The sequence below is a fragment of the Castor canadensis genome, chromosome 7 (assembly GCF_047511655.1).
Source record: "Castor canadensis chromosome 7, mCasCan1.hap1v2, whole genome shotgun sequence".
NCBI classification, from domain to species: Eukaryota; Metazoa; Chordata; class Mammalia; order Rodentia; family Castoridae; genus Castor; species Castor canadensis.
Window position 1 is genome coordinate 73,327,768 of NC_133392.1, and position 144,179 is coordinate 73,471,946.

Below are 144,179 nucleotides of genomic sequence, written 5' to 3' on the forward strand. Positions count from 1 at the left end.
TTCTGTCTAAAGAACTTTCATTAAAGTTTTTCTAAAGCAAGTGTGCTAGCCAAGAATTCTCTTAGATTTCTTTCATTTTTATTTCATCTTTGTTTATGAAGAATATTTTCACTGGATATCTTAGAATTCTGGGTTGACACTTAGAGCCTTCAAAATGTGTGGGACTTTTGATTCCATTATTTTTTATGAGAAACTTGGTCATTTGAATAACGGTTCCCCTTTAGGTAATACACTGTTTGTCTCTGTTTTGAGGTTTTCACTGTCATTAGTTCTTAGCAGATTATGTGTCACATTGATATCTTTGGATTCATCCTCTTTGGGACTCACTGAGCATTTTGAGTCTGTAAGTTTATGTCTTTTACTAAATAGAAAGTTTTCAGTCATTAATTCTTCAACCTTCCCCCCTGCATATCTACAGTCTTCTATCTTCCTGGGGATTCATTAATATCATGTTAGTTATACCCACATATTCCGAAAGCTCTGTTAATTATTTTCAACATATTTTCTCCTTTTTGTTAAGACTAGATAATTTTTTGTTGTGTTATCTTTGAGCTCATGGGTTCATTCTCTGTCATCTTTATTTTGGTATTGATACCAACTAATGAGTTTTTCATAATAGTGGTTATTTTATTTTTTAGTTCTAATATTTCCATTCAATTCTTCTATCTTCTGTTTCTTGTTGTGATTTCAGTTTCTTCATTTGTTTCATAAATGTTAACAATTCTTTGGTGAAACATTTTTATTTTATTTGTTTTAAAGTCTTTTGGCATCTTTTGATCTACCTCCCTCTGCCTTGAATTGATATTTTTCTCATTCTTTGTATACTTAGTAATTTTGAATTTTATCCTGGACATTTTAAATATCATGTTATGAAGTTCTGAGTCTTTTAAAAATTCTATGATGAATGCTATGTTAATAGGTAAGTGATGTGTTTAGGTTCAGGCAGAATTTATCACACTACCTTCTGTGGTCTGTGGTTCCAAATTTACTCAGTTTTCAGAGTCATCTCAATGTTGCTTGGAGCTTTTCTGTATGTGTGCCACTTATGGCTAGACTGAATCCTAACCCGTGATCTTTATATTAGTCACATTCTCAAAGTCTTTACTACGTGGACTAAATCAGGTTGGCTCATGCCCAATTTTGGAGTGAGCTGAGAAATTCAATTTTAAAAAACTTCATGGTATCTTTTCCCTGAGTTCTTCTCTCTCTGTGATTTCTTACCTGTTACTTTCTAGTTCCTTAGTACTCCCACTTTTAATTTGTAGGCCAGAAAGCTGGGGCTTTCTGTATCCACAGATAAATAGCAAGAGGTGAGAGGGAGAGGAAAGTCAATATGGGTTTGAATCATACTCTTTGGACCAGAGGTCTCTAGATTATAAGAATTGGTTCCCTTCCATCAGAGTCTTGTCTCACTGTTTTGGTTTGAATGTGAAGTGTCCTCCACAGGATCATCTGTTGAATGCTTTGTCTCTATTGGGAATTAGACTAAAGGCTATGCATCTTATCTATTGGCAAAGAATTTGGCTACATTTGTCTATGCCCTAAAAATTTGAGTGAGGATGATTTTAAAAGTTATTGATTAACTAATTTACTGTAGGAAATTTCAAGACAGTCCAGCATTCAGGCAGTGGCATGGTTGTTTCTGGCTGTTTTTAAACAGGTTTACAAAGATAGTTGGGATTGAAGAACAGAGTAAAAAGCCTGAAAAAATGTGCAACTTGGCCAGAAAAGGGGCATGCTGAAAACTGGAAAAGTGTGAAGTGGTTGTTAAAGAGATTGCCAAAGTTAAAAGAAGCCAAATACATTGTATTAGGAAAGATGTCTTGAGGATAACTGAGAATCAGGGAGACCCCACCCATCACAGTGCTCAGGGTGAAAAATGTTAACTTATTTGAAAGATTTCCCCTTGGGAAGAAAGCACATCTGGTGTGCCCTACTTGAATAGGGTCACCTAGGAAAATAGTTTCCCCAGAATTTGACTCAACATGTTGGGCCACTCAGGTGCTCACAGCCAATACAGCCATGATCCAAGATGGCCTGGCTACTGTTCAAGCTGGCAGCAGATCTTGGTGTCATCCATGTGATGCTGGTTTTGCAGACATACAAAATTCAAGAGTTATGGTGCCATGGAGGCTTCCACACAGATTTCAAAGGAAATCCTGGAGGCCAACCAATTTGTAACAGGGTCTGAATCCCTGCAGGCCACTCCAGAGAGGGTGTGAAGATCTGAGGGTGAAGACTAAGCTACAATGGAGTCACTAGGATGTTGGAGATACTAGGGCTGCCCAAGTCCATTTTAACTCACATCATGATATCATGTGTCCAGGATACCAAACATGAAACTACAAGATTTAGCATTTTTCCTTCTGGGCTTTGGTCTTGCTTTGGTCCTATCCTTCCTTGCTATTCTTGCTTCCTCCATTTTGGAATGGAAATGTTTACTCTGTGTTATTGTATTTTGGGATATGTAACTTGTTTTTTATTTTATAAGGGCTCACAGCTAAGACTTTGCCTTAAGTATTAGAGGACTCATTGAACTTCAACTTTTTTTTTAGAATTTTAATTTTTAAAATTTTCTTTTAATTATTCATTTATTCATATGTGCATACATTGTTTGGGCCATTTTTGCCCCCTGCTTCCCTTTCCTTCCCCCTCACTTCCAGGCAGAACCTGTTCTGCCCTTGTCTCTAATTTTGTTGAAGAAAAGACATAAGCATAATAAGGAAGACAAAGTACTTTTGCTAGTTGAGTTAAGGATAGCTATACAGAAATATTCCTAGCTTTGCTTTCATGTACACATGTGTTACAACCCATGTTGATTCATCTCTAACTGATCTTTACACTGGTTACTGATCCTCTTCTCATGTTAACCTCTGTTGCTTTATGGTTTCTGTATTAGTTCCTCTGGAGTGGGGACATCAAACACTTTCATGTTTTGGGTTTTCTACCTATTTCTATATCTCCCATATGTGCTTTCCCAAATCCAAACCAGTGCTGCATTTGCCCTAGATCTAAAATCCCCATATGAGGGAGAACATATGATTTTTGGTCTTCTGAGCTTGGCTAACCTTTCTCAGAATGAGATTCTCCAGTTCCATCCATTTACTTGCAAATGATAAGATTTTCATTCTTCTTCATGACTGAGTAAAATTCCATTGTATACAAGTACCACATTTTCTTGATCCATTCATCAGTAGTGGGGCTTCTTGGCTGTTCCATAACTTGGCTATTGTGAATAGCACTGTAATAAACATGGGTGTGCAGGTGCCTCTGGAGTAACCTGTGTTGCATTCCTTTGGGTATACCCCCAGGAGTGGGATTGATGGATCATATGGCAGGTCTATGTTTAGATTTTTAAGAAGCCTCCAAATTTTTTTCCAGAGTGGTTGCACCAGCTTACATTCCCACCAGCAGTGTACCAGGGTTCTCTTTTCCCCACATCCTCGCCAACATATGTTGTTGTTGGTGTTTTTGATTATGGCTAGTCTAACAGTGGTGAGGAATAACAAACAAACTGAGAAGGAATATATGGAAACAATTCCATTCACAATAGCCTCAAAAAAAAATCAAATACCTAGGAGTAATTTAACAAAAGATGTGAATGACCTCTACAAAGAGAATTACAAACTCCTGAAAAAAGAGATTGAGGAAGACTACAAAAGATGGAAAGATCTCCTGTGCTCATGAATTGGTAGAACCAACATAGTAAAAATGGCTATACTACCAAAAGCAATCTACATGTTTAATGCAATTCCCATCAAAATCCCAATGACTTTCATCACAGAAATTGAAAAATCTACCCTAAAGTTCATGTGGAAACACAAGAGACCATGAATAGCCAAGGCAATACTCAGCAAAAAGAGCAATGCTGGAGGTATCACAATGCCTGACTTTAAACTATATCACAAAGCAATAGCAATAAAAACAGCATGGTACTGGCACAAAAACAGACATGAAGACCAGTGGAACAGAATAGAGGACCCAGATATGAATCCATACAACTATACCCACCTCATTTTTGACAAAGGTGCCAAAAATATATGATGGAGAAAAGACAGCCTCTTCAACAAATGTTGCTGGAAAAAGTAGTTACCTGTCTGCAAGAAACTGAAACTAGATCCACGTTTATCACCTTGTACTAGTATCAACTCAAAATGGATCAAGAAGCTAAATATCAGACCTGAAACGCTGAAGTTACTACAAGAAGGAGCAGGAAACACTCTGGAACTAATGGGTATAGGCAAAGACTTCCTCAAAAGAACCCCAGCATCCCAGCAACTAAGAGAAAGGATGGACAAATAGGACTTCGTAAAATTAAAAGGCTTCTGCACAACAAAAGAAATGGTCTCTAAACTAAAGAGACCACCCACAGAGTGGGAGAAAATATTCACCAGCTATACATCAGACAAGGGACTGATAACCAGAATATACAGGGAACTTAAGAAACTAAACTCTCCTAAAATCAATAAACCAATAAAGAAATGGGGAACTGAACTAAACAGAACTTTCTCAAAAGAAGAAATTCAAATGGCCAAAAAACACATGAAAAAATGCTCACCATCTCTAGCCATAAAGGAAATGCAAATCAAAACCACACTAAGAACTTGAACTTTTGAACAATGTTGAAACTGCCAAGACTTTAAGGACTCTTGAAGATGGAATAAATGCATTTTGCACTATGAGATGGCCAAGAGCCTTTGGAGGTCTGGGGTGAAATGTGAATTTTCCCCACAGGCTCATGTTTTGAATTCTTGGTCTCCAACTTGTGGCACTATTTTGAAGGTGATATAACTTTAGGAGGTGAGATCTAGCTGGAGGTAGTAGGTTGCTATGTGCATGCCATTGATGGTTATATCCTGTCCCCAGTACCTTCATTCTTTCTGTTTCCTGTCTGCCATGAGGTGAGTAGACTCTGCCATAGGCGCTTGTCATCATGATGTTCTGCCTTACTGCAGGTCCTGAATCAAGGGAACCAAGGACTGTGAACTGAAACCTCTGAAATTATAAGCCAAAGTAAATTGTTTCTCCCTTATATTGTTTATGTCAGATATTTTGTCACAGCAATGGAAAATACGACTAACATACTCCCATTTTTACCTCTGTTGCTACTACCAGGAGTTTGCTTAGGGTTCAGGACCGAAGAAAACGAGAGGAGGAGAATTAACCCAAGATTTCCACATTGTCTCTGAGTATGAGGGATTTCCTTTTCTATTTATTGTGCCAGAATGAGAGAGCTTACTGTGGAGTTCTTTCTACATCCTAGTGCCCAGTTCCAGGTTTTAGATAGTTTTTTTCAGGCTAATGGAATGACAGAGGAGAAAAATGGTAAATTTCCCACCAGTTTTGTGGTACTTTGAATTCTGGTTTTCCACCTAAGTCACCTGGTATCATTTACTTTTCAGATTCCTGAAATAAGTACCCCACACTTTTTGTCCATATTTTATAGTAGCATTTGGTGAGAGAAACAGGGAAGACTATTTAGTTTAGCATATCTAAAACTGTAGCTCCTCTTTTGAATATTTTATTATAATTCATTATTTTGTTTATTTTTAAGGTGCTCTTTTGTTCTCTTTGTTAACTTTCTTCTTTAATGGATCATAGTTTTAACAAAATACCTTTATTACCAGGAATGTACCAAATCAAGATTTGGAAAGAGAGATATTTTATGCTTTTAAAAATAAATGTTTATTTATCTCCTGGTTACATTTTCTTTCATCTTTTTTTAATCTGTATTGTAGTATTTTCTGTGTTTTTCTGTTTATCAATAATTCATTTACCACTTCCTTTCTTCATGGAACCATAGTGCCATTTAATATGATAAAAACACTAATAGCAACCATGTTTCTCTCTCTATAGTTGTGCTTTACTTATGTATTCTGATATGTCGTTATATAAGTTTCACCATTTTCCCCTAAAATAGACTGTCTCTTATTTTTCATCTTGTTATTAAGTCTAATGATTACCTTTCCAAATTTTGTATGCATTCATATATATCTTGGGAATAAAGCCTATACAATTTCTCTGTTCAAAATGTTGTAATATTCTTAGTGAATTTTATTTATCTTCCTTTTTGCATGCCATCTGTGGATACAGTGAGAAAAATTATATTTTTGATACTATGGAGTAGTGAGTTGGTATCAGTTAATGACATCTAGATTATTATCCTTTTATTTCTCTACCTTTCTTACTGAGCTGTGACCACCTTGAGGGCAGGTATAAATGGTTTCTTCATGTTTCTATTCCAGCAGCCAGAGTAGTCAGGCAGAACGTGGACGAAAGAAATAATGTATTTGTATTAATTCCCATGGTGCTTATTTATTTGAAATTCTGTATGTTTCTTAAGCCTATTTTCTATTTTGCTAATTGATTTTTCTGCAACATCAATTTTATTATTAACTGCTTATAATACTGATTTCAATTATTCTATAGTGAGATTAATATGTATTCTGTTTCTCTTTCAAAAATGCTAAGGAAATAGCTCCTTGCGTTTTTCTCCCATGCTTGCTCAATGTTTTCTCAGTGATCAGGTTTCCTGAGAGGCTGTTTCGAAGTTCTGTTTTTGTTACTCATCTATTGAACAAGCCTGAATTGTCCATGTTCTAGATTTGGGGTTGTGTCATCCTTGAAATGGTGTATTTACTCCTCATGTCCAACCAGAGCTGAGTACTTTTGGCTTCTTGGGACTGCTAAAGTGTACAGTCTCAGACTGCCCCATAAGCAGAAAGAAATGATCATCAATATTGCTTCTAAATTTAGGATTCACTTCTTATGCCAAACTTGAGAAGTTTATCTTTTCTGTCTTTGTACTTTTCAGAATATCAAGTATCTCTAAATATGAAATATAGCTCATGAGTAAGCATTCCTTTCCATTGGCAGTGAGGGTAAAAAAATCTGCTTTTAATGTAATCAGAGTTCTACCCCAGTGTTAGGTTTGGCATTGGGGCTCAGGCCGGTTAGCACATTTGCCCCTTAGTCTCTCAGATAAAAGGAAATAGGCTACTAATGGATTATGTCCTGAAGTCTGAGCTTACCATTGTGAGAATTCTCTTGCCTAGCCAAATTGTGGATCTATATGTAGAGTGTAAGCACTTAACTGATCCCAAAAGATCTTAGGTCAAACCAGTCTTATCACTTGACCCTATATCCCTCATCCCTTCTGATGTAGAGTTCTGGGCTTGGATTGACATCTGGGCCAACTTAATTCTTTCCAATTTTTTAAGATAGAGTATACATTTGCTACAGAATATGAAATATGCTTAAAATTCTTGTCAAACATTTTGGGTGTTAATGTAGATTTTTTTACCCTTTGACAGAAAATGTCATGGATATTTTAAGAGGTAAAAGAGAAAAGGGGACTTATCTGAATTCTATCATAGTGCCATCTTCCCAGAATGACAATATATTTTCATCTTAACTTCCTTACCTCTTATTTTTATCTGAAAATTTTTTCTGTGTCATGTCTGGTAAACTCTTATTCTTCCTAGTTGCATACTTTTTGATGAAGTTTTCATCTCTTTGATAAAAATATCATTGTCTTCAACCCTGTTTTAAGTCTATTGTCTCACATTCTTTCCTTATAAAATTACATATAAAATCCTTCCAAAATTCCCTCCGTCCTTTCCTATGATTCAGCCATTCCCTTGCATAATGTCATGAGTCAGGAGAAAGGGTCATATGTTAGCATCATTTTTCTTGATACTTCATGTCCTTTTCTTACATGAATGTCAGATTCTTAGGTAGAAGAAAAAAATATATCACTATCATCTTCAGGTGATATTGGAGAAAGTCACAGTCCATGTAATAGGTACCCATCATAAGACTCTCCATCATGTATCAGACTCATGTTTCAGGAGAGCATTTCCATCATAGTGATGCATTATCATCTAAACCAGGCCTTTTGATTACTATTTCCCCAAGTTCAGGCAGACTAGTTTAATCACTGAAGATAAGATTTTATAAGGATCAGTAAGAATATTGCAGGAACATCCTGCAGCAGGAAATATATCTCTGCATATGTCTCTGTCTGTATGACTCTCTCTCTCTCTTCCTCTCTCTCTCTCTCTCTCTCTCTCTGTCTCCACAAGAGACTAGACTCAAGTTCTGAAGGAATATCTAGAGCCAGAGTTATTTCTCATTTCTTACCTTTGTGCTTCTCCATCATCCAAGTATTTGCTTCTCTTTTGTGTATATGAATAACACAAAAAATAACTTAGTTCCTCCTCACTTTTCACTTTAAATACAAAGCAGAGATTGACTAATGTCACCAAATTCCAAACTCTTGGATGAGAAAAGTCATTGACTCAGATTGTGTCATCTCTCCTATATCAAATAGGAGAGCCCCAGTGCATGTTTGTGAGTGGGATGGTAATTTGCAGAAAAAAGAATATATAGACTGGAAAGAAGTTACAAAGGGGGCCTGCAACAATGTCTTCTTCATAGTACTTCACTGGCTACCAAGATGTCTTGGATGTGTAAGTGTGATTTCCTTTCTGTTCTCTTAATATGACTCTCTCTTAGAATATGGGATTTTTCCATTTCTCTGGAATGCCTAGTGTTTATCTTCCAAGGGCAGAATCCTGAGTATGTGATTTTTAGTTTTAAAATAACTCAGAAGTTCTTCATTGCTTAATCCTTCCTCTGCATGCCAGTTTCCCCATCTATAAAAAGTGGACAGAATGATATGCCTGGCTATTGAGAAGTTAAATAAAATCATGTATATTAAAGTACCTAGAATAGTACCTGGCATATGGCATGCACAGAAACAATTTCAAGCCACAGTCTTCCATATTCTTACACTGGACACTGATTTATCCTTTTTCCTTAAGAATATTTTTCATCTTTCTGGCTTCCTTCCTATATTTATTTTTATGACAGCACCCTGTCTTTGCCAAGCCTCTGCTTATGGTTTGCAGAATTCTGTGCCTTGGAAATTGGAAAAGCTCTTGTCCATCTCTAGTGTACTAGAAACTTCCCATTTTACACTAGTTTCTCAAGGAGCACTGACAGATGCTTGTTGATTCCATTTGAGACTTCTCCTTGTATCTCAGGATCTAGTGTTCCAGCCAAGACACTTGAAAACACTAAGGGAACATGTTTACTTTTAGATTCTCCTAATGATTTGAAGGTTTTCATTACTTCATGGTGATTGTTTTTTTTTTTCAGTCCAAATACTAGGCTCTTGAAGAAGCAAATAGAATGTGAAAGAACTAATTTAATTTTATTTATCCACCCATATTCTTCAGGTGATCCCAAGTTTATCATTTCCTGGAATTTCTCCAGGCTTCTACAGTAACTGAGAAAGACATTATTGAGTTTTCCCAGTTTTGCAAACTGCAGCTTATCCTGGTCCCTGCACATCATGTTTGTCTTTATCATGTACTTCCTTTCCATCTTTTGTGTTTTTAATTTTATAATCTGAAATAATTACTTCTCAATGGGAGATACAAGTTTCCTTAGATAATGGTTGACTATTGGACAAAATGATTAACTTTTTTCGACATCTGATTTTTGTGAAGGTTTTAGGCAGCTATAGCCATCTTGTACTAATCAATACCCATTTCATTAGAATGGCAGGCAATTTCCTGAGAGCAGGGACCAAACCTCATTCTTTTATCTTCTGTACCTACAATGGAGCCTGGTACTAAAGAGAACAATAGCTATAATCTATTGAGCTTTTATTAGAAACTAGGCACTTTAAGTATATTATTTTGCTCAATCATCATTGTAATCACATGGAATAGATGTTATTACATCTTAGTCTTTGTAGATTAGACAACTGTAATGTAGAGATCTTAGTAACAAGCTCAAGATCTCTCTCTAAAGTAGTAGTGCAGGGGTTCAAATGGCATTGGTCAAACTGCAGGGCCAGGCTCTTGGGCATTACATTGTTCTGTTTTACTGGTTGTTAGCCTCAGCATGATTGTTGAATTGAGTGTTGGACCTTTTCTTTCTCACTAGGGTTACTTACAAATGCAGAATGGAGTCACACTTTTGAGAATTATCTTCCTTCCCAAAGTATTCTAATTTATTAGTCCTGTCTATTTTCTCTTATATTTCTGAAGTCTGCCTCCCAAAATCTAACATACATTCAACTTAGCCCAAATGTATCCTTTTTGTTGCCATGGAAGGAATAAGACAATTTTCTTTTAAGATCTTGTTCATTTTACTAATCATTTTTTTGTTTGTGGTCAGAAGAAAATATAAGATGACACTTCTGAGGCTTCCTTCACTGTGTGCGCCCCTCTCTCTAATATGGTATCTTCTGAGCAATACAAGCTCTTCTAGCTTATGTTTCCAACTGGAACTTCTCCTTGTTAAGCTTGTGAATATCATGTAAGTAATGTAAGCATATTTTTGATACTATTTTATGTGGTATCTTTTGTTTGACAGATATTGAAAACATTTTCACCTAAATTGATTATTTCTTTGTGTAAATCACAATCACTGTTATCATTTAAAATTTCTAGCTGTTCTTTTTAATAGGAATTGTTTCATGAGTGTTTTTAGGCATTTCTTTGTTAGTCCTAGACCAATGGACATTTAAAAGACAATGCCCTTGAATTTTTAGCCTGAATTTTTTTCTAAGTGGAATTATTAAAAATAATTATTTTAACTACCCATAACTAAAGTAATTCAAAGACTGACAGAGGAATACTTGATCCTGGCTCATAATTGCAGATAATCTCTTGCTTCATTCTCCAATGTGGAGATAGACATCTTCAAGATGTCCTACCACTATACACCAGTTTAAGTGAGTATCACAAAGTTTGTCTTTTATTCCCTGTGTTTCTAGACACTAACATAGAGAAATGTGGAAAAGCATAGGTAAACATTAAGAGTTTCTGAAGTTTTATGTTAGAATTTAAGGTTTATGTTCACTGGAAAAATATTCTTAGACATGACCTGAAGCCATTATTTCTATGATCTGAATTCAGCAATAGGGATGGTAAGGTTAGCACAGTCATGTTTATGACAGTGAAGATCTGACCTATTGTCATGATGTGTGTGTGTGCATATATGTGTGTTTGCACATATATGATGTATATCTGCAACAGTCAGACAAGACCTTTGCTCATTATAGCCATTTCCCCTATTTTTCAGCATAAAGTCCTCTGCTAGGACCAGCTAGTCTTTGGACACAGGCTTAGGAGTTAAGTATCATCCTGGCTAAGAGCTTGCAATTTTGTTATCTTCAGTTTTGCTCCAGAAATCTAATCCAATTTAATACAGTTCCTGGGTCTTTTTCTTCTTCCCAAATTTAAGTGTTCACTGGAAAGAGAGGTGAAATTGCTGTTTGGTCTTCCAGAACACCTGAATTTCCTACTGCAGATCTTACTGATCTATGTGTCATTGTTTATCCTGTTTGTTTTCCTGAAGCTCTGACTGTTTCTGTTGGGAGATTCATTACTATGATGCCTCTGTAGTGGTTTGGAGTCTCATCTCCTCTCAGAGTCTTGCTCATAGCTTCTCACTTCTATTGACATCAGTGTTGAGTTTTCTAAGTTCATCTAGCTGGTCACTGGAGGAGTTAGAATTCAATCCAGGAGGACCTTATACCCAAGGGCAGCTGTTCTCTCAACCCTGTGCTATTTTCCTATTGGAGGATCTCATCACTCTTCATGGAGCACAAGCTGTCACTGTTTGTCCCTTTGTGGAGGGTTCCCCTGAGGACAGAGATCCATCGGGCTGACCTTAGATCCCACTCCTCTGTGAGGAAGAGGTTATTGAAGAGATTTTTCTTAAGGTGCAGGCTTGGGTCTTACATGATACCACAGGTGTTTTCTTTAAGACATAGTTACACTGTCTCTAAAAAAGATAACCTACTATGAGACGGCCCACCACACTTACAGAATCAGTTATAAAACTTGGAGGACAAAGGAGACTTCTTCCCGAATGTTGCCTGGCTAACCTAGAATGCATGTCCTTAAAGATGCAACATGTATGGAAAGGAGCTGGTTTAAAAGGGGATGCCTCTGTGAAAATATGAGAAAATGGGCTATTTTCAGTTTTGCTATGCTTTAAAGCTTAGAAAATCAGGATCCACATAGAAGATTAACTCATTCTGCTTCCTGCTGTGCTGCCATTGGGACAGGCTCTCTGAAGGACTTGTCTGACTTTCATTAAGAGAGCCACTGTTACCACATTGAATTGACTCTGGGGTAGATTGCTTTGCAGGGTATATTCTGAGCAGCTCAGTGTCAAACCAAGAAGGAGACACAGCCAAGAAGGAGAATATAGTTTTGTTTGGTGATAAAATGATGTTGTAGCTCCTGGGGAAAATAGGAAAGGAGGGAATCTCTGATGAGCTCTTTTAGCATGGTGTCAGGACCCCTAAAGCTACACCTTAGAGCTGACTAATTGGATCAAGCCTGGAAGTTGGACATACCTGGCTTAAACTTTAAACAAAATGTGGGGACAAGTGGCTTAGTATAACAACCTAGGGAAGGTTGACCATGTTTTGCCCAGGGGAAGAAGGAGAAAATCAAACTTTATGAATCACTTGCTAGGAGTGTTTTATACTTGTTATTTTATTTACTCTTAAAAATGCCAAATTCTTTGAGAGTCACTTTCATTTTATAATCTAAGATACAGAGGCTCAGAAGAATTAAGTTACTACCTGGAGGTCACATAACTGGTGAATGGTAGAACTTAGATCTGATATTATGCCCATGATTTGGGATGGCAGATCAGTAGGAATCACCTTTCTTACCCATGGCTTAATCAGGTGATGACCTTCAATACAGAACCTGCTTTGACACATGCATGTGCACACACACACACACATAGACGGCTTTGAGCATCTGTTGAGAAAGGGTGATTATTAGGACATAGATGGGTTACTGGCAACAAGCTTTTTCTGATTAACTTCATTCTGTTTGTCAAAAGGGTTAGTGGATGTAACAAACTGTGAGGCGTGACCTTAATAATTGCTGCTAGGGATTGCAATTGAGACTGCAGGTCACTTCTCATGGACTGATTACCATTAGAACATTGTTCTGATGTCCCTGCATCCACAAGCATTTCTTTACTTGTTCACTTATAACCCTGCTCAGATTCACATTGGATTCTATGGTACACCCCCAGTCCCTGAGACTTTCCTAATGATGAGTTTGTGTCACAATTTGCCTCTGCATTTACAACTCTCACTGACACCTTCAAAATTTGGAGATGCCCTCTCCCTCCCAGCTTTTGTTGAGCTCTGTTTTAAGTTTTTCTGACAATCACCTGATTATCTATAGGTGTATATAAATAGATGTTAAGAATGCCTTCCTGAGAAGGGCTAGCTATGGGGCTGAAGCAATGCAGGGCAGGAATGGACATAAGTAGACAGCAGAGCTCAGTTCGCGTGCTGTAAGACAACATATTGACTCAATGTAAGGCAAGGAGACCCAAACAGCTTCATGAGGATTGAAAGAGGAGACAAAAAAGGTGTCACCTCATTTGTGTGATAAGGAGGCTATGCCTGAAGTGGGAGAAACAGCATCTGTTTTGTTTTTCTGTCACAGTGTAACAAATCAGCCCCACAAGCAGTCATTCAGAATAATACAGTTTGAGCATCCTTAATCGAAAAGTCTGAAATTTGAAATGCTTCAAAATCTGAAACTTTTTTTTAGTTTTAACATGATATGACAAATGGAAAATTTCACACCTGACATCCTGTGATTGGTCATAGTCAAAATACAGATATACTAAGAATATTGTATAAAATTACTCTCAGACTGCATGTATCAGATGTACATGAGACGTAGTGAATTTTGTGATTAGTCTTGAGTATGTATGTATGTGCAAATATTCTGAAATCTGAAAAAATATGAAATCTGAAACATTTGTAATTATTTGGGTCATGAATCTGCAGCTCAAGTAGTAGGGAGGCTTTCTGTTCTGGTTCACCTTCAACTGGAAAAGCTGGACCAGAACTGGATTTTTTACCTGTAAAACAGCTCTCTTGTATGACCACTTACTGCTGGCTTTTGCCTGGGAGCTGAGCTCAGACTAAGAGCCAGGGGCCTTGGTTCTTTTCTGTGTAGGTATCTTTTGTGAGACATTAAGTGAGTTGCTTGGGTCCCCTCACAGCATGGTATCTGGGCTACAAGAGGGAGCATCCAACATAAGCAGGCTGAGCTGCATTTCCTTTGAGGACCTGCCTCATGCAGCATCTTTTTGCCACATATTATTTGTAGAGTCCATCACAGAGGCCTGTCCCCATACAAGAACAGAGAACATAGACCTTAGTTCTTAATGGGAAACTTGTCAAAATCACACCTTAAGAAGAGCAGGAAGATAGAACATATTGTTGTGACTATTTCTAGAAAAAAAAATCTGAAAAATCTGGGTGTGGTGACACATTCCTCTAATACCAACACTCAGGGGGCTAAGGCAGAACAGTTGAGAATTCAAGGCCAGCTTGTGCTATATAGCAAGTTGGAGGCCAGCGTGACTATGTAGAAAAGCCCTTTCTCAATAACCTCCAAAAAGCAAACCAAACCAAAACAAAAACCAACCAAAACCCAAAACCACAATCTGTTTCCAATGCTAAAAATGGAGAGTGCAAAGGAGAGGTTCTAAAATGTTTCCTCAGGCTTTTATATCAGGATCTACTGATCTCACTGTGTTGAATGCACTGTTACTCCCATGAAGTGGTTAACCGATGTTGGGAAAACTCACAGGAAAAGTAAAATATTTTATTCTCAGTATATTGAAATGACTGGTGATGGAGGTAGCTCAGCATTTGGCTTATTTCATGCCATTTATAGCTTAGGTGCAATGATGGGAGTTTGTCTTCATTTTGGTCTAATTTGGGGAAATGGAGATCTCTTCTAATTGGGGAGGCAATAGAGAAGGCCACAATACAGGGGGTGAATATGATCAAAGTACATTTTATGACATGGAAATGTCATGATAAAACCCCTTATTACATATAATTCCATATACACCAATGAGAAAAACAAAAGGAAAAACTCTAGATCACTTACAATACCTAATAAAATGCAAATGCTATATAAAAAAGGAATCTGTGTAGAACATTATGTCTGTGTGTTTGTGTGTGTGTCCATATCTATGCCTGCCAGAAAGTAAGTGGCACCACAGACCAACCAGGGCATATAAAGGCTAAGAGAATCTGCATACTAAGTCTTTGGGACCAATTCAGCAATGTGGGAGGATTCAGACACTCCTAGCCTCTGGGGCAGAGAAACTCAGGCTGTAGAGCCTCAAAGGCAGAAATGATGTTAGGAAGGGCTGAACAAGGTTTATCCAGGCCGGTGAGGCTGAGGAGGTTTATTCTGGGCAGGAAAAGGTCTTGGGGAATGGCTACTTCTTGTCTCATGGGAAATCATGACCTCTATAATATGGAGATGGGGTGGGATAAAACCTTTCAAAATTATTAACTGTTATTCCTATAAGTGCAACTTTTGCTTTTGCATGTAGGAGAAAAAATAATATGGAGAAGAATATTGTGTTAGGGAAGCACCCTACCTGAGAATGATAAATGTTCAGTGAATCAGTAATTATATGATCTATTTGTTTAAGCAATGGTACCTCTTAAATAGTTACTGTAGCTCAGTGGGGGAACATAGCTTTCAGGGATGTTCAATGCATCTGAACATGTGAGCTCTTGCACCTGGTTGAGATGAATATGTATGTATGCAGGGTAAATTTCACTTTAAATATATGATTTTTCTTCCTTGGTCTTAACTACCTTAGAGAGTATGATTCTTTGCTTTTACAAGGTTCTAATATATTTGTCAATGGGCCAAGAAAATTAGAAAACTCAAGCATCATTGGAATATAAAATAGTCTTATAAATTGTAACATCCTTAGGATTGGGTGCTAAATTACAAACTTTACATTTTATTTAATTATATTTAAATTGTCAGTCAGACAACAAGTATTTATCGAGTGATTACTCAGTTTCAGGTGCTGGTTTAGATGTGGGGCAGATGGTGGAAGAATAACTAGTTCTCTGCCCTCAAGAAGATGTAGATTAAATTTGTGGGAAACTAAACATGTAAATAACTACAAACACACACAAACATACACAGACACAAACATATATATATATATATATATATGTATATATACATACATATATTCATTAAATAAGGTAAGTTTAATAACTGAGATGTTATGGAGAAAATTGAAAATTAGTGACATGATAGAAATTGGCTCCAATCATCTATCTGGAGGGTCTCTCTGATGGGTGGCATTTTTTGAAAAAATTAGCCATGTAATGACTTAGCTGAGGAGAATCCCATGGAGAAGGTCTTGATTGGATGAACATGGCATTTTGGAAGAATAGAAACAAGGATCAAGGATTGTGGCTGATGGACAATGAACAAAAGAGCAAGAGGAGGGAAAGGACTTTGGAGATTTCAATAGGGTTGGAATAGCACAGTAACTAATGTCTGGCTACAGTGAGGATTTTGATTTCACTTTAATAGCAGTGAGAAGCTACTGGAGGGTTTCTGCATGAAGGTGCTGCCATCTTGTTCAGAATTTAGGAATACCTCTGACTGTGTGTGAAGAATGGACTATAGAGGAATGAGTTTGGGAGCCAGAGGCTACTGCTTCAGCCTAGAAAATAAGGTGCTGATAAGAGGCTACTGCTTTAGTCTAGGGTGTAGCAATAGAGATGACAACTTCAATAAAAGCCATCTCAGCACAGTGGTGAGGAGAGAACAGAAGACAGAAAATGGATACAATGGGTATGGAAATTTTCTGTGAGAGTAAACATAGAAATGAGAAAGAGCTGGAAAAGGATACATGGTCAAATGAAGTTTATTAATTTATTTATTGTTTATTTTAAAACAATATCAATGCGTGGGATGAGAAAGTGAGCAAGCATGATGTAGGCATGCAGGTAAGGCAGGTGGACTAGATGAAGCAAAAAGAAGATTGTTTTTACTTGATTGTATGTATTTTATCTTGAGGTGACATCATTAGATGACAATGGAAACATTTAGAAAAGTTGAGTGATGACTTGAGTTTTGTGAACATAAACCAAAAGTAAGGCCAGTTGACATGGTTGTGGATTACTTTAAGAAATGACTTAGCTCAGAGTTTCATAAATTTATTCTGTAAATAGACAAAATATTTGCAGCTTTGTGGGCCATAGTTTCTGTCCCACTATTTAACATAGCCATTGTTGCATGAAAATAGCCATAGATAATACAGAAATGAATGAATGTTGCTATATTCCAATAAAACTTCATTTATAAAAACTTGAAGTGGACTACATTTTGTCCTAGATTATATTTTGCTGACTCCTGGTTTAGCTGCTTGGGTGGGCATATGACAGCAGAAGATATATGGATATCTGTAGTGTTTTCTTCCAAAGTGTGTAATGGAGTGAGACTGGTGCCAGGTGATAGAGGGTGTTTACAAAGTATTTTGGTAAATGTGTTGTACCATAGACTCTAAGTTAGGCAAAGAGAGAAATGAGGACATGGGGGGCAGAGATGGACATGGGAAAGGGAACAGGGTTAAGGATTCCCAATATCAAAATGGCAATATCAAAATCATAATACTGACAAGATAGGATGTAGAGGCTAGATAAAGATGGGATATGCCATGGGAGACTGCTCAGAGGTAGAGTGGTTACTGGTGGTAATAAGTTTTAGAGGGTAGGGCATAGAAATGGTATGAAAGGAAAGCTTTATTATAGCGAGGGATATGAGACACTAGAAGGACAGATTATTGCTTGGATCATCTATATATATTCAAAAAATGATGATGTAAGTGATGTTGAAAAGAAAAACAGTGATTCAGCCTCTAAAGAGCAACAAGGGACAAGTCTGGTAAGTTGAATTTCAAAAGAGCTGGTATTTGAGGGAGGCATGAAGGTGGTGCATTGGGTAGGATAAGTGATATCGACCTCACCTCCAGGTGCAGTGGTACAAGGCCTGAGGGGAGTACCCAGCACCAAGAGGACTGCAGGATATTCAGTGTGCACACTAGATAAACAAGATGTTCCAGTACATGAAGGAAAGGAAAGTTAAGCCAATGGTAGCACTAGGACAATTCCATGAGGGTGGAGTATGAGTTCTGGTTGTGACAGACAATGTTCTCTCTAAGGTAAAGAGTCTGTGGCCTTTGACAGTAAGTGATGGCTGATTGCCTTGGGGTGATGGCCACTTTCCTTGATTTGCAGGGGCAGAGGTGGGCAGTGTGGCAGTCAGAAGAACCTGGTAATGAAAGCCTCTGTCCCACTGTCCCCTCTGTTGCATATAGATACATATTATAAAGTTCCTTCCTTAAAATGAATTTTTTGTGTTTTGAAATTACATGTTTATTGAATCATTTTAAAATAAAAATAAAATAAAATTTTAATAACTTCTTTCCTCCTTGCCTTCCTCCCCTTCTCCTCTCCTTCTTCCTTCCCTTCCTCCCTCCCTTCTTTCCTCCTTTCTTTCTAATTGGTGATAATTGGGTGTATTTATGGAGTACAATGTAATGTTTTGATCTATGTATATGTAGTAAAAATAGTCAACCAAACTAATTAACATATCAATCACCTCTCCAAATAATCATTTTAAAAAATTCATTTATTCACATGTGCATACATTGTTAGGGTCATTTCTCTCCCTGTCCCCCACCTTCTCCCCCACCTCCCGTCGCTTCCAGGCAGAACATGTTCTGCCCTTGTCTCTAATTTTGTTGAAGAGAAGAAAAACAGTGGTTAGATGCCATGAAGTAGGTGGCAATACCTTAACCATACGTGTGTTGTCAGGCCTGAGGGCCTCTTCCATCCTTGTCAAGAGGGGAGTGCTAACCTTCTCTCCTTTCATACAAGACCCAAATAATCATTTTTGTGATGAGAATGATAAAAATCAATTGTGTAGTTCAATAGCTCACACCAAATCATCTTCCATAATTCTGACTGAAACTTTGTGCCCTTTCATCAATATCTCTCTTTCCCCATATCTCCCTGCACCAGCATCTCCTAACCACCTTTCCATACAGTTTCTATGAGATTACCTTTGTTAGAGTCCACATACATGTGAGAATGCACAGTGTTTGTCTTTCTCTGTCTGGCTTATTTCACTGAGTATAATGTCCAATTTCTTATAGGAAATACAGTGACCAAATTATATACCTCCTTGGAAATTTAAATGGGATTGACTGGAACCTTGTTTAATTATGAAGAAACTTCTTATGAGTGGAAACATTTAATGAAAATGTGTTAAAGTCTCACTTAAATTCAGAATGATTATCTTCTCATAACATTCTTGGGAAAGGGGTTAAAAGTTTTCCAACATGTAGCTTTATGGCATATGTCACACAGACAGTGACAATGACACTTAGCCAAAGGAAGAAAAGTCATCAGGGTTGCCAATACCCATGACTCTTCAGACTTGTCTGAGGGAATTCTGTACCTGCATATTAAAACTCATGTTAGAAATGTCTTTGCATTAAGGGGAGGGACATAGGTTGGCTTTCCATTGCCTGGACAAATCTCTGTTGAATCCAGCAGAATAAGAAACCACAGTTAAGGGATGCTGAATTGACAGGTGAAAGAAGAGGCATCATGAGAGGTAGAAGTAGCTTTTGTGTCCTGGTGAATGGATATATCTTAACTTGGTATCTCCTTTGCTAGCAAAAAAAAAGAAAAGAAAGGAGAATAATATCATATGATAAAATGATATGGGACAACTGGGGAATGGAAATTAGGACATATTAATAAAATTTAATTGTGTAATTACATTCTTAAGTTTGGTGATTGCCTTACTTGCTCCTCATTTAGGTGGGGAAAATTTTTATGAGCAATTATTGTGAAATTTTATGTACTCTTTTGTGGGCTGTGAGTGAAGGTACAGTGGAACTTAAAACTAGATGCTGGAGCTGCAGGTGCTGCTCAAACACCTGCTACTAGACCTTGATAGAATTTCCTGGAAATTGCTAAGTCATTTTGATTCTGTAATTTTCTCTCTGTTCATATATGTGTGTGTGTGCTTGCTACATTTGGAAAAGATTCCAGAGTTGTGCCAAAGAAGACTGGGAACCAATTTAAATAATCTGGGGGTAATGTCTAAAGGCAACAGAAAGTGGAGAAGCTTCTAAAACCGCAGAGCTAAGCAGATTGTTTCGACACCCTATGGAATAACACATCAACAGCACCAGCTTCCTGGAAGGAAAACAATTTTCATTTAAATTGTATCTGACATATGTGATCAGTTTCCTGCAAAGAGCAAGGGTCAGTAAATGAATTGTTAGAAATCATAAGCTTTTAACGGTTTGATGTTCAAAAGATGCCTTAAGTCTCCAGAAAAAATGTTAAGAGATTTTTATAGAAGGATAAAGGCTAGATGTGTAGAGAGAAGTAACTAAATTTCTTCATGTTTTTTCCCATGTGCTTGACGTTATTCTAGGAGTTGGGGGAAAAGCAGAATTGAAGCAGAAATTTCTTCCCTTGTGGAGCTTGCAGTGTAGTGGAAAGAGAAAGATACATTAAAAAAATTACAAATGGAAACATAAATTTAGACTGGAATAGTGGGTAAGGAATGCTGAGGTGGAGCATCAATTTTTAGTGGGGTGGACAAGGAAGACTTTCTTAAGAGCATTTCAGCAACCATTTCAGGATGTGAGAAAGGAGTAAATGGTGTATAAGAATGTTATGTTTGCTTGCAGAGGGAATAACAACTGCAGCCCTGCGTGTCTGCAGAGCAGAGGAAGACACTGTGGCTGGGGAGAGTTATGTTAGAGTGGTAAGAAGTGGAAGCAGCAAGTGCATGCCGCCATTGTACAGAGAGTCACTGTGTCTCTAACTCAGATGGAGCAGCTTTTTTTTTTTAATTTTATTATTCATATGTGCATACAAGGCTTGGGTCATTTCTCCCCCCTGCCCCTACCCACTCCCTTACAACCCACTCCGCCCCCTTCCTCTCCCCGCCACCCCCTCAAATACCCAGCAGAAACTATTTTGCCCTTATTTCTAATTTTGTTGTAGAGAGAGTATAAGCAATAATAGAAAGGAACAAGGGTTTTTGCTGGTTAAGATAAGGATAGCTATACAGGGCATTGACTCACATTCAGATGGAACAGCTTAACCTGACTTTGTTGTACTAGGCTCATTGTGGTAATCATTTTGACACTAGATGGTAGTATATCAGTGCAAGCAGGAAGACCGGTTAAGAGGCAGGATAGGGTGACCCATATCCATGGCTCTTTAGACTTTGTTGAGGGAATTTTGTATCTACGAAGTACAGCTCAGTTTAGAAATATGTCACAGGTGAGAAATGCTTAGTCACCTTGACCTGACGAAAGTGGGAGAATGAGTCAGATTCTGTGTTATTTTTAAGGTGTGTTATCAGACCTGTTGACAGACTGAGTAGGGGAAGTGAGAAAGACAGCAGCATTAATTATGAGCTAAGCTTTGGGGCCTGAACGATAGGAAGGATAGAGTTGCTACTAATTTCATTGGTGAAAAACAAGTTTGGGGCGATAAGGAGGGTCAGGATTTCAGTTTTGTACTTGCTATGTTTTTGTGGCCTCTTAGACATCCAGGTGGAGAGGCACTGTGGCAATTGGATGTTCAGGTCTGAAAGTCGAAAGCTGGAGCTGTGAATAAGAGTCATCAGCATAATGACAGTATCTAAATCACCTGTACCAGATGGGGCCTCTCAAGGAAAATTAGAACTGACCATTGGTCTGAGAAGCCTGGCATCAACCAAGTTTTCTCTTCAACAAAATTGGAGAAGAGGGCAGAACAGGTTCTTCCTAGAAGTGGGGGTTGAGGGGTGGGGGGGTGGGGGTGAGGTGGCACAAACAATGTATACAAATGTAAGTAAATGTAAAAATGATAAAATAAAAAGGGAGAAAAATTTAAAAGCCCCTTCCCCCCCAAAAAAATGAGTGATAGGGTTATAAAACCTGATTACAGAGTATCCAAAAGAAAACGGAAGGAGAGAAATTTGAAACGGTAAGTAAATGTAATTCTTTTAATTAATTTGTTTTTAAAGGGTAGTAGATGGAGTTGGAAGTGGAGTCATAAGAATGAAGTATTTTATTTAATATGGGAGAAATGATGTCATGTTTGTGAATGTTCCACTGGAAAAGGAGAAAATCATAATACAGGGGAGAAGGAGTAGAATTGCCTAGTTCTATTTGTGAATAGGTGAGAAGAACAAGAGGTAAAGTGTTGCCTCTAGCTAGGAGTTACAGCAATTAGTTCATGGTTTCAGAAGAAAGGACCTAAGTTAATAAGCTTTCTGAGTGGAGCATAGAGGTATTGGGGCTTATTTAAGGTACCTCCTGATGGTTTTTGTTGAACTTAAGAATTATGGGAGAAAAGCATGAAGTGAACTAAATTCTGTACTTGGGCTTGGGGTCAAAATAGTGCTGATTTGGGGTGGGCTGTGGATGTGCGGAGTCAGTCCCCTTCTACAGTCTCTCCTGCACCTAACACCATGTTGCCCACTGCCCTCCAGGAGCCAATCACTAAGGTGGTCCTATGTCGTAGGTACCCATCTCTAGCATTCCCAATTTTTACATTCCTGTGCTGACACTGAGATGGAGAGGAGGGCTATTAATTTGGAAAGTTCTTGAATAAATACTTGGCTTGTAAAGATTTAAAGGTTTTTTTAAGGTTGTGTTAGAGTTTGTAATATATTAGTTTTCCTCTATCTATGGGAGCTTGTGTTCCAAGATCTTCAGTGGATGCCTGAAACCATGAATAATACTAAACGCCATATACATACACTGTGATGGCCTGATAATTGATGTGATAACCACTACAGCTATTAAGTGACCGATGGGTGGGGCAGTACATGGGTATTCTGACAGAAGAATAATTTATGTTCCAGGTGTGACAGAGTGAGATGGTGTGAGATTTCATCACACTACTCAGAATGGCAAGCAATTTAAAACTTATGAATTGTTTATTTCTGGGATTTAATATTTTTGGACCCAAGTTAACCATGGAAAATTGAAATAATGGAAAGAAAAACTGTAGATAAGAGGGAACCACTGTACACATTTACAACTGACCCAAGTCCACTTTTGAATAATACTGTACTGCTTCATAGGTAGTGAGGGTCTTCATATCAGAGATTTCTAAATTCCTCCTTCCTTTCTGTTATAATATTGCTGTCATTTGTATCACATACAAAATTAAAATCACCCAATACACCATTGCTATTATTTTGAGTAAACTTCTATCTCTTAGATCAAATAAGAAGCAGAAAAGTAAAAGGTCTTGCTTTATCTTTATTTATTTTCTAATGCTCTTCCATTTTTACTGTGTGGTTCTGAGTTTCTGACCTATATCCTGTTTTTTTCTGAGGAATTTCTTTTAACATTTCTTGCAAGCCAAGTCTACTAGTGATATTCTATCAGCCTTTGTTTGTCTGAAAAAGTCTGTATTCCCATCACCTTTGAAGAATAATTTCACACCAGGATACAGAATTCTACAGTTCACTCAACTCTGCCCTTGCTCTTATGGTTTGTAAAGGGGAGTCCAATGTAATTCTTATCCTTTTTCTTATCCTTGTTCTGTATAAGTAAGATGTTTTACCTCTGTTTCTTTAAAAAAAAGTTCTCTGACTTTGATTTTCCTTCCCTTTTCCTCCTCTTCCCTCTCTCCCCCTCCCTTCCCTTCCCTCCCTCCCTTCTTTTCTTTCCTGGAATCAAATCTTCACTTTGATTTTCTATAGCTTCAATTTAATGTACCTCATATAGAGTTTTGAGTATTATTGTTCTTTGTCAGGTAGGCCATTTGCTCTTTGTTCTCACCAGTGATATAGTAGATGGACTTCTGAGTGCCCTTAATGTGAAAGACATACTCTGACAGAGAAATCATCTCATCTCCAGATGCAGAGGTGTGATAGCTCAGCAGTTTAGAAATATGAGGCCAATAGTGGAGTCCTTATGGGTTCTAAACTTTAGATTCTTAGAGAATGTTATAGAATTCTCACAAAAATGTGTCAAAGAATTTCTCTTTGTCTTATGCCAGCTCAGAAAAGAACTCAAGGCACTTCTTCCCAATGTTTTTGAAGACAACTTTCAAGATTTTGTTCTGCTGGAGTATTTCTCAGGAGTCACTGAAGAGCAAGTCCTCAGAATTGACCACACCATGGATAAAGCTTAGATTCTCTGGTACCAACTCATCACAGCTATCCATGATAAACACACTATAAAAATAGAGTTTGATGTTCTTCTTGTTCTCAAAGAGGTCAAAAGGACTAAGGGGTAAGGATCAATGCCTTTAATTCCAACTGACCTTCTATAGATAAGTCTGTGACCTCTAAATCATTAGTGAGGCTCTTGCAGGATTCTCCGTATTCCTCATTAATGATGTCATCTGGGTTTCTGGTCCAAATGGGTGTGGTCCTGTTCAGTTCTACCCGATCAATATATTTCTCCTCACTCTTCTTGGTTTTCTTCTTCTTTTTGTAACACTTTCATATTCCTCAATCTGAGCCCACATTTTCAATTTTAGGTTTCTCTTAATCATTCTTATTTTCCTTTTCTTTCTCACTTTTCTCTTCCCCTGCAACATCATCATTGATCTCCTCCCATTCCCTTTCCAAATAGAGGGTGATGGGATAGCCTATGAACTGTGAGTGCTTCTTCACTCCTCCTCTGACCACCTCTTCTCCACGTATTCTATCTGATATTCTTTGAGGTGCTGGATTGCTTCGTCACCTTGCCAAAGGGCTCACTATGGTATGCACATGCAGTGAAAGATCCTTAAGCAGAAGACTCCCAGGCATATAGTTCATCGTCCTTGTGCTTTGTGGTCACACCACTTTCTCTGCCTCTAGATAAGCAGAATAAATTCTAATGTGGATATCCAGTTTTTCCCCAGCACCATTTGTTGAAGAGGCTGTCTTTCCTCCAATGTATGTTTTGGATTTCTTTGTCAAAAATCAAATTGCTGTAGCTGTGTGGGTTTGTATCTGGGTCTACTATTTTCTTTCACTGGTCTTCATGTCTGTTTTTGTGCCAGTACCACGCTGTTTTATTGTTGTGGCTCTGTCACATAGTTTGAAGTCAGTAATTGTGATACCTCCAGTGCTACTCACTTTTCTCAGTATTGCTTTGGCTATTCAGGCTTTTGTGCTTCTATGTGAATTTTAGGGTTGATTTTTCAATCTTTGTGATGAATGTCATTGGAATTTTGATGGGGATACCATCAAACATATATTAATTTTGATCATGCAGCCATTTCATGATACTGATTCTGCTGATCCATTAATATGGGAGATCTTTCCATCTTCTGTTCTTTTTCCTAAGTGTCTTATAGTTGTCATTGTAGAAATCTTTCACTTCCTTCATTAAATTAATTCCTAGGTGTTTTATTTTTTTGAGGTGGTTATAAATGCTATTGTATTCCTGATTTCTTTCTCAGTCTGTTCACTGTTGGTATATAGAAAAGCTATCGATTCTTGTATATTGATTTTTATATCCTGCTAATTTGCTGAAGGTGTTTATGATGTCTAGAAGTTTTTGATGAAGTTTTTAGGTCCTTTAGATGTAATATAATATCATCTGCAAATAGGGATAATTTGACTTCTTCCTTCCCTATTCAAACCTTATTTCTTTCTTTCTCCTGCCTTATTATTCTGGCTAGGAATTCCAGTAATATATTGAATAAGAGTGGGGAGAGTGGACACTCTTGTCTAGTTCCTGACTGTAGAGAAACTATTTTCTATTTTTCCCCATTTAGTATGATGTTGGCCATAGGTTTATTGTATATACCCTTTATTAGAAGGAGGAAATTCTTATCTTTTGGCAACAGTTTATAATTGTATTTTGACCCAAGTAAAAATGATCCCTTTCCTCCTCTTGCTCTTTTTTCTCTTGCCTGTTCTTTCTCTTTACTCATATCTTCCTTTATTCTCCTTTCCCTTTCCCTCCTTTATTTGTGCTGAGAATATGAGAGGTTTCTTCTATGAGTCAGGCATCTCAATCTCAGCTCTTGTTGTTTCTCCTAGGGGAGAGGCAGCTCGTCTCCTTTTCAAGCTGGCTTTTTGGGTATATGTTACAGATGCAGTGTGTTGGTATCTCCTTGAAGGTTCACATTAAGAACCTGTCCCAGACCTTGTATATAATGAATAAGGTAGACTCTATTTTTTCAGTATTTCAAAACTTTATGGAGGTAGAATTTATATACAGAACTCTACATACTTAATGTAAAACAACTGATGAATTGGAGATTAATAGACATGTGTGAAATATACATGTCCACAATCTATGTTCTAAATATGTCCCTCGCCTCCAAAAAGAACTCTCTTGCATGATCCTTATTGTGCATTTTATTTTTGTGGACAACAGGGCAGACAGGTGGCTTGGTTCTCATGATTGTCTCAGGAAGTCCCTTTTTGAGTTCTTAAGGGAGACTGATTTGCTCATCTACCAAATACTGAAGATGGCTGTTCTAAGAGACAGCTTTGAAGCTACCAAGTATCCTCACCCTCACCACATTAGAGTTTATGGTGATTCTTTTTATTATTTTTAATATGCTTTGCTTATACTCTTGCGAACCATTTCAGTTTTCCTTAATTTTTACAAGACTCTAGCTCTAGAGTGAGCATGTAAGCTCTTCTATTTGGCTTCAGTGGGAAGTTATTCAGAAGCAACTACATCAGCTTGCAGAATCAACAGTTCAGGTATGTGAAATGGCAATCTTAGAACCTGGCCTAGGTGGAGGCCAGCAACTGCCATATGATGGATATGTGCCTTACCAAATGGGTGATGTTGATAAGTTTTAAAATAGGTACATGCAAATGACTTTGTAATTCCAGTTACCAGGGGGCTTGTCTTATTTGTGCCCCAAACCTAAAAAATCCTGTGGAATTGTTATACAATTGTTGGCCCTCAAGGGAGTCCAGGAATCTAGTTATAAGGCTGAGACCGAAGTATCACTCAGTTCTACTCTTGACTTTTGTATGTACAGAGTTTCAAGAAGTCTTTAAATATAGTACAAAGCACCCAAAACCTTGAATAGGGAAATAGTAACGAGAGAGCACTTTGCGTTGACCTTGGGTGGAAAGTAGTAGAGATGAATCTTGTAAAGGGTGATAAAGAAAAGTGTCAAAGTCTTACATGCTTTGTGAAGACTATAAAGACCTGGATTGTGGAGGGGTCAAAAGTAAAAAGGCCCATATAGGTGAGAATATGGAAGTGTGTTGGAGTGGAGTCAACTCACTTTTCTCAGGGGAAGTTTACTTATATGGGAAATGTAATTAGGCTTTTGCCTCTATTTCTCAGGAGAGAGGACATAGATTCAGGACCCAGACTTCTGGAGACAAAAACCCAGTTTTTGCATTTATTAGCTGTGTAACTTTGGGAAAGTCACTGAACCACTTTGTTCTTAGAGATATCTTGAGAATTAAATGATGTAATAATTATTATAAAGTTCTTAGAATACTGCCTGGAATGTTGTAAACACTAGTAAATGGATCAGTCTTATACTATATAAGTGTAAATTGCTCCCTGTGAATAGTATTGCAAGTATGGTGGTGTCTTTACATGTGTGTCGATGTAGAGTTTAGTTCTGTCTCTGAGGAACTTTTCAAAAATGATATCCAGAAATGTTTATTTTCTGGTGTACAATATGTAGCATACTTGTGGAAGCCAGAGCTCTAAGGTGACCAGGATGGCTTTCCATAACACATGCTATGTTGTAACTGATTGAAGAAAAGTTAGAAAAGGGTTTTTGGGGCTTTATGTGACCTCTGCTTACAGTTATGCTTTAGAACCTGCTCTTCAGTGACTTGGGTGAGAATACACAGGGCATGCTCACAGGAGTTTGGGGATGTGTACTGTACATCTCCAAAGAATTCTGTCACTGAAAGGTACCCTTCAGCTCAAGTTTTCCAGTTCTGTACCCCCTTCCCACCACAGTTGTGCTGCAATGCTGAGTGTTCCTGTGCATACAGCATGGGTCCTCCCTCTCCTCCCTTCCTCTTCCCATAGGATTAGGTCATGATTTTCTAGGATGGTGAGAAGGATAAAGCTCTTGGGCATTTCCAAGACCATGATGCTTTAATCAAAGGCAAGGGAACTGCCTGCTTTTTGTGCAGGTGTGAGACAGATCCAGGGCTTTGTTGGCAGACCCTGGCTTTGCTGTAGATAGCACCTGTGTCACTTAGCTTAGCTGACACTCACATCTTTATTTCACACTGAGTTGTTGACTTTGTTAAGGCAAAGGGATCTTTTCACTCCAGCAGGAGCTTGCTCCTTTCTGTGCTGGCCTCACTACGATCCTTGGAGCAGTCTCCTGGGTCAGCAGTGAAGAAAGAGCACCCTGTTTAAAGGTCTATTAAGTGGATTGAAGTAGGCTGGGGGCAACCATAAAATGGTTTTATTCTCCCACACAGCCTTTAATTCTGTTCTGCCTGCTTCCCAGTTACACAGGAGTGTAACTAAGGCAGGTGCTGCGGCGTTTTGAGATTTCTTTCCCAGTTCCATTTTAAGCCTCGCTTTCCCCTGCTCAGGCCTGATTCTGCTCACCAATCAGCCCTGGGGTAGGACTTGCCTGTTTCTTAACTCTTCATCAGCATTGCTCCACCTTCTCCTACACATTCCAACTATCTTGGGGTCATCCTGTATTTGGGCTTTAGAGGAAGGAGTTATTCACACTCTCGACAAACATTCAGTGTGCTTTTGATTCATACCAGGCACTGTTATAGGTTCTGGTTAAAACCAGCATGATAATATCTCTGAGGCAAATTATATTGATACCTATATATGCAAAAATAATAAGGGATATGGAGAGAAATAAAGCAGAAAATGGAAACAGGGATTGTTGGTTGTAGGGAAAGTGGTATTCTATTTTACATAGAATGGTCAATGATGATTTTCTGGTGAAGTGAAATTTGAGAAGTGACCAGAGGGAAGTGAGCCATGGAGAAATAGGGGTAAGAAAATCTAAGTAGTCACAGGACCCAAGGAGCTTAGGCTCTCTGGTGGCTGAATGAGATGGAAAGTGGTGGAAATTGAGGCAGAGAAGTAGTGTGAGGGTGAGGGGGGACTATTGTGTTCTATGAGTATATTGTAGATGGCAAGCTCAGATTGGGGAAATGAATGCAGGGGTTAGTGTAATATCTAGGCTGCAGATGGTGGTGGCCTGCAGCAGGGAAATAGGTATGGAGTAGTCATATTATGGATTTTTTTATGGTAAAGCCAACATAATTTATTGACGGATAGTCTTGAAGATGAAAAATGAAGACAGGACTCCAACTGACTACATCAGCATTTGGACTGATGGATCTACCACTTACTGAAATGGGGAAGGCTGGAGAAATAGTTCGCTTTGGATTGGTGGGAAACAGAGGCTTGATTTTAGAGTCCTTAGATCTGAGAAATGGAGTTCAAGGATGTAGTTTGGATATTTGAATTTGGACCTCGTCACTGTAGAGGTGACACCTAACAATACCCAATACACAGAAGTAGGAGAGGATTTATATATAACCTGGGAATGCTGATGACAAAACCTGATCCTAACTTCCTGGAATGAACAAGGTGCTAGAGGTTTTATCCATTTTGATACTCCATGTACAAATGGAATTGTTTTCTTAATTTCATTTCTGAACCATTCATTTCTAGTGTGTAGAAATTCAATTGCTTTTTATGTATTTATTTTTATCCTACAACCTTGATGGACAATTTTGTTTACTCTAATAGGCTTTTTTTTTCGATTGCTTACGATTTTCTATATGTATGACCATGCCAAGTAAGAATAGCAAACATTTTACTTCTTTTTCAAAATGGTTTATTTTCTCTTTTTTTCTCAGTTGGGCTATCTAAAACCTCCAAGACAATGTTGAATAGAAGTGAGAAGAAAGAAAGTGTCATTGTAGGTGCATAGCTTTCAGTCTTTCACATTTATGTATGATGTTAACTGTTGATTTTTCATAATATTCTCTGTTGGATTGATGTTTCCTTCTATTTCTAGCTTGTTGAATATTTTTAGGTTTTTTTTGTATGGAGGGCATTTGGTTTTCTCAAATGCCTTTTCTATCTCCATAGAAATCCTATCTAGGGAAATCAATAGGAATCATAGAAATCAATTATCAAATTGGTTAATTTTTTGTATGTTAACTAAACTTGCATAACCTTGGTATGCATACCTTGCATACCAGGGAAAAATCCCAGTTGGTCAGAGTGTCCAATTCTTTTAATATGCTTTTGTATTCAACTTATTACTGTTTCCTTGAATATTTTTGCATCTACATTCACAAAGGATACTCATCTGTATATTCTTTAATTGTCATGGTAATTGTAATCTGTGATAAGATGGAAAATTTTTCTTCATCATATATTTTCTAGAAAAGTTTGTGAAAGATTGTTTTTAATTATTCTTGAAATGTTTGGATTTATCAATGAAGCTCTGACTCAGAGCTTTTCTTCATGGGACATTTTTTTTTTTAGGTATAGGAGTTTGAACTCAGGGCTTCATGTTTACTAGGCAGGCTCACTACCTCCTGAACCATGCATCCAGCCCTTTTTGCTCTGGTTATTTTAGAGATTCAGTCTTTTTTTGTCCATCTAGCCTGGAACAGTGATCCTCCAAATCTCAGCCTCCTGTGCAGCTTAGGATGACAGGCGCATGACATACTTACTCATCTATTGGTTGAAATGGGGTATTGATAACTTTTTGCTCAGGCTGGCTTTGGACTGCAATTCTCCTGATCTCAACCTCCCAAGTAGCTAGGATTACAGGCATGAGCCACCTGTACCCAGTTTCATGGGGCATTTTTGATTACCAAGTTATTCATTATCTGTATATTTGAATTTTCTATTTCTTCTTGAATCAGTTTCAGTATTTGGTGTTTCTAGGAATTTATCCATTTCTTCAATGTTATCTAATTTATTGGCAAATAATTTCAAGATATTCCCTTAAAATCCTTTATATTTCTGTAAGGTTGATAGTAAAGTCCTCTTTCATTTCTGATATTTAACACTTTGAGTCTTTTCTTTCTTTTCTTGTTCATTGTAGCTAAAATTGTCAATTTGACCATCTTTTCAACAAATTTGACTTTGGCTTCATTGACTTTCTCTAATGTTTTTCAATTTCATTTCATTTATTCTCTAATTTTTATTTTTATTCCTTCTACTTGCCTTAGCTTTAGTTTGTTCTTTTAGTTTCTTAAGATGGAAGTTTAGTTTCTTGATTTGAGATCCTTTGTTTTCTGTTTTTGGTGGTACTGGGTCTTCAATTTAAACAAATACATTTACAGCTATAAAATTTCCTCTGAGCACTGCTTTCACTGAATCCCACAAGTTTTGGTTGGTATATTGAGCTTTCATTTTTATTCATCTTTAAGTATTTTCTTGTTTAAATTGTTATTTCTCCCGTGACTCTTTGGTTATATTTTGTTTATTTCTATATATTTCAGAAGTCCCAAATTTCCTTATAGACTGATTTCCAACTTTATTTCATTATGTTTAGATACTAATTTTTATGATTACAATTATTTTAAATTTATTAAGACTTGTTTTTATCACCCAACATCTAATGTATCCTAGTCATTCAATGTGCCCTTGAAAAGCATATATATTTTATTTTTGTGGATCTACAGTGCTTAGGTAGCTGAATAGATGCCTGTTGGGTCCAGTTGTAAATAGTAATATTTAAATCTTCTGTTTTCTGTCTAGTTATTCTATTCATGGTGAAAGATGGGGATACTGGTATATCCAACTACTTTGTTACTGTGTATTATTAATTATAACTGTATACGAATTTACAGTTATCTCAAAATAAAATGTTTAGTTTTTAAAAACTGTTTAGACATCAAAATTGCGCAGTTTTTACATTCTATAGGAACTTCTTTGCTGGCCTCTTGTTTGTCTTTAGTAATTAGGGATCTCTCTCTTTACTTCATTACTATCAACTTGAGAGACTTAACTGAACTGCTGGATCAAAAAAGTCCCATTTAACATCTTGTTATTGAAGTGTCAAGATGAATCAGAATACAGTAGCATATTCCACAGGTGCCAGGGGCTGAGCCCTGGACATGACTTTGTTGATCTGGAAGGAATTGTCCAAATGCAGGAGTGATTAGGTCTCAATTTCTGCTGAGCAGAGTTTCAATTATAGGGGTCAGTAATAGAGTTAGAAACTGAACTGGCTGAGGTCAAAGTGGTCAGTGAAGCTCAGGTGAAGTTGAAAGTCAAAATCTAAGAGGGGATGAAGAATGAATGGATATCATTGTGTCAGAGATAAAGAAGGCAGGTGCTAAAGTGAGGATCAGGAGATCCCACACAGCAAAGCAAAGGATTCATTCTGGGTGTGTATGCTGAGTCTTGAGAATCCTTCCTAATACTTTATTTCTGGCTGCTTTTGTTTGCACTCTACCCTCAAGAGAATGTTCCCACCTCCTTAGACACACCTGAGACTTCCAATACTCAGTGAGTTCCCTGTGTGCCTGAAGCAAATGGACACCTATATTTGGTCACAGAGACTTCACAGGATAAACTGTGAACTGATCCATGCAAGTGTCTGGTGCGTCCTTCAGCTCAGAGTAGAGACTCAACATAAACTTCCTGTTTGTTTTTCCTAAACTGTGGTGTGTCTTCAATGCTAGTCAAATTGCATAAAATTTATTACTTATTTATTGCCTCTACGCAGTCCTTGAGATTGTTTTGCTCATGGGATAACATGTTATAATGAAAAGAAATCTTTGGAACCATAAACCTTGAGCAAGCCTAGCTCTGACAGTTACTATAATTTAGGCAAGTTTCTAAACCTCTGTGAATGCATATGTGCCTGTACAAATAGCCATGCAAGAGTGTGCACCTATGTATAGTTGAATATACTGCCCCATACACACCAGAGTATAACTGATGGATGAAGTTATAATATGTCATTTTTAAGGCACTAACACTGTGTCTGGTTATCAAAAATGGGAGTTTCTTAGTATCTTCCCCCTCTTCTCTTTCCCTTCTGCTATTGTATGTGTGTGTGTGTGTGTGTGCGTGTGTATGTGTGTGTGAGAGAGAGAGAGACAGAGAGACAGAGACAGAGACAGAGACAGAAACAGAGACAGAGACACAGAGAGAGATACAGGGAGGGAGAGAGAACAATATCTCACTCATTAGAAAAGCAAGCTCAATCACATGTGGTCTGTTTCCCAGAGAGGCACCCTGGTTTTAGGTGTCAAGCAATGGTTTTAGAAGGTTTGTTCTTGAAGTGACCATTTCTTTTAGCTAAACTGACTATGTGGAACAGAGTCTTTGACATCAGGTAGAAGAGTGTTCCTGATAGTGGAGGGTCATTTTGCCTTGTAAAATAGATTTGACTGTTCCTAACCTCTCTTGTGCAGTACTAAGTAAGGATGGACATGGATCCTGGATAGTCTGCCCCTGGCTCATGTGGCATCCACTGCCTCTGCTTCCTTTTGCCCTCTCTATGCTCTTCATCTTCATAGAAATGGTGGTTATGCTGCTGCACCTGGACTGTTACCGTGGTTACAGATGTAGTCCTGGTGGAGAGGGGAAGGAGCTGTGTTTTTATAAGGGCAGATTGTACTGACATTTAAATTGGAGGCAGCACAACTCAGTACAGCTGCCAAGGAGTTAGAGACTGTGCATCCCCTTTGTAAGCAGGGTGATGGGAAGATTCCTGCCCCCTTTTTTGTTCTTCATGCTTGTGTGTATATGTGTGTGGGGTATAGATTCCTCCCTTGCCTGTGACATGTTCAGACGAGTGACATTCTGTTAGGGAACAGGAAAAGAGGTGTTTTCAGTGAGATTCTGAGGGGTTAGGTCTGAATTAAGAGTTTCTTAGTAGATGCTATAAATAATGTCAAACCAAAGGGTTACACGTGAGCAGGAAGCCAAATGCATGAAGATTAAAGAAGATAGAAAGGTGGTCAAACGGAAGGAGATGATGTGACAGACAGGGAGTCAGCAACCTGAGGGTGAGGGAGAGAGGTATGGCTCAGGTGAGTCAAGCAGCATCTTGCCTTAGGTAGATGCTCATGTTTTCAGTCTGCTTCTGTAGCATAAGGCTTGTGTAGATTGATCAAATTTTCTAGGCATGTCTAGCTCAAGGATGCCTGTGCCATCTGGAAAGTGGAAGAGATGACCAAATTGTTGAGCTAAGGCTTCTTCCTCATCCTTAGAGAAAAGGATGTGTTTAAAGACAAGTTGATTACATTGTTTTCTTCTAAGCAGTAGGGAACTTGAGGTATATAAAGCATCTTCACACATAGAAGTGAATTTAATATTGGAGTTCCTCATCTTCCTTTTTTGTTAGTCAGTCAACAAATACCTCCTGAATCCCCACACTGTGTAGGGATAGAGGGCTAAGCAGCCTAAGGGCAAAGTGCCATTTATGTGTTCAGCCTCAGCATTCTCAGCATTCATACTCAGAAGGTCAAACATGGCCTCACTAAAACAGGCAAGAGTTGGATTACAGGATTTGGGAGAAGGAAAAACTCAGTCTTGGAAAGTCTCTGAGTGGCTATTGATCTAGACAGCAGATGTTCAAGGGCTCCTTGGAGTCCCTGGACCAATTTCTGGCTCAGTCAGTGAAGAGTCAAGGACTGTGCAGATGGAGGGGCTGCTTTGCCCATTTTTAACTTGTTTTCTCTGGTATTGGGTAAACTAAGTGGAACCACTCACTGATATGAATAACTGGAGAGAAAAAGATGGGCCTGAACCAGTCTGGACAGAATGTATACACAAATCTATCTAGACTTCTGTGTGTGTTTTTGCCTTTGTGTATGCATCTGGCCCGGTCAAGAGTGCTTGAGAGCCATGAATCTTCCAAGGAAAACCAAGAGCTCCAGTAGATAGCTGTGTGTGTCCAGGTGTGCAAATATGTGTGTATGCACATACATGAATGAGTAGAAGATCTCTTGAAGTAGGCATTTGGAAATCAGGGAGCTCTGGTTTTGAAGGTTATTAGCTCTGTGATCTTAAGCAAGCAACACTAGGTCTATCAGTCATAGTTTTCTTGTCTGAAAATGAAAATAATTAATCATCTTTCATAGGAATCTTTGTGAGGATTATACATAGTCATTAATATATAGCATCTGGCAGATGTCTTTGAAAAAGGTAATTAGCAAATTTATCAGCTCTACTTATTTTGCGCACCTTTCTTTCTCCCTATCATGGAAAGGGATGCCTTAATTTTGTCATTCCTCTCAAATGATGTAGGAACAAATGGTCATCAAAGCAACCATATCAATAACTTGAATGGTAGGCAATTCATGGAGTTTTCTAAAAGTATACTAACCTACTTGTAGTTCTCATAATATCCATTAGTTAAAGTAAAGTGATCAACATGGTTGGTGACATGCAGAAGAAAGCATGAGAAGGCTCACTGAGAGGCATTGTGACCAGAGATTACAGTCTGGTTCATGGCTTGCAAGCAGAGGATGGGCAACCCATGTAGCATAACTCTCAACTGCAAATTTGTCTGTAATTGGTCCATTGACCCCAAGCCTCAGAATGACACCTAAGTTGGAGCTGTGCATATCAAGTTTCCATTCCCTCCAGTATGGAGCAGTTATCAACAGGGAAGGGATCCTGCGGCACATGGGTCTTTTGGGTGCCTCCAAGTTTGGTTTAGAAATTAGTGAAAGCCTCATCCCTGGCAGGTGACAGCTTGGCCTAGGGAGGAACCTACAGTTGGTTTGCCTTGTGAAGTGATTCACACTGTTCTCACAAGGTCGTGACCCATGTTACAGAGCTTCCTGTGCAATGGTGTCAGGATCTTAAACAATGATGTGAGGAGCCACTCTGGGTCTGGCCATTCTGGTCAAGTGCACTTAACATTTTGTTGACTCCAGGAGCCCAGGGTTAAGAAGTGCTATAGCTTAATCTGCGAAGAGCAGTATTTAGGTGAGATGCAGGCAAAAATAACTCGTTTCTCTGGCTGGGTCAACATTAAAGTAGACATGTGAGTGTCAGCTCAACTCTCTTTATGGAATTTCCTCCTGTGCTGTGACTTGGCTGTTTCATGTGGGTAAGGAGAGGGGCCGAAGAGAGGAAATGATCTGTCCACAGGCACAATCAAAGAACTGACTTATTTGCTGCATTAATTCCTTATTTGTCACCACCAGCTACCTAAGTAATAAAAGCAAGAACCAAGGACCCTTATTTGTTTTCACTTTGCCCTCCAGGCCACCTTCTGAAATAGGCAATATCCTCTGTCTTTGATCCTGTCTCATCATCCTTTCTGACTTTCAGGCATGAGGGTCAAAGAGAAGTTTTCACATCCATCCACAAAGTAAAAGTCTGAACTTTACTTAAGTTTTTAAGCCTCTATCCTTTAAAAGCATTTGATTTTAAATCGGATCTGCCAGAGCAAGCAATACTCCAATTTACTAGATTTTCAGAAAGTTTTAAAAAATGTTTAACCGATACATAAAAACACAAAAATTGTGCATAATAATGGCATAGCATGCAATGCTTTGATACATGCAGACAGCGTGTAATGTTTAAATAAGGTAAAGCATATCTATCTCCTCAAACATTTATCATTACTTTGTGGTGATAATGTTCAAAATCCTTTCCTCTAGCTCTTTGGAATGTGCAGTACATTATTATTATCTACAGACCTTCAGTAAGTTTTGTTGAATGAACAAATATATCAATTTTATACCTGTTCAAAATGTAGCAATTTCTTCTTATTCTCTATAATACACCTGACTCTGATAAGTTGCACTATTGTTAAAGACTCTTTTATAACACCCTAGAAAGATAGGCCCAGGGAGTTCTTAAAATTCTTCCAAATGTGTATAGAAGAAAAGTATGAACTGAAACCTGCTTTCTCTAACTCTCTCACTTGCCCAGCTGAGCTTCTCTCTAAAGAAATGCAAGTCTACTCTTCTGTTCCCAACCTGATAATATGTCACTCACATTGTCACCTTGGCAGTACTGGCCCACCCAAATGGTGAGAGCCATTTATGGCACATATACCTGTTCATTGAATGAATTCATGATCACTCCAGCCCCATTGATAAGCCCCTCTAATTTTCTCAGAGTCTAGTAGTCTGAGCTGGTATCAAAAGATGGATGTTGAAGCCCAATCAATTGGGCTAGAATTCTTAATCCATAATCAGTATCTAAGCACTTCTTTGAATTTAATTTGTTAATCTAAAAGTGTGGATAATAATTGCTATCTCCAGTTTATTGAAGCTGAACTGAGAATTTATACACACACACACACACACACACACACACGTGAATATATATCTTGGGCTCCTGGAATATATATTACATATATATTATATAATATATATTCTGCATATGTGTAGACTTTTAATATAATATTCTGTAATGTGCATTCAGGGAAGGGAATATACATTCCCTTTAAAATTATCTTTATTGTTCTTTATCATTTCCATCTTAACCAAGAACACTTTGATTGTAAGTGAAATAGACCCTAAACCAGTTTAGGTTAAACACATATGAGTATAAAACTTAGTAGTTTCTGGAACTGTTTGTCAAAGGATGGAATTGAATCAGAAATAGATTCAAAATATCTTCAGGAAAAAAATAAGAAGCACAAGAATATCATGAGAACTCTAAATTTTCTTTCTCTTTACTATGTGACCTCCAGGTCTTTATATATCTCCCCGCTGAGCTACCTCTGGGTTTTTCTTAGGAAGATATTTTCCACATCAAGGCAAAGATGGCCCCTGCATCTTTAGGCTTATAGCTAACCCAGTCCACAGAAACTCTTGCTCCTGAAAAGTCCAGGAAATATTCTAAAGCTTAATCTAGAAAACTTGAGGTTGGTGTACTTAATCGGCTCTGACCTCTGATTCAGGGTAGGCCTGACTGGAGGACTCATGCTTTGATCTGAAAGTATGCTCAATCCCACCAAAACGTGTGGTAGAGAGTAGGAAAGAGAATTTTCAAAGTAAAATCAGTGCTCTCATCTAAAAGTAAAGAGGAATAAGGTTTGATAGACAAAACGATAGATAATCAGTCTAATGATTCTATACAGATTTGACTTATTCATCTTCTGCAACATTTGGAGTCATCTGGGCTCTTTTGTTTTCTTTGTTGTAGATTTTCTTTCTTCCCAGACTGGAAACTTCAGAAGTACTGTACCTCCTTTGGGAAAAATGCAATGCATTTAGAATGAACAATCCCAGTTCAAAGCCAAATTTAATTTTAAGTGCTTCTCCTAAACATTACCACCACCATCATCATCACCATCATAATCATCCTAGTCATCACCATCAACATGATAACCATCATTGAGCACCCATTTCTTAAGAACTTAACATGTGTCAAGTCCTGAGTAAATGCCTTTAAACATTATTTTATGTTATCTTCACAATAAGACATCTCATTTTATCTGGGGCAGGCTTTTTACTTTCTGTTTTGTAGACAAAACGTGTTTATAGATAAAAAAACATGAGGCTAAGGTCATAGCAAGTGAAGCCAAGATATGAATTATATTTTCTTGACTCCAAATCCCATACTTTTAACTTCTGTATATTACTGCATTCCCAAAGCATTTAATATTAATAATTTGCCATATATGAATGTTAACATTATTTTTCTTGTTTCCCAAGGACAGTCTGTATTAAAATCATTTAGAATTGCATGTTAAAAATTGAGATTCCTGAACTTTACCCAAATTATTGAATATTGATTGAATATTGAATCAGAATTTGTGGGGGAAGTGCAATGTTGATATGTCTCTCACATGATTCTTGGTAAAATATGAGGGCCATTTTTCAGGGAATAAGAGAATGTCTCATCTTCATGGTTGTCTTCAATTCTTTGGTCACTTCTTCATAATAGTTCTCACAAAAGCCATAGCTTTTATAGGCTGACACAGAAGGCACATGGTGAAATCAGAGGAGAGCCACAGGAGAAGAGTAAGCCAATGAACAGTCATGGCAAAAATCAGCAGAAGCAATAGGACTGTAAAGTTCAAACTTGTACTTGCAGGAAACTCAGCTCATCTAGGAAAACTCTAAATTAGGCAACCAATTGGCATAGATGGCTCATTCCCATCTCTCATTTCAGTTCTTCTGCTATATTTCAGTATCATTATTTCCTCCCTAGTATTTATTCAAATCTATGTATTTACCTATTTTCTAATGTATCAATTGCCATCTTATCCAATGTAATTTCCATGGAGGCAGGAGTTTTGACTTTGCTGAGGAAAGTCACCATGGAATCTGCAGTCCCTAGCACATGTCTGACCTCCTGTGGATAACAGTATTTTTCAAAGGAGTGCATCAGTAATCTAGAGGGAGAGGCATGGAAGTAGCAGACTCTTAGTAGCTACCTAAATTGTGCCACTAGCTAGTGGTTTGAATTGAAATGCTTTGTATCATTTGGAGTCAAGCATTAGAAACCATGTAGGGACATTAGAACAAAGTCCAGCATCACTTAGAACAACTGAGTGTGTAGGATCTGGAGCAGAACTGTGGTTCAAAGAGAGGTCTGAACTAAGTTAATAGCTAGATTGAAGAAATGTAACAGAGATTATAAGAAAAGTAAACTTGACTGGTCCCCACAGCAAGCTGCACTGTGGATTTAGGTAAGATTTCTTGTGCTCATGACTAGTAACAGGCTATGCCTGCATATCCTGTTTGGCTGAGTAAGGACCAATGAAGGAACAAATAAAGTGAATCCTGAAGCTTGAGGTTGTAAGTGTTGATCCAAACGAGAACTCTCCCAACCTTTAATCCTTCCCAAAGTCACCTTTCTCTCTGGGAGTAGTATGCTAGGAAAACAAAATAGATCATTCTATCCCCAAATAACTAATATCTTACTGGTGTTGTGAATAGTGGATATAGAGATAGAGGACATACAAAGAGCAATGATTTCAAAGAAACTTGTGATAAATTCAACATTGCTGTCTCTGACAGAAGTAAAGTGAGCATATTTGAGAATATTTCTAATATAACCATCCTGTACTTTTTCTGCCTTCGCAGGTATCCTTCTTTCAGGTGTTTGGGGGTCTGAGGACAAATAATGAAACTTTTTTGAAGGCAATAATAATATAGCGTGTTCTTCTGGGTTTTGGTCACACGTATTCTCTTCTCTTCTTCAGAGCTTTCCAGGCTCTCAGCTCTGTTCATGAGAATTCCTGTAGCAAGTGGTGCAAAAGAAATTCATTGGCAAAGATACTAAAACATCTTCCTTATATTTTGAAATACTGAGCTGGGTGCTTCAATGTCTTCATGCTTCAGCAATGGAGTTTTGAAAGCTTTTTATTTCTTCCTCTAATGTCTATTCTCTGCTTCTAAAAATTTATGGGTAGACACTTCAATATGAAATGAATACATACTCATTAAAATATTTGGAAAATATACCAAGTGAGAGAGGCAAAAATAGCATTGGTAATCCTACACCCCCAAACAACTGCTGTTAATACATATTTCAGCCTATTACCATCCTACAATTTCATTATGAATAGCTTTTAAATTTTTTTGTTTGATTTACATAGTAGTAATCATGCTGTATACACAGTTTTGTATCTCTAAGTATAAAATTATAATGATAACATAGCAGAAGCCTTTCCCCATGTTATTATAAGCAGTTCATAAATATCAATTGTGAGTACCACTGTTGATTTAATCATTTCCGTACCATTGGACATTCAGGTTGCTTGCCATATTTGAATAATGCTGTGATGAACATCTTTGTAAATAAAACATTTCCCACATGGAGGAATTTTTTTTACTTAGATTTCATGGATATGGAGCTATTGTGTTCATATATGTAAATTGCCTTTGCCAGTAGCAAATAAGTCAACTGTGCAAACCAGAGACACCCTTTCCACTAGACAACTCCAACACCACCTACAGGAGAATCATCTCAATCACTGTATCTACAATTCTCACAAGACGGGTGGTGCACTGGAGTTGCACAAAACACAATTTGCACAACCATAAGCGGCAGACATAAATGTTTCTTAAGTTCCAAATTCCTTTCCAAAATTTTATAGAAATTTATTCTCTTAACAGTAATGTATGAGTTATATTACTCACCTTAGCATGGAGAATAATTTTAATCATTCTGAGTTAATGAAGGAAATGATGTTTATCTATTTATATTTATTTGGATTACTAATGAGGTTTTAAGCCATTACTTTATTTGTTTCAGTTTCCTCTAAGGAATAACAACAACAAAAATGCTCTATTCATAAAAGAGAATTTTTTTCTTTTCCAACAAAGAAATATTAAGCAGAACTTGATAACTGAGGCCAGATTTGGCTTCCAGAGAGACAGAAGGTGTTTTGTGGCACATACCCAAGATTTGTGCTTTCAGTCTCTGACTAGGCAGACATGTAATTGACTCATTCTGCTTCCAACCTTTCCTTTCAAGCAAGATTCTTTCTGCTTTTCTCTGTCACATCTGGGATTATGCAGGGAAGCCCTGGGGATGCCTCTGAGGGGTGAAGCAGGACCCAATGTGATTTGACCTGATGAAGCTCCTTCCCTGCTCAGCTGCCCACCAGAGGCCTGGGAGAGAGTGGTGGAACAAAAAAGCCAGTTCTGTGCTAAAAAGCTCCTGGTCCCAGCTCTGAGCCACCCGCTGAGCCTGAAGGCCATGGTGTGCCTTGTATCATTTCTGAAGCCCTGTCCTACCACAAGCCAGGTCAGTGCCTCCGTGTCCACCCTGTGGAGTCTTCTCAGCTAGAACCCATGCTTGGAATTTGTTCATCCAACATTTGTTTATAAGTTCCTGTGGTGTTTCTAGAGCTGTTTCGGGTATTGCAGACAGTGGTCAACAAGGACAAGCTTCCTGCCCTCATGGGGCTCGTAAGGACAGACCAGGCAGAAAATGGAAAAATGATCAGAGATGAGTGAGTAAATAGAATAAACTCCAAAAGGCAGCATGCTCATCAGTAAGGAGGGTAGCAGATGCTTTTGAGTGAATGGTCAGAAAAAGCTAGTTTAAGGAGATGACCCTTGAGCTGAGATCCAAATGACTTTGTAAATGACCAGGTACATGGTAAAGGAAGGAACTGGCACCCATTGAAACATGGCCAGGTGCTTTACAGATATAATTTTATTTAGCTTAAATTTCAAAGTGTAAGGTGGTTCCTGATACACAGATTGTGATCTTATATCTTAAAGGGGTTAGAGCCAAATTTGTGACCACTAACCCTTTCTGTGAACCACATTATAAATAAAAAGGGGGGCCATACAACAGTCAGTCTTTGGGTAGGTTGGGCACTGGTGAGAGGATATGAAAAGGACAAGAATTTCCACTCCCCTTAAAAAAATGTAATGTTCTCTGTAATAATAACTAGAATGGCTCTTGCTGGGAAAGGCTGGGATAGTGCACAGAAAAACAATTTATTGTTTCAGGAAATCTCACATGTGACCTCTATCTCCAGAGACAGTCATCTTCTACTGAGGAGATATATTCCCATTTGTAATCTCGACCTTCAACAATGGTAAACAGCCAAGCTGTAGGAGATCTGGAACCTTATGAAGCCCATTCTGGCAATGTTGAGACTTCTAGAAGCTGTTCTGGTTATAGATTAACTCCAGGGTTCTACTGGGTTAGACTGATTCTGGAAGAGATGGTGGGTGGAATGACGAGTCAGAGACGATCAATAGTCCTGGTCTTCTTCCTAAGTAACCTGAGTCTGTATTGACATTTTCTGACACAAAATGTAGGAAGGAAGGAAACAGGGCTCTCTGCCTGGACAGGCACTGTGACCAACATGAAAGGTAGGCAGCATTGAGATTTACTGTGCCCAGACCCAGCAGGGTCCATAAGAAACTTTGACAGCTTAATTGTGTTCTTACTCAGTTACCCACAGCTAATACATCTTCCTGGCAAAGCAGGTATCTTCCATAAGGAGCACCACAGGGCAGATTGTTATCATAAGAGCCTGCCAAAGTCTACTCTAAATTGTTCCTGAACCAGTGGTGATAAACCAAATAGCTACAAATAGACACCAATTTGCACAAATGTAAGCTTTCCAAGGGATGTCTTTGACTTTGGGAGCAAAGGATTATGCGTGATGAATATCAGCTTTGAAGGAAAGGAACTTAAGGTTATTTGTGGGATAGCAATTGAGGCAACTCTGAAAAATACTGAATTGCTCCATTCTTTGGGTTTTTCTGAGTTTGTCTTCAGCCTTCTCAAATCAGTTTGTATTTTTACAATATGTTCCAATGGATTAGACAGCTTTCAGTCTTAGGATCCTGGACTCTTGAGAGACTAAACATTAGAGTTCTGTGATGAGTAAGACAAAAGTGTAGGAGGCAGTGAGAGATGGTTTTTCTGTCTCATATCAGGGAGGTACAGTGGGAGCTGAAACTAAAGATCTCCTTGGAAAGAACAGAGTGGGATGTGGCCAGTGTTTGGTCTCACTCTGTTTAGTTCAATATTTATTGAATGGTAAGCCCCTGTTCTGAATGTTGGAACTGGAAAATGGTAAAGCCTATCAACTGAATAGATGCTGGGAGTTTAGCTAGATGTGGAGGACATGCTACCTTCACAGCTGATAGCCATCCAACAATTTGTGATCACCTTCCTGAAGATTAGTTTCCTTAGTAGATACCTTTGAAAGATGAAAAGGAGGAGAAAGGGGAAAGTAAATGTCCTTTCATCTTTTTATACACTTTTCTTTTTTCTTTTAAAACAAAGGCAATTGTCTCATTAAAAATGTATTTTATAAAATTTAGAAAAAGGAAGAGAAATATTACTCAGAGCCTTACTGTCTAAAGACCAGAAATAACATTTGAGGTAATTTTCTTTCAGAGTTTTACTCTGCCTAGATATTTTTTCCTAATTATGATTTTTAACCCACATGTGATTTTACATTATGTGTTTTTACCATCTCCCTTATTAACAACTTTAGTGGCTAGACAGTATTGCTTCAGATGGGAATAATATAAATTGATTAGCAATTGTTGAACATTTAGGTCTTTTCAGTATTCATTTTTATAAATAAGTGAAAATATAAGTATCTCTGTAAATAAATATGTGAAAAGTATAATTACATCAAAGTATTTACACACTTGAATACATGTCTGATGCTCTTTCGCCCCCCTCCTTTCTGTCTTTCAACAAGTTCTGTGCATACTTAAGGTGTACAACAGGATGGTTGAATACATATCCACAGTGAGATGATTACTGTAGAAAGCTACATCCACCTCCTTCCAAACTTACCTTTGTGTGTGTGCCATGAGAGTCCCCGAAATGTACTCCCTCAGCAATTTTTAAGTATATAATTCAGTGTTGTTAGCTATAGTTATCATACTGTAACTAGCCCTCTAGACTTATTTGTCCTATATAACTGTAATTTGTACACTTTTGCTTAGTGTTCTTGATATAACAAAGGGGGTGTATGCACATATGTGTGTACATGTATATAGCCCAGATGTTTTATGAAAGGTCATATCAATTTACACATGCAATTCCATTTTCCTAAATTTTGTATATTACATTAAATGATCATCACTACAACCAAAAGCTTTGCTAATTATATGAAATATGATTTTCTTGTTGGCAAATAAGTGAAATAATTTTCAAGTATATTCTGAGTACTATACAAATGCACCTGAGAGCTGAGTGTGTCTGTGAGTCAGCAGCTTGCAGGAGCAATCTTTTCTGGGGGAAACTGTGCTGTAGCAAGGACTCTGGCCAATAACCCACAAAGGCACATCTGATATGACCATTAGTTAGAGACTGATGCCCTTAAAATTGAACACAGAGGGAGCACATCTCATCTGTAGTCATCCTCAGCCTGACAGAACCTTACATGCAATGCCAGTGTAAAGAACACTCCTACTTTCACACTCAGGTAATCACGTAAAAGCTTATTAATAAGTCAGAGTAACACCTTTGATGGCCTTAAGTTCTGGGACCCCAAAGAAACTCTGATAAAATAGGTATAAATAATTTATTTGCTTACATAGCATTTATATCTATATCTAATTAGTGACATATTAATACATATTTAGTTGATTATAATTGCTGATATATATACATGCACATATGTTAGAGAACTTTTCTGTTTCTAGACCATAAGTTATATATTAATAAATTTTAATTGTGTTATTAAGGCATATTTTATATATAATATGTGACATACTGTATTATATATGCATACCTATAAATATATAAGAAGTATATAGATAGAGAGAGAGGGGAGAGAGAGAGAGAGAGAGAGAGAGAGAGAGAGAGAGAGAGAGAGAGAGAGGGAGCTTTTCTTTGTTTTTTTCCTCCAGGCACACATAAGGGTTTCTATTTCCTATTAAATTAGGTAATTGCAAATTCTTAGAAGCTGGGAATGCATTAAAAGTGTTTAGGAACCTCATCTGAGCTTAACCATCACCACCATAACCAGAATATAAAAGCTTTTTGGTGGTAGTAGGGTTTGAAGTCATGGTCTTACCTTTGCTAGGCAGGCACTCTAACACTGGAGCCATTACCCCAGCCGTCTTCCTTCCCAGCACTGAACTCAGACCATGATCCTCCTACCTACAGTCTCCTTCATAGTTGGTACCACAGGCATGAACCACTATGTCCAGCTTTTTGATCTTGCTAACTTTCTACCAATGCTGGTTCTCAAACTGTTATCCTCCCAATATCCCCCTCCTGATAGTGAATCACATACCTGGCCCAAGATATTTGTTAAACTTCAAAAGTGGAAACTTATAGTGGCAGCAAAATACGATAAGCATGCTTATTAGGTGAGGGTGCCTCTCTGGTGTCTCTCAGGCTCTCCCAGCCAGTGGCAAATTGTGTTTTCTGAAAATACTAATGGATGCATCATAGTGAGCCAAGCAGTGTAGGACTCACATCAAAAGTGGGAAACTAGAAATAAGCACTGAGTCTGTCATGTTTGCTGGTAAAGGAAGGGCCTCAGAGGAGGGACCTTCCACAAACGATGTCTCTGGAGGTGACATGGGCATTTCATGGTACAGATCCAGGAGCTGTGCTTCTGAATGTTCCATGACCCACTGTTTTTAAACTTAACTGAGTTTTTAGAGTTCATAAGGCTTGCATTTTCTACCAGGAATCCAGTCTATCCAATATTTTCAAGTGTATTTGGAAATTTGCACTAAGGAATATGAATTTTTAGTTAAAAATTAGTCATCACTCATAGGATAAAATGGGATAAAATATGCAGTTACAAGTTAGAAGACAACAATAACATATCATGGTAAAACCTATGGTACAGTGCTCTTGAGGAAATTTTATAAAACTCCAACACCTATATTTGTTAAAAAGTGAAACTAAAAATAAAATTATCACTCATCTTAAAATTCTAAAGGAAAACAGGATAAAACTTAAGTTGCTAACAGAAATGACTGGAACAGAAAATAAATAGAAATTATTGGAAGCGTAGTCGGCGGCCTATGTTGGGGATTTTGTCCTCTATATTCCTGGGATTCTCTGCCTGGGTCTTGCCAGAATTTTCAAGTGTGGCACTGAGGGGTAGAAAGAAGGACTCAGGACTCACTCTAATCAGATGCACGTTCTATTTCTGAACAGGTTACTTCTGAAACTCAAGTTGAAATTTAACTGCCATTGTGACGGTAATAAGAGGTAGGACGTTTAAGAAGTGTTTAGGCTTTGAGGGCTCCATCCTCATGAATGAATTTGTGCTGTTGTTCTAGGAGAGGGTTAGTTGTCTTGAGAGCAGGTTCCTTATAAAAGGATGAGTTTGGCTTCTTCTGTCTCACAAGTGCTTGCTTGCACTTCTGCCATGTTGGGGCACAACAAGAAAACCCTTGCCATTTGAGGCCCATCCCCTCGATCTTGGATGCCCTAGCCTCCAGGACCATGAACCAAATAAGTGTCTAGTTTCTATAAATTACTCAGCCTTTTGTATGCTGTTTTAACAGCAGAAAACAGATTGAAACATGGGCCTTCCATCAGTCTGCTGCCCTGCTGGCTTAATAATGAGAAAGGTATGGACTGTAATTGCTGTATTTACTGGGCACTTACTAGGTACCAGCAAACTTGATGCATTAATTTATTAATCCTTACAACATCTTTATGAGGTAGGTAATAGATAGATAGATATAGATATCTCCTGTTATCTTTGACAATGCATAAGAGGCCTAGTTTAGGTAAATTTCATCTAGTTGACAATTATTTGTTGAGTGTTTACTTTGTCCTAGGCAGTCTTCTTCCATTGAAGACAGATTACACTGAGTAAAGCAGATTACACTTCAGCCTTCATAGATTTCTGTTCTAGTAATGGATGCCCAAAGTTACCTGGAGTATAATTTTGAGACTGGCCCATTGTTTCAGTTGCTTTCAATCTGCCTCCATTAAAATTGTGGGAGAGAAGAGCTAATTTTTAGAATAACTGTACACTAACCACAGGTCCTCCTGGCCCCCACCTGCATATGATACCATAAAAGGGTACAGTACAGTCCCTGATACATAGAAGAGCTTAGTAACAGCTGGTGCTGTTAATATTTATTTTATTGTCTTTTGTTCTTGACCTCTTTCAAGGCCAACTGTGCCTCTGGAATAAGAATAACAGGAGCACAGACAACTTCTGAAACCCCCACTTAGAGGCTTTGGGTTCTGGCTCTGGCAAGGGCAAAGGCACCCTTGTAGTCTGCATCAGTTCCCCCACTCATCTTCGGTGAGAATAATTTCCTCTATAGCCTCAGAACATTTTATTTGATTATTTATTTATATTTGCCATCATTCTAAAAGGATTTGTATTAACTTGAATATTTACATACATGCTCTAGTTTTCTTGCTTTTTTTTTTTTTAAAGCTTGCTTTCTTTAGAAAAAATAGATAAGGATACTGGAAGTGGAAGACAAAAGAGGGAGATGAGTAAACAAGATAGCAAAAAATAGGAGTTGGTTAGAGGTTAATATCCATAGTGTATGCCATAAAAATTCTCTGCATATGTTTATTATATTGTGTAAAATCTCTACATCATTATTTATTTGTTTGTTTACTTACTGCCTTATGTGTTTGTGTTTGTCCTACTTAATCCATCTTTGACATTTCCTAGCTCTGAGAGCCTTCTACTGCAAAAGTTACTGTCAGTTTTCTTTCACATTTTTGATGGTTGTTGCTCTACACTTTGGTGCTATGTAATTCATTTCTAAATTCATGATTGTTAGGTCTTCATTATGGGCTGTACTCTCCATCTATGGAAAGTAACCTCTTCTCTACTTAATGCATTTTGCCTTGGATTCTACTTTGATACTTAAATGGCTACCCCTGGGTTATATTAATTTGTGCACAGCCACTATAACCTTTTAATTTTAATGTTTCAGTTTCACTTGGTGTCTTATAAAAGGAGCATATGTTTATATTTTGTTTTTAACCTAATCTGAGAAATTTTGATTTTGAGTGAAGAGTTTAAAACACTTGCATCTTTAAACAAAATTGATGTTTGGTATTTTCTCAGACATATAATAACATATCTAAAATAGAGTTCCGGATTTCCTCCACCCATTTCTCCAAGTCTCCACCACTTTCCTCAAACAAATATTCCCTGCCGGGATCTCAGAGGTCCTTGGTCCAAAAGGGCTCAGGGAAGTAATGAACAGACAAGACACATATTTGAGAGGGCCAGAAGGCTGATGAACAACTGGCAAATTTTAATTTTTCTGAGCAAGCTTTATACAAAGGAGGAAGAGATTTAAACATAAAAAACACTCTGACCTAGTAACAACCTTTCTGTTTTTGCCACCCTACATTCTTACTGCTAGTGTCCTTGACTAAGTATAAGCTTCTTTTTTGTTAAGGAAAACCATTTAGCATTCCTTCCCACCGTGATAGAGACATGGTGCACCTGCAGATTCCAATCTTGTCAGAATGCTATAAGCCACAGTGACCTTGTCAGACTGTGGCTTTTGGTTCCCAAAAATTCCCTTCATCTTCTTTACCTCCATATGTTGTATTACCAGACACCCAAATTGTTGCATATTAACGAGTAAAGGTTTGGTTTTCCCACAGGCATCTTTTTTCATAGAAGCCTTGATGGTGGATTCTGTGTGAGTAGGAGAAGCATTTGTAGATTGGTTTTTTGCTGGTTTTGTGGGAGTGCAGAAGGCTGGCAGGCCAGGGGCATCCTGCAACTGCCAAAAAAACCACCAAGACCTTTGCTTGGGATCTGAACTTTCTTTGAGTAGCTGTTCTGTTGAATTTCTTTTTAAAATCCCTTTTCTTAGTGTTTACTGGAGAATTCTAGAGTTGTTCGTTCTGCAGTTTCTGTTTTTAAATTTATTTATTTGCATATAATAGTTGAAGAGGGGAGATACACTGTGACATTTATATATGTGCTTACAATATATCTTAATTAGATTCACCTCCTCCATCATTCTCCCTTCCCACTCTTCTTAGAACAATTTCAACAATTTTCGTTGTTCCGTTTTCATACAGGTATACAAAGCACATCCACCATATGCACCCACATTCATTCTCTCTGTTTACCCTCCTCTCCCATGGCTACCCACCCCTGGACAAGACTTATTTTCTTTCCTGTCCTTCACTTTTTAAGTGTATGTTCATTGTTCAGTGGAGGTTTGCCTTGGTATTTTACACCTGTATATGTCATATTTTAATCATATTATCCCCCTCTATTGTTCCCCTTCTGGGAGACAAACTCTTACACACTTAACTACTTTCTTTAGAGAGTACTTCACTGGTTTTGGCATGAGGTTAAAGGCCTCTGCTTCTAGAAGCTCTTTTTTCCTTTCTTTTTTTTGAGGCAGGTATATTGGGAAAGAATTATCTCTATAGCTATGCAACATCTAAGTTGTTTTATTTTTGTGCTGGGGTTATACACTGTGGCATTTACAAAAGTTCTTACAGTATGTCAAACATACTATAATTGGATTCACTCCCTCCATCATTCTCCTTCATCTCCCCTACCCCCATTCCTGGAATATTTTCAACAGGTTGTACACAGTGTTTGCACTATATTCCTCCTCCTATACCCTCTCTCCACAACCTCCCCCCTCCCACTGGTACTAGCTCCTCAGAAAAGACCATTCTGCCTCCTGTTCTCCAGTTTTGTAGAAGGCAAAAATGACATTATTATTTGTTTAAGATAGCTCTACAGAGAATTTCCTTGTGACATTTCAATGTATATATGTATTATAACTCTAATTGCTTCATCTCTATTTTTCTCCTTTCTACCTTAGTCCCCTTCTTATGGTGATTTCAACAGATGTAAAAATTCTGTATTAATTTTTGAATAGAAAGTACATCAACATGTTCACCTTCTTAACTTCCTTCTTTTACGCTCCCTCTCCCATTAGTGACCTCTCCTTAGCATGACCTGTTTTTCATAATATTGTTGTATTTGTATTCAGTCTGTTTTCCACAAATGAGAGAAACCATGCCATACAACTTTTGGCCTTCTGAACTTGGCTAACTTCACTTAAGATGATGTTCTCCAGTTTCATCCATTTACCTGCAAATGACAACGTTTCATTCTTCTTTATGGCTGAATAAAATTCCAGTCCACATTTTCTTGATTCAGTCATGTGTAGTGGGGCAACTTAGCTATTTCCATTTCTTAAGCTATTGTGAATAATGTTAAGTTCCAGGTTTTAAATAAATTACATTGATAGCACCATGGCTTACTCTCTCTCTGTAGTTTTGTTTTATCCTGAACTTAGAGTTTCCCCTGGTTATATAAAAACCAATTTTGTTTCTCTGTTTTTTAGAGAGTTGACTACAATTTTAAGACTCTGACCTCTCAATTTCATCTCATTTCCATGTTCTTGAAAATTCAAAAATAAATTTTGGACTATTGAAGGCAATTTCTTGTTTTCAAGCATTCTTTTTTATGGTACTAATGAATATCTTGAGAAGAAGGAAACTTATGTTTCTCTTTATGAGCAGTTATTATTTCTTAGAGAGCATATTTTGGGATTCTATTTAGATAAAAAAGAGATAATTTAAAATCTGTTCTCTTACAGATTATTATTTTTTATTTAGATAAAAAAGAGATAATTTAAAATCTGTTCTCTTACAGATTATTAGTTTTAGAGGTTTACGTTTCTTCTAATTTTCTTAGAACTCGGTCTGCCCAGACCTACATGTCCCCCTCCCATTGCTCTTCACACTTTTTCTATTTATTGACTCTTCACTGCAAAGGTATTCATCCAGTCATAGAATTTTTTCCCAAGAAAAAATTAATTAAAATTAATTAAAATTTATCAGCTTAGGTCATAAAAAGATCACCCCATGAAGAGAATGGTTGCAAATAAGTTCCTGGAATCTGTCTTTTTATTGGAGTTTTATACATCCTAGACTGCAAGATGCCATCTGGTGTCCTTTCAGAGTTTTCAGTGAGTGTTTGTCTTTAAATGGTAGTAATTGAGTCTAGGAGAAATAGAAATATATAACTACTGAATCACTCTTTTTTCCGTTGTTGTTAAGTAGTGGGCAAGTATAATTTTTCTTCAAAGTGACCTCTTTTTCATGATGCTTATGAGAAGAGATAAGCAAGAGTAAATTCTATAAGAAAATGTTACATTAGGGAATGTCTCAAGAAGATCCTAAGATATGTCTCTTTGTCGCTGATCTCTAGGCATCCTGCAGGGAGTGATATTGGGCCAAGGGCTTTCAGGGACATTTTGGCTCCATTCTAGGGAAGAATCACCAACTTCCTGTTACTAATGCTTTGAGAGAAAAAAAAGATTTGATATTATGTTGCTATCTTTGAAGATGGAAGTGGATCATCAGCCAAGAATTCAGGCAGCCTCCAGAAGCTAGAAACATTATTTAATGGTACAGGATCTCAGATTGGTTGCACAATAATGTAAGTGCAGTAAGTGCCACTGCACTGTACACCTGAAAATGTCTAAAATCGTAGATTTTGAAAGTAACCTTTCCTATCATTGTCCTAAGGATTAAATGAGATAGGACAGATATTTATCTAGCAAGTATTCACCAAGCACCCACAACTTAGTAGGAGTCATGTTAAATGGAAGGGGTAGTGGTAGTAGGTATCAGTGATAAACAAATGATGATACAGACTTTGCCCATGTAGAATTCACAAGATGACAGAGACAATGAATTATTGAATGAGAAGTCACCGTAAAGCATTATGCATGTTACAGTTGGGGAAGTACAGAGTGTTGTGACATTGCTTAGTATGAGAATATCTTGTAGGTATCAGGAAAGTCACTTAGCACAATACAGATAGATATACTCCCTTAAGAGTGGATGGATGGGTGGATGTGTACTCCCTTTTCTTTCCTATGTCTGGTTCTCTCCATAATCTTTCAAACTATCCGGGTCAGGTAACAACAAATTGTTTTTCCTTTGTCCCTGTAGGATTCTGCAGAGCCTTTAAAGTGCTAATGTTTGTGAGGATTCCCCAAACCTGAACCCTTTGTGTGCAGCTGTCTCCTAAGAGCACATGACAGTGGAGCCCTTTCTTGCTTGGGACTTGTTACTAGCCTGCAGTTGTACAGAAGAGCTTAGGGAAATCCACATTAGTGCATTGGTCTCTCCACCAAATACTACCTGAGATGAAGTCCACCTCAAAAACATCTGAGTTCTTAGCATGCAAAGGAATTTTGCCTGGGTTCATCTATAAAGGAGAGACTAATCTTTTCAAGGAACATTGGGGTATATATGTCTATACATTAGTTGAAAGTAGATTTTTCAATTTTAAATGTAAAACAGATTTTAAAAATTCAAAATGGACCTTTACATATCCATTACCAAGTTTCAACTATTATCCAAATTTGCCCATATTGGCTTTATGTAGTCCCCTTTTTGTTTTTTATTTTTTGGCTAAAATATTTTGAAATAATTTTCAAACATCACATGACTTCACTTTTATTTTCTTTAGTATATATTTCTAAAACATGCATACTTTCTCTTACATAATGACAATTACGTAATTAGATGATGTTTTCTATGAAGAAAGAAGTATTTGGGAAGGCCAAGCAATCTGTGTTTTAGAATTAAGTTTAATGTTGGTCTATGAGTTGTGACCTCCTCACTTATTTCCTACTTATGGAAAATCACTATTCAAATACACTGTCTCAGTATTCCATAGGTCTTTTCACAACTTGGGGAAAGAGGAGTTTTTCGACAACTGTGAGCCAAACTGGGGCAGCTTGGAAAGGTATATTCTGAATCCAAAAGAAAGAGTTTCCAGAAGGCAAGAGCAATTTCCTTAAATTGGATAGAGGGATCCAAGATGGCGGCTAGGATAGGGAATCAGAAAGCTTATGATCCATGACTCCAGAGACCTTCTTAAAACGTCAGAGCTGCACTTGGGTAATTCTAATTGCTTCTAGCCAAAATAATAACCGTCATCACAATAGGTACAGATAAAATTCAAAGACTGACCCTTAAGCCATCCTTTAATTGCAGTTAACAGCTGCAAAAATCCCACATGGCACAGCCAGCAAAGCATATCCAGTCCTGGGAGAAAAGCCCTGTGGCTGTTTCTCTCTCTCTCTTTTTTTTTTTTTCATTTTTTCTCCCAACAAGCAGAAGACAGAGCATCAGTCAGAATTAAACTCTGCACATCCTGGAACCATAGCCCATGGAAATCCTCCCTACACTGCACCACACTGAAAAAAGTGATGCCATTCTACCCTCTAGCCAGCTTGAAAGCTGCTTGCATGACTCTGCAGAATGAACAGGTGAGCATCACACACCATGCACAACTCACCTACCAATCCCCCAGGAAAATAATCCAGACCCTGGGCAGAATGAACTTCTCCCAGCAAAAATTAAAAGCATAAACAGTGAACTGTAATCTAATACTGACAATGGCTATACTACCAAAAGCAATCTACATGTTCAACACAATTCTCATCAAAATCCCATGACATCCATCACAGAGATTGAAAAATCTACCCTAAAGTTCATTTGGAAACACAAAAGACCACAAATAGACAAGGCAATACTGAGCAAAAAGAGAAATACTGGTGGTATCACAATGCCTGACTTTAAACTATACTACAGAGCCATAGCAATAAAAACAGCATGGTACTGGCACAAAAAAGAGATATGAAGACCAGTAGAGCAGAATAGAGGACCTAGATATGAACCCATACAGCCACACCTACCTTATATTTGACAAAGGGACCAAAAACATATGATGGAAAAAAGACAGCCTCTTCAACAAATGTTGCTGGGAAAAGTGGTTGTCTGCCTGCAGAAAACTGAAACTAGATCTATGCCTGTCACCCTGTACTAGTTTCTACTCAAAGTGGATTAAGGACCTTACTATCAGACCCAAAACCTTGCAGTTAGTACACAAAAGAGCAGGGAATGTCCTGGAAACAATATGTATAGGCAAGGACTTCCTTAGCAGAACTCCAGCAGTCCAGCAACTAAGAGAAAGCACAGACAAATGGGACTACATGAAATTAAAAAGCTTCTGTACAACAAAAGAAATTGTCTCTAAACTGAAGAGACAACCCAAAGAATGGGAGAAAATATTTGCTAGCTATATATCAGACAAAGGACTGATAACAGGGAGCTTAAAAAATTAAACTCCTCCAAAATTAATGAACCAATAAAGAAGTAGGCAACTGAACTAAACAAAACTTTTTCAAAGGAAGAAGTCCAAGTGGCCAAAAAACACATGAAAAAATATTCACCATCCCTGGCCATAAAGGAAATGCAAATCAAAAGCACACTAAGATTCCACCTCACTCTTGTTAGAATAGCTAACATCAAGTATACCACCAACAACAAATGTTGGTGAGGATGTGAGGGAAAAGGAACCCTCATACACTGCTGGTGAGAATGTAAGCTAGTATAACCATGTTGGAAAAAAATATGGAGATGTCTTAAAAAACTAAACATAGATCTGCCATATGACCCAGCAATACCACTCCTAGGGATATACTCAAATGAATGTGACTCAAATTATTACAAAGGGACCAGCACATCCATGTTTATTGCAACACTATTCACAATAGCCAAGTTATGGAAACAGCCAAGATGCCCCACTACAGACAAATGGATTAAGAAAATGTGGTATTTATACACAATGGAACTTTACTCAGCAATGAAGAAGAATGAAATCTTGTCATTCACAAGTAAATGGATGGAACTGGAGGACATCATCTTAAGCAAAGTTAGAAAAGCTAAGAAGGCCAAATATTAAAAAGCTTCTAAACTTGAACTTAGCCAAAAGGCCAAGAAGTGATAAAATTATAAAGCTTCTGTACAACAAAAGAAATGGTCTCTGAACTGAAGGGACCACCCACAGAATGGGAGAAAATATTTACTAGCTATACATCAGACAAAGAACTGATAACCAGAATATACAGGGAGCTCAAAAAACTAAACTCCCCAAAAATCAGTGAACCATTAAAGAAGTGGGCAACTGAACTAAACAGAACTTTTTCAAAGGAAGAATTCCAAATGGCCAAAAAAAAAAAAAAAAAAGAAAAAAAGAAAAAATATTTACCATCCCTGGCCATAAAGGAAATGCAAATCAAAACCACACTAAGATTCCACTTCACCCCTGTTAGAATGGCTATCATCAAGAACACCAACAACAATAAATGTTGGCAAGGATGGTAGAGGGAAGGAACCCTCATACACTGCTGGTGGGAATGTAAACTTTGGAAAACAATATGGAGGCTTCTTAAAAATCTAAACACACGTCTGCCATATGATCCCTCAATACCAGTCATAGGGATATACCCAAAGGAATGTGACTCAGGTAATTACAAAGGGATTGGCACATCTATGTTTATTGCAGCACTATTTATAATAGCCAAGCATGGAAACAGCTTAATGAATGGATTAAGGAATGTGGTATTTATACACAGTGGAATTTTACTCAGACACAAGAAGAATTAAATTTTGTCATTTTCAAGTAAATGGATGGAACTGAAGAACAGCATCTTAAGTGAAGTTAGCCAGTCTCAGAAGGCCAAAAAATCATAGTTCTCCCTTATATGTGGATTATAGACCTAAAACAAATGCAGTAATATTATTGGACATGGGTCACACACTAAGGGGAAAATGTGCATGGGAGGAATAGGGAAAGGGAATGAAACCTAAAACTTGAATGCTATTTATGTGCTCACTGTAGGGGAGTGAATAAAAAAATCTTAAACTGGCAGAGGCCACTATGGGAAGGGGACCAGGAAGTAGCAAAAAGGTCTGGCAGAGATGAACTAATGTGGATCGCAATACACATGTGCATGGAGACAACACTAGGAATCTCTCTGTATAGCTATTTTTATCTCAAACTAGCAAAAATGCTACGTCTTTCATATTATCTCCTATGTTTTCTCTTCAACAAAGTCGGTGAACAAGAGGGTGGAACAGGTTCTGCCCAGAAGCGGGGGTGGGGTGGGGTGGGATAGAGAGGGAGAATGGGAAGGGGGGGGAGTTAGCCCAAAAAATGTATACACATTGTAATATAAAATATAAAATGGTAAAACAAAAGAAAGAAAAAAAATGGATGGATAGAACCACTGAAAAAGATAACAGGGATTGCTATTATTCCCCCAGTGTTCAGTTGTTCTTCAGGGCAGACTGAAAATATAATTGATTTGAACAGGTGCAATGAAATCCAGTAATACAAGATTAATCTGATTGCCTTGCAATTAAACATAAACTAGCTGTGGACATTGCTTTCTAAAACATCGTGTATATTCCAGATAGGAGACCAGCCAAATGAAATGGCCAAAAAAATTTGGCATGCAATGTAGTATTACTAGTGTTTTACCTGTGTTTAAATTTGGGAAAATCTGAAATCCACTCTTCTCTTTTCTCCCAAACCATTAGTCCAAATATGGTTTTTATCTAATCATCATCACTGTCACTGTCTTTGCCATCATCATCAATCATCATTATATTTGCAGTGGTCAAGAGAGGTTGGGAAACCACCAGTCTGGTAGGCCATTGCTGGACATCTAAGAAGAGAGAGCTGTCCCAAGCAGTTCTCAATTGGTTTCCTTCACAGTGCAGTTAAGGGATGAAAACATTTGTCCCTTACTTTCTCTATGGATCAGGCCTGTCTCATCACATGGTAGAGTCATGGCAATCAGACCAGTCTCCTACTGCATGGCCTCCCATGTGGCTGGGTTCTCAAGTTGAAGTTCATACACTGAGAACCTTCAGTCCCTCATTTCTCAGCAGGAAGGGAGTATGTGATTGAATGTTTCCCAGCTATGGGCATTGCTACAAGATGCCATGACCAATCATCCTAATTGGGATGATGGCTGAATAAGCTTGGCAAACAATGCCTAAAGTTCTTATTGTCTGGAACAAACTGGAATATTATGACTTTCATATGTGTACATTGATAGTTTCTTTTGTTATTTACCTTAACAAAGCAACTCCACACAATTACTACAAATTATCAGAGACTCCTGGTTATATTTAGCTAATGGATTCCATTTAAGGAGCAAGTGGTTAATGATCTGAAGCATTGACTGCTATCACAGCAGCCCTAGTAAGCCTGAAATCACAGGGAGAACAAGCACTGAATATTTTCATGGTGGGGGAATGATTGAGCCTAGAAATATTCCAACAGGTTCCACTCATTGTCCTCAATCCTTTCATACAGAGGTGCCCTGGAATTAGTAGGACACATGAGACTTTGCCCCCCTTTGTTTTAGTCTGTCCATTTTTTAAGTGTGATCCCCCAGGTCCAGGCTGGAGGTGGTCAACAGAGCCTTCACAGAAATCAGAAAAGGACTGTGGGATGGTCAGTTTTGAGGAAGAGACGGACCACTGTATGATGTTTAGATGCTAAGGAGGAAATGCAAGGGAGGACTATGATGGTGGAGTTTTGAAGTGAGAACTGAAGAAACGGCATGGCACATGGGGCCTGTCAAGTCACTGTGGAATATGTACAAGGGGAATGCAGGTGCACTTAAGCCACAGAAAGGTATGAGGTTGACAAGAAACCCAGGACTGGAAGGTTTTTTGCACTGGAGAAAGAGCAAAGTCAGGCAGAATGAAGTTTGACTCAAACTCTAGTTCATTTAGGATAATTCTGGAATATTCTCAGCCTTAGCTTTTAATCTACAAAAGGGAACCAAAGCAGTTGGCTCTTCACATCTACAGGTTTCACATTTATGGATTCAACCATTCTCAGAAGGAAAACATTCAGAAAATAATTGCATCTGTACTTAACCTGTATAGACTTTTTTTTGGCCTTATTACCTAAACTTAATACAGCATAGCAAGTATTTATATAGCATTTGAATTATATTTGGAAGTCTAAGTCATATAGAAATATTTTCAAAAGTGGAGAACAGGAAAATTAAACAGGTCCCATCTAGGGGCTGGCACAAGTGAGAGGGGGAGGCTATAAGGAAAGGGTGTAGGAGGGTGAATCTAGTGGAAATATTACATACTCGTGTAAGAAAATGGAAAAAATGAGACCTATTGAAACTATTCCAGGAATGAAGGGAAGGAGAAAAAAAGAAGAATGATGAAGGCAGTGAATTCAGCTATGTTATATTGTAAGAACTTTTGTAAATGTCACAGTGTATTCCCAATACAACAATAATATGATAATAAAAACAAACAAAAAAAAGAACTGTGAATTGAAAAAGCTAATTTAAAGTATATGGGGGATGTGCATGTGATATATGCAAATTATGATGCTGTCTTATTGAAAGAACTTGAGCATTCATGGGTTTTAGTAACTGCAGGAGTTCGGGAACCAATCCCCCACAAATACCAAGGGACAACTGCGATACTCACCCTGTATGATTGGAGTGCCAAGTAATGGTAATAATGTTAAAAAGAAAAAGTAACCTTATTGTGCTTGGCACCTAGACACATTCAGCCTTGGGTAACTGCTTTGGTCTTTGTCATTGTTGTCACAGAGCCTATTGTGGTGGCCTGACAAGATAGTTAACGATGGAGAAACTTTTTCAGCACACTGTGTTTTACTTCTTTTTCATTTTTATTTTTTTGGCAGTACTGAGGTTTGAACTCGGGTCTTCATGCTTGGTAGGCAGGCAGTCTATCACTTGAGCCAAACCTCTGGCCTTTTTTTGCTCTGGTTATTTGGAGATAAGCTCTTGTTTTTTTCCTGGGCCTGGCTGGACCTGAATCTTCCTATTTATGCTTCCCATAGCAGATCTGGGATGACAGGTGTATATCACCATGCCCAGTTTTTTTTTTTCTATTAAGGCAAGGTCTTCTAAATGTTTTGCCTAGGCTGGTCTGAAGCCAGAATCCACTGAATTTCTGACTCCCATGTAGTTGGGGTGACAGACACATGCCTTGGCATCCACCTGTAGTATTACAGGCATAAACCACCAGTACCCCACACATTCTTGCTCTTTTAAGGGGAAGAGATATGGACTCTGACTCCACTTGGGGTGTTTTCTTGGGCTGCTGGTTATATATTTTAACTTTCTAGACAGACTTGTTGTCAATATTATGGTTAATTTTTTGGTCTTGTACCAGAGAGTACATGAAGCCACCTTTTCTAATTCAGTGTCTTTGTGATGGGAACATGTTCAGCCTAACCTATATATTTAGGCAGGTGTCTCGAGAACTGACACTTAGGGAGAATTATATGCCAGTCTCTGCAATGTGTATGTATTTTCTTATTTAGTTCTCACATCACCTAAAAAAAGTTATGACTGCATATTCTTTTTTACAGGAAAGGAGACTGAGGTGACTTGCTTACATATGTAGTAATTGCCATTGATTATTCAGGGTTGCTGTAAATCTGTTGTACTCCCTTCATAGTTTGATAATTACCTATTTTGTAAATACTGCCTTTCTAACAAAAGATCTTCAACCTCCTCCCATACCACATTCTCCTGTTGCCAGGATGCAGGCATCTGATTGAGATTCTACCAGATAGATGTGAGCCTCAAGGGGACCAGCAGGACCTAGGACATCTGCTTTGTGGCAGGAGTGAGGTCAGAGGCATCATGGTTTTGGGTTCGTTCAGCAGCAGCTTCCTCACCAGAACAAGTATATGGTTCTGGACAATATTGCTAAAGTTCAGCCCAAGACTAATTGTCCCTGCCTTTCCAATTAGTGCACAAGTTTTCTAAAATCCCTGCAAAACATCCCCACTGTCTATAACTCAGATCCTCAACTGAGAATCTGGTTTGGGGGCTGGTCTCCATTTCTTCAGTACTCATTGCAGCTGAGAAAGGGGCATTGTCTTTTGTCCACATCTTTTTCTACTTCCCATGGCCTCCTCTTTGCAGACTCAGGTAGGCAGAGTCCTACCCTCTTGCCAGTGTCACCATACCACCTGAGGAGTTTCAGACCTTTGGGCTGAGAATCCTAGGCAGCTCTTGCTATTCCTTTCTTGGGCAGTGAGGTGCCTGAATTTATAAAATCCTAAAGAGATGTTAGGATCCCAAGGATGAACAGAATAGCAGTTTTTACTCCATTGTGGTCCCTTGTCTTGGAAGCACTAAGTCATATCAAGTACCATGCTTTTTTTTTATGAAGTTGAAAGAGAATATAGTACTCTTCTTTTATTCCAGGGGTACGTCCCAAGCCTACCAGTGGATACCTGAAACTGTGGACAGTAACAAAGCCTGCGTTTCCTAAGTGACAAAGGGTGGATAACATATACAGTATTGAGATGCTGGCAAAAGGATCATTGATGTCCCAAGTGGGATGGTGAGACAGTTCATCATATTACTCAGAATGGCTCACAATTTAAAATTTATGCATCGGTTATTTCTGGGATTTTTCATTTGCTACTTTGGACCACAGGTGACCTTGGGCTACTGAAGTAGTACATGAGCAGGGACTACTGTAAGTCATTTTGTAACTCACTTGCTGCCCTGATCTGAGCCTCATAATCTGCTTTTGGGCCTACCACAGTTCTGAGCCAGGGAGAAATCTTTGCAGCAATGTCCTGGGAGCCTTTAATGATAAACTGGTTGACCTCTTTGAGTGCCTGCACTTTAACTCTTATTCTTTACCTGGCTTGTTAATAGAATATTCGTTCATTGGTGAAAACCCATGATTCCATTTCCTTCCAAAACCATTCAGTTTGTTTAGGATTATTAAGCCAACTTAATATCTCCCTTCCTGAAGACACGAAACAACATGAGGCACACTTTCCTGTCTTTAGGATAAATGTCAGAAGTTAAAACAAGAAGTCAATGTGTAAAATAGAGGAAACCAGACTTTCTTTTGAGTAATTTCTTAAAATTTTTCCAATTTATCTATAATTTCAGCCTGTTCAGAATTCCACTTAATGTGTCAATTTTTGTATTTTATGATTCTTATGGGAAAGTGGAAATAGAACCTTTCCATTGGATTTTTTGATGACATTATTTTACAGGTGTACAGGGTATTCACTTATAATTTGAAATAATAACTTGTATAGCTGAATACATATCTTTTCTTCTTTCTAATTTTGTTGATTATGCCTTTTGTCTTTTCTTTGATTAGTTTCTGCATAACTCTGTCTTTTTTATTATTTTTAGAGAACCAGGTTTTAGATTTATTAATTTTTCCATTTTCCATTTGTTTATGTCTATTTTTGTTTATTATTACTCTGTGTTATTTTCTCTTAAGATTTTTAGGTGGAATTCTTATCACCATCACTTTTGCTTTTATATTTTTATATTATAGAATCATCTAATGCTCTAATTAACAGATAAAGTCTGCTGTGCCAGGATCTCAAAGTTTCACTATGTTAAAATTATTTTAATTATCTTATAACTTCAAAGATACTACTTGCTTGAGTATGTTTTCTGTTGCTATAATAAAATACCAGAGACCATGTAATTTATAAAGAATAGTGGTTTATTTAGCTCAGTTTTGAAGGCCCAAGAGCATGGTGCTGACATCTGCTCTGCACCTAGTGAGAGCCTTTGTGCTGCATTATCTCATGGTGTGGGGGCTTCAAATGGTGAAACAAAGCATGTGTGCTAGCTCAAGTCTCTCTTCCTCTCTTTATAGAGTCACTAGTGCCATCATGGGATCCCCACTCCATGACCCCATCTAATTGTAATTATTCCCCAAAGGCCTCACCTCTAAATACTGTCAACATATGAATTAGGGGATTAATTTTCTAACCCATGAGGTTTTGAGTGCCACATTCAAATCCTAGTACTCTTACTGCATTCCTTCCCTCACTTACGTTATGTCGTATAACATGAAAGTTAAAAGTGAGGCTTTATGATAAGACTGAATTGTTTATACTGAATCAAGAGGTAGAGGAAGACTACAGAAGGTGGAAAGATCTTCCATGCTCATGGATTGGCAGAATCAACATAGTAAAAATGGCAATACTACCAAAAGCAATCTACATGATCAACACAATTCTCATCAAAATCCCATGACATCCATCACAGAGATTGAAAAATCTACCCTAAAGTTCATTTGGAAACACAAAAGACCACAAATAGACAAGGCAATACTGAGCAAAAAGAGAAATACTGGTGGTATCACAATGCCTGACTTCAAACTATACTACAGAGCCATAGCAATAAAAACAGCATGGTACTGGCACAAAAAAGAGATATGAAGACCAGTAGAGCAGAATAGAGGACCTAGATATGAACCCATACAGCCACACCTACCTTATATTTGACAAAGGGACCAAAAACATATGATGGAAAAAAGACAGCCTCTTCAACAAATGTTGCTGGGAAAAGTGGTTGTCTGCCTGCAGAAAACTGAAACTAGATCTATGCCTGTCACCCTGTACTAGTTTCTACTCAAAGACTCAAAGTGGATTAAGGACCTTACTATCAGACCCAAAACTTTGCAGTTAGTACACAAAAGAGCAGGGAATGCCCTGGAAACAATATGTATAGGCAAGGACTTCCTTAGCAGAACTCCAGCAGTCCAGCAACTAAGAGAAAGCACAGACAAATGGGACTACATGAAATTAAAAAGCTTCTGTACAACAAAAGAAATTGTCTCTAAACTGAAGAGACAACCCAAAGAATGGGAGAAAATATTTGCTAGCTATATATCAGACAAAGGACTGATAACCAGAATAGACAGGGAGCTTAAAAAATTAAACTCCTCCAAAATTAATGAACCAATAAAGAAGTAGGCAACTGAACTAAACAAAACTTTTTCAAAGGAAGAAGTCCAAGTGGCCAAAAAACACATGAAAAAATATTCACCATCCCTGGCCATAAAGGAAATGCAAATCAAAAGCACACTAAGATTCCACCTCACTCTTGTTAGAATAGCTAGCATCAAGTATACCACCAACAACAAATGTTGGTGAGGATGTGAGGGAAAAGGAACCCTCATACACTGCTAGTGGGAATGTAAGCTAGTATAACCATATTGGAAAACAATATGGAGATGTCTTAAAAAACTAAACATAGATCTGCCATATGACCCAGCAATACCACTCCTAGGGATATACCCAAAGGAATGTGACTCAAATTGTTACAAAGGGACCATCACATCCATGTTTACTGCAGCACTATTTACAATAGCCAAGTTATGGAAACAGCCAAGATGCCCCACTACAGACAAATGGATTATACACAATGGAACTTTACTCAGCAATGAAGAAGAATGAAATCTTGTCATTCACAAGTAAATGGATGGAACTGGAGGACATCATCTTAAGCAGTTAGACAAGCTAAGAGGGTCAAAAATGTAATGTTCTCCTTTGTAGGCAGACTTTAGGCCTAAAACAAATGCAGTAATATTATTGGACATGGATCACACACTAAGGGGAGAACACATATAGGAAGAATAGGGAAAGGTAGGAAACCCAAAACTTGAATATGTTTGATGTACCCACTGTAGAGGAGCTAGTATCGTAAACTTAAACTGACAGAGATCACTATGGGAAGGTGACCAGGAAGTAGTGAAGAAGTATGGTAGAAATGAACCACTTTGGGTTATAATACATATGTGCATGGAAGCAATGCTAGAAATCTTTCTGTATAGCTACCCTTATCTCAACATAGCAAAAACGCTATGTCTTTCTTATTTTTGCTTATGTCTTCTCTTCAACAAAATTGGAGAAGAGGGCAGAACATGTTCTGCCTGGAAGCAAGGGGGTGGTGGGGAGAGGGAGGGTTCAGGGAGGGCAGAAGAGATGGCCCAAACAATGTGAATAAATGAATAAATAAACAAAAAAAAATAAATGCAGTAATGTTATTGGACATGGATCACACACTAACAGGAGAATGTGCATGGGAAGTATAGGGAAAGGGAAGGAAACCTACATCTTGAATGTGGTTGATGTGCTCACTGTAGAGGAAAGAATAAAGTAATTTTAAACTCTCAGAAGTAACTCTGAGAAGGGGACCAGGAAGTAGTGAAGAGTTCTGGTAGAAATGAACCAATGTGGGTTGTAATACACATGTGAATGAAGGCAATACTAGGAATCTCTCTGTATAGCTATCTTTACCTCAAACTAACAAAAACGATATGTCTTTCTTATTATCTCTTATGTTTTTTCAACAAAGTTGGAGAACAAGAGGGCAGAACAGGTTCTGCCCAGAAGTGGCTGGGCGGCAGGGGGTGGGGGGTGTGGGGGGTGTATTTCTGGATGGGAGGGGAAGAGTGGAGAGGTAGCCCAAGCAATGTATATGCATGTAAGTAAATTTAAAAATGATAAAAGAAAGGAAGGAAGGAAGGAAGGAAGGAAGGAGAGAGAGAAAGAAAAGAAAGAGAGAAAGAAGAAAAGAAAGAGAAGGAAGGAAAGAGAGAAGGAAGGAAAGAGAGAAAGAAGGAAAGAAAGAGAGAAAGAAGGAAAGAAAGAGAGAAAGAAGGAAAGAAAGAAAGAAAGAAAGAAAGAAAGAAGAAAGAAAAAGAAAAAGAAGAAAGAAAGGAAAAAGGAAAGAAAGAAAGCAAAACAATGACAGACTGGTTTGGAATCCCGATTTTTATGCTAACCAACATAATCAACATGTGCTCTTTTGAGATGTGTAGTGGAGACTGTGTAGAGAACCTGTGGGAATGATTTAGATAAAATGTGTTAATAGCAAAGTTCCTTGGGTCCTGCTCAAGAGTCCTTCAATATTTGGGGGTGGGTGAGTGTTTCCTAAAAACACATGAGTCTCAACAGGGTTGTAGCAGGTGCAGCAGTTGCACATGAACTGCAGCACTCCCACATTCACCTTACTGTACTAGCTTTTTGTCTTTGTGGTTTGTGTCTGTTTATATATCTTCCTTTATGGTGCATGGTCTTCCCCACCTATGCAATTTCTTTTCTCTATACATGGTATAAATTATTCATTCAATAAACCACATCACATCTTAACTTTTTTTCTTTCTTCTACTCTATTCTTTGTTATATGTGTCATGTTTTTCTTTTCTTAGTAAAGGATGGAACATAAACTTGCTTTTTTTTAATTTTTATTTTTTTATTATTCATATGTGCCTAGAATGCTTGGGTCATTTCTCCCCCCTGCCCCCGCCCCTCCATTACCACCCACTCCACCCCCTCCTTCTCCCCTCCACCACCTTGATACCCAGCAGAAACTATTTTGCCCTTATCTCTAATTTTGTTGAAGAGAGAGTATAAGCAATAATAGGAAGGAACAAGGGTTTTTGCTGGTTGAGATAAGAATAGCTATACAGGGCATTGACTCACATTGATTTCCTGTGCATGGGTGTTACCTTCTAGGTTAATTCTTTTTGATCTAAACTTTTCTCTAGTTCCTGGTCCCCTTCTCCTATTGGCCTCAGTTGCTTTGAAGGTATCTGCTTTAGTTTCTCTGCGTTGAGGGCAACAAATGCTAGCTAATTTTTTAGGTGTCTTACCTATCCTCATATCTCCCTTCTGTGCACTCGTTTTTATCTTGTGATCAAAGTTCAATCCCCTTGTTGTGCTTGCCCTTGATCTAATGTCCACATATGAGGGAGAACATACGACTTTTGGTCTTTTGGGCCAGGCTAACCTCACTCAGAATGATGTTCTCTAATTCCATCCATTTACCAGTGAATGATAACATTTCATTCTTCTTCATGGCTGCATAAAATTCCATTGTGTATAGATACCACATTTTCTTGATCCATTCATCAGTAGTGGGGCACCTTGGCTGTTTCCATAACTTGGCTATTGTGAATAGTGCTGCAATAAACATGGGTGTGCAGGTGCCTCTGGAGTAACCTGCGTCGCATTCTTTTGGGTATATCCCCAAGAGTGGTATTGCTGGATCAAATGGTAGATCAATGTTTAGCTTTTTAAGTAGCCTCCAAATTTTTTTTCCAGAGTGGTTGTACTAGTTTACATTCCCACCAACAGTGTAAGAGGGTTCCTTTTTCCCCACATCCTCGCCAACACCTGTTGGTGGTGGTATTGCTAATAATGGCTATTCTAAGAGGGGTGAGGTGGAATCTTAGTGTGGTTTTAATTTGCATTTCCTTTATTGCTAGAGATGGTGAGCATTTTTTCATGTGTTTTTTGGCCATTTGAATTTCTTCTTTTGAGAAAGTTCTGTTTAGTTCACATGCCCATTTCTTTATGGGTTCATTAGTTTTGGGAGTATTTAGTTTTTTTAAGTTCCCTATATATTCTGGTTATCAGTCCTTTGTCTGATGTGTAGCTGGCAAATATTTTCTCCCACTCTGTGGGTGTTCTCTTCAGTTTAGAGACCATTTCTTTTGATGAGCAGAAGTTTTATAGTTTTATGCAGTCCCATTTATCTATGCTATCTCTTAGTTGCTGTGCTGCTGGGGTTCCATTGAGAAAGTTCCTACCTATATCTACTAACTCTAGAGTATTTCCCACTCTTTGCTGTATTAACTTTAAAGTTTGTGGTCTGATATTAAGATCCTTGATCCATTTTGAGTTAACATTGGTATAGGGTGATATACATGGATCTAGTTTCAGTTTTTTGCAGACTGCTAACCAGTTTTCCCAGCAGTTTTTGTTGAAGAGGCTGCTTTTTCTCCATCGTATATTTTTAGTGCCTTTGTCAAAGACAAGTTGGTTATAGTTGTGTGGCTTCCTATCTGGGTCCTCTATTCAGTTCCACTGGTCTTCATGTCTGTTTTTGTGCCAGTACTATGCTGTTTTTATTGATTTCGCTTTGTAATTTAGTTTGAAGTCAGATATCGTGATACCTCCAGCATTGTTCTTTTAACTGACTGTTGCCTTGGCTTTTCGTGGCCTCTGTGTTTCCATATAAATTTAGCGGTAGATTTTTCAATCTCCTCAATGAATGTCATTGGAATTTTGATGGGAATTGCATTAAACATGTAGATTATTTTTGGGGTATAGACATTTTTACTATGTTGATTCTACCAATCCATGAGCATAGGAGATCTCTCCACTTTCTATAGTCTTCCTCAATCTCTTTCTTCAGAAGTTTATAGTTTTCCTTATAGAGGTCGTTCACATTCTTTGTTAGGTTTACACCTAGGTATTTGATTTTTTTGAGGCTATTGTAGATGGAATTGTTTTCATATATTCTTTCTCAGTTTGTTCATTATAAGTGTATAGAAATGCTAATAATTTTTCTATGTTGATTTTATATCCTGCTGCTTGCTATAGCTATTGATGGTGTCTAGGAGCTTTTGAGTAGAGTTTTTTGGGTCTTTGAGGTATAGGATCATGTCATCTGCAAATAGGGATATTTTGACAGTTTCTTTACCTATTTGTGTTCCTTTTATTCCCTCTTCTTGCCAAATTGCTCTGGCTAGGAATTCCAGTACTATGTTGAATAGGAGTGGGGATAGGGGATATCCTTGTCTATTTCCTGATTTTAGAGGGAATGGTTTCAGTTTTTCTCCATTAAGTATAATGCTGGCTGTAGGTTTGTCATATGTACCTTTTGTAATGTTGAGATACTTTCCTTCTGTTCCTAGTTTTCTTAGAGCTTTTATCACGAAATGATGTTGGATCTTATCAAAGGCTTTTTCTGCATCTATTGAGATGATCAAGTGGTTTTTGTCTTTGCTTCTGTTAATGTGGTTTATTATGTTTATTGATTCTCATATGTTGAACCACACCTGCATTCCTGGGATGAAGCCTACTTTGTCATGGTGAATAATCTTTTTGATGTGTTGTTGAATTCAGTTTGCCATTATCTTATTGAGGATCTTTGCATCAATGTTCATTAAGGATATTGGCCTATAATTCTCCTTTTTGGAGGTGTCTTTGCCTGGTTTTGGGATAAGTGTAATACTGGCTTCATAAAATGTGTTAGGCAGTTTTCCTTCCCTTTCTATTTCATGGAACAGTTTAAGGAGGGTTGGTGTCAATTCTTCTTTAAAGGTCTGATAGAATTCAGCAGAGAATCCATCAGGTCCTGGACTTTTCTTTTTGGGGAGACTCTTGATTGCTGCTTCAATTTCATTTTGTGTTATAGATCTATTCAGGTGATTAATATCCTCTTCGTTCAGTTTTGGATGATCTAGAAATTTGACCATTTCTTTAAGATTTTTTAATCCATTTGAATATAGGTTCTTGAAGTAGTCTCTGATGATTTCCTGGACTTCCATGGTGTTTGTTGTTATCTCCCCTTTTGCATTGCTGATTCTACTAATTTGGGTTTTTTTCTCTCCTTCTTTTAGTCAGGTTTGCCAGGAGTCTGTTGATCTTGTTTATTTTTTCAAAAAACCAACTTTTTGTTTCATTAATTCTTTGTATGTTTTTTTTTGTTTCTATTTCATTGATTTCAGCTCTTATTCTTATTTTTTCTCTCCTATTTGTTTTGGGACTTGCTTGTTCTTGTTTTTCTAGGAGTTTGAGATGTATCATTAGGTCATTGATTTGGGATCTTTCAGTCTTTTTAATATATGCACTCATGGCTATAAACTTTCCTCTCAGGACTGCTTTCGCTGTGTCCCTTTCGGTTCCAGTAGGTTATGTTTTCATTTTCATTGTCTTTCAGGAACTTTTTAATTTCCTCTTTTATTTCATCAATGACCCATTTTTCATTAAGCAATGAGTTAGTCACTTTCCAGCTGCTTGCATGTTTTTGTCTTTACTTTTGTTGTTGAGTTCTAGTTTTATTGCATTGTGATCAGATAGAATGCATGGTATAATTTCTATTTTCTTATATTTGCTTAGGCTTGCTTTGTACCCTAGGATATGATCTATTTTGGAGAAGGTTCCATGGGCTGTTGAGGAGAATGTATACTGTGTAGAAGTTGGATGAAATGTTCTGTAGACATCAAGTAGGTCCATTTGATCTATTGTATATTTTAGATCTAGGATTTCTTTATTGATTTTTTATTTGGATGACCTATCACTATTGGTGATAGTGGGGTGTTAAAGTTTCCCACTACCACTGTGTTGGAGTTAATATATGCTTTTAAGTCCTTTAGGTTATGTTTGATGAAATTGGGTGCATTGACATTGGGTGCATATAGGTTGATAATTGTTATTTCAGTTTGGTCTATTTCCCCTTTTATTAGTATGGGATGTCCTTCTTTATCTCATCTAATCAATTTAAGTTTGAAGTCTACTTTGTCAGAGATAAGTATTGCTACTCCTGCCTGTTTTGGGGGGTCTTTGGCTTGGTAAATCTTTTTCCCACTTTTCATCCTAAACCTATGCTTTTTTCTGTCAGTGAGATGGGTCTCCTGTAAGCAACAAATTGCTGGATCTTCCTTTTTAATCCATTTCTTCAAATGGTGCCTTTTGATGGGGGATTAAGTCCATTAACATTAAGTGTTAGTACTGATAGGTATGTGGTGATTCCTATCATTTAGTTGTCTTAGTTGTTTGATGGTTTGATTGTGTGTACCTAAGTTGAGGTTACTCTCTACTTTCTTGCTTTTTCTTTTCCTGTAATTTGGTGCTGTCTGTCCTTTCATGGTTATGTTGGATTTCACTTTCTGTGTGCAGAATCTGTTGAAGAATCTTTTGTAGTGGTGGCTTTGTGGTCACATATTGTTTTAGTTTCTGCTTATCATGGAAGACTTTTATTGCTCCATCTATTTTGAATGATAGTTTTGCTGGGTAGAGTATCCTGGGGTTGAAGTTATTTTCATTCAGTGCCTGGAAGATCTCACCCCAAGCTCTTCTTGCTTTTAATGTTTCTGTTGAGAAATCTGCTGTGATTTTGATAAGTTTACCTTTGTATGTTATTTGTTTTTTCTGTTACAGCCTTCAATATTCTTTCCCTAGTTTCTGAACTTGTTGTTTTAATGATGATATGTCGTGGGGTAGTTCTATTTTGATCTGGTCTGTTTGGTGTTCTGGAGGCCTCTTGCATCTGTATGGGAATATCTTTCTCTAGATTTGGGAAATTTTCTGTTATTATTTTGTTGAATATATTATGCATTCCCTTTTCTTGCACCTCTTCTCCTTCTTCAATGCCCATGATTCTCAAGTTTGGTTTTTTGATGGAGTCAGTGAGTTCTTGCATTTTCTTTTCACAGGTCTTGAGTTGTTTAATTAATAGTTCTTCAGTTTTTCCTTTAATTACCATTTCATCTTTGAGTTCTGAGATTCTGTCTTCTGTTTGTTCTATTCTGCTGGATTGGGCTTCCATTTTGTTTTGCAATTCTGTTTTGTTCTTTTTTCTGTGGTTTTCCATATCCTGTGTCATTTCTCTTAATGTTGGCTATTTTTGTTCTGAGTTCATTTATCCATTTATTCATCATGTTCTCTGTTCCACTTTGGTGTTTATACAGTGCTTCTATGGTTTTCTTTATTTCTTCTTTTGCTTTTTCAAATTGTCTATTTTTGTGGTCTTGGAATTTCTTGAGTGCCTCCTGTACATTTTGGTTGATCATATCTAGTATCGTCTCTATAAAATTCTCATTGAGTACCTGTAGTATGTCTTCTTTTAAATTATTCTTGTGGGCTTCATTAAGTTCTTTGGCATAGTTTATCTTCATTTTGTTGGAGTCAGGATCTGAGTATTTGTTTTCTTCATTTCCCTCCAGTTCCTGTACTAATTTTTTGCTGTGGGGAAACTGGTTTCCCTATTTTTTCTGTCTTCCTGTCATTGCCCTTCGTGTTGTTATTGTCCCTGTACTGTGTGCAATGAAGCATTTTCTGGCTTGTAATAATAGCACTAGTGATATTTAGAATGGAAGGGTGAGAGGGGATGGAAAGCAAAGAAGTTAAAGGAAAAGGGAAAAACAAATAAGTAGAAAAAAAACACAAAGAAAGAAACAAAAAAAGTTTCAAAGTTATAAACATGGAGAGACAGTGTACTAATCCACCGTAAGCTGAAAAGGCATTAGAGAGACAGAGGATTGAAAATAAAAAATAAAAAGAATAAAGATAAGAATAAAAATTAAAAAATAAGTAAATGAAAGATATATATATATATATATTAAAAAAAAAACTTCCAAGTTCAAATGCAATGAAGTTTCAGTCTTAATAATTTTGGTGTTCTTCCCTCAGCCTCCAATCCTGGAGATGATGCCTCAGATGTTGTTCTGTAGTTGTCTCATCATAGGGGTAACATAAAATAGAACAAAGCTGCACAAAACAAGAGAAGAAAACCCACAAAGTGTCCCAAGTTCAAATGCAATACAGTTCCAGTAAGTTTTTCAGCATGCAAGTGTAGTTTGGTTGTTTTCTCGTCAAAGGTAGGGAGAGAGAAAAAAAAAAGAGTCTGGTGACAGTTCTGAGAATGGCATCTGCAGCTGTGGCTTGCCTGCCCACTGCTGTCAGCCTGCTGTTGCTGGCACCATTATTTATGCAGATCTCTGGGGTGAGCTTAGCACTCACCTGGCTCCGTAGGCTTTGTTTACTCAGAGTTCTGTATGCAATGCCACTGCTACAAGCTTTCTCCTTTCCAAGCACACTGGGGGAGGTGACACTGTACCCGCTTTCTCATTCTTGCATGTTTATTTACAGCTCACGTGGGAGGTGGCTCTTCCCCCCTCTCCTGTGGAGTTTTCCTCCTTCTGCCACTCTTACAATCTTTCCTGATCCTGGTTACTGGGTGCGTGCCCCCGTCCTGCCCTCTCCAGCCAGGCCCAGCTTTTTTATGTACAGTTCTGGGAGGGATTCCCCTACCCCCTTCAGCACTCAGGGTGCCCCACCCTCTTTGCTACGTGTCTTTATTGTTCTTATTGCTTATTACTCAGTTTCTCTTTTTTCCCTGAGTGGGGATTGTTCTGTCCAGGGGGCTGATCTGGCCCAGGGTTGTGTGGGGGAGTACCGCATGCTGCTTAGCTCACCTTGTGGTCTGCGTCTTCCCAAGCCGTCTGGGCGCAGGCAACTGGTGGCAGCCCGGGAGCCTTCCTGGTTTTTCCATTCAACATGAAGTGGAGATGCTCTGCACAGGCTGGAGGTGTGGAGGGGTCAATGTTTTGCCTATTCTCGGTGGCCTTGCCTGCAAAATGTGTCTCCAGCATCTCTCCAAGATTTCACTTTAGGAGACACGCTTTCTGCTTCCTCCCTTTAGCTGCCATCTTATAAACTTGCTTTTAACAATGAAGGAAGGTGATTATTTGAAGACATTAACAATCATTCTTATATAATCACCCAGTTGTGGTAAAATGCAGTAATTTCAAACTCCCTTTTACTGCATAAGAGAAGTTCTTGTGTTTCAAATTCTTCCTACAACATTTTCCTTATTAATTTAGCTAATGATTTAAATTGTTGAATATTTTCTTGCATGATATATTTTAAGATTGGTAGTTACATTTATTAGCGAAACCTCTTGTCCTCTGTTTATGTTCATCTTGATTTTGTTCTCTTTTGGATACTATTACTATTATCAAAATAGTCTCCGAGACTACATTGCTTTAAATCAGATCTTGCCTTCTGGGTAATTGTTGACATATTTCTGGGACTTTATGTCTAAGCTTGTCTGTCTGCAATCTTTACTTATTAGCAGTACAAACACTGGCTCATAGCTTTTTCCTTTTAAATTACCTGAAAAGGGTAAATTTGATCAGTTACAAAGTTTTGAGACCTTCCTACATTGTTCAATTTTACAACAACTTGACTAGGGCAATGGGATACCTAAATATCTGGTCAAACATTATTTCCAGGATTGTCTGTGAGCTTATTTCTAGAAGTGATTAACATTTGAATCAGTGGACTCAGTAAGAAGATGGCCTTCCTCAATATGGGGCCTCATCTAATCTATTGAGGGCTTGAGTAGAACAAAAAGGTAGAGGAAGAGTAGATGTTTGAGCTGTGACATCCATCTTCTTCTGCCTTCCTGGATCTTAGGCTCTCAACTCTGGACTAGAACCTACACCAAAAGACCATCAGTTCTCCATCTCTCAGGCCTTGATCCCAGCCTTGTGGGATCTCCAGCTTGCAATGAGTATGAAATTTCAGCCTCCATAATTACATGAACCAGTTCTATCTCTATCTATCTGTCTGTCTGTCCATCTATCTTTCTCTGTCTATATTATTGGGTCTGTTTCTCTGGAGAATTCCAACTAATATACCCTTATCCCTGTGGATTAAAAGCAAGTTGCATTTTTATTACTGCACCCTGTTAAGAAAATGCCATTGTGTAGCCTGAGGTATATATTACTACCAAGTAGGAATGGCATCGTCTCCCAAGAATCAACTGGATTAGTGGGTTATTGCTGGTGCCTCTTGCCAGTTCTTTGGAGTTACTGTGGTTGTAACATGGTAGGAAAGCTTGTGTCATTTGCTGTAAGTTACTCTGCATGGAAGTTATCAGGGCTGGAGTTTTATTTTCTTATGAATGAATATGGAAAAGCTTTTTACTCCATGTTCTCAAAATAATTTCATAATTGGAAGATATCTGCATATAATTTAATCATTTTAATTTTTGTCCCATGAAGGTATTAAAAAGGTTTAATATGTATTCCATCCAGTCTCTCCCTCCCTGAGTCTAATCCTTGTTCCTGAGCTATGCTAAAGAGACTTTGTTGCAAAGCACTGGCAACTCTGCTCCCCTCTATTCCTATCACCAAGGAGAACCCCAGTTTGGGGGCTCTAAGTCTTTCCATAGGAAAGAAGATGATTTCATGTAGAAACACTCCATATAATACCTGGAATTTTAACTCTGATTTTGAGTGGGAACAAGACTGGTCTTTCACAGAGGAGGCCATCTAAACACTGTCAGCCTGTAAAGCCCTCTCCAGAGCCTTTAGTTCTCTAGCTCTGATAGGTGTCAGCCTCACTTGGGAAACAGTGAATTATAAAGGCCAGGATGTATTCTGTGTTAATGTGCCTGAACCTCTATGTTCTTATCATGTCCTCAGCTGGTTCTAATGTACCCCATATCCAAAACCACAGCCCTCCACATAAGGATGCTCATTGTCTTTTATCAGCTCTCTGATGAATCTCACCTTTCCTGAACTCTACCTTGATCTACTGTCTAAGCTGTCCTGAGAACTATCAAAGAGACTAATCCTCTATATTTTTCTGCCCCCAGCATACTAGATTTGTTTGAATCTCTGATTCATCTGCATCAAAGAGCTTTCTTGTTTTTCTGTTTGTCCAGTTGTGAACTGCTGGGCCTTTTTCTTGTGTCCTCTTTGTCTAGACAGATCTGCTCTCTGCTTCCTTTTCCATCTTTTTTTTTTTTTTAATGCAACAGCAGCAGCAGCAGCTTCCCAACAACACCTTGGCATTCTGATGACTTTGCTGCCCTTGTTGAAAATGTATTTTCTTTCTCTTTTGCAATTTTTGTTTCCTTTAAGTTCTATACCAATGATGTCATTTTTAACCTCCCACCTGTACTCCTCACCTCAACAGTTTATTCTGAAACCAACAGCTAGAATTATCCTTTGAAAATGCACTTTTCTCTGGGAATCCACAGGGGATTTGTTCCAGAACTTTCTATGGTTACTGAGAGCTGTGATGCTCGAGTTCCTTATATTAAATTCATATACGTGCATCTAATCAGCACATATTCTCCTGTATACTTTAAACCATTTCTAGATTATTAGAATACTTAATACAATGTAAAGGCTAGAAAAACAGTTATTATGTTGATTAAGGAATAATGACAAGAAAAAGTCTGTTCATATTCAGTAGAGAGACACTTTTGTTCCCCATTTTTTTTTCTTTGGTGGTACTGGGGTTTGAACTCAGGGCCCCCTGCTTGCTAGGCAGGCACCATACCATTTGAGCCATTTTTTTTTTTTGTGATGGTTTTTTCAAGATAGGGTCTCATGAACTGTTTGCTCGGCGCTGGCTTCGAACCTCAATCCTCCTGATCTCTATCTCCTGAGTAGCTAGGATTACAGGCTCATGCCTGTACCCAGCTCTCAAATGTTTTTGAGCTGAGTTGGCTAAACATGTAGATGAGGATTCCATGAACATGGAAGGCTAATTGTATGTCTTCTTAAACCCTCCACTGACAACACATGATAAGCCCAGATGCTATCCATTTCTTTGAAAACATCTGGCTTCCTATGTGCTTCAGTCCTTATCCTTCAACATCCACACTTCAATGTAGTGAATGCTGTGATGTGTTGCCTAAATTTCCCTTCAGGACTGAAGGAATTATTTCCTTCAACTGTCAGCCCCTGTGGAAATTTCCTAGTGATGAAGAAAGCTATTCATTCTCAGGCTGTACCTCTTTCCTGGGGCAGCCTGCATCCCAAGACTGGTGTATGGATGGGCATAGAGCCTGACCTCCTTGCCATAATGCAGGACAATGCAGAAGGGCCATCTGAATTGGAGAGCTCCCTGAGTGACTGACTGAGTTCTCTGTTGAGACCATATTATGGTCTAACTACTGTTTTTGTTCAACCTTGTTTCTTCCTCTTTTCTTTTATAAGTATTGATCCTGAGCAAACTCCCTGAGCAAACTTCCTGTGCAAAAAATTTATTCTCAGAGTCTGCTTCCTAGGGACCCTGAAATCTGCATCACTTGGTTACCTCTCAAGTTCTTGATGCCCTTGCTTGGCTGAAACAAGCAGTGCTCAACATGATAGCACGTCAGGGTTTTTGCATGGGTTCTGTCTTCTCTCCTCTTCCTCTTCCTTTTGTATATCATGATGTATGTTTTCCTCATTTCAAATGTCTGGTGAAATGTGCCCTCATCAGGTGGGCCTCCATGGCCTCCGTATTCAAATAAGAACTCTTTCCTCCTTACCTTAGTTTATTTCCAGCACCCCTTATGACCATTTGATGCAAACATTTTCCAGTTTATTATGTCTTTCCCTACCATGGGAATATTTTGTTTATGACTTGTTCCCCAGTGTCTGGTCCAGAGTAACACCCAAATAAATATCTGTAGAAACAATGAATAATGAGAAAATTCAATTTGCTTTTCTGCTTCAAATTTGCAAGAACTTTCTCTTTCCATGTTTCCTTCTCTGGGTGCTGGGGATCTCCAAGTACAAAAAGCACATTCTGCAGTATGTTCCTGACCAGCTGAGTTAGCTGGGGAAGGAGTGCATAGCATTCCTGGGACGATGCCAGGACATAGCCCATTTTCCCAGGAGAGAGGCAATCATCTCCAATTTTGTTTGCTTCTGTTTTTTTTTATTTTAAGTGTTTTATCTGCTATATTTGAGCTGACATTTCAAAGCACTGGATACTGCTCTCTGTGCCTACTGCCCTGTTGTTTTTTACTTCATCACTGTCTGTGTGAATTGCCAGAGGAGGCACTCAGCTGTCACTCATGGTAATCAGTAGTCCTTGGCTTGGCCTTGACATTATACACCCTAATTTTGGAGGGCCAGTTAGTTACTGATGAGTCTCCTTGATTTGATTGGTCCCTGATTTCATACTTACATTATATGTTGCTAATGTTCTGAAACCCTCCTGAAAAATGAAGACAAAGCCCTTGTGACACAGGTTTTCAATTAAGAGCAATGGAAATGACTAAGTCCTAAATGTATACTTGTCTTGGCATTTTTTGTTTGTTTCCCTACGTGGGAATATGAACATTCCTTTCCCATTGTGGGTTTGAAGGAAGCTATTCAGCCTGTATCTAATATCTGGAAGATCTTGTCTGTGAAGGGCTGTTTATAGACTCTGTCAGAGGTGCCCAGGTAAATGAGCAGTGACTGATTCCATTAATTGATAAAATTTGATTAGGACAGATCCCAGCCACCTTGTTTGAACATAGAGCCTTACATACAAGTAAGAAAGCACTAGAGTGGCAGTCTTTTCTTTCAGAAGAAAGATGATGATCCTTTGTGCATTGTAGCCCAGAAGGTGGCGACATACACATTTAAGGGACAATTGATTTTTAAATACCAATGGGTCTTACACAGGTAGCAATTTGTGAGGACATCTCATTGAATGGGTTTCACAGCAGAATCCACCTTTTCTGTATCCTGAAGGTCCTCCCTTTTGGGAAGGTCAAGACATCCACAGTCTTCAAATTCCTTCTTAGTGTCTAGCACACCAGGGAGAAGTTGGGCATGTGGGTTTGAAATCCTTGTATTGCCATTTGCAAGCCCTGTAGTCCTAAGCATGGCATTTAACCTTGGTTTTGCTCCATATACTTAGGATGAGTAGGAACTCAGGCTCTGATGATGAAATTAAATAATATATACTAAGTATGTTATGTATTGTCAGGTTAGCATATCCCGTCAACAGTGGTTCAGTGTGAGGCTCAGGGTGAGACTCAGCCTCCACCAGCAAGGGGTCAAGTTCTTATGTGGCAGCTAACCTCTACTATCCTCCCGCCTCACCTGGGGTCTTCTGAGTATGCAGTTCCTTGATAACTCAGATGCAGAAGCGTGGCAAGTATTAACTCTCAAAGGACATGGACAGGTTTTGGTGCCACGTCACTCCTTTGGAAGGATATGAAAGAGGTAACCAGTTCAGCTTAAGACTTACAACCTTATGGACAAGAACTATGTTTCAGATCCAAAACTGGAAGAAAAGATGCACAAATTAAACAAAGAATTCTTGGAAATCTGAAATAGAAGCTTAGCCCTGAAAGCAAAAAATCTTACCTGCTCAGAAAATTGGATTTGTTACCCTTTGAGATGGTAAAATTCCTTGATAACTTAACAGGGTGTCTAAAATGTGGGTTCCTGTAACTGATGGCTGTGAACAGCACAGCTCTAGCAGTGGGGGCATGTTGCTATGGAAACCCCAAAGTTGGAAGTTCCTCCAAGCCTCAGAAAGGCTGTCAATTACATCCATGCACTTGGAGACTTTAATGAAAACAGACACTTGTCATTTTTCTAACTGCCATCTAACATTCTACACATTTAAAATATGTCCGTGAAGGAAAAGCCCGCGGTTAAGTTTAGTTGTTTAAGAGAATTCCCTTGTGTGGCATTGACAGGGCAGAGTTTTTTTCCCCTCTCCCTCCACACTAAAAGAAAAAAGTAAGACCCTCCATAGTTGAGCAGAAATAAGATTAGGAGAGTCACTCATGGTGTTTCAGGCCTGGCTGTTCAAGGACAGCCCGAACCCTGTTTACATCATGGTGGGGTGGGGGTTGGGGGCTCCTTTCATATTCAAGACCCTCAAATTGATCTCCTACAGCTCTTTGGAGGGATGCATCCACACTGAATGACAGGTACTTTTCTTTTAATGGGATAGCCCAGAAAAGAAACCTTCATTAGACACCACTCTCTAAATGTCAGATTCTAAAGAATAAGAAATCATCATCTTTTGCTTAGACCAACTTGGTATATGAGGTCAGCTGCTGGATCTGACCCTCCCTAAGAATACAAATCAATAGTCAGCACAGAAACCACAGTGAAAAGAGGAGCTCATTCCAAGATTGGCTATTACTCTTTGTTCTCAGTTGAATGTGTGTGTATGTGTACAGATATATGTGTTTGTTTATTTTTACCCAAACATGCTATTTTTGAGTTGTCATTTACAGAAGAAACATTTACATCTCTTATCACAGATGTGATTGACCACAAGATGGGAATACTTTTCAAATGTGGCTGAGAACTGATAATGTCAGGCACATTCAAACAACTGAAAGCACATATTTAATCAAATTCTTCTTTGCTTAACCCATTACTCAGCCAAATGACAATTGAAAATCCAGTTCCCTGCATTGAGAATCAAAGACTGGTGCCTCCTTGACTTCTGAGTGCAGGGTATCCTGCTCTTTTTACTTTTCTTTTAAATGTCAACTCATAAGTAGGTCAACAGAAATGAGAGTGCTGTTAGTTTTCCAGTTAAGTTTGGTTCATAAGAATGTAGCAAACTTTACTCCATTTGGTTTTCAGCAATATTTGAAAATTCCATTTATGGTTTGAATCTGATTGCATCTGGTAATTAGCACATCACTGCTTGTGGCAAAGAAACTAACAATATTGATTGGGAAAGGCACAGAAATTGCTTGCCCTCCCTGATTGAATTGGGGGGACAGTAATTACACAGATCCCCAAACTATGTATATTATGTGGCCCCAGATAAAGATTATTCCAAGAAACCCTTTCTTTGCATATTTACCGTAATTGTGGTAATTAGTGCACTGAAAACAGGAAGCAGAAAGTCCTACTCAGATTTCTGAAGCCACACTGCTCTCTTTAATATTGAGCTCTGCAGATGGGTGGTTGGCAGGATGATCCTGAATGTCAAATACATTCAAGAAGGATGTACTGCACCATGATCAGATCATAAGGTTTAGTATGGCCTTGCCTCTGATGGACTAAACTCGGGAAAGCCACTCATATTGTCTAGCTTTTGGTTTTATAAGAGAGTTGAACTAATTGAATATATTTCCTTTCTGATTCTCCAAGTTTGAAAGCTATCATGTGGCCTGCAAACACCTGCTTTCTGGCTGTGCAGGGAAGACCCATTTCCTGGGTAGGCAAGATTTGTGCTGCAGCTTCCTAGCCTAACCATGAGGACATTTGAGGACTAGAATGTTTGCTTGGCTGCTGCACAGCATTGGCAAGATTCTAAACACCTCTCTGTCAAACTAACAGCAAGAGTTACCCAGGAAGTGCACACTAACATACTCCCCTAAATGTTCTCTTGTGAAAAAAAGAGATACTGGAAGGCCCCCAAGACCTTCCAGTTGGTATTTATAGGATTGTAAGGTTAAAACTGGCAAGTGGATACAGCTTAGATTCTCTTAAATTTTTTGATTTAATACGTGATATGGTAGTTCAAAATCAGAACTTTGAAAAGATCAAAAGCTTGGTCACCTTCCCTAAAAGCTCTATTAATGAAAATAATTTTGCGGAGAAAATTGCTCCTCTCTGGGCAGTGCTGCTTCTGACTTGATGCTCTTTGCAGCAGAAGGTGAAATTACAACAATTACAAACTTGATCTTGACTGTGACCATTGAATTGACCCTTTGAAGAAACCTGAGTTATGTCTCTTATCTCTGCACGGAGATCAGCTATCTTTAGAATTGCTTTGGGGGCCCCATCATGTCATTGTCAAATTGCAGTTAGTAATCTTGCCACATTTTCCAGATTTGGTGCAGATAAGCTTGAGCACATCCGACTCCCTGGTTTCCAATGTTATTTAGAGAATTGGATGACTTAAAGCACTTATTTTCTTCACCTCAGTTCTCATCATAATCCATCAACATCACAGTGTTTTTACTCTCCATTTCATTTTTATATGATTCTATTAGTTGGGAGAAACCGAAATGATATTTTTCTTTACAATGGACTTGTTTACTCATTGACTTTGCTAGAACTCAGGGATTATATACTTCTAATTATATAAGAATTCAACCATCCTACGACCAGCAATTTTCATACCCTGATTTTTTTCACTGAGTTTACCCAGGGATGGAAGGGTAGCAGCTCCCTCTGCTCTATGCAAATGGAATTTACATTCTGTGCCTAAATGAGAAATGCTTCCCTTAAGACCTGGAATCAGCTACCTTTGAAATTAACTGCTGGTCACTGCACTCCTGGTGTCTTTGTGTTGTGTCCATGAAAACACAAGTGAGATTTTGGATGGAGAATGAGTAAAGATTCCAAGCCCTAAGCAACATGGCCCCCTTATGGCTCTTATGAAGTAACTCAAAAAAAGTGTGGTTCAGGATGTGTGAAGGGCATGGATTCTGGAGATGGTGTTGTTCCTCATTTCCAGGTAAAACTGATACTCTGATGTTTCAGAGCCAGCCAGGCTGAAAGAGCTCATGTAGAAGTAGGATGCTCCCCAGCATCAGGGAGGTCTCTGCTTCTGCTGAACTACTTTCCTCTCTATTGGAAACCTGATCACAGTCTAGGATAGGAGTATAAAATTTACATTGTTCACTTAGGTCATATAAAGAATGCAGGTTCTTCCTTTACTACTTTTTCCCCTTTACCATAGGAGTAGAGAGAAATATGATAAAGTATCAGTTCAGTTCGATCTGACAAAAACTCCTTGAGGATTTGCTGCACTAGCAGTGGTGAGAAGGATAAGGGATCACAGTGCACAAGGCATCATAATTCATGTGGGTATTTTTTTTTGTGGGATCTGGTCAGTGGGGGAAAGGCAGGGATCAGGGCCAGGACTGAGGAAGTTAACCAAATTAACCTACCATGGAATTTCCTCTCTCAATAGATGGCTAGCATTGCACTATACTGCATAAAAGGTGTTCCAATGCTTTGTATTTAGTATCCAAAGGGATGTAACTCTGGGCCAGCCTAGTCCATAAAGCAATATGGATTGGGGAACCTTGCGGCATATGATTAGTCCATGCAGACATGGCCCTGCTATTGGTTAAGACCACTGAGCCAGGGTCTTGTTTATAGAAAAAAGGGCCAATGTAGGCATTCAGATATAGTGTTAGTATTCAGCCCAAATAGGTAGCGGCTGGGCATGGTTTCATTGTACTGATCACTCCTTCCAATGGGTGGTCTCAGAAAACCCTGATTAAGGAGATCTCAAGTCATTGGTATCCTGATAGAACAAATATTTGGACGGAGACACACCCAGACTGCAAAGTAGTAGCAGAGATTTGAAAGTGAGAGAGTGAGAGAGACTAAGTGAGAGAAAGCAGAAAAGTATACTTACTCCCCAAGGAAGAGGCAGGGGGAGCATGCTCTGAGCAAGGTGAAGTATGCTCTGAGCAAGGTGAAGTAAGAGCAGTACCTGTAGCTCAAGAGCACCAAGAGATCAAGAGTGAGCAAGGGGAGGAGATTTGCATTGTACTTAGAGTGGCTTTTGATAACTGACTGCACATGTGACTTCAATGTGCATATAATTAGGGGCTCTTATAAACCTGCCTTTGTTTGGGTCCAGATGAAAATGCTGTTTTGAAGGAGGTGTTTTGGGGTGGTTCTGGGTGGAGTTAGATAACCTGTTCCCCCTGATATGATCTGTGAGGAAGCTACTGGTTTCCCATGATCTGGTTTGTGTACTTTTCCTAAATTTCCTCTCTTATGTCCTCTTTCATACACTTGGTTTCAGAGACACAAAACAACTTAGTTTTTATTTCTATCTCCAGACTCCTTCCCTGGTTCTTCCTCCTCTCCTGACCTCTTACTGAAGGAATGCCTCAGGACTCAGTGTTTGATTCCCTCCTTTCTAAGGACACTTATCCTTTTATTTAGTCTCTTGGCATTAAATGTCATCTATATTGTGACAATTATCCAATATTTGTTTCTAATTGGGGCTTCTTTCTAAACTGCAGACTCACTTGTCCAACAACTGGCAAATCTGGTCTGGTCTTTCAGTTGTTTGGGGAAAGAAAGTTTGGAGTCATCTTAGTTCCTGTCTTACACAGCACATCCATTCTTTCAGGAAATGCTGTTGATTCTACCTTCAGAATGTATGAGGTGGCTAGGCACTGGTAGCTCATGCCTGTAATCCTAGCGAATCAGGAGGCAGAGATCAGGAGGATCGTGGCTTGAAGCCACCCCAGGCAAATAGTCCCCGAGACCCTATCTCAAAAAACACTCATCACAAAAAAACAGCTGGTGGAGTGGCTCAAGGTATAGGCCCTGAGTTCAAGCCCCAGTACCGCTAAAAAAAAAAAAAAAAAAAAGAAAGGAAGGAAGGAAAAAAAGAACATATGATGAGGTCAATACCTCCCACCACTTATTATCAGCCTGGAGTGAGCCATCAACATCTCCAAGCTGGATGACACACAACTCCCTAACTGCTTCTGGCCCTCCTCCTGTGCAATTTTCAATACTATAGCCAAAATGATTCATGAAATACCTAAGCCAGGACATGCTACTGTTTAAAAACTGCAATGACACCATTTCATTCACATTAACAGCCAGTGTCCTTGTGACAATGTATGTGGCCTGGCCTCAGTGACCTCTTAGACCTGATGTCTTCAAGCTTAGGGTCTGTCTCCACTCCAATTGTCTGTCCCCTCCAGCTCCCACACAACCTCCTGCTGGTCTCTAAACAGGTTCGCCTGACCCTTTTCTCCCTTTATCAGTGTACTTACTTTCTTCACCCCCTTCTAGTAGTTATTTTCTTAACGTAGACTGCTTGGAACATTCTATTTATTTATTTATTTATTTTAGTGGTACTGGAGTGTGAACTCAGGGCCTCATGCTTGCTAGGCAGGCACTCTACCACTTGAGTCACTCCACCAGTTCTTTATTTTTGTGTTGGGTGCTTTTGATATAGGGTTTCATGAACTATTTTCCTGGGCTGGCTTTGAACCCTGATCCTCCTGATCTCTGCCTCTTGAGTAGCTAGGATTACAGGCATGAGCCACTGGCACCCAACAGAACATTCTATTTTAAATTGCAACTGCACCCACCCTCCCCATCACCCTTCGTCAGCAGGCAGTCCTGATCCCTCATACCTCACTCAACCTTTTCTTTTCTTTCTCTTTTTTTTGCAAACATTCCTTTATTGAGTCTTAAAAAATAAACCCCTGTAGATACCTTGAAGAACATGTAGTGAAGAATGTATAGTTGAGCATCGTGCCAACAGCTTATGTCTCTGGGGGCTTCACTTTTCTCTAAAGAAAGCTGCAGGCTCAGAGCAGGACTGTAAGCTTTGTACAGGTGGAAGGACCCTCCTGGGATGTGGGGGAGCTAGGTTACTTTCACAGTTACTGCTGATGATGCTGTGCATATGGGACCAGTCTAGGAGTGCCTGACAGGGCCACTCTTCCTCAAAGTCCAGGGTCCTATGGTACAGTTCCCCTGAGGGACCTACGTCTCCTGAAGGGTTCCAGTCAGTACATCTTTGTGACTGTCCTGAACCACTCATGATGTTTGCCACATCTAAGGAGGCTACCTCAGCCACCTCTTCCTGTTGTTCCTTCAGTGCTCAACACTTCTCTAAGGAAGGGTTGTCCTTTATGCCTAGAGCTTCTAACTCAGCACTGAGGACATTCAGGAGCTCCTTGTGTGAGTGACAGAGCCCAGCAGCTTCTGTCTGAATGTAGCGCTTTAGCCTCATCACTGCTGGGTGGTCCTCTCCTCAATGATCAAACCCAGACTTTCTGCCTTTGGGCTCTGGGCTTCCATCTGAGGAGGATGAAGAATTTTGTGTCCTGCCTTTCTTGGAGCTCTTCTTGGAAGAAAGGTTCTGCCTTTCCCCTTTGCAACTCCTTTCTGACTTGCTGTCATTCACCTCTCTCTCCACATCACTGTCCTCACCATTGATGCTGTCAAGTTTGCCTGTTTTTGCAGTGCCTTTAACAGTTGCTTGCAGCTTCCTACTGTCTTCATCTTCACTGCTTCCTCTCCGCCTTTTCCTACCCTTATACTGGGTCACATCCTCATTCTTCCTCTGCACTGGGGGCTCTTCATCTTCCTGTCATCCCCACTGCTTGTTGCATCTTTCTCTTCTTCCTCACTGTCCCTCAAGACTCCCATTAGACTCTCCTCCTTGCAATTCTGCTTACAACTCCTCCCCTCCCAACCTGACCTTTCCCTGTTGCTCCTGACTCTGGGCTTCCAATCTTCCTCCTTCTCCTCTCTGTTCTCTTTCTTCTTATGATCTCCTCCTCACTCTCCTTTTCACTTTCCTGGTCGCTTTTAGTGCCTCTGTTTCCTGCTTGCTTTCTTTGCTCTTCTCTGGATAGATTCTTGCTCACTTTCTTCCCTGGCCTCCTTCATACAGTTTGAGGCCTTGCCTGGTGCCTGCTTTTTCTTGGTCCCAGGTTCTTTCCTAGTCCTGACCTTGTTATTCTTTTTCCTCTCCTTCCTCACTGTTCTCGTCTTTCCATGCCTTACTTGTTTTGCGAGAGCCCTCCCCCTCCTCACTCTCCTCCTCTAATCCCATCTTTGCCCTCTAGTCCCTTTGCTGTTCTTCATCACTGCTCTCAACTGCTTTCTTTGAGGCTCTCCTTGGACTGCTGCTGCTGTCTTGTTCTTTGCTGGAGGTCCCAAGTGGTCTGGACTGGAGGCTGCAGAGCTATGCTCTGACTCTGAATTGAAGTGTAACCTTTTCCTTGCTGGGTCACCACAGGCAGTGGGAGACCTCTTCACCTTCTTGGTAAGGTCTAGCTTCTTATCCTTGGTACCAGCTTCATCCACCTGCATGTGCAGCAGCTGCTCCTCCATCGGCCGCTTCACTGCCTCCTTCTCCTAGAACAGGTGGGCATGGCCGCGTGAGCCAAGAACTTCTGCTGTGTGATGCAGTGCGTGAGCGTGCTAGGGAGACAAGTTTCACCACAGAGTTCCCGTGGTTCACGGAGTTGCCTTTTTCATCCCAACTCAATCTTCTGTGTACCTGAGGTCAGGACGGCCTAGGAAGAAGCTGCGGGTGAACTCCCGCATCTCCTCTCGCAGTATTGTGCTCCACCCCAGATTGGCCTTTCTCTTCTTCCTGCCGCCAACACGCGACAGCAACTGCGCAGGCGCAGCGCTGCAGTACCACGAGGCAAGGGGCCTGTGGACCTCGGTTGTGGCCCACTGGGGCCTTAAAATGTGCCAGGCAAAACTTGCTTTCCCTGAGCAGTTGGTGGATCTCGGGGTCCTCTCTTTGTTAGAATGAAAATCGTTTTTAAAGTTCTCGTTAGAAACCAGTTTGGCAACCTTTGGAAGTAATGTAATCAACTTGCGAGTCTGCCATCCTCCGTCGTCACGGGCACCAGCTAGGCCGCTGTTATTTCGAAGGGCAGAAGAGAAAGGGCATCCTTGCCAAAACACTAGGAATCTCTGGGAGATATCTTGTAGCTCCAAGTCTGTGCAGACTTAGAATCAGTAATGGCGCTCTCCGACATCTGCCATCTTTATGACGTCCCTATGCTGCTGCTACACCATCTTCTACCTTTCTTTCCTCCCTCCTTCCTTCCTTCCCTACTCCCTTCCTTCTTTCCCTCCTCCCTCCCTTCCCCCTCCCCTCCCTCCTTCCTGCCTTCCTTCTTTCCTTCCTCCTTCCTTCCTTCTTTCTTTCCTTCCTCTCTTCTCTCTTTTCTTCTCTTTGCCTTTCTTTCTTTTTCTTTTCTTTTTGGCAGTACTTACTGGGGTTTAAACTCAGGGTCTGGTGCTATTATCATGCCAAGCCCTCAAGTTTTCCTTTTTAATCATAGATATTATTCCAATTACTGTTTTTCACTTATATTTTTTGCTTGTCTCCCTTGAACTCTGCTACCTCAACTAGAGCATAAAGTCCATGTGGGATTTTTTATTTTTATAGTTTTGTTCACTGTTGCTTCACAAGTCCTTGAGAAGTGTCTGAAAAATGGTGGGCACTCAATACTTTTCTTGAATGAACCCAGCAATTTAAACAGATACACTCTGTCTCTCATCTATCTATCTATCTATCTACCTACCTACCTATCTACCATCCATAACTTTCAAGTACTAGAAGAGTCAAAGTTTCATTCTGGAAGGGTGTGGCCAATGGATTCTTAATCTGCCTGTTGATTTTATTCAGCAAAGGAATATATATTCTCCTGTCTCTTAGGAAAAATGCCACTCACGAAGAAAGCTCACGAGAAAATCCCACATCCAGGAGCAGAGTTTAACGGCAGGCTCGAACTGCCAGGCTGGCTGGGGAAAGATGGCACAGAACAGATTTTGGGCCACGCATGGCTTTTATAGAAAGGGGGGGTGGTTAAGGAAGTTAGCACATGTGTGGGAATTTCTGTTAAGGGCAGGGATATCCTTGGGAGTTTCTCAAATGAGATCTGAGGATAAAATGGCTGCCGATTTACAAATGGTGACATTATTGTTCTATCATTCCCCCATTTGTTTCTTTAATAATGATGAGGGTAGGGGCTGAGGATCGGGAATTGGGGCAAAGCGTCATTCTCTTAGCTGCTTCCTGCTGGCAGGGGGTGCTGTATGGGGCAAGATCCTCAGACTCCTGCATCCTGGTGGGGACCCTCATGGTAGTCCTCTGGACAGTTTGGGAGAGGCTGATATCCCTGGAGGTACAACTCGTTAAGCTTTTGGTTAGCAATAGCAGACGTGGTCTAAAAGAAATATTTGTACTGTTTTTATGATACAAGGGAGGAAGCTTAAGAATATGAGAGTGAGAAATATGGGCATTAGGATGGGGATTAGCCAAGAGAACCCCTGTGAAATATTATTCCCTAGAGGATTCCAAGAGTCTTCCAACTCCCTTTTCCATTTTTTTAACTGTTCCTTGAGAGGTGCCGCCACTGGGGGATCCCATTGAACTTAATGGTAGTGGGTGTCATGAGAATGACCAGGTGAGGGCTGGTCCCAATGGAGATGGTAGAACATCCTTTGGGAGAACAAGATCGCTTGGTTTAAAAGAAATTGTTATAGGGTGGGGCAGGATCTGGTCTGCATGCTCTCTGAGAAGTTCCCTGAGAAGGTTAAGATAAGGGTAGGTAGTCGGCCAGAGCAGCAGAGTCTGTTGGAGGCAAGTTTTCTAAAAGAAATGGGTGGCTATACATTATTTAAGACCCAAATAGGAATACGAGGAGGAGCATAAAAAGGTGTCTGCTAAGGGAATGCATACCTAGGGATCTAAATTCTGTTAAATCCTGTAACTCCCAAGAAAACTGTAAGCTGTTTTATGGTATGGAGGGAGAGAAACGGAAGATTGGGTTGATTCACTCATGACTCAGGGAGTGAGTCTGTCCCTTTAAGGCCCCACCTAGGTAGGTGACCTGTGGGAGGCAGGGGCTGTGAGGATTTAAATGTAACACTCTTGGATAAAAGAGAGCTCTAGTTCATTTTTAATATAATTTTACATTTTTAACTTTGTAAATGTACCATATTTAGATAAAGTATAGACACTACACTGTTACAAGGTGGTCATTTAAGACACATAAGCAAATATGTAAATGAACTCTGATTTAGTAGTACTTAAAGCTTGACAAGATCAGCAGAAAACACAAATAATTTTTTTGATAAAATCCTTCTCTGTAACAGTTTTTGTAGATGTTACTCAGAGCAGAACAATATTAAGATAACCTTGTTATTTTATAGACATAGAGAATTTGATTTTAGTTTGACATGACCCTAAAAATCTTTTTGGCAACTCTTAGATTATACTCAACTTTAACTTTATTACACACCAAAGCTTTTTATTATACACTTTTAAAACTTACTCAGACCTTTATGAAACATACTAAACCCTTTCAATGGTTTGTCCTTATCCTTTCTATTTGAAACAATCTTTAGGACAAACCGTTCTTTACAAAATCCTTTCTTATCCAAAAACATTCCTTTTTCCTGTAACTTCTCAAAAAATACATTCACTACCTATCTGTATCTTTTCCAGTTGTTTACTTTGTAACTTGTATTTTAAAATTAACTTTTATAAGAATTTTAGATTTATTATAGGGCTGAAGCAACTAATTAGTAATCCTTGTCGTTTTAAGGAATTTATGATAGGCATAAGGCCTTATTGTTTCTCAGAGGGGCTTGAGGAGATATTGTTTTGGGTGTGGTAACTGTGAGGGATTTTTGAGTTTTATTTGAATAAGGAGTGCCATCCTAGCTCGCCCTACACTCATCTCATCAGTTCACACTGTGGGATCTATTTGTTATTGAAGGAGGGGGCAGCAGAGATAGCTGCCTGGGGGGGAGGAGAATTTGAGCTTTTAATTGAGATAGTAAATCCCATCCCAGCAGAGGCACTGGAGTTTCAGGAACTATGAGGAAAGGGTGGCAGAAAAGGAGGTCTCCCCAAGAGCAGGCCAGAGGCCAGTTAAAATAGTGCTCTAGGGGCTGGCCAGGTTTGCCTGAGTGATAACTTTTGTCATTGGACCAGGGACCCAGGACCCAGAAAGGTAAAACAGAGAAATGAGCTCCACTGTTGGTTGGAAAATGATCTTTTGTTTTTCTGACATCATGGCTACCCTGAAGCTCCTCAACATCGATGCCAAGAAGTGGAGCATGGACAGGGGGCTGGGACCCATCAATCCATAGGAGGTAGCACCTCACCATCCATCTGGAGGCGGGGGTGATAGGGAATGTGAAATCTCTGGTGAATATTTAAGGCTTGTGTCAATTTTTGGGAAATAGAGAAAACAAACTCAGGCCCATTGTCTGACTGGATGGAGGCCAGGAGACTAAACCGTGGGATGATGTCTGTGACCAAAATCATGGTTTCTGTGGAGGCCTTTTTGTTGGTCATAGGGAATCCACCCATCCTGTGAAGGTGACTACCAATACCAGGAGGTACTTAATCCTCTTTACTGGAGGCATATGTGTGAAGTCCACCTGTCAATCCATGGCAGGGAGGCATCTCCTGGCTTGGTGGGTAGGAAAGGGAGGGGGTTTAATATTGGAGTTGGGGTTTGTGCACTGGCAAATTGAACAGGATTGGGTAAACTGTTTAAGGTATTGTATGTCTCCTGGAGATAGGGAAAGGGATTGGCAGAGAAAGGTGTAAAGAGCATGAAGATTAGGATGAAAAAGCGTATGGAAATAGAAGAGAAGAGCTTTAACTTCAGAAGGGGGGAGAGAGAGTTTAGTGAAGGGGGAAGAAACTGGGGTAAGGGGGTACATGGCCAATTGGGGTGCAGTTTGGAGGGCTGCCCGCTTGGCCTCTGTATCCACTCAGTTGTTTCCTCTGGTAATTATCAGAGAATCCATTTGGTGAGCTTTGTAATGAGTAATGCCTACCTGGAAAGGGAGTCATGAAGCCTCTAAGACCTGGGCTGTTAAGGCAGCATTGATAATGGGAGTTCCTCTTGTAGTTAGGAATCCTCTTTCCTTCCAGATAGCAGAGTGGGACAATAAAGTGTGAAACACATATTTACAGTTAGTGTAAATGTTGACAGTTTTGTCTTTTGCCAGGGTTAGCACTCTGGCCAGGGCAGTCAATTCTGCCCTTAGGGAAGTAGTACCCAAAGGGAAAGGGCATGCCTCAATGATGGCAGAATCAGACACTATAGCATATCCAGCTCTTTGCTGTCCATTGTGAGTGAAGGAGCTTCCATCAATGAACCAAGTGTAGTCAGCCTGAGAAAGGGTGCCCTCCTGAATGTGGTCTGGGCAAGGGAGGAGCTCCTCAAGGATCTCAGGGCAGGAGTGAACTAGGGGTGTTGAAGAGAGAGAAGAAGAGTGGCTGGGTTAAGTGGGGGACATGAGACAAATGTTAGTGTGGGATCCTTGACCAAGGCCACCTGCAGGGATAGGATATGGGAGGGGGGCATAGAATAAAGTCCCTTATATGTGAGGAGTTCTGAGAGGTTATGGGGAGAGTAACAGTAAGAGGGGACCCAAAGGTCCTCTTCTCAAGAGAGAAGTGGCTGCCAGGGCCTTAAAGCATGGGGCCCATACCCTGGTTGTGGAGTCTAACTGTTTGGAAAGGTATGCTACTGGAGCTAAGGAAGGCCCTATGTTGTGTCCCAGAACTCCTAGGGCAAACCCTTGCCTCTCAGAAACATAAAGGAAAGAGGGGCGAGTGAGGTCCGGCAGGCAAAGTGCTGGGGCTTGTAACAAGGCTTGTAAGAGGGTTTTAAAATGACCTGACACAGGCCGAGAGGGGCTCAGGGGCTCTTGGATGAGACCCCTGGATGCCTCATATAGAGGTTTGGCTATTAGACTGAAGTTAGGCACCCAGGCTCTGAGATAGCCAGCCAGGCCGAGGGAGGAGAAAATTTCAGCCTTGGTGATGGAGGCAGGGAGAGAGGCTAACAAGGTCTTACGATCTAGGTGATAGCCTTATGAGTAGGGGAGATAGATAGGCCCAGGTAAGTCACCTGGGTGAGAGACAGTTGAGCCTTGTTAGGGGACACACAATACCCCTTTTTTCCCAGAAAATTGAGCAGGAGAGCAGTGTGTTGTTGGCTATCCTCGAGAGAGGGACTGCAGAGCAGGAGGTCATCTACATACTGGAGGAGTTTAGTCAGGGAGAGATGGAAGGTAAAGAGGTCCCTGACAGAGCTTGGCCAAAGAGGTGGGGACCATCCCGGAACCCTTGAGGCAAAATAGTCCAGGTCAATTGTTGGGAAGTATGAGAATCTGGATCAGTCCAGGTGAAGGCAAAGAGGTTCGGGGACTGTGGATAGACAGAGATAGTGAAGAAATCATCTTTTAGGTCCAGGACTGTGAAATGGGTGGTGGTACTGGGGATGAGAAATAGGAGAGTGTAGGGGTTGGGCACCGCTGGGTGTATAGGAGTCACTGCTGCTTGACTAAGTGGAGGTTGTGTACCAACCGGTAAGACCCATTGGGCTTTTTTACAGGCAGAATAGGTGTGTTATAGGGGGAGTGGGTTGGGTGAAGCAGGCCCTTAGCAAGAAGCTCTGAGATGATAGGCTTTAATCTTGTAAGTGGATTAGAGAAATGTGATATTGAGGGATCCTTGAGAGTAATAACAATTGGCTCATGATGTGCAGTGACTGCAGGGTTTTGGAGGTCCCACACAATGGGGTCCACCAGTGTAGCAGGTAAAGGCAAGGGGTAAGAAGGGGCTTGTGGAAGCAGGACACCCATAACAGCAAGGAGGGGCCATGAGAATGGAGACAAGGGGTTAATGGTTCGCAGCTTAAGAGAGAGTGGGTGTAAGGTGAGAGTGGCCTGGAATTTTGACAAAATGTCCCTTCCCAAGAGTGGGGTGGGGCAATTAAGGAGGACTAGGAAGGAGTGAGTAAAAAGTGTATCTCCCAGTATGTAGGTTAAAGGAAAAGTCATTAAGGGCTGGGTAGAAGTTCCCTCCACCCCAACTATGGAGGTTAAAGAAGGCTTGGTAGGTCCCCAGAACTCTGGCAAGGCAGAAAAAGTGGCACTGTTGTCTATGAGGAGAGAGAGAGGCCTACCTTCGATGAGGGCAGTTACCCTGGGCTCCCTTGGAGTTATAGTTGTCAGGCCTGGGAGTCCTGGGCTCTGTCAGTCATCAGCCTTAGTTGCCAGTCCTAAAAGATCAGTTAGGGAGGAGGGATGGTGGGGGGACTTAGACCCTCTGCCTTGAGGGGTGGAGGGGCAGTCCATCACTCAGTGGCCCTCCTGTTTGCACTTAGGATATGGCCCTGGTGGGTGGCATGGTTTAAGACATGTATGGACCCAGTGTCCTTCAAGGCCACACCAAAAACATGGACCGGGAGGTGTCCAGGATTTTTCCTGGCCTTGGGAATTAGAGGTCAGAGGCCTTTGTTGGAGTTAGAGGTTGGAGGCCTTTGTGCCAACATCTGGAATGTAGTCTTATCTCTCCTTTCCTTATCAGCCCTTTGTTGTTCTTCTTTTATATAGACCTTGAAGGCCATGTTTAGTATTTTAGCCTGTGGAGTCTGAGGGCCATTTTTCAGCCTTTTAAGTTTTCTTCTTTTTATTTATTTATTTATTGTTTTATTATTCATTTGTGCATACAAGGCTTGGGTCATTTCTCCCCCCTGCCCCCACCCCCTCCCTTACCACCCACTCCACCCCCTCTCTCTCCCCCCCACCCCCTCAATACCCAGCATAAACTATTTTGCCCTTATCTCTAATTTTGTTGAAGAGAGAGTATAAGCAATAATAGGAAGGAACAAGTGTTCCTGGTTGAGATAAGGATAGCTATACAGGGAGTTGACTCACATTAATTTCCTGTACGTGTGTGTTGCCTTCTAGGTTAATTCTTTTTGATCTAACCTTTTCTCTAGTTCCTGGTCCCTTAAGTTTTCTTCTTATATCTGGAGCTGATTGGGAGATAAAGTGGGTCATAAGAATGATTGTCCCGTCCTGACTTTCAGGGTTAACTTTTGTATGGCATCATAGCACCTCTGTGAGCCAGGACAAGAAACTAGCTGGATTTTCCTCTTTTTCTTCTTGCATTTTTCTGAGTTTTTCAAAATTAACAACCTTTTGGGCTGCCTTTTTTAGTCCTGACACTAAACAGTTAACCATCTGATCCCTAAGCATTCTACCATTGGTTTGGTAATCCAATTAGGCTCCTCAGTAGGGATCACTGTAGCCCTACAGAATGGGTGGGGGTGGTGCGATGGACCCCATATGCATGTGCCCTAGCTGCATCCCAGATCCTATGTCTCTCCTCTGGAAGGAGGGTGGAGGAAAGAATGAGATAGATGTCACACCAAGTAAGGTCACAGGATTGAGCCAAGTATTGGAACTCTTTAACATAAGAATCTGGGTCAGTGGTGAAAGAGCCAAGGCACTTTTCTATCTGAGAGAGGTCAGCGAGGGAAAAGGGGACATGGACCCTCACAATGCCTTCTGCTCCAGCCCCTTCTTGGAGAGGGTAGATGGAAACTGGCTGACTGGGGGGGTCTGTGAGAGCAAGTGTGTGGAGGGCTCATGGGATCCTGTGATTCTGGGTGGGTAGAAGGACAGGTGGAAGGGCAGGCAGAAGGAGGGTCAGAAGGAGGGGCAGAGAGAAGGGTGGAAGGAGGAATGGTGGGGAAAAAGGTGTTGAAAGAAGGGAAAGTTTCAGAGTCAGGAGGGGATTCAGAAGAGGATTTGGCTGGTTTTGAGACTGGTTTAGAGGCTAATAGAACCTATGCAGGGGAACAGGAAGTACAGGGGGAGGGTTTGGTGCAAAGATAAGAAAAGGATTGGATGTAGGGAAGTTCCTTCCATTTACCAGTGCGCTTACAGAAATTGTATAAATCCCTTAAAATATTTGGATCAAAAGTGCCATTAAGTGGCCATTTGGAGGCATTGTCTAATGGATATTGGGGCCAGGCTTGATTACAGAGAAAAATGACCTTTCAGGGTTTAAGATCAGGTGTGAGGCATAGGGGCCCAAGATTGGCCAGAAGACATCCTAATGGGGAGTCTGAAGGAATTTTGGATGGTCCAACTTCCATGGTAAGGCCTGACCTGAGGAGAGATATGGTGGGCATCCCCAAAATACCAGGTCCTCAGGAGAGAGAGAGAGAGAGATGTAGAGCACCCAGAGGGAATGTCTTCACCATGGGGGTCCACAGTCCCTAGTGGGGAACCTGGTTCCCAGGGACAGGGGCAAGCTGAGAGTCAGCACTAAGATTTTGAGGAAATGAGAGAGAAATCATGGCTCTGCATGTGAGGAGGACTCACCAAGAGAGGGCCTTGAGGGAAGATTGGCTGGTGGTGGATGGTGGTTGGAGGCACACTGGGATAGAGGAACTTCCCTGTGAGCTAGTGAGGGACAGGTGCTTTCTAGGATCAGGGGTTCCAGCAAAGCAGATCTGGTCCCAGAGGAAAGGAATGGGAGGTGAGAGAGAGAGAGAGAGAGAGAGCAGGATGCTGTTGGGGAGGTCAGGAGAGCAAGGTCAGTGCCGGGAGCAAGGGGTGGGGGAGGCTGGGAGAGCAAGGTCAGTGCCGGGAGTGCACCTGATCCGAGTCATGGCACCAAATATTAGGAAAAACGCTGCTCACAAAGAAAGCTTATGAGAAAATCTCATGTCCAAGAGCAAAGTTTAATGGCAGACTTGAACTGCCAGGCTGGCCAGGGAAAGATGGCGCAGCACAGATTCTGGGCCAGGTGTGGCTTTTATAGAAGTGGGTGGGGGGAGGTTAAGGAAATTAGCACACGCATGGTAGTCTCTGATAGGGGTGGGGCTGTCTTAGAGCATGAGAATTTGTGTTAAGGGCAGGGCTGTCCTTGGGAGTTTCTCAAATGAGGTCTGAGGATAAAATGGCCACCAATTTACAAATGGTGACATTATTCTATCACTATTGTCCTGTAGAATTTAGATGTAATTTTTTAAATGACATTGCTAGTCCTCTTCTCCCCAACCCTCAGAGGAAAATAGATTCTCAAATATATTTTGGGAAGAGCCAGACTCCTAATGAGTGACACGCACCACACTTTGTTCCTCTTAGAAAGTCCCAAGTATATCATTCTCTACATTAAACATACGCTATTTATTCATGATGTTCTAGGTTCAGTCTATTTGAGATAAGTGACTCTGTCACTGAGATATGCCAGTTGAGTAAGCCACCTGGAGTCACAGCAATCATCTTTGTTGGCATTATCAGTGCCAAAAAAAAGCTACTTTTATCACATACTTCATTGCAAAAGACTTGTGAACACACTTCTCCTTAGAATACAGAATCACATAGCTTGCCCATTTCTTAATGTAGAAAGTAAAAAGGCATGTGTGTACTCAGGGGTTGACATGATCAGATCAGATCAGATCCATGTTGTCTACAATAATGAATCAAGTTCAGGAAATAAAGTTAACTCCAACCCTTCCCTTCCCTTTGAATAAAGTGAGTATGGGTGTGAAAATGCAAGTGTTTGCATGACCCAGCATATCTGATAGGGGGCACTTCCTGGGAAATTTAAAACACTAACCAATGCTGTCAAATATATTTAGGTTTAGATATAGTCAGGAGTATGTTTAAGTATTTTTAACTCTTTGGTGACAAGAGCGTGATTGATTCTGATAACCATCCTTTTTTTTGAGGGTTTGCTCTAGCTCTTTATACTGTTTTGGAGGAAAGATAGAAAAATGCATTGATGATGGCTTTGTAATATAAATGATAGGAGAGGAAAAAAAGACGAGGCCCTTTCTGAACTCACATTTGGATTTTCCTATGAAAATTGCTTTGTGATTCCTAACAATTCTGTCAAGACTGGAAGACAATGATCACAATGTAGATGTAACAGCTTTAATTAGTAAAATGGACAAGAAAATACTTATCTCTTTATATAGAATGACAGGAAAACACAACTTAGGGAATTTGTCACTTATGATTGAACAGAATCACATTTTACCCTTACATATTTTACTCAACATGATTAGTTCATGGGCAGGTTTTTGTTTAGCTTCCTGGACCATGAATATTCTAAATTCTTAGCTTTTCTTATCAGCAAAGAAAAGAAACTTATAACATAGGACACAAGCAAACAAAGTACTTCAGATTCTACAGTTTTCCTACCATGGGAGCTAATTACTTAAAAGCAAAACTATTTTTCCTATATTTCTTGATCAAAGAAAGGCAGCCTTATTATTTTATTTCCTAATTTTATTAAGGAAAAGACTTATACTCTTAACTTCCACAAAGCTAAGCCCAAGACACCTTTTCTATCTATATTGTTTCTCATAGTCATTTTCTAAAACAACCATCTCTTCTAAAAAAAAAAAAACCTACAAATGTTTGCCAACCATTTCTCCATTACAAATATTACATAAGTAGTATACCAAGAACTAACCCATTCTCTGCACATCAGCACTTTCATCTTCTAGTATTAGAGGCATTTCCACTGTTATGCACACATGGAAATGATAGTGTGAGGAGGTATTTGTTATAGAAAATTTACCAAAGCCTGTTCTGATTTTCTCTGAGTATATTTGTCATTAGTTCTGTTAACTTCAAGAAAGTTCTGTTAACTTCCATAAATGGTGTTGCCTATACTTTTTTTCTTACATAGAATGGAGCTTTGAAAATGCTTCTTTTTGTCTTATCCATGACATGACAAATGAATTTGGGGACACTAAGCCTTGCTATTATTTTTCTAGAGAAGACATTGTGTCTTCTTTGAAAATGAACACAAAGCACTGACTTTGTACCATTAGTGGGTGGGGTTTCCTGAGAGCCTAGGGAGGGGAGGTGGAAAAAGGAGAGTGCTGGGGACAATTGACAGGGGCCTTTTCTACTCATTGATAAGGACAAGCCTTTGCAATTGCAAGCTCTGTTAAATTGGGTCTAAGAACTAAGAGACTGTCATATTTGTAAATATTTCCTTCAAAGAAGGGGAAAGGTTTTTGTTGTATATTTGTCCAGACTGGTAATGTAAACCCAATTAAATAAATAAAACCTCAAAGCAAGAACTGTCTTCCTGTACAGAATTCTGGCTAGGCTGGTAAGTTAGTCGTTAAGAACAAGAGCAGAGCCCATAATGATAAGCAGTGTCTGTTTCTGTCCAGGACTACGTCCTTTGTCAAAAAGTTAGCACTTTACATAGGACTATGGATGTATATATATGTGCATTCTCTGCCCACAAATCCAAAATCCGTTTCCAGAGATGGAATAACACACAAAGAACTAGAAGGTAATAGAGTGCTTGGTTCAATCAATCCGAATTCCAGGTATTTATCATTGTATTTTCTAGTCTTATTTAATTTGTTGGGTGTTTGTGCTAAATCACTGAAGGTGCAAATTCACTTGTCCCAGCAAATGGAGTTGTATCTCCACTTAAATCTCCTCTTTTATTTATATTTACAGCATCATTGTGTGTGGTATTGCATTGTCAAACTTTTTAAACTGCTTTTTGAGATATTCTTGATTTATAATGGATTGCACATATATAAAGTGTATAATTTGGTAAGTTACATACAGGTACATACCCATGAAATCATTAAGAAATCACTTAACGATAAAGATATGAACATATCCATCAAACCCAAAGGTTACTTTGTACTTGTTATAACTCTAGCTCCCTAGCCCGAGCCAATTCTTGATGCACTGTTACTATGAATTAATTTCCACTTTCTGGAATTTGATATAAATACAGTCATATAGCAAGCACTTCTTTTTTTGTCTGGTTCCTTTTGCTTAGATAACTACTTTGTTATTCATCCATGTTGGGTTTTTTGTCAACTATAGGCACTTTTTTCCATTTTTATTGTTTATTAGCATTCCATTTTATGAACATACTGCCATTTCCTTACCCTGCTAAGGGAAATTTGTGTTGTTTCTAGTGTTGACTACGACATGACAAAGCTACATATGGATATATGCTTTAATTTACCTTGGATAGATATCTTGAAGTGGAATGGTAGATATATGTTTGATTTGTTATAAAGCAGCCAAACTGTTTTAAAAGTGTTTGTACTATTTTACATGCTAAAGAGCAGTGAATGACAGTTTCATTTATTCCATGCCCTTGATAATAGTTATAATAGTCACTCTTCAAGTTTTAGTTTCTACTAGGTGGGTAATAGAATCTTATTGTGGTTTAAATTTGCATTTCCCTAACTGACAACCATGCTGAACTAATGACTAATGACTGATGTGAATGCACCATTCATGTATCATTCATGATACCATTCATGTATCATTTTTGGTGAACTATCCATTCAAATATTTGGCCCATTTAAAAATGTTTAATTTTTTTTATTGTTTTAGAGGTTCTTTTAAAGCTGGTTTTAAGTTCTTTATCAGGTATATAACTGCAAATATTTTCTTCCAGTCCTTTATTATCTTAATAGTGTCTTTTGATAAGGAATTCTTCATTTTGATGGACCCTAATTTATTTTTTTCAACTTTTGATTGCATTTAGCTTAAGACATCATTGCCTACCCTAAGATGACAAAATTTTTCTGCTATATTTTCTTTAGAATTTTTGCAATTTTAGGTTTCACATTCACATTTGTGGTAAATTTTGAGTTAATTTTGGTACAAAGTAGGAGGAACAGATTTAAGTCTTACCCTCTGTTTCTATGTCTCTTTCTCTTTCTTCTTTGTGCACATAGCCATCCAAATGTTCCAGTTGTACCTTTTTACTTTTGTCAAAAATCAGATAATGATATGTGTATGGATCTATTTTCAGACTCATCATTATGTTCAGTTGGTATATTTGGTTTTTTTAAATAGTTTTTTGGGGCTAGTTTATGTCTTTCAAATTTCCATATGAATTTTATAAACAGTTTGTCAATTTATATTCTTAAATGGCTTGCTAAGATTTTCACTGGGGAACACATCAAATCCATAAATTCCTTTGGAACTAACTGATTGCAGACACAGTATATCTCTCCATTATTTTATTTTCACTCAGCCATATTTTATTGTTTCCAGTGTACATATTTTACAGATTTTTAAAATATCAATAGCTAATGATTTCATTTTTTGATGATATTATAAATTATGCCATATTTTAATTTTCAATTGCTTATTCCTGGTATATAAAATGCCAATGATTTTTACAAAGTAATTTTTTTATCCTGCAATGCTGTTTAAATCACTTACTAGCACAAGGAGCTTTTTTTGTAGATTTCATGGAATTTTTTTACATAAACCCTAATGCTACTGGTAGATAAAAACACTTATTTTTATTGGAAAAACTTCTTGTTTTTCCAATCAACATGAATCTGTTTCAGTTTTACTGAGCTATTGCATTAGTTAGAGCCTCCTGTATAATGTTGAATAGAAGAGATCTGAAGAGACAATTTTAATTGTTCTTTACCAGTTTGGATGCCTTTATTTATTTACTTGTATTGTTTTATTGTACTGGTTAAAAATTATTTAAAAAATTACAACACTATGTTTAATAGTGCAAATAAGAACAGTACACATCCTTGACTTATTCTTGGTTTTAGAAAAAGTTCTTAGTCTTTCAGGTTTAAGTGTATAAACTATAGATTTTAAATACCTTTTCTTCTTCAATTTAAAATATTTCTACTTACTTGGCTTTACGTTATTTTTAGGGATAAGTGTTAATTCTTATCCAGTGCTTTTTCTGAATTTATTAACGTAATTTTAAAAATTCTATAATGTGAATTTCATAATTGATTGATATTATTTATAAGCAGGCTTTGTATCCCCAAGATAAACCTCACTTGGTCAGAGCACATTTTTTGTGTGTATTGTTGCATTTGTGAATGTATACTTAGGATATTGGTCTAAGGACATTGGTGCACAGCCTCTTTTATTTGTAATGTCTCTGATTTAATTTCAGTGTAATGATGACCTTACAGAATGTTAGAAAGTTGTCTCTTTCCTTTACTTTTCTGGAAAATTATGTGTAGAATTGTTATGATTTCGTGAAAGTTTGATAAAATTTATGAAGTCAGGACTACTTGGAGTTTTTTTGTGCAAAGGTATTTTTATTTCCTATATATTCAGGAATGGGGGAAAGGGAGGATAAAGGAGAATGATGGCAGGGATGAATTCAACTCTGATATATGACATGTTGTAAGAACTTTTGTAAATGTCATGATATATCCCCAGTACAATAATATGATAATAAAAAACTAGAGGAAAAAAAATATATGTATGACTTTTCTAATTATCTGTTTCCTCTTCATGAGTTTTGGTAGTTTGTGTCTTTCCAGAAATTTTTATTTCATTCAAGTCATTAGATGCATTGACATTAACTTATGTGTACACATACACACACACACATACACACACACACACATGAGGTACTGTGGTTTAAACTCAGGGCCTTGTGTTTGCTAGGTAGATGCTCTATCGCTTGAGTTACCCCCAGTACTATGTCAAAATATTTCTTCATCATCATTTAATATTTTTAGAATATGAGCAATGTCATCTTTCTCTATTCTGAAATTAGTGATTTGTGTCATCTCCCTGTTTTTCCCCAACCCTGTCTAGCTAGAGGATTATCAAATGTATTGACTTTCTCAATATACTTTGTCTTTATTGTTTTTCAGTTATTTGACTTCACTCTAATTTTTGTTGTTCTTTTCCTTTTGTTTACTTTGCCTCTCATTTGTTTTCCTTTTGTTTACTTTGCCTCTCATTTGTTTTCCTTTATGTAGCTTTTTTTAAGACAGAAGTTGTGGTCACTTTATTAAGGACTTTCCCTTTTTAAAAAAAATGTTGTATGCTACATTCAATGTATTCCTTTCAATTTCTGTCCCAAAACTTTTTATAAAAATAATTTTTATTATGTATATTTAAGGTATATGCCATGAAGTTATGGGATCCATATATCACCACAGTGGAGCAAATTAATACCTGCCATCTCACAGTCATTTCTTTTTTGTTTTGTTTTTATTTTTAATTTCTTTAGACACTTCCATATTGTTTTTAATAACAGCTGTATTTTGATAAGTTCTGTTTTCACCATAGTTCAGTTTAAAGTACTAATTTCCAATTGTGATTTCTTCTTTGGCTCATGAGTTATTTAGAAGCACAATTCAGAATGAGAATTAAATGTATGGGGAAATAAACACTCTTAGAGTTTGCTCAAGAGCCCATGTCAGTATGGGTGGTCAGGCAGGAACAAAATAGAAAAGAAAGTGCTGTAGGTCTTAGAAGTCGTGGACATTGCTAAAATTATTTATAGAAAGAGGGTTTCATCATAAAGTGAGAAAATACAGAAATTGGTCCTCCTAAGTTAAGGCACTGGTTATTAATAATTTAAATAAACAAAACTGGGGACATGGCTTAAGTGGTAGAGTGCCCGCCTAAACAGTATGAGGTCCTGAATTAACAGAAAAAAAAATAAGTAGAGTTGAAAATGTACAGAATCAGAACCAGCAGAGAGGCAGCCATGGCAATACTCTGTTTCTCTAAAAGAGGAGATGACTTGAAAAGGAGAGGCATCTTGGGGGCGGGGGTGGTAAGTGAAGAAGGAACAGGTGGAGGAAATTAACAATCCTATGAAAACAAAAGAGAATCAGTGAATCAGAAGGCACACCCTTCTCTATTCTCTCTACCAGAAGGATGTTCTAGAACTAAAAAGTGTAGTAGACTACAAGTTCCTTATAGAAAGAGGGTCAATTCCTGATGTAGGAAAATAGCAGTTTTAAATGAAAAAAAAAAAAAGACAAGCAGAATTCATAGCATACAAGTAGTAATAAAAAATGAGAATTAAGTAAATAAAAACTTTTCTCCAAAAGGAAAATGAAACAGAGAAAAACTGTGTTCCAAAACTCTGACAGGATTTAAACACTATTAAACAAGCATTTGATTCTAAATTCAAAATTTTAAGTCAAAATCAAAAACCCAGAAGAAAATGCATCAAAACAAAAACAAAAGTGAAAAGAAAATTGACCAAGGTTTGGAAAGAGACAAACAATCTAGGGAATGAAGACTAAATGATAAGTCCACAAAGGATATAGGATGGAAATTTTTAAAAAAACAGGAAAAAGAAGTAAATACAGAAAAAGAGGTAAAAAAGATCAGAAGAAAGACACAAGTGGTAGAGAGCAAAGAAGATCCAATAATACCTCATATTGGAATCACTGAAGAAGAAAGGCAAAATATGAAATTAACTTAATATTTAGAACTATATAAAAATCTATAAGTAAAAATTATTTGTAACTGTACATCAATATATTATGCTTAGAAAATTGATCAGTAATGGTCTACTCTTGAGATATATCTTAATGAAACTTTTGGATATTAAAGATAAAGAAAAAAGTTCCTTTTGGCCTCCAGGTCATAGGCAACAAAGGAGAGAATCAAGTTGGCATCGAACTGCTTTCCTGTCACCCAAGAAGCAAAAACAAAGAGGAACATTTATGAGAAAGACAGGGAAAGAAAGTGATACCCAAGCCCTTTATATCTGGACATACTGTTTTTCTCCAAGTTGCAGAACTATAAAATTAAAAAAAACAACAGTTTTATGTATTTAGAAACCCAAATAATACTGTCCTCAGACCTTTTCCTGAAGAATCTATTAAAGTTGAGCTTCATTTCCACGGAAAATCACAGGGACTTAGGCAAAAGGCTAGCAAGGATGGTGTCCTTTTAACTACATGTACCCTATCTGAGCCCAACATCTGCTTGGCCTGACCTGCCTCTCAGCTTTGACATTCAGAAATGCAGCCCAAATGAGCAGACCTAGGACCAACCAGATGTTTCCTAGCTATATGTTGGCTGCGTGTGAGCTGCTCAATCTTCAAAAGCAAATTGAAAATATGTTGCTCATTTCAATAGGAAAATATGTTCTTCATGAGTTCCTTCCCTAGCTGTGGCTGCTTACGATAACAGATAATCCAGTGACAGCAATTGAAGAGATCAGGAGGCTGTAGTCTGCCCATGAAAATTTTCAGAGGAGAATTTACAAATTTGAGTCAGACAGGCAAGAACAGACTTGCAAAGAGGAAACAAGAAAGAGGGTGAGAAGTTCTAATTGTTTTCAGCAGTTTTCTCTTGGGCAGACAGACACAATAAGCACAGATTATTAGAATAAAAAGATAAAAGTTACCCAATTAACAAGCTTGATTGAATGAAGAAATATAGGAATATATAGGAATATATAATCAATAATTGGAAAAAACAAAATTTTTAAATGTACATCTAATACTTATCAAAATTATCCACATACTAGGATATTAATCAGGTTTCAGCAGATGTAGAAGACTGAATAGTACATAGATTGTATTTTTATCAATGATGCAATTATATTAGAGTTCAATAATGAAAGCAGTTTTACTCAAAAACTTATATGCTCAGAAATTTAAAACTCACTTCTAAGTAATACATAAAAATAAATAAAAATGAATATTAGAAAAATGGGATAGAAAATAATAAAACTGTATTATTGAAGTTTGTAGGATGTTGAGTGCTGACAAATGGGTCCAAGTTTCCAATTACCCCGCTTGGCTGATACTGCCTATAGTATCTGACCCTTTCTTCCCTTGGAAAGCAAATAAAACTTCGTTTTTTAACTCTTGCTTTTGTGAAATCTTTCACACCCTGCACATCAGTAACTTGACTGAGAAGTAATTCAAGTGAAACTTAGAAGTTTAAATGCTCACTTTAAGAAAGAAAAAATTTGGAAGTCTATAAAATAAGAATCCAGTTTAGGAAACCTGATAGTAGATAACAGACTAAGCACAAAAAGGACAGGAAAAAGGAAATATAGTGCAAAGTTCATTTTTTAAAAAAAAGATCACTTGAAAATTATTCAGAAAGAATGAAAAGAAAAATGAAAAAAGCAATATTAAGAATAAAACAGGGCATACCTAAATATACAAAGGAGTAAATATTAATAAAGTAATACATAAATGATACTTTTTTATAAACTTGAAAATCTAAGCAAAATTACTAGAAATATAGTTTATCAAAAATGATCCAGGCTGGAGTTCTCCTAAGTTAAAGCACTATTGCTAGAGATGTGAAAATGAGCAGAACTAGAGAGGCAGTCCTAGAAGACTCCTCTTCTGTGCAAGAGGGTATGACCTAAGAAGCATCTCTGGGTGGGTTGGTGATAAGTGGAACAAAATCAACATGGAAACATTGACTAAAAATTTCCCCATTCAAGGAACAAACTCTTTGCAAATTCTTCATTTGATGAAGGATTAATAATTGGAATAGATAATGATTAAGAAAATTAAACACCAAAAAAAATCAAATTAATAAATTCATAAATTAACTAGACAGTCCTCAAAAGAGAAGCAAAAATAGCTAATAAATACATGAAGAAAAGTTCAACATCCTTACCCATAAAGAAATGAAAATCAAAATGACACTGAAATTTCATCTCACCCCTGTCAGAATGGCTGTCATCAAGAAAAACAAGCAACAACAAATACTTGTGAGAATGGAGGAGGAAACAGAACCCTTACACACTGTTGGTGGGAGTGTAAATTAGTGCAGTCACTATGAGAACCAGTATGGAGGTCCTTCAAGAAAATAAAAGTAGAATTATCATATGATCCTGCTATACCACACCTGGGAGTATGTCTGAAAGACTGAAAGTCACCGTATATACAATAGAAATATCTACACACCAATGTTTATTGCAGCACTATTCACAATAGCCATCACCCTAGGTTCTCTACAATTGATGACTGCATAAAGAAAATGTGGTACATATCCACAATGGAGTATCATTCAGTCATGAGGAAGAATGGAATTATAGTAGATCCTTGTATCTACAGGTATATGATTCCAAGAAGGCAGCAGATAAGGAAAAATTGCTCAGGATGTGTAGAGTTCAGAACTCCAAAATTACTCTAATTTATCTACACCAACGTACAGCAGGTCTGAGCATCTGTCACAATTGCCACAAATTACTGTTATACCTATTAATACCGCTCACCAAAAACTAGATCATATTTCATCCTCTTTATCTTCAATACTGAGAATGTTTGATTCGTTTTCCCCATAGCACCATCCAGCTTCCGTTAAAGACATATCACCTTCCCACAAATCTAAAATCTTCACTTTATCATCTAAATCAAACTCAGTACATGCCCTTTTTGGCTTGAGAGGATTGCCATAACTTTTACCTTGCTTTTTGGGCACCATTTGCTTTTGGAGAGACATATTTTCACAAAATTAAGGTTAGAGAAATACTCAGCAGATCACACAATGATTTAAACCCAACTGATGATAATACAGGGCTGATTGAGAGTTTCTCTGTGTCAACTGGGTTGCATAATTCAGACACAGGAATTTACAATTTTTGCCTCTAAAATTTCTTTTGACTTCTAAAAATTATTTATGGTTTGAGCACACTTGGGCAAAGCCACATGTAACAAACTCATGAGTGTTGTTTGCAGGAACATGGGTGGAATGGATATCATCATGTTGAACAAGCTTGAAAGACAAATATCACATTTTCACTCATATGCAGAAATTAGACCTAAAATTAAAAAATAATATGACATATTTGTAAAAAGGAGACTGTTGCAAAACCAGTGAAGGGGGGAGGTGGGGAGAAGGAGAGTGTGAGTATGATTAAAGTACATTATATGTGAAAATAGCATAAATAAACCCACTAAAAACTTGAAAAGGAGAGGATGGAGGGGCTAAAGATCAAAGTACATTATATGCATGCATGGAAATATCACAATGAAACCCCTCTGTATACTAATCTAATTAAAAATTCTCCATTCAAAACACAAAAAAATAACAATAAGAAAGACCAAGACAGTTTTACATTCTACTGAACATTCAAGTCACAGACAATTCTAATAGTATGTGAATTCTATTCACATACTATTCTTATTTTATAAGAATAATAACAAAACCAGGCCAACTGTGATGGTGCATTTCTGTAATCCCAGTAATTGGGAAGCAGGAGGATTGCAAGTTTGAGGCCAGCCTGGGCTATACAAGTCTAAACAGTAGCAACTACGTACCCCAAACATGTCAAGATTAATAAATGACCTAGTTCTTCTAAAAAAAAAAGACTAACAAATATCTATGAGGATGGTACAAGAATAAAATATTGGCCATGCTCACTCATGGATGTGTAATGGGGACCACTTAAAATATGTTCACAGCTACAGTTTGGTCTGGTAACCAACTTGCTTTAACTAGCCCACCTCCTTTGCTCAATTACTCAGGTTTTAAACTAACAAATTTTTTCTCTTTTTCTTCCTGCTCCCTCCCTCTAGTTCCCTGTGCAGGGGAAGGGGATTCAAGATTAAATATTTTTTCAACCCCAGGCTGGATCATCATGTTCCTTCTCTTGGTGCCACTGGAGTGAGGGAACTCATGTCAGCAAGACATAATGTAGCAGGGATGAGGATCAGACGAAAACAAACTAGGCCTGAGTTCTGATAAGGTAGCAGAGGGGAAGGGATGGCATAGCAGAGAGATAAAACCTAAAGAATTCAAAAGGAAAAAGGTTACATAGCACGGGGGGTGGGGGGTAGAGGGGCACTAAATCACTAGGGTGAAATAACCTATAGAATTGCATGTAACTTATACGGGTTAAACCTTGTTTTTTTAAATTTTATTGCCTCTGTAAGGAGTACATAAGGTGAGACCCCTTTATTCTTGGGGCTCAGCCTTTGGACACGAGTCTGCTGGTCTGTGCTGGCACAATAAAACGTTGCTTCCTGCTAAACTGCCTCAGTGTCCCGTATCTCAGCTAGCAGCCTCCCACAACAATACTGCGTTGGAAACTAGTGCTAGTAAATCAGGAGGTAAGTGCGTCTAAAGCTAGCATCTGGTCCCGAGTCATGCCTTGTAGTCTAATTCCTGGACTTTTCCTTAAAAACCCTCAGTTCTTCTCAAGGCCAAGAGCGAGGTGGGGTAGGAGGGGGATCAGGGAGACAACTTTTGAGACGTTAGTCTACTGCTCTACTTTGCCTGGCAAATCATTGAGCCTTATTTCCCTTTCTCCAAAATCCTGTTCTTATTTGTGAATAGGCACTGAGTTCAGGGACCAAACTTTTGGTAAAGACATACAGGCAAAAATCTTTGTTAAATGAATCTCTTTTTATAAAAAACATGATATGAATTATTCTCGGACAGCGTGAATGACTTAATTCAGAACATCTATTTTTATATTTTACCACATTAACGGTGAAAGAATAAAAATACACTGGTAGGTACAGAGAATCTATCTTTAATGTTCATTTATATTCAGTAATAAAAATTCTTAGAAGACTAGCAATAGATAGAAACTTCCTGAATCTAGTAAAGGGTATCTATCAACAACTGACTATATAATATATTCAGTAATGAAAGTCTATGACAATTCTCTTTAAAACCAGAAGCAATGTAAGTACTGTTAGTCTAGTTCTGGAGGTTTTATCCAGTGTAGTAAGACAACAAAAGAAGTAAAATTTATTTAAGTACAAGAAAACTGTCATTACTCACATGTGAAATCAATTTAAATGTAGCTTACCCTAAAGATTCTATAGGCAAATATTAATAAGTATGAATGACTTGAAAATTTGCTACACAAATCCTAGATGCAGAAATTAATTATACTTATCTATGCCAGCAACAAAGAATAGAAAATGTGATCATTTAAAAAAATAGATTTAACAAGAATAAACAAAACATCACAGATCAAAGTATACAGTTAGCAAAGAATACACAAGATTTCTATTGAAAAAATTATAGGTTGAATATGGTAACACATGCCTGTAATCTTGCTGTAATAGAGGCAGGAGGATAGTGAGTTTGAGGTCAGATCAGGTAAAGTTAATGAGATCTATGTCAAAATAAGATACTGAAAAAAGAGAGAAAATTATAAAATTGTGTGGAAAGATATTAAGAAACATTTAAATTAATGGAGAGGTAGATCAGGTTCACATACACACACACAAAGACAACATTTTTTAAAGTGTTGATTCACCCTTAGAAGACCCATAAATTCTTTTGGACTAACAATAACTTTTCTTGGAATTCAGCAAGATGATGGTACAGCCAGGAGGAAGAAAAAGAGTTGATAAAAAATTTTCAACTAGACATTATAGCATGTTAAAATATGATAAAAATTATTCATTGAGATAGATAACTAAGAACTTAGAACAGAACTTAAATTTAGAAACAGAAATATTTGTATTATGGAGCCAGCAATATAGATTTTTTTGAAAGACAGACATTTAAAACAATTAGATTGGGATATATGGAAAATGAAATTATATCCATATATTATACAGTTTATTAAAAATCAACTCTAGATAAATACTTTAATTAGAAAATATTTTAAATATTCTTAGAAGAAATATGAGAAAATATTTTTAATGTTTTGAGTTAAAAATTAAATTGCAATATAAAATGAGAAGATCAGGAGATCATAAAGAGAGAGAAATTATGAGTTCTAAACTGAGAGAAATTATTTTCCATAGATATAAGTAATAAAATGTTAGTATTACAGGACACATAGGAAACTCTCCAAACTCAGTAAGAATTAGACACAGAAGTCCATGGTATAGAATAATGAACAAAGGATATGAGTAATCATTTTACAGAAAAGGAAATGCAAATACCCAATAAATATATATACTCAAATTCATTAGAATCAAGGAAACATGTATTAAGTAAAATGTAGGATCATTTATATCTTCTGAATGGCAAAATGGTACAAAGAATTGGTAAAAATGTGGAGTAATGCTAGTTCTTATAACTTACTGGAGAGAGGTTGATTTGGTCAAATCACTCTGAAAAATAATTTGGCATTATTTAGTGAAATTGCACCAGTAATAAAATAGAGACAGCACCAAATGCTGTCACATAACATGTGTTATGTGCAAGTCATTTTCTATAATACTTTCATGCATACACAAGAGGAGTCCATGTATGAGGATACTACAGGGCTGAATTATCTGTAATCTCTGAAAACTGTAAATAAATATCAATTGAGAGGAAAATGGAATATAGTATTATGATCATTCAAAAAACTATAATTCAACATTGAGAAATAAATTTGAGATAAATCTCAAAAAAGGAAAAAACAACTCAAAGGAACTCATTTTGAAAATAAAGCTTACGTAAATTTAAAAATGTATCAATGATATATATACATATATATAAATGCATTATTGATATCAAAAAGCAAAGGGATAATAAATTAAAAGTTCAGGAATGTATAAATACCTGTGGGTGGGAGATAGGATACAATCACACATTTTCGTGCAGAAATGTCAATAATATTGGGACAGTTCTATTTCTTTAATTGAGTGATAAGTTCATGAGTATGTAATGGTTATGTTTTACATCTTACATATGCTGTTAGTTAAATATATTAAATATTTGAAGGTAAAATTTATAAAATGAATGGCAGAGTTAAAATAAGTTTCTAGGCATTTAAAAAAATTGCTGTGAAGCTAGTGCAAAGCTTTGCAGTCTCAATTCTTAAGACAGACAGAATGAGTCCAGGTGTAATGCTCTTGTCCTCAGCTAGAAAAGAAATCCTTGACCTATAGTCAAGTCCTTCAAAAACCCACATTTACTTAATTTCATTAGATTGCATTCTTTTCTCATCCTTTCTGATCTTTTAGCCAAAATTCTCCCCTGTAATCACTTTAATTTCCTGAGATAATTTAGTTTTTCTTTTTAGATAAATTTTATTATGTATAATTGAAGTATGCAACCTGATGCTATGAGGTACATACAGGTAATATAAAATGGTTACTATATTGAATCACATTAATATCTCCATTTTATTTTGGCTTATATGTCATTCTCACCTTGTTTTGTTTCCTTACAATTTCAAGATACTTTTAGGGCTTCTCAAATCAGTCCTGGAAAAAAGAAATGTAGGCATTTTAGTAGATTGAATTCAATGGAGAGTACTGGTAGAAATATGTTTGAAAAAGCAAAAGGAAACTCAGAACCTACAGAAATCAGTTAGCAATGGGAAATAGTAGTGTTCTTAGAAGTGGAACCTCAGCAAGGATCTCTGCAGAGTTGGGATCCAGTCTTCTGAAATGGTGATACAATCCATCTGGTGATACTATTTTAGAAGCTATGAGGAAATCCCCAACAGAGCTGGATCCTGTCTCTAGGGAGGGAATGTGGTTTTTATCTAGGAGTGGAGCCTGGAGCCACCTGCTGCTGCCTGGGGGACAGCAAGCTTAGAAAACAAGAAATAGGAAGGAAGGAGTTTTTCTCCATCCTTTAGGTGCCCCTTTTTGGCAGACTGTAAGAGGAAACAGCTGGCCTATAAGAACTCTTGTGTTCAGGGTTATAGCTCCAGTATCTCAAGCAGAATATCAGAGAGTAGATTTGAAGCTATGAAAACAAGCCTGTCTTTGTGCTTCAGATACTGGAGACCTCAGTGCTTAGTCCTGCATCTCCATGTCTTTTCCGTCTGTACCCTCTTTTTATGGAATATCATTCAGTGTCATCTAAAATTAGACAACCCCAAGACATGTTTCTTCAGCATTCACTTGAGCTCCAGATTTGTATATCAGGATATGTAACTTAACAACTTTAACTGAATGCCAAAGAAGCCCTTGCAAAAACTCAGTATTTACAAAATGAAAATCTTACATTTCCAAACCTGTTTCCCTCCAGTCTTCCACTTCTCAGTTAATATTACCACTATTCACACAATCTACAGGCAAAAAACCCAAACTCGGGTATCACATTCATCCTGGTGTAGCCCCATGCCTTACTCATGAGATTTACCCTCCAAAATATACTAAGATAGCTTCTTTTCACCCAGTATGCTTGTCCATGGCATGATGCAAATTGCCTTTCACATGGACCACAAAAGTAGCCTTTCTACAATTCTTCTTCCTGTTCTTTGCCTCTTGAACTCACTCCAAACGTAGCAACCTACGTGACCTTTTAAAACTGTAAGTTATATAATGTCAGTCCTCCACCTAAAATTCTTCAAGGTTTTCTAATAACAGAAAAAAAGTCCTTTCAAATCATATGCTCTGGAGCTTGCCTTTCCACCTATATCGCATGTTGTCCTCTTTCTAGCTCTTTGTTCTCCCACCACACAGGCCTAGGATGCTCTGCCAAGGGTGCGTGACTGGCTTCCATCATCTTTTGGATATGAGTTTAAACAAAACTTTTTCACAGAGGTCTTTCCTTATCATCTGTGTAAAGCAACCACCTGCCTTCCAGTTACGATCTCCCAAATCATGCTATTTATTGTTTTCATGTTAATACTTGTATTTGATCTTCTTACAGACTCTGCCCTGTCTGTTTTCAGAGACTGTCTTTATACCACTGTGTCTTTAGGAGCTAAACAGCATTTAGCACATAGTGGTGTTGATAAATACTTCTTGAATTAATGAGGTCTATGAGAGCATGCAGATTTCAACCATTCCATGCTCATTGTTCAGGATAAATTCAGTAAAAAGCAGACTAACGTGAGGGAAATCTCATGACATGGCAACATGTGCAATTTCCTAAATATACAGAGGACATAAAACTTCTCTTGTGCTTAGAATGTAGTTTAGAAATATTTGTTCTGCAAATAGTACATTCAAGAATGCTATCCAGTTTCCAAGCTGCCCAACCATTTACAACTTCTAACTCCTATAGGCCCCAACTAGAACTGCTGCTGAAAGAGAATCAGCCTGCTGAAGTCAGGTCACCTCCCTGCTTCTGGATAGAGTCCAGGGCCTCCATTTGATTAAAAGAATCCACACAGACCATACTACTAATGGTCATTTAAAAATTATCTGTGTTCTTTTCCAGTAGTGGCTTAGGACATGGTTCAGAAGACAGATCTTGGAGTCCAAAAGATTTGGTTTTAAATCCATTTTTCCCTACCCATTTTCTTGGCATCCTTACGTTTCAGTTTCTGCATTTGTAATATGCCAAATCTAATATTTATATCATAGGATGTTTGTGAAGATTAAAAGAAACAAAATATGTAAAGTGTCTAAAAGTGTCTGGCACAAAATAAGAATGAAATTGCTAGTTATGTAAAACTAATCCCATGATGTTTAGAATCTAGGAGTAAGCTGTCAATACTAACCTATTTCCTTTGCTTCCCTTTGTATTCCCTGGATGGGAAAAGTTCTCCCTCTCTGTGTGCTATCTTTGTCTCCCTTCCTAGGAGCCTCTCTTGACCCTTGTTACTTTGCTCTTGATCAGAAAGACAGTATGGGATGCACCACTGTCCCTTATTCTGTGGTTAGGGCCAATGTGGAGCACTGGCAGAGGTGGGTACCACATGCATTCTCAGCTCCCTCCCTGCAGGGCTCTGAGATGCGATGGGGGGACTGTTCTCATCTACAGGTCTCAGGGTATCCTCTCAGGGTATCCTCTCTGCCTCTGGGTTGCCATAATTCTCCTTACTCCTTACTCCTGCTCCTTTGGGTGAGAAAGCAATTCATTTCAGTTGCACTTACTTGAGGTACTGTGTTTCCCCTTGTAATCTCCCTACATCCTAGTCACACCCTGGTCTGTAGACCCTTTACAAAGCACCATTTGAATTATTTTAATTTGCATATATTATCTATTTTTGCCAGAATAGGGCTGATGCAAATAGTGTGATCTTGGGGACCAAAGACCACTAAATCAACTATTGGCATACTCTAGATGTACCCATTTGGCCTACTGAAGTTACCAGCAAGCCCAGCTATGGCCCCAGAAGCGCTCTTCCACTGACACTGTCATGTGGGGCTCACTCTGCTGTCTCCAATTTGCTAGTTGAGACAGGTCTTCATGTGAGCAGGCAGTTTCAGCTTCCCTAGTCTGGGCACAGCAGCAGTGCTGTGGGTCTCTGATTCTTGTAGAATGAGATATCAGCTGCTTTCTCAGCTGAAACATTCCTCATCTTAGTGTGTTTTCTGTGGTTGTAACAAAACAGTTCAGGTTGGGTAACTGGAAAGAAATTTAGTTCACAGTTTTGGAAGCTGAAGGTCTAAGATCAGGGGTAAGGGGCATTGACTTGACCTCTGGTGATAGCCTCAGGTTGAATGGCACCATGGCAGGAGTGTGTAAGAGAGAAATCACATATTGAGACAGGAAGCTAGAGTGGACAGGGGTCAGGCTCATTCTCTTATAACAAGTCACTCTTGAGAAAACTTCCCAAGATTCAACAAAAGCTATCTTAATCCCTTCAGAGGACAGCATCCCCAATGACCTTCTACCTCCTAGTTGGTAACATCTCCTAAAAGTTCTATCACCTCCCAACATCACCCCACTGAGGACAAAACCTCCAAAACATGACCCTCAGGGGCACACTCAAACCACATCAAGCCATAGCACTCCCATAGGCTCCACTTCCTTTCTTTGTGCACTTATGCCAGGGCAGGAAGCAAAGGCTTTGTTCTCTTTCTGGCTGCTTGCATGGTCTCCAGGTTTTCAGAACCTGGCAGCAGAGCAAATGGCAGAGTCTGTCATGATGAGATGGTGGTCCGACTTTCATTGATAGACAGCAGAATCTAATAAGGCTAGGTATTTGGTGGTAAGGCTTTCAGACCACTGTTGTTTTTTAAAATAAATTCCAAGCCTACTTAAATGTGGCTCTAATGCTCAGGCTAAAGGCATTGTTCACAGTTTTTTATAGACTAAAATTGCTGGAATTTTTTTAACATTTAAGGATTTGCTGAAAAAGCTTTTAAAAGATTTTCTTTATTACAAGCAAGATGTATTTCTAGCCTCTAAGACAGGGTAAAATAATAAAATATATATTCCCTGGATCGACCCTTCATCTGGTTTCCTTTAACTTTTGGGTTTAAATTTTATACACTTTCCCCTAAACTCCATTAGCCACAGCCACACACAGCTGCTTCCCATTTCCAGACTTACCTACCATGGCACAGTCACGGAAGGAGTGTTACAAGTTACTACATTTAAAAAAAGCTCTGAATTTGATAGGGATGCTACACAGGAAAAGTAAAGAAATAGAGTAGAGAAATGGGAGGATTTGACATGGCTCTTATGGAGAATGTGGGGAAATAAGAATGGGCTCAGTTATGAGTTGCCTCATAAGTGGTGACCCAGTGATATGCAAAGGCTGTTGGTGAAATAAAGCACAACTATATAGAGGAGAGGAACTGCTGCTGGGTTCCTCCCCCTCTCCTGTCCTGCTTATGTCTTTGTCAAAAAGTTGAATAAAGGTCTGAAAAAACAATCTAAAAATATTGCCTGTGACATAAAACTAGGAGATTTAGAAAATATTTGAGTAAGGAAAACATTTTCCAGACATTCTGAACTGATAGTAAAAATGGACTGAAACATGCAAGAAAAGCATATTCAAAATATCAATTGCAGACACACAAACCCATAGCCATATGCACACAAAGATAGTAACTTTTAACAGCAAAGCAAAATCTGGTGGGAATTTCCTCTAACCTCAAAGCAAAGAAAACTATCTTAAAAAATTCCCACCCAAGTTTGACCTCAGGATGTGACTACTTGATAAAAGATAAGAAACTCTTTATCCACCCCTGTCATTGTCTGCTTCCTCACTCTTCTCCTGGACTTAAACAAACTGGAAATTCTTGGAAGTTACAATTAAATCCCTGCAAGGAGTCTAACACCTCATAGTCAAAAGTAAAAACTCCTGCCTCCTCTTTCCATCTTCCTACATCAGGAGCCATAAATTCAAATGACTCCAGGATCAAAGCAGGCAATATGTTGACCAATGAGTGGGTAGGGAAGTTGAGAACTGTAGTGAGCTGAAGATGTTCAACAATTCATGAGTCCTGTGTAATCCAGCAGCTGCTGGTCAGTTCAAGTTTACATCTTTGAATATGAGTGCAATATTATCAGAGAGGCTTTTCTTTTAGTTTATGTTAAATCTCTTCATTATTAAGCATTGGAAATGAATTCAATATTTTTGCTTTGCTTCTTATTGTGGTAAAGTATACACAGCATAAAATTTATCATCTTAACCATTTTGAAATGTGTAGTTCAGTAGTATTAAGAATACTCACACAGTTGTACAACGCATTTCCAGAGCCTTTTCATGTTGCAAAACCTAAACTCTGTGCCCCATTAAACAATGACTCATACTCCTTTCCCCACTAGTCACTGGCAACTACCATTCTACTTTCTCTTTTACTGAGCTTAACTACCCTAGATAATGGAATCATACAGTACTTGTCATTTTTGTGATTAGATTATTTCATTTAGCATAATGACCTCAAAGTTCATCCATGTTGTGGCAGATGGCAGAGTTGTCTTCCTTTTTAAGGCTGAACAATCTTTCATTATATTCATGCATTATATTGTATTTATCCACTCACCTGTCATGGTCACTCAGGATGCTTTCACTTCTTGACTATTGTATTTTATTTTTTTACACACAGCCATCTATAGTTTCTTGTTTGTTTTAATGGGATTGCACACTCCATATTGTTCTGCACTTTGCCTTTTTCACTTTACAACATATCATAGACAACTTTCCAAAGACAGTTCATAAAGATCTGTTTCATTACTTTGAATAGCTACTTATATTTCTTGTTGGTTCTATCATTTATTGAAGAATGCTTAGTTTATTCTCATTATTTTGCTTATTGTAAACTTTAATTTTTTTAAATAAAAAGCTCAAAAAGTTAAAGACCAAAAGAATATAATCTGCCAGGTGCCAGTGGCCCACACCTGTAATCAGCTACTTGGGAGTCTGAGAGCCTCCTGATCTCAGTGTGAGGCCAACTCAGGCAAAAAGTTCACAGATCCCATCTCAATCAATCACTGAGATTGGTTGTGCATTCCTGTCATTCTAGTGATGGTGGGAAGCATAAAATAGGACAATGATAGTCCAGGCTGGCTTGGGCAAAAAGCAAGACCCTATCTCCAAAAAATAACCAGAGCAAAAGGGGCTGGAGGTAAAGGCTTAAGTGGTAGAGCATCTGCCTCACAAATGTGAAGCCAAGAGTTCAAACCCCAGTACTGCCAAAAAAATTATCTAATTAAGAGGGGAATTCCAAGATGGCAGCTAGAGGTGGGAAGCAGAAAGTGACCCTCCTATAGTGAAATCTTGGAGAGACGCTGGAGACACACTTTGCAGACATAATCACGGAGAAAAGGCATAACTTTGACCCCTCCACACCTCCAGCCGGCGCAGAGAATCTCCACTTCACGTTAAACGGAGAAACCAGGAGGCCCCCGGGCCGCCAGTGGCCGGCGCCCATACGGCTTGGGAAGACGCGGACCAGGTGAGCTTCGCGGTACCGCAGTTCCCCCACAGACAAGCCTGGGCCAGAGCAGCATAGCCCCCTGGACAGACTGACCTCCACCCGGGAAAAAAAGAGAAACTAAGTACTAAGCAATAAGAACAGTTAAGACACGCTGGAAAGAGGGTGGGGCGCCCTGAGCGCTGAAGATTGGGGGAAGGGAATCCTTCCCGGGACTGGAAATAAACGAGCCGGGCAGGAGAGGCTCTGCCGGGAGTGGGGTGCGCCCAGCAACCAGGAGCGGGACGCTTGTGAGAGGGGGGAAGACCCACTTCCCACGTGAACTGTAAATAAACACGCAGGCCTGACAACGGGGGGCAGTGTCACCTTTCCCAGGGCTTGGAAAGGGTAAAGCCTGTAGCAGAGGCCGCCACACAGGAGAACTCTGAGCAAACAAAGCCTGTGGGACCAGGTGAGTGCTAAGCTCACCCCAGAGATCTGCATAAATAACGCCGCCAGCTACAGGCGGAGAGCAGCAGGCAGGCAAGCCACAGTTGCAGATACCACTCTCAGAACTGCCTCCAGACGCTTTTTTTTCTTTTTCTCCCTACCTTTGATGAGAGAACAACCGAATTACACCTGCAAGCCAAAAAACTTACTGAAACTGTATTGCATTTGAACTGGGGACACTTGGTGGGGCTTTTTTTTTTTTTCTTCTGTGTGTGTGTGAGTGTAGTTTTGTTCTACTTTATGCATCCCCTTTGATGAGACAACTACAGAACAACATCTGAGGCACCAACTCCAGGACTGGAGATTGAGATGGACATCCAAATTATTAAGACTGAAATTGCATTGCATATAAACTTGGAAGTTTTTTGGTTTTTAGTTTTTTTTCTTAATTTTCTATTTTCCATTTTATTTTAATTCATTTTTATAAATAGATATCACTTTCATATACTTATTTTTTATTTTTTTTATCTTTGATTTTCAATCCTCTCTCTGTCACTCTATTGTCTGTTCAGCTTACTGTCGATTAGTACACTAACACTCCCTGTTTATACCTTTGAAACTCTCTTGTCTGATACCTTGTTCTGCTTTCTCCCTCTAGTCTGTATATTTGTTTTCCCCTTTTCTTTAACTTCTTGCTTTCCATCTCAGCTCACTCTTCCATTCTCAATGTTACCATTGTTATTATTACAAGCTAGAAAATACTTAATTGCACACAGTACAGGGACAGTAACAACACCAAAGACAATGACAGGAAGACAGAAAAAACAGGGAAACCAGTTTCCCCACAGCAAAAAATTAGTACAGGAACCAGAGGGGAATGAAGAGAACAGAAACTCAGAGCCAGACTCCAACAAAATGAAGATAAACTATGCCAAAGGACCCAATGAAGCCTACAAAAATAATTTAAAAGAAGACATACTACAAGTACTCAATGAGAATTTTATAGAGATGATACCGGATAGGGTCAACCAAAATGTACAGGAGACACTCAAGAAATTCCAAGACAATAAAAATAGAGAATTTGAAAAAGCAAAAGAAGAAATAAAGGAAACCATAGAAGCACTGTATAAACACCAAAGTGAAAGAGAGAACACAATGAATAAATGGATAAATGAACTCAGGACAAAAATAGACAACAATAAAGAAGAAAACAGCCAGGATATGGAAAACCTCAGAAAAAAGAACGAAACAGAACTGCAAAACAAAACGGAAGGCCAATCCAGCAGAATAGAACAAACAGAAGACAGAATCTCAGAACTTGAAGATGAAATGGTAATTAAAGGAAAAACTGAAGAACTATTAATTAAACAACTCAAGACCTGTGAAAAGAAAATGCAAGAACTCACTGACTCCATCAAAAGACCAAACTTGAGAATCATGGGCATCGAAGAAGGAGAAGAGGTGCAAGCGAAGGGAATGCGTAATATATTCAACAAAATAATAACGGAAAATTTCCCAAATCTAGAGAAAGATATTCCCATACAAATGCAAGAGGCCTCCAGGACACCAAACAGACCAGATCAAAATAGAACTACTCCACGACATATCATCATTAAAACAACAAGTTCAGAAACTAAGGAAAGAATATTGAAGGCTGCAAGAGAGAAAAAACAAGTAACATACAAAGGTAAACCCATCAAAATCACAGCAGACTTCTCAACAGAAACATTAAAAGCAAGAAGAGCGTGGGGTGAGATCTTCCGGGCACTGAATGAAAATAACTTCAACCCCAGGATACTCTACCCAGCAAAGCTATCATTCAAAATAGATGGAGCAATAAAAGTCTTCCATGATAAGCAGAAACTAAAACAATATGTGACCACAAAGCCACCATTACAAAAGATTCTGCAAGGGATCCTGCACACAGAAAGTGACACCCAACTTAACCATGAAAAGGCAGGCAGCACCAAACCACAGGATAAGAAAAAGCAAGACAGTAGAGAGTAACATCAAGTTAGGTACACACAATCAAACCTTCAAACAACTAAGATAACTAAATGGCAGGAATCACCACATACCTATCAGTACTAACACTTAATGTTAATGGACTTAATTCACCCATCAAAAGACACCGTTTGACAAAATGGATTAAAAAAGAAGATCCAACAATTTGTTGCTTACAGGAGACTCATCTCACCGACAGAAATAAGCATATGCTTAGGATGAAAGGCTGGAAGAAGATTTACCAAGCCAATGGCCCCCGAAAACAAGCAGGAGTAGCAATACTTATCTCTGACAAAGTAGACTTCAAACCTACATTGATCAAACGAGATAAAGAAGGACATTCCATACTAATAAAAGGGGAAATAGACCAAAAGGAAATAATAATCATCAATCTGTACGCACCCAATGTCAACGCACCCAATTTCATCAAACATACCCTGAAAGACCTAAAAGCATATATAAACGCCAACACAGTGGTTGTGGGAGACTTTAACACTCCATTATCATCAATAGATAGGTCATCCAAACAAAAACTCAATAAAGAAATCCAAGATCTAAAATATGCAATAGATCAAGTGGACCTAATAGATGTCTACAGAACATTTCATCCAACCTCTACACAATATACATTCTCCTCAGCAGCCCATGGAACCTTCTCCAAAATAGATCATATCCTAGGGCACAAAGCAAGCCTCAGCAAATATAAGAAAATAGAAATAATACCATGCATACTATCTGACCACAATGCAGTAAAAGTAGAACTCAACAACAAAAGTAAAGACAAAAATCATGCAAACAGCTGGAAACTAAATAACTCATTACTTAATGAAGAATGGATCATCGATGCAATAAAAGAGGAAATTAAAAAGTTCCTAGAAGTCAATGAAAATGAAAACACAACCTACCGGAACCTATGGGACACAGCTAAGGCAGTCCTGAGAGGAAAGTTTATAGCCATGAGTGCATATATTAAAAAGATTGAAAGATCCCAAATCAATGACCTAATGATACATCTCAAACTCCTAGAAAAACAAGAACTAGCAAATCCCAAAACAAAGAGAAGGAGAGAAATAATAAAAATAAGAGCTGAAATCAACGAAATAGAAACCAAAAAAACCATACAAAGAATTAATGAAACAAAAAGTTGGTTCTTTGAAAAAATAAACAAGATTGATAGACCCCTGGCAAACCTGACTAAAATGAGGAGAGAAAAAACCCAAATTAGTAGAATTAGGAATGCAAAAGGGGAGATAACAACAAACACCATGGAAGTCCAGGAAATCATCAGAGACTACTTTGAGAACCTATATTCAAATAAATTTGAAAATCTAAAAGAAATGGACAGATTTCTAGATACATATGATCATCCAAAACTGAACCAAGAGGAAATTAATCACCTGAATAGACCTATAACACAAAATGAAATTGAAGCAGCAATCAAGAGTCTCCCCAAAAAGAAAAGTCCAGGACCTGATGGATTCTCTGCTGAATTCTATCAGACCTTTAAAGAAGAATTGACACCAACCCTCCTTAAACTGTTCCATGAAATAGAAAGGGAAGGAAAACTGCCAAACACATTTTATGAAGCCAGTATTACACTTATCCCAAAACCAGGCAAAGACACCTCCAAAAAGGAGAACTATAGGCCAATCTCCTTAATGAACATTGATGCAAAAATCCTCAACAAAATAATGGCAAATCGAATTCAGCAACACATCAAAAAGATTATTCACCACGAACAGGTAGGCTTCATCCCAGGGATGCAGGGGTTGTTCAACATACGAAAATCAATAAACGTAATAAACCACATTCACAGAAGCAAAGACAAAAACCACTTGATCATCTCAATAGATGCAGAAAAAGCCTTTGATAAGATCCAACATCATTTCATGATAAAAGCTCTAAGAAAACTAGGAATAGAAGGAAAGTTCCTCAACATTATAAAAGCTATATATGACAAACCTACAGCCAGCATTATACTTAACGGAGAAAAATTAAAACCATTCCCTCTAAAATCAGGAACCAGACAAGGATGTCCACTATCTCCACTCCTATTCAACATAGTACTGGAATTCCTAGCCAGAGCAATTAGGCAAGAAGAAGGAATAAAAGGAATACAAATAGGTAAAGAAACTGTCAAAATATCCCTATTTGCAGACGACATGATCCTATACCTTAAAGACCCAAAAAACTCTACTCAGAAGCTTCTAGACATCATCAATAGCTATAGCAAGGTAGCAGGATATAAAATCAACATAGAAAAATCATTAGCATTTCTATACACTAACAATGAGCAAATGGAAAAAGAATGTATGAAAACAATTCCATTTACAATAGCCTCAAAAAAAATCAAATACCTAGGTGTAAACCTAACAAAAGATGTGAAAGACCTCTACAAGGAAAACTATACACTTCTGAAGAAAGAGATTGAGGAAGACTATAGAAAGTGGAGAGATCTCCCATGCTCATGGATTGGTAGAATCAACATAGTAAAAATGTCGATACTCCCCAAATTAATCTACATGTTTAATGCAATTCCCATCAAAATTCCAATGACATTCATTAAAGAGATTGAAAAATCTACTGTGAAATTTATATGGAAACACAAGAGGCCACGAATTGCCAAGGCAATACTCAGTCAAAAGAACAATGCAGGAGGTATCACAATACCTGACTTCAAACTATATTACAAAGCAATAACAATAAAAACAGCATGGTACTGGCACAAAAACAGACGTGATGACCAGTGGAACAGAATAGAGGATCCAGATATGAAGCCACACAACTATGAGCAACTTATCTTTGACAAAGGAGCTAAAAATATACAATGGAGAAATAGCAGCCTCTTCAACAAAAACTGCTGGGAAAACTGGTTAGCAGTCTGCAAAAAACTGAAACTAGATCCATGTATATCACCCTATACCAAGATTAACTCAAAATGGATCAAGGATCTTAATATCAGACCCCATACTCTTAAGTTGATACAAGAAAGAGTAGGAAATACTCTGGAGTTAGTAGGTATAGGTAAGAACTTTCTCAATGAAACCCCAGCAGCACAGCAACTAAGAGATAGCATAGATAAATGGGACCTCATAAAACTAAAAAGCTTCTGTTCATCAAAAGAAATGGTCTCTAAACTGAAGAGAACACCCACAGAGTGGGAGAAAATATTTGCCAATTATACATCAGACAAAGGACTGATAACCAGAATATACAGGGAACTTAAAAAACTAAATTCTCCCAAAACTAATGAACCAATAAAGAAATGGGCATGTGAACTAAACAGAACTTTCTCAAAAGAAGAAATTCAAATGGCCAGAAAACACATGAAAAAATGCTCACCATCTCTAGCAATAAAGGAAATGCAAATTAAAACCACACTAAGATTCCACCTCACCCCTGTTAGAATAGCCATCATCAGCAACACCACCAACAACAGGTGTTGGCGAGGATGCGGGGAAAAAGGAACCCTCTTACACTGTTGGTGGGAATGTAGACTAGTACAACCACTCTGGAAAAAAATTTGGAGGCTACTTAAAAAGCTGGACATCGATCTACCATTTGATCCAGCAATACCACTCTTGGGGATATACCCAAAAGACTGTTACTCCAGAGGCACCTGCACATCCATGTTTATTGCGGCACTATTCACAATAGCCAAGTTATGGAAACAGCCAAGATGCCCCAGCACTGACGAATGGATTAAGAAAATGTGGTATCTATACACAATGGAATTTTATGCAGCCATGAAGAAGAACGAAATGTTATCATTCGCTGGTAAATGGATGGAATTGGAGAACATCATTCTGAGTGAGGTTAGCCTGGCTCAAAAGACCAAAAATCGTATGTTCTCCCTCATATGTGGACATTAGATCAAGGGCAAACACAACAAGGGGATTGGACTATGAGCACATGATAAAAGCGAGAGCACACAAGGGAGGGGTGAGGATAGGTAAGACACCTAAAAAACTAGCTAGCATTTGTTGCCCTTAATGCAGAGAAACTAAAGCAGATACCTTAAAGCAACTGAGGCCAATAGGAAAAGGGGACCAGGAACTAGAGAAAAGGTTAGATCAAAAAGAATGAACCTAGAAGGTAACACCCACGCACAGGAAATCAATGTGAGTCAATGCCCTGTATAGCTATCCTTATCTCAACCAGCAAAACCCCTTGTTCCTTCCTATTATTGCTTATACTCTCTCTACAACAAAATTAGAGATAAGGGCAAAATAGTTTCTGCGGGGTATTGAGGGGGGAAGCGGGAGGGGGTGGAGTGGGTGGTAAGGGAGGGAGTGGGGGCAGAGGGGAGAAATGAACCAAGCCTTGTATGCACATATGAATAATAAAAGAAAAATGAAAAAAAAATTATCTAATTAATAAGTGAGCAAATCAACAGTTCTCAAAAGAAGTATAAATAACTTGCAAATGCATAAAGAAATGTTCAACATCATTAGCCATGAGAAAATGCAAATCAAAATGACACTGAGAATACATCCCACCTCAGTTAGAATGGCTGTCATCAAGAAAAACATCAACAACAAATGTTGTCTTTCACTCTCTACAAATATCAATTCAAAGCAGATCAAAAAACCTAAATGTCAGCACTGAAACTTTGAAACTACTGCAGGAAAGAATAGAGAATACACTGGAACATATAGGCATAGGCAATAACTTCCTCAACAGAACTTCAATAGCTTAGCAATTAGAGAAAGGATTGACAAATGGGACTACATGAAACTAAAAGACTTCTGAGCAACAAAAGAAATGGTCACTAGCTTGAAGAGACAGCCCAAAGAATGGGAGAAAATTTTTACCAGCTATTATCTGACAAGGGATTAAAAACCAGAATTTAGAGGGAGTTCAAAAATAAACTCCCAAAGAATCAATCACTCAGTGAAAAAATGGGCAAATGAACTGAATAGAAAATTTTCAAAGAAAGAAGTACAAATGGCCAAAAACACATGAAGAAGTGCTCAACATACCTGACCATAAAGAAAATGTAAATCAAAACCACATTAAGATTCCACCTCACTCCTGTTAGAATGGCTACTATCTAGAACACAAATAACAAGAAATGTTGATAAGGATGTGGGAGACACTGATGGTGGGAATGTAAATTCATATAACTACTATGGAAAGCAGTATGGATGCTCCCCAAAAAACTAAAAATAGATTTACCATATGATCCAGCAATACCATTCTTGGGCATATATCCAAAGGAATGTAAGTTAGGATACAATAAAGACATTTGCACACCCATGACTACTGCAGCTCTATTCACAATAGCCACACTATAGAAACAACTTAGATGCCTTACAACTGATGAAAGCATTAAGAAAATGTGATACACAAGCACACATGTGCACAGTAAGATATTATTCAGTAATAAAGAAGAACAAAATTTTGTCATTTGTAGGTAAATGGATGAAACTGGAGAACATCATAAGTGAAGTAAGCCAGGCTTAGAAAAACAAAGGTCACACATTTTCTTTCATATATGGAAGAAAGATTCAAATACAAATACAAGCAGTATTTGTTTCCAATAGTGAGACTGTTAGAGGAAACTATGGTAGGAGGGAAAAATGATAGAAAGTGTATAATACTGAAATATGTCACATCTGTGTAGGAACAAGACACACCAAAATGCACTGAAAACTGTTGAAAATTATAGGGTACAGAGAGAAGTGTAAGGAAGAGTAATAGAGGGGTGTAAATTACAATATATTTACAGGTAAAATACCAAGACAAAACCCCACTGAACAATGAACAGACTCATAAACAATGAGGGACAGAAATGTAGAAGAGGTCATATAAGGGGGGGGTGCTAGTAGGAAGCAATGGTAAAGGAGGGTGATGTATTTTCTACATATGTATAAATATGGAAGACTGAAACTTGTTAAAGTTATTTACAGAAGGGAGAGGAGGAAGAGGGAGAATAATAGAGGCGATACATTGTATGCATACATGAAAACATCACAATGAAACTCCCTATACAACTATTACATACTAACAAAAACATTAAAACACAGCAGCAACAAATGCTGGGGAGCATGTGGGGGAAAAGGAACCCTAATACACTGTTGATGGGAATGTAAGCGAGAGCAACCAATGGAAATCAGTACAGAGAGTCCTCCAAAAATTAAAACTAGATCTACCTTATGACCCTACCATACCACTCTTGGGCATAGTTTGAAGGAATGTAAATCAATATTAAAGAGAGATATCTGCAAATCCATGCTTATTGCAGTCTGTTCAAAATAGCTAAACTATGGAATCAGTCAAGGTGCCCAACAACTGAATGGATAAAGAAAATGTGGTACCTATATGCAATGAAACATTATTCAGCCATAAGGAAGAATGAAATTACACCATTTTTCAGGAAAATGAATGGAAATGAAGATTATCATGTTAAGCAAAATAAACCAAGCTTATCTTGTGTTTTCACTCAAAGTGAAATATACACCTAAAAAAGCCATATGATGTGATTGTAAAAGAGGGACTGTATGGGGAGGGAGGTAGTTAGTGGGTAAAATGAGGGGGAAAAGAGAGGGTGATGGGGGTAAATATTACAGAAGTACATTATTTATGTATGAAAATAGTACAATGAAACTCATAAAAACTACCATAAAGGAGGGGAGAGGAGAGAAGAGAGTTAATAAAGAGTAAAATAGATGGGGTACATTTATTAAAGTACATCATATGCATGTTATAAATATCACGATAAAATCCCTTGTACAATTAATTTTTGCTCATAAAAAATGATGTATGCACATATGAATAAATATGAAAAATTTAAAGAAGTTAAAAAGGACAAAATTCTATTGCTATAGTAGAGCTACTTTTGAACAAATAAATCATTTACATTTGAAAACTCTACAAGGAAATGAATCAAAATGTAAAGATTGCTTACAAAACTACACAAGGCTACACACGAACACTGAAAAATGAAGCTCCATAATCTGACCAAGTGCAAAGCAGACAATGTAACAATTATTTCTAATGTGACGTGATTATCTACACTGTCACCAGTCAAAAATAAGCATGCTTTGTCTATTTTGAATCATGCTGCTGTAAACATGGGTATACATGTTGGAGTCTTTGCTTTCATTCTTTTGAGCATTTGCTCAGAAGTAGAACTACTGGGTCAATTGTTCTTTGAACAATTTATATTAATTTTTGGATATATTATTTTTGCATGTGGACCCTAGTTTTCTTAGCAGCATTTGAAAAAAAAGACCATCCTTTCCCTCACGGAAGCTACTGCAATCTTATTGAAAATCATTTGGCTATATATGTGAGGGTTTATTTTTAACCTCTGTTACCTTACATTGGCCTTTGTATCCATGCCACACTGGGTGGGTTATTGTAGTCCTTTGGTTGGATGTGCTCTGTACCCTGAGGGTTCATATGTTGGAAGTTCGGTTCCATGTGGTGGCGTTGGGAGGTAGTGGGACCTTTAAGACAGGGAGTATAAAGCTGGCATCAGTGGTTCAGGCTTGCAGTCTTAGCTACTCAGGAGGCAGAGGTTTGGAGAATCATGGTTTGAAGCCAGCCCAGGGAAATAGTCTGAGATAGAGTTGAGACTCTATCTAAAAAAAAACCCATCACAAAGAAGGGCTGGTGGAGTGGCTGAAAGTGTAGTCCCTGAGTTCAAGTCCTAGTACTGGAAAAAAAAAGAGAGAGAGAAGGTGTCTAATAGCAAGTTTTTAGGTTGTCCTGGAAGAGATTAGCATAGCTCTCCTGAGAGTCTGGGTGGGCTCATGTGCAATTGAGTTGTTACAGAATAAATCCAACCCCTGAGTCAGTTTCTGGCTTCTGGTCTGGCATTATGGTCTTTTCTCCTACATGTGCTCCTGACATTTGATCTCATCCACTGTGTGTTGTTTAGAGCCCATGTCATCATGCCCAGAATTGTGAGGCAAATAAACCTTTTTTTTAATAAAGTCACCAAATTTCAGATATTTCGCTACAGTAATAAAGATGAGCAAATGTAGTTTTGTGGAAAGTTTTGATGTTATGAAATGTGAGGGCTTCAACTTTGTTTCTTTTCAAGATTGTTTTGGTTATTTGTCCCTTGAAATTATATATGAATTTTATGATGGATTTTTAAATATCTGCCAAAAAATAATCTTTGGGATTTGATAGAGATAGGATTGAATCTGTAGAGACAAATGTATCATCTCATCTGCACTACTCAGGATTGAACCCACAGAGTTGAACATGCTGAGCAAATGCTCTGCCATTTGAACCATGCCCCCAGCCCTTTTGTTTGTAGTTTACTTTTGAGGTATGGTCCTACTAATTTTGGCAAAATTAGCCTTAAACTCATGATCTCCTTGTCTCTGTCTCCTAAGTAGCCAGAATTATAGGTGTGTGCCACCATGCCCACTCCAAATTTTCTGTCTCTTAAGTAAACTGAAAACAAATCAAAATCTATCTACATATCCTGTCTGTTGGCATAAAAATAACCCTAAATATGGATGTCAGAAAATGGAGAATAAGTAGTCCAATAACTAATTTTTTATTGTGCTGCATGGGGGTAAATTGTGGCCTTTACAATAGTTCTTATAATAAGTCAAAAATATCATACATGAATTCACCCCTCCATAATTCTTCCTTGTCCCCCCCATTTCTGGAATAATTTTAATAGTGTCATTTTCCATTTACATATGTGTGTACACAGAATTTATACCATATTCATCCTCCCACACCCTATCCTTCCCTTCCCCTCTCAATGGAAACAACTCCCCCAGACAGGACTTGTTCTACCATCCTGGTCTCAGATTTTATAAAAGAAAAAAAAATGACATTTTTGTTTGTTTAAGATAGCTGTACAGGGAGTATCCTTGTGATATTTCCATGTTTATACGTATTATAACCCCAATTGGTTCCACTCTTCTAGTTTTCTTCTTTCTGCCTTAGTCCCTTTCTTATGGTGATTTCAATAGGTTTAAAAATTCTATACCTATTCTTGTATAGACAGCACATCAACCATATTCACCTTCTTAACTTCCTTCTTTTACTTTTACTTTCCCCCTCTCCTGTTTTTCATAATATCAATGTATTTGTATTAGGCCTATATTCCACATATGAGAGAAAACATGGCTTTTGGCTTTCTGAATCTGTTTAACTTCACTTAATGATGTTCTCCAGTTCCATCCATTTACTTGCAAATGACAAAATTTTATTCTTCTCTGTGGCTGAGTATAATCCCATTGTGTATAAATACTACATTTTCCATTTTCTTGATCCATTTATCAGTAGTGGGACATCTTGGTTATTTCCATAGCTTAGTTGTTGTGAATATTGCTGTAATAAACATGGGTGTGCAGGTGCCTTTGTTGTAACCTGACTTACATTCCTTTGGGTATATCCCTAGGAGTGGAATTGCTGGCTTATATAGCAGTTCTATTTTTAGTTTTTTGAGTTTCAGTAGTGCTTGTACAAGTTTACATTCTTACCAGCAGTGTATTAGTGTTCCTTTTCCTCACATCTTTGCCCACACTTGGTATTGTTTGTGTTCTTGATGGTAGCCATTCTAACAGGAGTGAGATGGGTTCTTAATGTGGTTTTGATTTACATTTTTTTTATGGCCAGGGATGTTGAACATTTCTTCGTGTATTTTTTAGCCATTTGTACTTCTTCCTTTGAAAAAGCTCTGTTCAGTTCATTTGCCCATTTCTTCATTGGGTCGTTGAGTTTTTGGGAATTTAGTTTTTTTGAGCTCTTTGTATGTTCTGGTTATTAATCTCTTGTCAGATGTATAGCTGGTCAAGATTTTCTACCATTCAGTGGGCAGCCTTTTCAATTTAGTGACCATTTCTTTTGTTGTGCAGAAGCTTTTCAATTTTATGTAATCCCATTTGTCAATACTTTCCCTTAGTTGCTGAGCTATTAAAATCTATTTAGAAATTCATTGTCTATGTCTATTAATTCCAGTGTATTCCATGCTCTTTCCTGCACTAGCTTCAAAGGTCCCAGTCTTACATTAAGGTCCTTAATTCACTTTGAGTTGATATTTGTACAGGGTGAAAGACATGTATCTAGTTTCAGTTCTCTACATGCTGATATCTGGTTTTCTCAGCAACATTTGTTGAAGAGGCTATCTTTTCTCCATTGTTTGTTTTGGTGCCTTTGTCAAATATCAGGTAGGCGCATGGATTCATATCTGGGTCTTCTATTCTGTTCCATTGGTCTTCATATCTCTTTTTGTGTTTAGTTCAATAGTTAACTTCTTAAAGGAATAAAAGTAATTAAAACATAATTGATGACATAAAAGAGGGAAGGTTTCCTCATTTTAGAAAAACCAAATCTACATTTAAAGAATCACAAATATCTTGAAAAACTCCAACTATTACTAACAGATACTCTATGGGAAAAATATTTATAGGCACACTTTTAAAGGAAAATCCACAATTTTATTAGTATCTAGCTAGAAAATACCAGTAGGTTTCCACAAAGAAGTAAGGCTTAGGTTCCATGATTCTCTTTTACGTTAACAAAATCCAGAGTACAACAGAACAATATCTATGGAGGATTGAAGGCGAAGCACCTTTTAGCCAAGAATTTCAAGCCAAACCAAGTCTCATTAACAGGAAACATAACAGAAAGACATTTTCAGATATTAAATATTCCAAAAAACTTTTCTGTCTGTTTATGTACATCTATATAAACCTGATCTGATTTGGGTCCAGCCAGCTGGATCACACCATACAGGAACTACAGCCACAGGGGACATTGAAAAAATTAGACTCAGGGCCCTATAGGTATCTCATGAAAATTTTCAGGAAAATGGTGATGAGATGCTTTCCACAATGCTTGGCTGAAAAACTTGGGTTAATGTTTATGAGAGTTCAGACTAAACCAAAGAGTGATATATAGCAGATAACAGATTTGAATTTATCTAGACTCAAGACTATTCCTTACCTCAAAGTGTCTCAGTAAAAAATATACTTAAAAAGTAGTGCTTATATGAGTACCTCTCATACAAATGCTAAATGAGGTTGAATGTTAATTGAATTGAAAAAAATAAGCATTTGTTGTATAACCAAATGTCCACAATAGGAAATTGTTTGAGCATAGAATATAAGAGAATTGGCTTGTCAGCTCTTCATGGAAAATAACCTGAGGCTGGTTGCAGCTCATTTTCAGTAAAAAAAAAAAAGAATTGAAGGGACTGCTTAGGAGTGGATATGATCCCAAATAGCAACATAGAAATAAAGATCTAAAAACAGAGAGGGAATGATCAGATTTTTACTCTGACCTGGGAAAGTCACATCTGAATTAAGGACTGTGGAGCAAAGGATAGAGTGAGACTAACAGCAAGACCACATGCCTCCTGAAGAGGTCTTGGGGCCAGGAAGGTCTGAAAATCTGTTACTGGCCATGTGTTCTGGTGAAGGGGACTGAACAGTAATCTCTACTTTGAAGGTTAGAAAGATGTAGGGATTGGTCAGCAGATGGATCATTACATGAGCTAGAGGTATTAGTTTCAAACTGAAGGCTAGGCAATGCAGGAAGAGCTCTCAAAGAGAAAAGGCTCATTTCTAAATGTTCACATCAATGTACATTTTCAAAGACTTGCATGTTCTTCCGAGGAGCAAAGGTACCTTTCTCTCAGGGAACTGAATGTGTTCAGCTCCTTTGGGTGTGTTTGCCAAACCCTTCACACTTGTCTGGGGGTTCAAGCCTAGTCTAGGCCCATGGAAATGCTGGCAGGAATCTGATGTGGAAAATCTACTCATGCCTCCAGTGCTGTCAAAACTTCTTAGACATTTTTTGCCTAGTGAATGAAAGAACAAAATTTGGTTTTGACATAGGCCTTAAACTGTAGCACTTCCAAGTGACCAAATTCCTGATTCAATAGTGTGTTAATTAAACATTCCCTGGGTCATCATAGGCTATTCCAATGGAAGGTTGGCCTATGTCTGCTGGGCAGTCAGCAAATTCAGGTTATTTCAATAGACTACGATTTTTCCCTAAAAGCTTAGGCCAAGTAAAGGTTCTTCCCATCCAGCTTCTTAGGACAAATATAGTTGATTGCTTGCAATCTGATTTTGGGATTATTCATGCTCTTATCCTCTCCTATGCATGATCAACATTGGGGCTATTCATGAGAAAGGTATGAACTTGATTTGTGTTGGGTATAAGCCATATGTATGCTGAAGAGGCTTTTAGTACATTTTGTCTGAGAAGAGATACTTGGTCAGGGCACACTGAGATAATATTTCTTATGATCCTATGAGGTACACAAACTAGGTCAGTTATCAGTATATTCTCAAAAGAAGCAATTGGGGCAAAGAGACAGTAGGTTAAGACTGCAGCTACAGTGTAGTATGAACCCAGCTTTGCTCTAGAAGATCTATGCTACAAAGGAAAACCAATGGTTTTATTTGCTAAGGCTCCCAGTTCCAAGCCAAACCTCTCCCCAGGAACTACTTCTTTCATTACCCTTTCACTTCCTCCCTCATGCCTCCTTCCCCAATACCTTTACCCTGATCCAGGGAACCCTTGTAGGGACAACTCAGGAGCAGGGCCATGAGAAGGGGATGTAATCATTTTGATTTTATTACTTCTCTCCAAGCTTATAACTTAGTGCTGCTCTCCATTCATCAAGGTGATGATAGCCCTTCTGAATTAAACATGATTTTCTTTCTTAAGAAAAAAAAGCTCAAAGGAAACATCAGAGTTAATTAGAGAAAGTGATATTGTAGCTGCTGACAGAAAGAAGCCCATCAAAGGCAACGTTAAGGGGGATCCCAAATCATCAAAGCAGAACCATTCTGGTACAAATTCCTTTCTATTTCAGCTTTGTAGGGCAGGGGGGTGTTCAGGGATCTTAGTTAGGCTGCATTTCTACCTGGGAAGTTCAGGTAGGAGGCTCAGATACAAACACTGGCTTTACCAGTGGTGGCTAGAGAAGACTAGATAGCCCCAGAGGGAAAGAATTTGAAGTGAAGATGTCCCTTCCCTGTGATTTTGAAGTCTAAAATACTTTGAGAAATCTCTCATTGTATGGTGTCTTTGTCCAAATGTCCCACAGATTGTTCTCTGAAGTGAGCAGAAGTTCTTCCTTTCTTGGGCTTCCAATTTAAACTCACTGATGTGCTATATGCAAGGTTCTGTGCTAGGTACCTGCTGACTTTGTTTGCCTCAGACTCCTGACAGGGCCTTTTTGTGAAAACAAAAATGATTGAAAAGATTGAAATCCAAAGTGTGGGTGTGTGTTTTAAATTGGTGATTAATTTGATTCCACAAGATATAAGCAACATTCTACTTCTGCTTCAGAGCTCCTGCTTCAAACTCCAGTTTGCCTCAAGCCTTTCCTTATGTTTTCAGGTGAGCTTCTATCTCCAGTTTCCAAATCCTCCCTCATCCCCTCAGCTGCTGAAACTCTTACAAAAACAGTGTCTATTCTTCCCTTCCACTGTAGTACTTGAACATGGAGTGCTTGTACGCTTTTAATGTGAACTCTGACAGGGCTCCCACTATGGTGGCTCATGGTGTCCACTTACCAGAGCTACTGGATGTTTAACACCCATCTCCTTTTGACTTCCCACCAGCAGCCGCACTATAACTACATATTCCCTGAGCAATCTCTTGGCTTCATTCACCACCCAGTATATCCCTGCTTTTCCTGCTATTCAAAATGCTCTTAAATAGCCTTCTAGCAAACAATTTGTATCCTATTTTCTTTGACTTCCTTATTTTTTCAGATTCTTTGTTTGAATCATTTAAAAAATGAGGTCCATTACAACTGTTTTACATGTTTTTTTAATGTCTTTTTTTTTTTGGCAGTCCTAGGGTTTGAACTCAGAGCCTCATACTTGTTAAGCAGCTGCTGTTACTGCTTGAGCCTCTCTGCCAGCTCTTTAAATGTCTTCTAATCAACAGGTTGGAAGATTTTTCTACACAGGATTAATAGCCACTACTTTAGTCTTTGGGAGCACATCCAACCTCTGTCACAGCTACTTAGCTCTGCATTTTACCACAAAATAGCCAGCTATGATACATAAATGAATGAACATTTCTGTGTACTTTAAAAAAAACCAGAGTGGTGGCTAGATTTGGTGGATTGGCCATCGTTTGCCAATCCTTGTTTTAATCTATAGTTTTCCCTTTCTCCTGTTTTCCCAATACAGATTATTTGTTGAAACCATATCTTCCTTCCATAGCATTTCCCCAAGTGTGAATTTTGCTGAGTGTAGTTTCCTCTATATTTTCTGTAGATTTGTAGTAGATCTAGAAATATTGTCAGACTCAGTTTTGATTTTGTTGACAAGACTAATTCAAAGCTGGTGATGTGCAGTTTTTCAAGCACCACCTAATAAGAAGCTGACCCTCTTTTCACTAGTTAACAGCTAGCTATTGATAACCACTGCCAGATCAGTTGTTTTGTTAGAGCTTTGCAAAAGTGATGCTTTTATACTAGCGTTGTTCTTTCTTCAATTTCTAGTGGAAACATTTTCATAAAGAGAAATTTTTCCTTTATCTACTATTTTCTTATCCAGAGACATATTTTGTATAAGAAAGGCAGGTTAAGTATTTGATTATTTTCTTTCACTCATTAGTTTTTAAAATAATGGGTTAGTTACCCAATGTTCTCCAAAGTCAACTAATGAGGGAATTGTCTTTCTTAGTATAAATCTAGAATCATGGATTTAAGAATACTTGAAGTATTTCAATACATTGAGTTACTGATGCTGCTTTTGGCCCATAGGAATATCTTCAGGTTATTTCCTCCATTTATTTATTTTTTTTGATGCTACTAGGGGTTGAACTCAAGGCCTTGAGCTTTCTAGGCAGGTGCTCAACCAATTGAGCCACCTCACCAGCCCTTTTTGCATTGGTTGTTTTTGAGATAGAGTCTTGCTTTATGCCGGCGTAAGTCTGAACCATGATACTCCTATTTCTGCTTCCCCGTGTAGCTATGATGACAGATGTGTACCTGTGCATCCAGCTATTGGTTGAGATGGAGTCTCACAAACTTTTCTCCCAGGCTGACCTTGAACTGTGAGCCTTCTACTTTCTGCCTCCTGAGTAGTAAAGATTACACACTGAAGCCAACATCAGCCTCCTCCATCCTTTTGGCAATCCCTAAGTGTAGTTTAAAATAGTATTTGCATTTAGGTGTGAAGAAATGTTCAGTTCATCTTAGATATTTCTTACTGTAGGCTTGGAATTAAGGAGTTCTGTTCTCTTTAGTGGGAAATTTATTTAGAAAACACAATGTAGGCAGGCAGTGAGGGTGCTGGTTATGATAGGGTTGTTCTTTATTTCTTGTGTTTTTTTGTTTGTTTGTGTTTTAGTAAATCATCAGGAGTTCTTGTTGATACAGTACTTGCATTTAAATAGAAGACTAGATAGTTTATTCAACCACTCTCCTATTAATACATATTTGGGCAATTTCCTCTCTTTCATTGAGCAGATATTTCTGCAATTGTCTCACTATATTTTTGCCAATGTACCCAGTAGACAGATTTCTAGAAGCTGGATTGCCAATTGAAAGGATAAAATCACTTGCAGTTTTTCTAGAAATTGGCAAATTGCCATCCACCTTCATATTTCACCAACAGTTTCTCAGAGTATCTATTTCCTCATAGACTTTTAAAGAGTATGTTGTTAAGCATTTTGGAGTTCTGCCAGTCTGATTGATAGATGGTATCTGTATATTTTATTTTCATATCTCATTATGTGTGAGGCCGAACATGTTTTCATAAGTTTAAGTTTCCTTTCCTTTCTCTGAACTGTTTCCTAGTGTCTCTTGCTCATTTTTTTTCTATGAGATGTTTTTCTCCTCTGTTAAAAAATTTCCATATACTAAGAATGCTAACCCTTTGCTATGTGAGTTGCAAAACTTCTTAAATTTTTTATCTTTTAGAATTCCTTATGGCTATTTCTGTCCTATAGTTTGTTTTCATTTTAATGATGTCAAATGCATGGATTTTTTTTCTCTTATTGCATTTGAGTTTTGTGTCTTGGTTATGGAAATTTTCCCTATCCCTAGGTTATAGAAGAATTCATCCATGTTTTCTCTAGTACTTCTAAGATTTCATTTAATTTTTTAACATTTAAATTCCTAACCCACTTGGAATATACTTTTAGGTACAATATGAAGAGTAGATCCAGTCTTAATTATGTGGTTACCTAGTAATTTACTCCCTCCTGATGTAAGATACTTCCTTTATTCCACACTAAATTTCCATATAAAATTAAATCTTTGTCTCGGCTTTTTATTTTCCATTGGGGTATATGTTTGTGCATTATTACTAGACTATCAATCTATAAAAGTTTTATAATTGACTTTAATATCCGAAAGGGTAGCTAGCACCCACTTGCCTCCACACTTCTTCTTTTTTTGCTATTTTCCTGGTTAGTCTTGTTCACTTGTTCTTCCAAATATGTTTGTCATAATTAATTTGTATAGTTTCAAAAAATAATCTGAATTTGTTGCCAATCCATTGAATTTGCAACTAAATTTGGGGCAGATCTCTATGATATTGATTCCTCCTATCTAAGACATAGTCTACCTTTCCCATTGTTCACAAATGAGTACTTTTGAGTACGTAATGGGAGGAGGAGTTGGGTCATTAGGTCTCTGGTAGTAGGCCTGGGCCTCCTTTGAATGCAAAATATAAAAACATACAAATTCGACCATTCCATATGATTGCTCTGCAAACTTATGTGAATTATACCAGGTATTCATTGACTGTTGTACCCAGGGCTCTTATGTCCTGTGGTTCAGGACAATATCACTGAAATCTTCAGCCTGCAGTCAGAAGATGTCCCATAGTATGTTTTGTTCCCTCATCTTTTGTGTGCAGCAGGTGTGAGCCCATGAATCATGAGAAATACTTGCAGAGTTGGGTGACTCCTGGAGAGTAGTAGTTGGTGAGACTCTACTTGCAGCTGTCCATTATGTTTAAGAAAACTAAAATCAGAAAGGCTGAGCTTGCAAAAACTGTCTCAGAATGACAGGCATCAGTCACTCCAAAATTTTATGTAATCCTCTAAAACTGACAGTGGCACAAAAAAAAAAAAAAAGAAAAGAAAAGAAATACAGCAAACAGAGAGACTCCTTTGCTGTGAATCAGAACACCAAAAGCTCCCAGCCTCTCCCTTGTTCCCTGCAGTGAGATTGAAACTTTAAATGGAACCTTAATAACGGAACAATCTCCAGGTTTATCGATTTTCTTCAATAAGTTCTTTAACTTCTCAAGCATGTTTTTGTTTTCCAACATAAAGCAGAGTCTATTTCCAAGTGCTTGATGCTATTTGAAGTGGTGAAATAAATAGAGGTTAGTTGGAAACTAATTCAATCAGCTGAAGTTACAACGGAAAAACAACATAAGGACCCATTAGGGAATATTATTTATTTCAAGTTACAAAGCCTAATAACTAGCTTTCAAAAATACGTAAAACAAAATTGACTTAATGTAAGAAAAACAACTATTCTGGCCAGGGGAAACTTAAATCAAGACACAATATCAAGATCACTGGGCTGGGGATGAAGTAGGGGGTATTGGAATCCAGAAATAGATGTGAGAATCTTAGGTATTTACTATTGATGTGTCCAATATTTGTTTATAATATTCCTAGTGCCATGTTAATAAGAAGCATAACCATATTCATTTTCTATGTAGGAGTTAGTGAATGATAGATTTATACCGTCTACAGCAACATTTTTACTAAATATATTGACAGGTCTTTATAGCTCCTTGGTGTAGTAAAATCAAGCAAAGTCATGATGCTAAAGTATCAAGTATGAATCATACGGAGATTCTGAGAGATTATGTTCCAAAATTAGTGGTCCAATTAAGCCTATACTCTAAATGAGTCTAAGTAATACAAAGAGGGAAAAGAGATACTTGTTTGTCTGAGAATGCTAGTTGTTAAAGTCTTCTGAATTGGAAAACCAGAAGATATACATGTTAATAGAGACAGTTATTTTCCAAAGAACCAGTGGAAACATGCTTAATTGTTGCTACATGATCAACATTCTTAAAGCTTATTTTCTACTTCTTGACACACTAATGGTCATGTCAAAGTCCTGCATTTCTTTAAAGATGATGAAATTGTTGGTGTTACATGGAAGGAGCACAAAGTCCACAGCACTAAAACATAAAGGAGTTGTGAATAGAGCTGCTGACATATCAAGAAAACATCTTGCAGCTGGCCTCTTATCTTCAGAGTTCACAAGCTGGGGTGGAAACTCTAAAGAGCTGACAGCTGTGGAACACTGCTGCCTAGACCACACTCTTCTTGAAGTTGTGCATTGGAAAAGAAAAGCCATATGTATATATATATATGTGTGTGTGTATATATATATATATATATATATATATATGACACTTGTTGCAGAAAGCATATCCATCTCAAATTTATTGGCCTCATTAGTAATTAGTGAAGGTTTTATGAGTAAAGTGCTAGCACAAACATTCATCTCATGCTGAACACTGCTTCCAAATCATAGTATTTGCTGTGATTTATGAGATGAAATGAGAATGTAAAAATATTGACTACAGTGCATGTCACTGATGGAGACAAAAAAAACACAATTGTGAGTCTTTAACAGTGTCATACTTAGCCTCCCACTAATGAATGGAAAAAGGTTTAAATAGTACCTGTCACGAATGCAATTCACCAACCTTTGCTTGATGGAAGACAGGGTGTAGAGCTGTTTTCAGATGGAGTGGGTATACTTCTCCTGCTGGCATTGACCTTTTTGTAATATCCCACTGGTCAAGGTCACCTGAGAACTGACTTCCAGATCCATGTTGCAGATGGCCTGGAAGCCTGGGATCCCTTTCATCCTATCCTTACTACTGTTTTAACAGCTCTCTCTGCTTTCCTCAGAGAAGTAAAAACCAAGAAGGGGATTGAATACATCTAAGTCAGAATGAATAAAACCTCTTGCTATTTATTTCCACAGTATCCTTTATTATCTGAATGAAACCTACTCAACAATCTACATTGCTATTCTTACTCTGAATAGGAGAAGGAGTGCCGCTTTTGGAGTCAGATGGAGTTGTGTTCAAACGTTTCATCTGCCACTTGTTTATTTGAACAAGTTATATAACTTCTCTGAGCCTCACTGTCTTCTCTGTAAAACAGGGACAATACTTCTTGCCACACAGGGAAATTGTAGGATTTAAATTAAGTAAATCCTGCAATGCACATTGTTCAGTACTTGGCACTTGGTGGAATCTCAATAAAAGTTCATGTTCTGATGCTTCACATGGTCAGGTGATAAGTGCACGCTCTTGTAAGGCAGGACAACTACATGAAGCTTTGGGGAAGCTGTGAATTACTCACAAAATGGCCTAGACTTTGTATTGTTGGCTATTCTTGCCAAGGTCACTCTTGAGAGAAAGCTCAACCTTCAGCTCCCCAGGCAACAGAGGAGACAGAGACTCCCAGGGAAGTGGTGTTACTTTCTCCAAAGACAGGTGTCTCCTAGATTAGACCAATGGGAGCCCTAGCTGACTTGTTGAGGCCAGTCCTCAAAATAGTGTCAGGGCTTCTCTTGACACTCAGTCAGTCACTGAGTCAGACTCATCAAGTACACTAACGTGAACCAAATGCTAAATGACATTTGTGTTGTGGTAGATATTCCTTTCACCCAAATCCCTTCCTTCCAAATATTAGGGATCCCTATGAGCAACTGGGGACCATCACCATAATACTATGAACCACCATTTATTATGTGTCCACTGTGTGCTCAGGCAAACAGTATCTTAAACTCAGGTTTTTGAGTTTTCCCCCAAACTGGGCTTGAGATCACAGTTTGCATGTACTTATTCTATCTGAAAATAAGAGTACATGGACTGGAAGGAATAATATAGGAAATAAGGGAAGATGAACCAAGGGTATGTTTGGGGGCTGGCTATTATAATGAGCAACTGAGGCTCAAGACCCTCTGCACAGAATACATTTCAGAATTGTCTGTCCAAAATATAGATGTGTTCATTCTCTGGTTTCTGTCTGTCAGTGGTCTTACATTGTCCTAGGTGGCAGTGACTCCCTTCAGTTTCTAGGTTTGTGAATGGGCCAGGATAGCTGAGTGGGCTCTTGTAGGTATCCCATAGTGAGGGGTGTAGGAGATCCAGAGCAGAACAGAGGATAGGGGTCAGCTTGGCTGAGGTACTGAGACCACCCTCCTATGCTCTTGGTAGCTACAACAATGGAAAAACAAAAAAAGTAGTCTGAGTGTGAGACAAGGGCATAAAATATACCTAATAGCCTTTTATCTTATGCATCCCACAAGGTAGGTAATAAATAATAAGTACTACTTTACCAACAGAGTAACTGAAGCTTAGAGAAGGGAAATAACCTACTCACAGTCATGCAGTTCTAAATGGCAGGACCTGACCTTAAACACAGGCTAGACTTCCCCTGTATGGTGGTGGACTAGACACTTTCCTCTCCAATCTTCTCTGCCCTGGGGAAGCAATCCATAGGGATTTCATCAAAGTGCTCTCATGTCCACTAGCTTCTGGTTTGGGTGGCACAAGGGAAAACAGCAGCAAGAGATCACAGAGGAAGGAAGATACAGTCCAGGTGTTGTTTGTTTGACTCCTTCCCTGCCAGGTTGCCTGGGACTGTCTCTGTCTCCAGATGTGTCCTTTCACACTTCTCTTTTTGTCGCAATTGTCATGGATGCTCCTCTTCTTTACTCATTCAGTCCTGGGAAGGGAGGCATATTCGTCACTTGTGATATCCTTATCCCACACCTTTGTATGTAGTCACTTTATAAAGTCTTTTTAAATCATTCTAGCCTGAGTGTGCTGGGACCTTGATGGATACAGCTGCCTCCCAGATGTGGATGGTAAAGTGTAGATTCTATGGCTAGGGATGCAGCTTGATAGTAGAGCACTTGCTTAGCATGTACAAGGCCATAAGTTTGATCCCTAGCACTGTTTAAAAAAAAGTCTAGCATAGGGAAGGTTCTGGTTAGGTCTGCCTTCAATGTCACAGCAGAGAAGTGGTCAAAGACGGCTCGTGGGCTAAGCCCAGTCTCTCTGTCTGTGGGGTTATACTAAGAAACATCACTGTATTATTGCTCACAGTGTCCCCTTATCCATGTTCATGAAGGTAAAAGTCCTCCTATAGATACAATTTCTCTTGGAAATATCAATAATTTAACAATAATAGCTTAACCTTCAGCTATGCTTTGCTTTGATGTCTAAACCCATTTCTGTCTGCTTTAGTTGGGGTGACACCCATTCTTTGAGGTCCTGGTGCAGGTGGCTAATCTTTTTAGTTCTGGATGGATTTTGCTCATTTTACTCATGGTGGATCAGAATATTTCCAAATGTTTGGGAGACAGAACACAGTCACTATCAGTTCAGCTCATCAGGTGATAATCCTGTTGCTCTGAAGCCCCAACTATCTCTTTGGAGTTGGTCACATTTTCTCTTCTGTAACCTGACTGGTTGGGAGGAGGAGGGGAGAGGTGTGCCTAGGCCTCCTCCCTGCAAACTCAAGCTCCACTTTTATGCCTCTCAACACCTCTAGGCATTCAAGAATTCACTGCATTCATTTTAAATAAAAAAGACCAGTTCTGGTTTTGAACAAGCATGTTTTTATTCAAGGTTTAAAGCATTTCTTTTATGGCTCCCCCGCGGTGCCTCTGATTGTTTCCTTTTCCTCTGAGTATGAATGATTGTTTATTAAACATAATAATAATAATAAAATGGAGGTAGGGTCTCTTAGCTGGCATTAGTTCAGATTCCAATTTAATCTTTTCCCAGCTTCACTTCATTACAACTCTATTCGGTTGCGTATTTCATAACCAGCATGTGTCACAGTGAATGAAGTCAAGCTTCAGAATAACATGTCAGTAAGATGATTGCTCATGGAACACACAGTACCTCTAGTCTATAATTAAAAAAGAAAAAAAAAACAACCTGATTCAAAAAATAATGATAAGAAATTTGCTTCACTGCATAGAACCCAGTTGCTTTGAAATACCAGAGGCCACCTTACTGTGCCAAGGGGCTGGTCCCTTTGAATGTCAGGACAGGGAATGATCTTCCCTGACCTCTTAACAGGTGAGCAGGTCTCTTTTGGACCACTGAAGGAATCAGGGGAGCAGGAGTTTTGATCTTTGCCCTTCCAGAAACAGTGTGCTTAGAACAATGATAGGCTCTGTCTCTAGCTAGTGATATAAACTTAACTCCTTCTATTATAAATTGGGAATGATAATATCTACATCTTGTAGCTGTAGTACATATTATAAAACATGATATACCACAAGGGATTAGCAAAGTGCCTGCCACATAATAGTTGCTCCATGTTTAATTGTTGTTTTCCTTATTACACGAGATTCCATTCCAAATGGAATTACCAATTGTCACAGATATTGATTGTCCAAAAAGCTTTGTTCAGGACATTATGAAGCGATAGATGATACTGTTCAGAATATAGGTTGTAGTGAACACAGAGATCCAGAAGTGAAAGAAAATGTCACAGAAATCATCCTTAATTATAATGGGAAAAGAGGATGTCTTGTGGTTTGGATTTGGAGGCAGTCCCCTCACCTCCCCCCGACCCAGAACATGTTTGATGTAGATTAAAAAGACAATTATACAATGCTGCATATTAGACAAAGATAAGATTGAGGAAGACACAGGAGCCTGAGGTCTGGGAGTGGGTGTCTAGAGTGGAGTGGGTGCAGGAGGATTGTGGGTTCAAGGATAAGGGAAAGCAGGAAGTTGGGTGAACAGAAGTATCCAAGGGGTGTTTCAAAGCACTGTGCCATAGGGTACATAGAGTCAGTCTTTTCTTCCCTGCTTTAAGACAGCCTCAGGAACATCTATTTATTGTTAAAATTCTGTCCTGTGAGGGCTGATGGAGTAACTGTAGTTATAAGAGCGCCTGTGTAGCAAGCTTGAGGCCCCGAGTTCAAACCCTAGTGCTGCCAAAAAGAAAAAAGCAAACAAACAAACAAAAAAAACCAAACTTTAACAGGAGAACATCATCTTAAGTCTAGTTAGCCAGGTACAGAAAGCCAAAGGCTGAATGTTTTCTCTCATATGTGGAACACAAGCAATATTATGAAAAACAGGTCATGCTAAGGGGAGGTCACGTATGAAAGAGGGAGGGTAAGAGAAGGAAGTTAAAAAGATGAATATGGTTGATGTACTTACTATACAAGGATGAATATAGAATTTTCAAACCTGTTGAAATTACAGTAAGAAGGGGACTAAGGAAGAAAGGAGAAAAGTAGAGATGAACCAATTTGGGACATAGTACATATATGAATGGAAATGTCACAAGGAAACTCCCTGTATAGCTATCTTAAACAAATAAAAATGTCATTTTTTTACAAAAATGGAGAACAAGAGTGCATAATAGGTCTTGTCTGGGAAGTTGGCACCAGGGGGAGGATGTATATGCATGTAAGTAGAAAATGACACTTGTTGAAACAATTCCAGAAATGGTGGAATAAAAATTCCTGAGGTTTTCTTGTATTCTGGTACTCCAAGTACCTCAGGATGCAAATAGGTTCAGTAGTTCACTCTGGCCACAGAATCTGTAGCCATCTCCAGTTAGCTACATGGCATACAGACATACTTCTGCTCAGGTAAGAGTGCCTCTCCTAACACTTATCTGAGGACTTGAGAATTTTGTTCTGAGTTACCAATAACCCTGATGTTTCACAGGATTAACATTTTTGTAGAGTCAAGATCAAAGATAAAATCTCAGGACAGCTTGGTTACAGGAACTCTTCCATTTCTCATTTAGGCTTTCATGTAGTCCTGCTGTACTGCTTGGCCAAAAGACTGACCCAAGCTTTGAAAAACACTGGAGATAGTTTTGATCTCCTTCCTGGAAGTCTTTCCTCTCTGGCTGCCTTGTTCCTTATTAGTGTTCACTCTTAATTCCTTAACAAGACCTTTCTCATTCTGTTTACCTCTAAATGCTAAATGTCCCCGGGCTTATCCCTGACTTAATTTCATCCCCATTTATACTCCTTTGCATATACTTGGTGATCTTATGTAGACTGATGTCTTTAAATATTGTCTATATGTTGGTGACTCTCACATCTTTGCTCCTCCTAGAATCCTAGATGTATTCAACTCCATATATCACATTTCCACTCAGTTGCTTCATATACATATATAAATATACATACCTCAAACTGCATACTTGGTCCCCCAATACACATAAAAATCACACTCCTCCAGTTTCCTCTGAATTGGGAAATGTTGTCTTAATCCATCCTTTTGTTTATGTTCATATATTGAATAATCTTTTATTCTTCTCTTTTCTCTTACATTGCATATCTAATTCATCAGAAGATTTCTAGAGTCTTCTTACCTGGAACCTCGTCACTGGCCAGAGTCCTAATTTGTCTTCTTTTCTACCTGCATTGACTTGCTGTTTGCAGTAAGACCTTCACATAGCATTCTTTCTGCAATCAAAAGTAATATGAACACAAGAACATGACTCTCTTGTTCAATAACTTAATCTGACTCTTAAAGTCCTCTCTACAGAAAATCCACTTGGTCCATTGGAAGTATATTCCTTTTCTAATAAACCTTATTATTACTTTGACTACAAAAAAGTAAAATTCCAAAGGCATAACAGGCCCTCCAAGCCCCTAAATGGTCTGATGCCTGCTTTGGCCTCATCTTCTCTCCAGCAACATAAGTGTCCTCCCTGTTTCTTGAGCATAACAAGGATTCTCTGTCAGCCTGGAAACTTTGCACCTGCTCTTCTTTCTGCAGGGCTTTATCCTCTCTCAGGATCAAGGCTGAGCTATGAGTATATCTCTCAGATATACTCAGATATACTCATAGCTCAGCCCCTAGCTTCATTAAAGCTGAAACTTAAATGTCCCTTTATCAGAGTGGTCAATAACCCCATTGTCTGAGATAGCACTTCTCATTGATTTCTATCCTCTTTTTTGTTTTTCATATAGCAATTATTCCTGTCTATGTCTACATTGAGTATTATTATACCATCACTAGATAAGTTCTGTAATTTTTTGTTCATACCTAATATTCTCAAACCTAGGATAGTCTCAGATACAAATTAGGCATCCATAAGTATTTGTTGAATGTACAGGGCATAAGTAAAATAGAGAATGCCATAGTTTTGATCTTGCATGTCCCCCAAAGGCCCAGTGTTAAATTTTTGGCCCTCAGGATATTATTATGGAGAACCTTCAAGAGATGGGACCTTGTGGGAGGTCTTTGGGTCATTGGGAACTTATTCTTGAAAGGACTCCATCTCTTCCTGTTTCTCTCTTTGGCTTCTTGGCTATGAAGTAAGAAGTTTTGCTCCACTAGAAGTTCCCATAATGATGTGCTGCCTCATCACAGGCCCAAAAGCAATGAGGCTACTTGATCATGGAGTAAGACCTCCAAAACTGTGAGCCAAAATAAAGTTTTTCTCTTTGTAAATTGGTTGTCTTGATTATTTGTTATAGTGATGGAAAGATGACTAATAAAGAATGAGAAGACATGTGGGCTCCCAGTCCAAGGAACATATATATTCAACAAAATTGGATTCATTCAAAGCTTTCTAAGTGCTAATCAATATTTTGGACAAAGAGCATCTATCTGTAGTTGGCAATGTCCTTGCGTCTGAAATGGGTAGAGTATTGCAGTTGTGGAAGGTTGTGGATGGACTGAGATAGACGAGTCCATTCTACACACTCCTTTTCTTTAGCTCATTCTAGGGCCTTCCGGATGGAAATGCTATGGGTGTCAGGCTTGTTTCTGACAGTCAGCAGCCATTTGTTCCTGGAAAGTTACTTAGCCTTCTTAAGCCTGGGTTATAAACAATTGTGATACAAATAGGGCCTCCCTCATAACAGTCATTGTCCAGCCCAGATTGACTGTATGTTGTCTTCTTAATACGTGCCCAGCACATGGTAATCAATCCATAAAGAGCAGCTTCTGTGATGATGATGGTGATGATGATGTTAATAATGGTGATGGTGGTGAAGAGTGATGATACTGTCACCCGGAAAACAGCATGACTTGGAAGAAATGGATACTGAGGAGCTGGTGGTTCAAGGTTTCCACTAGCTTGGCTGATAGTATCCCTGGA

At 38.4% G+C, this 144,179-nt stretch overlaps 1 non-coding gene and 2 pseudogenes across 1 annotated transcript; all 3 read right to left on the reverse strand.

The window, feature by feature from the left end:
* Positions 1-18,664: 18,664 nt before the first annotated feature.
* LOC141425384 (U6atac minor spliceosomal RNA) lies at positions 18,665-18,792 on the reverse strand. The gene has a single exon (XR_012450435.1). It is a non-coding gene; the product is annotated as a U6atac minor spliceosomal RNA (small nuclear RNA).
* A 4,873-nt stretch (positions 18,793-23,665) lies between these two features.
* On the reverse strand, positions 23,666-83,289 carry LOC109680914 (heat shock protein HSP 90-beta-like; annotated as a pseudogene).
* Positions 83,290-83,440: 151 nt separating this feature from the next.
* LOC109680915 (HIRA-interacting protein 3-like) lies at positions 83,441-89,005 on the reverse strand (annotated as a pseudogene).
* Positions 89,006-144,179: the final 55,174 nt, after the last annotated feature.